The following is a 144,179-nucleotide window of genomic DNA, read 5'->3' on the forward strand; positions in this document are numbered from 1 at the left end:
GAGTGGGAGGTGGGCCGGAGGGAAGCAAGAGCTTCCTGTTTTATTTCAGTATGAAGAAGACAATCGGAGACCCTTCCTGTTACTTTCAGAAGACATTTCCAGATCTGGTGATCTACGTTTACAACAAACTGCAGAACACAGAATACAGAAAGCATTTTCCCCCAACCCAACAATCCAACCCAGCCTCAGTGTGACAGAGGTGGCTGAGCCAGTGGGTTCTGAGTGTGTATGAGACTTTCAAGTTCAAGGAGTCACTTACTAGCTGTGTAGTTCTTGGCAAGCTGCAACTCTCTGGGCCTACCTAACCTGTTTGCTTGTGAGGAATGAGTTGGATAACTGATGCGTCAGTTTCTGGCACAGTGCATTTCATACGTTTTCATAACAAAAGCAGCTGATGCTCAAACTACACGAGTCCATTTTAAGGGGTAAAGCTCATTGGCAGGAACTGGGAGAGTGTTCTGCTAAGATTCCTCTTGTCAATTCACCAAAGGAGTGAGTGTCAAGACCCCTAAGACTGTGTGTTTTACAATAATTATCTCATTGAACTTTCCCAATGACCTTGCAAAACAGAACTTACTACCCTCATTTAAGAACAAGAGACTTAGAGGGTTTGAGTGACTTGCCCAAGACTGTACAACTTGTACAGAGCACTATATTAATGGAGGTGGTGTTACTGTTACCTTGCACTCAGCACTTCTAAAACTTGATTAGCAGCAGCCCAGGGCTTTTCTGGACAAAACCCCAAAAAGAACATATCAGAGAGGTTCCTGGAGACTCATTCATTCAGTACTTGTTGAGTGCCAGTAGAAATCTAGGCAGTAGTTGCATGAATTCCATTCTAAAGGAAGCATCTGCACTGGTTTTCCATGACCTCAAGGAAGTAGATCTTAAGAGAAGGTATTTGGCAGTGTCTGAAGGAGCTTTTGGTGTCACAGATGGGGGCATGGCACACTGCTGTTTTGTAGGTAGAGGTCAGGGATGCTACCAAACATTCTGCAGTGCACAAGACACCCCCCCTACAACACCATATTATGCAGACCAAAACATGATGAGGTTGAGAAAGCAGGTCTTAAGGGGCTGGGATACTTTTTAACTGGCTCAGGGCCCCAGGCTACAGAGTGTGTGACCCACCCTACAGAGGAGTGATTCAGGTAGATTTTCTTGCTGCTTGGTCTGTAATGAGGCATCCAGGAAGTCCATCCATCCTCACTTCCCACACTCCATTGTGGGTGCTCTTTGGAGCTCCCTGATCCCCACAGCCACATCAACACATGCTTCTTTCCACCTTGTAGTTTTGGTTTCCCCACAGAAATTGAAGGTTCCTGGGGCTAATAACTATTTTTGAATTTATATCTTCACTACTCAGCAAAATGTCTGCCCCATGGGTATGCTTACTAAATATTCATTGGATAATGAATGGGCTGTGTTTGTATATGAGCAATAATAATACCTTATTTTTTATGGTGCTTTATAATTTATATAATTATATAATTTATAATTTATATTACATCTGCATATTTTTATCTCTAACTTTTAAAATAATCATGAAGGTAAGCATTGTGACCTTCTAAATAAGGTTAGAAATATTTCAATTTACTCTAAGACATATAGCTAGGAAATATGGCCGTCTTGAGTTGAGTAGATTTCCTGGTGCAAAGCTTTCTATTAAGATGAGCTTTGAAATTTAAATAAAATTGTATCTTAGGAAAAGGAACCCTCTTACACTGTTGGTGGGAAAGTAAACTAGTACAACCACTCTGGAAAAAACTTTGGAGGCTACTTAAAAAGCTAAACATTGATCTACCATTTGATCCAGCAATACTACTCTTGGGGATATACCCAAAAGACTGTGACACAGGTTACTCCAGAGGCACCTGCACACCCATGTTTATTGCAGCACTATTCACAATAGCCAAGTTATGGAAACAGCCAAGATGCCCCACCACCGACGAATGGATTAAGAAAATGTGGTATTGATACACAATGGAATTTTATGCAGCCGTGAAGAAGAATAAAATGTTATCATTTGCTGGTAAATGGATGGAATTGGAGAACATCATTCTGAGTGAGGTTAGCCTGGCCCAAAAGACCAAAAATCGTATGTTCTCCCTCATATGTGGACATTAGATCAAGGGCAAACACAACAATGGGATTGGACTTTGAGCACATGGTAAAAGTGAGAGCACACAAGGGAGGGGTGAGGATAGGTAAGACACCTAAAAAATTAGCTAGCATTTGTTGCCCTTAATGCAGAGAAACTAAAGCAGATACCTTAAAAGCAACTGAGGCCAATAGGAAAAGGGGACCAGGAACTAGAGAAAAGGTGAGATCAAAAAGAATTAACCTAGAAGGTAACACCCACGCAAAGGAAATCAATGTGAGTCAATGCCCTGTATAGCTATCCTTATCTCAACCAGCAAAAACCCTTGTTCCTTCCTATTATTGCTTATACTCTCTCTACAACAAAATTAGAGATAAGGGCAAAATAGTTTCTGCTGGGTATTGAGGGGGTCGGGGCGGGGGGAGAGGGAGGGGGCAGAGTGGATGGTAAGGGAGGGAGTGGGGGCAGGGGGGAGAAATGACCCAAGCCTTGTATGCACATATGAATAATAAAATAATAAAAAAAATTGTATCTTAGGTTCTTTCCAAAAAGGAAATATTCAGTAATGGATAAATGGGTCTCACTGAATGGAGCTGAGATGTGTTAAAAGAAACAAACTGAAGGCTTAAAAGAAAAGATTTTATGAGGAGTAACATTGCTTTAGATTTTAAAATAAACTTTGATTGTCTGATTTGTAGTGAGTATCTGAATATGTCAATCAAAATGCCTGTGTGTGAAGCATACTCAATAAAATTTTGAATCATTTTATTAAGTCTGATTTTCTTTGAGTAACATTTTTATTTGAGACCCTAGTGATATCCACAATAGAAAATAGTAAATAAATAATTCCAGGGTAAGTTTTAAGAAAGGGCATTCTGCTCTTTAAAATTGTGAAAAGGATGGACTGGTGCTGTGGCTCAACTGGTAGAGTGCCTGCCTAGCAAGCATGAGGTCCTGAGTTCAAACTGGGGTTTGAACTCTCTATTCCTTTTGCACAATTAAAAAAATTAAAATTGTGAAAAGGAGCCTATTGTAATTCTGAAACAATGTGGGCTCTGGGTGTCCTTGTAGGTGAAAAGAGAGGATTTGGGAATTTACCCTTTGATTACATTCTTTGAGTTTCTCTATTGACATTCAGCAAATATTTCTTATTCAGTTGTCATTACTGAAATATTTTATTGAGCATGTAGTGTATATTAGGCACTGTGTTAAGGAAGGTCATTCTGTCCCTGGCCTTGCCAAGAAGAGGTTCCAGTTCACAGAAAAGGGAGGAGATGACATACCCAGACCTTATCAGATAAGCAACATAAGTAAGATGAGGTTGGCAAGAGTAATAAAGTTACCATTTCCTGAGCACCTGGTGTTTTCAGTGCCTTATATTTTTACATATACTATCCAGCAATGTCCACGACTGTGGTGTAAGATGTAGTCATTCCTATTTTATAGAAGAAACAATACCGAGGAAGGATTGGTACAATGCCAAAGTTCACACAGGTAGTAAGTAGAACAGCCAGAATAAAAACACAAGTCATTGAACCCATAGGGTGCAATCTTTCCAGAAGGTCAAAGACAGTGAGTTCAGGCAGGCAGGGCTGGTCACTGTTCAGATGCATGAGGGCTTTCATCTATTTCCCTCCATTTTGGCCTAGGAGGTCAAGGTTACCATTGACTTTCATAGTGCCAAGCTCCCACATTCATTAAGTTTGTATCTACAGTTGGTTCACCAGCTAGTCTCTTGAAACTGTCTTTGTTAGTTCAACACTACACTCACCTACGTTTCCTTTAAGTTGCTTTTCCACAGTGTCCTTTGTAAGCTCCTTCTCTGTTCAACCATTAAGCTTTAAGTACTGACAACCTAATCCCTAAGAAATTCATATTTTGCTCTTTCTCCCTACATGATCTTTTTTAATGTCATCATTAATATCATCTTAAATAGGCAAGTGATAGAGAGATCCAAGATGGCGTCTAGGGTACAGAAACAGAAAGCCTAACCTCCATGACTCCAAAACGTCCCTGAGAAGCTGGAGCCATACCTGAGTAACTCTGACTGCCTCTAGCCAAAATAATAACTGCCATCATACTAGGTGCAGGAAAAAATTCAAAGACTGAACCTCAAATCAGCCTTTAATTGCACCTAACAGCTGCAACCTGCTGTACAGCAAGCAAGGAGGGTCCAGCCCCAGGCAAACCCTCCTTCCCCATGGTAATTTTTATTCTTCTTTCTTTCCTCTTTTCTTTTTCCTTTCTTTCTCTTCTTCTTCCATCAAGCAGAAATAAAGCACCAACCAGAATCAAACCTTCAACACCCTGAACCCATAGTCCAAGGAAAGCTTCCCACAACACATTATACAGAGAAAATTTGGAGCCATTTCTCATTGCTGACACTGCCACTGCCACTGCCACTGCAGCTGCCCCCGCCAGCTCCAAACTTGCCTGCGAGACATTTGACAGAACAAACAGGTGAGTGCTACACATTATGGGGAATTCCCCCATCCACCCCCAGTATAAACCAGCACAGCCCCTGGGCAGACTAACCCCCCCAAAAAAAACTGAATAGCAAAGAGTGAGCTGTAATCTAGCACAATAACAGGGTGGGGGGAAATGCTGAAAGTGCACTGGAGAAAAGGGGAGGGGCTAGGAGCTAATCTCAGTGTGAACTATCAATAAACAAACACTGAAAAGGCAGGAAGGCTAAGAGCAGGTGGGTAATAAGACACTCTCTAAAGCAGGGTAGGTAGGGGATCACAGAGTTCATCTCCTGAGCCAGTGAGCAGCATCCAAAACCTAACTGCCCCACAAAACTGAAAAACAAACAGTGAACCATCATAACACAGGATAGCAGAAGAGGCTGATGGAACACTGAACCCCCGCCTGAAAACCCTAGTAAATAAGCACAGTGAAAAGCCACCTCCAAAGCAGGGTAACTAGTGGACTACAGAGCTGATTTCTTGAACCAGAAGGCAGCATTCAAACTTGAAATGCCCCACTGCACAGGGGGAGGAGCTGACCAAACAGCTGCAGCTGAAGGGTAACACAGCTATCACCTGGGGAAATCAATATTTCTGACCACATTTCATGATCTGGCAAAGCTACCTCACCTCACAATTTCAGTTTAACTGGTATACAGAAGAACAAAACACTACTCACAAGCCAACCACCTGGCAAGACCATGTCAGAGCTTCTGCTTATATGCCTATATCAGGACTGGATGCTGAAGAAGTAACTCCAGAATGTAACAAAGAATGAAATTTTATTGTTCCTGAAACTAGTGTTTTTTTGTTTGGTGTTTTTTTGTTTGTTTGTTGTTTTTGTTTATTTGTTTTTTCCCATTGATTTTTTGTTTGTTTGTTTTGTTATTGTAGGTTTACTATTTTTTTCTATTCCTATTATCTTTTTTCTTTCTGTATTATCAACTTCACCATCACTATCTTCTCATCCCTATTCTCACCTCCTTCACTCCCCCTCCTGTGCTAAAATCCATTGCCCTCTTTCCCAACAACTCATTCTGTCCCTTCTCATTCACTCTCTCCCCCTCCCATTCTCCCACAAACTGTCACCAGACTACCCCTCCCTCCTACACATTCACCACCTGCTGACCAACCTACTATACCAACTTTACACAACTCCAAACCCTTGCAATCCCTGAAACAAGCACCCTACAACAGAAATACACTCAAATGCACACAAGGACCACAAAAACTTGTAGCCCCTGCACCGCTTCCCACTTCCCCTTTCAGTGCCACCCTATCCAACTCCCCAAATTTCTATAGCTATCCTAACAAATGTTAACCCCCCAACTCCCACTGCTTATAGATATTACCACCAAGGAATCTTCTATATAACATATAAACTGTGGGTTGAGTATTGAACCTGTGAATTAGTTATTACTAAATTATACCCAGACCAGGGACAGAAATAGCACACCAACCTAGCTGAAAACCAAGACAGCCACAAAACAAAAATTAAATCAAGGGAAAGAAAACAGGTGACTAAAACCACCAACTAGCTTATCAAGAACATAGTACCAAGTACCAAGTGGAGTGATGGGAAGAAGAAAAAGGTATGGAAACCATTCTCCTCAAAAAAATAATTTAATACAGGATTCAGAGGGAAATCGAGAAAATGGATATCCAGTTCCTGACTCCAACAAAACAAAGATAAACAACACTAAGGAACCCAGTGTTGCCCACAAAAACACCTTCAAAGAAGAAATCCTGCAAGTAATCACTGAGAATTTCATGGAGAAGATACTAGATGTAGTTCACCAAAATGTACAAGATGCACTGAAGAAATGTCAAAACACCAAAAATAAAGAATACAAGAAGATACAGAAACAAATAAATGAACACATAGGAGCCCAAAATAAATGCCAAAGTGAAAAAGAGAACACTATAAATACAGAGATAAATGAATTAAAGATGAAAATAGAAAATATTAAAGAGGAAGTGACCCATGATATGGAAAACCTCAGAAAAAAGAATCAAATATAAACACAAAACACAGTGGAAGGCCTCTCCAGCAGACTCTTCAGCAGAATCTCAGAATTCAAAGATAAAATAGAAATTAGAGGAAAAACTGAAGAACTGTTAGTCAAACAACTCAAGACCTGTGAAAGGAATACACAAGAACTTACTGACTTCATCAAAAGACCAAACCTGAGAATCATTGGCACTAAAGAAGAAGAAGACCTCCAAGCAAAAGGGATTCATAATATATTCAATAAAACAATAACAGAAAATTTCCCAAATCTCGAGAAAGTTATGCCCATTCAGGTACAGAAAATCTCCAGGACACCAAACAGACTTGACCAAATAGAACTACCCCACGACATATTATCATTAAAACAACAATCACAGAGAATAGAGAAAGAATATTGAAGGCTGTATGAGAGAAAAAACAAATAACACACAAAGGTAAACCCATCAAAATCACAGCAGATTTCTCAACAGAAACCTTAAAAGCAAGAAGGGCAAGGAGTGAGGTATTCTGAGCACTGAATGAAAATAACTTCAACCCTAGGTTACTCTACCCAGCAAAACTATCATTCAAAATAGATGGAGCAATAAAAATCTTCCATGATAAGCAGAAACTAAAACAATATATGAGCACCAAGCCACCAAGATTCTCCAAGGAATTCTGCACACAGAAAGTCAAAGCAAACAAAACCACAAGAGGACAGGCAGTATAAAACCACAAGAGAAGGAATTAGAGAGTAACATTGATTCAGCTGCCCACAAGCAGACCCTTAAACAACAAAAACAACTAAATGGCAGGAATCACCACATATCTATCAATATTAATACTGAATGTCAATGGACTCAACTCCCCCATCAAAAGACACCATTTGGCAAACTGGATTAAAAAGGAAGATTCAACAATCTGTTGCTTACAGGAGACCCATCTCATTGACAGAAACAAGCACTGGCTTAGGGTGAAAGGCTGGAAGAAGATTTACTAAGACAATGGCCTCTGAAAATAGACAGGAGTAGTAATACTTATCTGAGATAAAGTAGACTTCAAGCTTACATTGATCAAATGAGATAAAGAAGAACACTCCATACTAAAAAAAGGGGAAATATACCAAAAGGAAATAATAATTATCAACCTATATGCACCCAATGTCAGTACAACCAATTTCATCAAACACACTTTAAGGGACTTAAAAGCACATATAGACTCCAACACAGTGGTAGTGGGAGACTTTAATACCCCTATCACCAATAGATAGGTCATCCAAACAAAAAAATCAATAAATAAATTCTAGAACTAAATCACACCATAGATCAAATGAACCTAGCTGATATCTACAGAATATTTCATCCAACTTCTGCACAATACACATTCTTCTCAGCAACCCATGGAACCCTCTCCTAAATTGATCATATCGTAGGGCACAAAGCAAGCCTCAGCCATTATAAGAAAATAAAAAAAACCCCTGCATTCTATCCAATCACAATGTATTAAAACTAGAACTCAACAACAAAAACAACAGCAGAAAATACACAAACAATTGGAAGCTGAACAACACATTGCTCAATGATCAGTGGGTCATTGATGAAATAAAAGAGGAAATTAAAAGGTTCCTGGAAGTTAATGAAAATGAAAACATGACCTACCAGAACCTATGGGCACACCAAAGGCAGTCCTAAGAGGAAAGTATATAGCCATGAATGCATATATTAAAAGGACAGAAAGATCTCAAATAAACGACCTAATGATACATCTCAAACTCTTAGAAAAACAAGAACAAGCAAATCCCAAAACAAGCAGAAGGAGAGAAATAATAAAAATAAGGACCAAAATTAATGAAATAGAGACAAAAAACAAACAAACAAACAAACAAAAAAACCCAAAGAATCAATGAAGCAAAAAGCTGGTTCTTTGAAAAAATAAACAAGATTGACAACCCCTGGCAAATCTGACTAAAATGAGGAGGGAAAAACCCCATCAGTAAAATCAGAAATGCAAAAGAGAAGATAACAACAAACACCAAGGAAATCCAGGGAATCATCAGAGACTACTTTGAAAACGTATATTCCAATAAATTTGAAAATCCTGAAGAAATGGACAAATTTCTAGATACTTATGACCATCCAAAATTGAACCAAGAGGATATTAACCACCTAAACAGATCTGTAAAATGAAATGAAATTGAAGCAGCAATAAAGAGTCTCCCAAAAAAGAAAAGTGCAGGACCTGATGGATTGATTCTCTGCTGAATTCTATCAGACTTTTAAAGAAGAACTGATACCAACCCTCCTTAAACTTTTCCATGAAATACAAAGGGAAGGAATACTGCCTAACTCATTCTATGAAGCCAGTATTACACTCATCCCAAACCAGACAAAGACACCTCCAAAAAGGAGAACCATAAACAAACCTCCTTAGTAAACATCAATGCAAAAATCCTCAGTAAAATAATGGCAAACCAAATCCAACAACACATCAGAAAGATCATTCACCACAGCCAAGTTGGCTTCATCCCAGGGATGCAGGGGTGGTTCAATATATGCAAATCTATAAATGTAATACAGTACATTAATAGAAGCAAAGACAAAAACTACTTGATCATCTCAAAAGATGCAGAAAAATCCTTTGATAAGATCCAATACCACTTAATGATAAAAGCTCTAAAAAGACTAGGAACAGAAGGAATGTACCTCAACATTGTAAAGGCTATATATGACAAATCTACAGGAAACATCATACTTAATGGAGAAAAACTGAAACCATTTCCCCTAAAATCAGGAACAAGGATGCCCACTCTCCCCACTCCTATTCAACACAGTCCTGGAATTCCTAGCCAGAGCAATAAGGCAAGAACAAGAAATAAAAGGAATACAAATAGGTAAAGAAACTGTTAAAATATCCCTACTTGCAGATGATATGATCCTACACATTAAAGACTCAAAAAAATCTACCCAAAAACTCCTAGACACCACTAACAGCTACAGCAAGGTGGCAGGAAACAAAATCAACTTACAAAAATCATTAGCTTTTCTATATACCAACAATGAACAATTGAGAAAGAATATATGAAAACAATTCCATTTACAATAGCCTCAAAAAAATCAAATACCTAGGAGTAAATTTAACAAAGGATGTGAATGACCTCTACAAGGAGAATTACAAACTCCTGAAGAAAGAGATTGAGGAAGACTACAGAAGATGGAAAGATCTCCCATGCTCGTGGGTTGGAAGAATCAACATAGTAAAAATGGCTACACTACCAGAAGCAATCTACATGTTTAATGCAATTCCCATCAAAGTCCCAGTGACTTTCATCACAGAGATCGAAAAATCTACCCTGAAGTTCATTTGGAAACACAAGAGACCATGAATAGCCAAGGCAATACTTAGCAAAAAAAGCAATGCTGGAGGTATCACAATACCCAACTTCAAACTATATTACAAAGCAATAGCAATAAAAACAGCATGGTACTGGCACAAAAACAGACATGGAGACCAGTGGAACAGAAAAGAGGACCCGGATATGAATCCACACAGCTATGTCCTCCTTATTTTTGACAAAGGCACCAAAAACATACGATGGAGAATAGACAGCCTCTTCAAGAAATGTTGCTGGGAAAAATGGTTATCTGCCTGGAGAAAACTGAAACTAGATCCATGTCTATCACCTTGTACTAGTATCAACTCAAAATGGATTAAGGACCTTCATATCAGACCTGAAACTCTGAAGTTACTACAGAAAAGAGCAGGGAATACTCTGGAAGCAATAGGTGTAGGCAAAGACTTCCTCAATAGAACCTCAGCAGCCCAGCAACTAAGAGAAAGGATGGACAAATGGGAGCATATGAAATTAAAAAGCTTCTGCACAACAAAAGAAATGGTCTCTAAACTGAAGAGACCACCCACAGAGTGGGAGAAAATATTTGCTAGCTATATATCAGACAAAGGACTGATAACCAGAATATACAGGGAGCTCAAAAAACTAAACTCCCCCAAAATCAATGAACCAATAAAGAAATGGGGAACTGAACTAAACAGAACTTTTTCAAAGGAAGAAATCCAAATGGCCAAAAAACACATGAAAAAGTGCTCACCATCTCTGGCCATAAAGGCAATGCAAATTAAAACTACACTAAGATTCTACTTCACCCCTGTTAGAATAACTATCATCAAAAACACCACCAACATCAAATGTCGGTGAGGATGTGGGGGAAAAAGGAACCCTCGTACACTGCTGATGGGAATGTAAGCTAGTACAACCACTTTGGAAAACAATATGAAGGCTTTTTAAAAATCCAAATACAGATCTGCCATATGATCCAGTAATCCCACTCCTAGGGATATACCCAAAGGAATGTGACTCAGGTTACTCCAGAGGCACCTGTACACCCATGTTTATTGCAGCATTATTCACAATAGTCAAGTTATGGAAACAGCCAAGATGCCCCACTACTGATGAATGGATTAAGAAAATGTATTTATACACAATGGAGTTTTACTCAGCCACAAAGAATGAAATCTTATCATTCACAAGAAAGTGGATAGAACTGGAGAACATCATCTTAAGTGAAGTTAGCGAGGCTCAGAAGGCCAAAAATCGTATGTTCTCCCTCATATGCGGATTACAGACCTAAAACAAATGTAGTAATATTATTTGACTGGGTCACACACTAAGGGGAGAACACATACAGGAGGAATAGGGAAAGGTTGGAAACCCAAAACTTGAAAGTGTTTGATGTGCCCACTGCAGCTGAGCTAATACAGTAACCTTGAAATGACAGAGGCTGCTATGGGAAGGTGACTGGGAAGTAGTGAAGAGGTCAGGTAGAGATGAATCAATTTGGGTTGTAATACACATGTGCATGGAAGCAATGCTAGGAATCTCTCTGTATAGTTATCCTTATCTCAAACTAACAAAAACTCTTTGTCTTTCTTATTACTGCTTATGTTTTCTCTTCAACAAAATTGGAGAAGAGGGCAGAACAGGTTCTGGCTGGAAGTGAGGGAGGTGGGAGTAGAGGGAGGGGGAGGGGGGCAGAGGGGAGAAATGACTCAAACAATGTATGCACATATGAATAAATGAATAAATAAACAAAAAAATAGGTAGGTGATATCCATGTTTTGAAATTTCGTCTCTTGATGTTACCACCATCTGCTAATTGCCCCTCAATTTTCAGTCTTATTTGATTTTTTAAATTCAAGTTGGTTCTGTCAACTGGAATAGACTCCAAATCACTTCACAACCCTTTGTGTTCACTGCCTGGCTCAAAGCACCATCACTCATTTGTTCTGAAGTGTGAGCCTGGTAATTGACCTTCTTATTTCCACTCCCCCAAATTCATTCTCACAAAGTGACCTTTAAAATACATGAATCAGTTGGGTGCCAGTGGCTCATGCCTATAATCCTAGCTCCTCAGGAGACAGAGACCAGGAGGATCAGGGTTCGAAGTCAACCCCGGGAAAACAGTTCTTGAGACACTATCTTGCAAAAACCCATCACAAAAAAGGGTTGGTGGTGTGGCTCAGGTGGCAAGATTACCTGCCTAGAAAGTGTGAGGCCCGGAGTTCAAACCACAGTGTTGCCAAAAAATACATGAATCAGATTAGATTTTCTCTGCTTAAAATCCTACAATGGCTTCCTACTGCAGTTAGAAAATCCAAATTTACCATCATGTCCATGAACTAGGTGGTGAAGTCCACACTCTGCTCATCACCTTTCACCTGCCTCTCTCCTAGGCTTAAACTCCACCCACAGTGACCTTATCTCTGGTCATTGGGGCCACTGCCTCCTGAGGGGCATTTGGTTTTGTAGTTCCCTCTGCCTGTGTTTTAGTCTGCTGGACCTTTCATGTTTGGCCTCAACAACAATGCCATTTCTTTAGGTGGACTTTCCTTCTCCAAAGTTGTTCCCAAAAATTTTTAAGAAAAAATTTTAAAATGGGTTTCATGATGACATTTTCATGCATCCAGTGTACCTTGTTCATATTCGTGCCCATCACCTCCCCCCGCAATGGTCTCCCTTTTATATTAATTTCCTTTAAAAAAATCTAGATACCATATATGAACCAACTCTCATTTTTGATGACATCATAGTACAAATTACTATCTGAAGTTATTAAATATATGGGTTTATGTGTCTTCACCCCTCACCAGGATGGGAACATAAGTTCCATGATAGCAATGATATTCTTATCACTATCACAACCCACCTCTGATGTCTAGGGCATTTTCCAGAACAAAGTCCATTTCAATAAATGTTTATTGAGTAGAAAAACAAATGCTTCTATGATTGCAATATATCATTGAGTTATAACTACCTAGTTATAAGTTTGTGTGTTTCTTTGAGATGTGAACATCTTCAAGGTTATAATTTTTTCTTGTTTATTGTGTTTGGCATAGAACAAGTACTTAATAAAATCCATTGCATTGAATGAGTCGATTTCCCCCTACTAGGAACTCTGGCACATTAACCCGGTATCTCAATGAAAGAAGAGCTTTAAAATCCTGATGAAAACATTTGGAAGGTAGCTCTCAGGCATCATGGCAGGAGGAAGGAAAGATTATTTGAGGGCTTTCTGGAATCTCTCACATTATTTCATGTAGGCATCTGCCCATTAGAAGATCAGCTCTTAGGTTCTTCATTCTCCCGTGGCCGGGAAATGTCCAGGAAGTCCTGTTGCCAGGCTAGTGGACTTGATCACGTTTTCCCAATCAACCAAGCTCCTTCATTTTCTTTCTTTGTACCATCATACTCTCCCTTGAGGCAAAAGCTCTACTTTTTGTGCTTTATTCAGTTGAGGTTGGCATTTATAACTGTCTTACCAGCTGGACTGGGAAGGCAGAGAACATACCCCAGAACCTCACACAGTACCTGGTTCTGTAAGTGCATGGGAGATGTTTCTTGAATTCAATAGAATTGAGCAGAACCTTCAGAACGTGGTTTTTGATGGGTTCTTGATGGAACTGGAGCCTAAGAGAGAAGTAAGTCTTAGAGATGACTCTTAAGAAAGCTCTCCCTTGCTCCATCCTGCCCACTTTAGAAGGCAGTGGGTTCAAGACACTTTAGGTAAAGGACAGTGGAAGCTCCTTCCAGAGAAGACTCTGGGAAAGTCAGCTTTCCTTTTTGCTTCCTATGATTCCTTTCAAGATTGTCTAAGTGTCTACTATAGTGCCCAGAATACATTCAATTTTAGGTGTGGCTATTCTTTTTTTAGGTTGTACTGGTTTTTAAACTCAGGGCCTCACACTTGCTAGGCAGGCACGTCACCACTGGAGTCACTTTGCCAGCCCTGTTTTATGTTGGGTATTTTCGAGATGGGGTCTCAAGAACTTTTTCCTGGCTTCACACTATGATCCTTCTGATCTCTGCCTCCTGAGTAGCTAGGATTATAGACATGAGCCACTGGTGTCTGACAGTGTTGCTATTCTTAATCACTATTATGGACTGAATTGTGTTTCATATTTTGAAACCCTAATGTCCAATGAGATGGTATTTGGAGATGGGACCTTTGAGGGTTAGATGAAGTCATAAGGGTTGGCTCCTAATAATGGGATTAATGATCTGATGAAAAGAAGAGAGATCTCATTTTCCTTATAGTATTAAAGTATTAAACTTCTATAAGGATCATAACCTAAAAGTTCTTTCTCTCTCTTGACTCTGTAGCAACATAATGTAGCAATATCTGAGAGCAGACTTTTAGTCTCTATCTCTACCCCTGGACTGACAAACCATGACTTCTAATATAAGGAAGGTTGGTACTCATGAGGAGGGGTTCAAATCTAAGCAGAGTACCCCAGCAGCTTGTCAGGATCTCCTGATTGCTGCTATCCAGCATGGTGACCAACAAAAGACCTGAGTTAGGGTGGAGATCAACTCCAGGTGAAGCATGACTGGCCTCCCTATGGTTCAGCTGTGCAAACTGATGAAGTCATTGTGAAAATAATGCTGAAGAAAGGCTTCATAACCAATAACAATGGTGCCACAATTTTATCATAGCTGCCATCTCTGAAACATAGTTCTGTTGGAGCTATTTCTTCATGCAGGTTCCAAAGCTGATAAGCCCAATGAGAAAAGCTTCACAGTATTCATTAAAGCTGTATCTCAGCAGAGAGGAGGCATTGAACATCTTATGTGAAAAGGGAGCAGTCATGATTTTACAAATTGTTCCTGGAGGGAAGTATGAGATGTAAAATGTAGATGTGAGGCCTTCCATTGCCTGCTGGCTATGGCGAAAGCCAGAGTGTACATCAGGACACATGAGCAGGAAAACCCTAATCCACAGTATCCAATTCTGCAGAGGATGTTCATATGAGAGCCCATGATGACAAGGTTCCCCTTTCCTTGCAATGTCAAGTGAAAGGTTGAGTTTGCTAACAGTTACCATGGAGGTAGGATGAAGTGAATGCAAGAAAATGAAGTATCACAGCCCCGAAGTACACTGTGGCAAGAAGTTGTTAGGTGCTGTGTGAGGAAGAACCTCCATGCCAAAGCCATCCAGACTTACAATAAACCTCTGGCTTAGATACTCCTTAAGTATATGGCCACTAAGGTTGTTCCTGACATTCATGGAAATTTCATCCTCACCAATTAGCATTGGACAAACAAGCTGTAGTAGATATTGCAGATGATTCTAAAATTCATATGGAAATGTAAGACCCAGTGTAGCTAAACAATCTTGAAAAAGAACAAATTGGGGGACTCATGTTTCCTGATTTCAAAACTTGTAAATTAGATAGTCTAGTACTGGCATGGGAAAAATAGATCAATGGAACAAAACTGAGAGTCCAGAAATAAATCTTTACATTTATCTTAGGTTGATTTTTGCCAACGTGCCAAGAAAATTCAATGGGGAAAAGAACAGTCTTTTCAACAAATGGAGGTGTCATAACTGGATATTTACATGCAAAGGAATGAAATTGAGTCTTTGCCTCAGACCATATACAAAAATTTACTCAAAATGGTTCATAAAGTTAAATGTCAATGCTAAAGCTTAAAATTTTAAATGAAGTCATAAGTCTTTGTGACTTTGGGTCAAGCAATGTTTTTTTTTTAAAAAAAAGATATAGCATTAGTGTTATATCTAACAATACGTTAGATATACGTTGGCTTTAAAGTATAATTTAAAAAGAAAAATTGAAAAAGTTGACTATACCAAAATTAAAAACATTTGTGCTTAAAACAATATTATAAAATTATAAAAACAACCTCACAGAATGGGAGAAAATATTTGCAAATCATATAGTTAATAAGGATCTTCTAAGTTACATACAGAACACTTAATTTAAAAACAAAAAGACAAAATGTAACCCAATTGAAAATGGGCAAAGGATATAGCCAGTATGCATACAAAATTGTTCACTATCATTAACCATTACAGAAATACAAATCAAAACCATAACGAGTTTTTTCTCACTCTCACTAGGCTGGCTATAATATAAAAAGACAATGTTAAATTTTGGTCGTGGAGAAAATGGAAATCTTTATACATTGCTGGTGGTAATGTTAAGTTGTATAGTTGCTCTAGAAAACATTTTGGCAGTTCCTGAAAATATGAAACAAAGACTTAGCATATAACTCAGCAATTCTATTCCTAGATATATACACAAGGAAAATAAAAACATGCATACACACAAAACTTACAGATAAATGTTTATACCACCCCTCTTCATAGTAGACAAGAACATGGAAACAATTCAATTGTCCATCAACTGATGAATGAATAGAGTGGGATACCTCACGTGGGATATTAGCCAACAAGAAGGAATAAAATACTAATGTATAGTCTTCTTATACAAGCATTCTATTAAGTGAACTTTCTGGTAAGTGAAAGAAACCAGTCATGAAAGACCACCTATTGGATGATTCCATTATGTGTAATGTCTAGAATAGGCAACCTATAGAGACATGAAATTGTTTAGTGGAAACACAAAGCTTGGGAGGAGAGGGAGAAGAAATGGAGAGTGATTGCTAGTGGATACAGAGTTTTTTTCTGGGGGGGGTAAGAGCAATAAAAATGTTCTAATTATATTGTGTTGGTGACAGCACAACCCTGTGAATATAGGGTAAAAAACACTGGATTGTACAACTTAAATGGATTAATTGTATGACAGGCTAATTACATTTCAGTAAGGTACCAAAAATTCTTTTCAAAATAAAAAGTATGCAAACTATAAAAAATTGCTTACACACTTTAGTTAAGGGAGTACCTGCTACAACATTATTTCTTTCTTTTCTTTTTAAAATAAAGATTGGGGAAAGGTGAATTCAAACAAACAAGTCTTTAAATCTACCACTGATACTATAATAATCCAACTAAAATGCCACAAAGATTGTGCTAAATTAAGAGACTATGTAGGTGTGAGGAAAAGCTACAAACATATCTCCCTGGGAGAAAATAAATCATTGTGCTTTTAAAAAAAAGTTTGCAAAGTACATTTGCTGTCATGTTCCTGTAAGGACCCTAGAGTCATTGTAGACAAAGGGTATTGAGGAAATTGTCACTGTTCTTGAAACCACAGAAATGTTGAGTTATTATCTGGAAAGCAACTAAAGCAAAATCTAAAAGTGTCTACTTCCCTCATTCCTGGCATAAGCACACAGGGAGAATTGAGAATGGCAGGGCCAGGAGCAGAACAACAAATACCATATGGACAATACTTCTTTTAATAGGTCTCAGGAGAACTGAATCCAGTTAGAAAAGACTGACTAGAATGACTAAGGACAAAGTCAGCTGTGTCCATTCGCACTGTCTACTTCTCTCCTTCTTCAGCAATAAAATGTATATGTCATATTTTAGCCATTCTACACCCTGGCTGCACACTAGAATCACTTGGGTCCCACCACAGGTCAATTAAACCAGAACCTTGGGGTGGGCTCTAGGCTCCAGCATTAAAAAATATCTTCCAGGACTTGCAACTTCCGATTTGACATGTAAGAGCTTTATTATTTATTTATTTATTGTTTTATTATTCATATGTGCATACAATGCTTGGGTCATTTCTCCTCCCTGCCCCCACTCCCTCCCTTACCACCCATTCTGCCCCCTCCCTCTCCCCACCACCCCCTCGATACCTGGCAGAAACTATTTTGCCCTTATCTCTAATTTTGTTGAAGAGAGAGTATAAATATTAATAGAAAGGAACAAGGGTTTTTGCTAGTTGAGATAAGGATAGCTATACAGGGAGTTGACTCACATTAATTTCCTATGTATGTGTGTTACCGTCTAGGTTAATTCTTTTTCATCTAATCTTTTCTCTAGTTCCTGGTCCCCTTTTCCTATTGACCTCAGTTGCTTTTAAGGTATCTGCTTTAGTTTCTCTGCATTGAGGGCAACAAATGCTAGCTAATTTTTTAGGTGTCTTACCTATCCTCACACCTCCCTTGTGTGCTCTCGCTTTTACCTTGTGATCAAAGTCCAATCCCCTTGTTGTGTTTGCCCTTGATCTAATGTCCACATATGAGGGAGAACATACGATTTTTGGTCTTTTGGGCCAGACTAACCTCACTCAGAATGATGTTCTCCAATTCCATCCATTTACCAGTGAATCATAAAATTTCGTTCTTTTTCATGGCTGCATAAAATTCCATTGTGTATAGATACCACATTTTCTTGATCCATTCGTCAGTAGTGGGACATCTTGGCTGTTTCCATAATTTGGCTATTGTGAATAGTGCTGCAATAAACATGGGTGTGCAGGTGCCTCTGGAGTAACCTGTGTCACAGTCTTTTGGGTATATCCCCAAGAGTGGTATTGCTGGATCAAATGGTAGATCAATGTTTAGGTTTTTAAGTAGCCTCCAAATTTTTTTCCAGAGTGGTTGTACTAGTTTACATTCCCACCAACAGTGTAAGAGGGTTCCTTTTTCCCTGAATCCTCGCCAACACCTGTTGGTGGTGTTGCTAATGATGGCTATTCTAACAGGGGTGAGGTGGAATATTAGTGTGGCTTTAATTTGCATTTCCTTTATTGCTAGAGATGATGAGCATTTTTTCATGTGTTTTTTGGCCATTTGAATTTCTTCTTTTGAGAAAGTTCTGTTTAGTTCACTTGCCCATTTCTTTATTGGTTCATTAGTTTTGGGAGAATTTAGTTTTTTGAGTTCCTTATATATTCTGGTTATCAGTCCTTTGTCTGATGTATAGCTGGCAAATATTTTCTCCCACTCTGTGGGTGTTCTCTTCAGTTTAGAGACCATTTCTTTTGATGAACAGAAGCTTTTTAGTTTTATGAAGTCCCATTTATCTATGCTATCTCTTAGTTGTTGTGCTGCTGGGATTCCATTGAGAAAGTTCTTACCTATACCTACTAACTCCAGAGTATTTCCTACTCTTTTTTGTATCAACTTTAGAGTTTGTGGTCTGATATTAAGATCCTTGATCCATTTTGAGTTAATATTGGTATAGGGTGATATACATGGGTATAGTTTCAGTTTTTTGCAGACTGCTAACCAGTTTTCCCAGCAGTTTTTGTTGAAGAGGCTGCTTTTTCTCCATCGTATATTTTTAGCTCCTTTGTCAAAGACAAGTTGGTTATAGTTGTGTGGCTTCATATCTGGGTCCTCTGTTCTGTTCCACTGGTCTTCATGTCTGTTTTTGTGCCAGTACCATGCTGTTTTTAATGCTATTGCTTTGTAATATATGTAAGAGCTTTAGAAGTCATCATTCCATCCTCATAACAAGTAAAGAATTGAACAAACTGAAAAATCAACTCTTTTTTAGATCCCACATAGAAGAGAGGTCACAGGCAAAATGATGTCTCCCAAACTGGAGAGACAGACAGGGAGATACAGAGAATCACAACTTACAGGAGAGAAACTCACCTCAGTGGGAACAAGTACTGGGTAGAAAAACCTGAACTGTAATTGGCAAATTCCTTGAGACTCAATGTGGGAAAGTCTGAGAAAGAAAAAACTTTTTTTTATTGTTTTATTATTCATATGTGCATACAAGGCTTGGGTCATTTCTCCCCCCTGCCCCCACCCCCTCCCTTACCATCCACTCCACCCCCTCCCTTTCCCCCCCACCCCCTCAATACCCAGCATAAATTATTTTGCCCTTATCTCTAATTTTGTTGAAGAGAGAGTATAAGCAATAAGAGGAAGGAACAAGTGTTCCTGGTTGAGATAAGGATAGTTATACAGGGAGTTGACTCACATTAATTTCCTGTATGTGTGTGTTGCCTTCTAGGTTAATTCTTTTTGATCTAACCTTTTCTCTAGTTCCTGGTCCCCTTTTCCTATTGGCCTCAGTTGCTTTTAAGGTATTTGCTTTAGTTTCTCTGCATTGAGGGCAACAAATGCTAGCTAATTTTTTAGGTGTCTTACCTATCCTCACACCTCCCTTGTGTGCTCTCGCTTTTATCTTGTGATCAAAGTCCAATCCCCTTGTTGTGTTTGCCCTTGATCTAACGTCCACATATGAGGGAGAACATACGATTTTTGGTCTTTTGGGCCAGGCTAACCTCACTCAGAATGATGTTCTCCAATTCCATCCATTTACCAACGAATGATAACATTTCATTCTTCTTCATGGCTGCATAAAATTCCATTGTGTATAGATACCATGAGAAAGAAAAATTTCAAGGTGCCTCAGTTAGATAGGAGTCCCATGCTTGGTGAGATTCACCCCCAGGAGCCTTATGGTTTTTACAATGAAGAGCAGAGAAAAACCCCACCAGGCTCCCGGTATAGGAAGGAGAAAAAAATTTTTTTTTGAAGTGTGGTTCTTAAAAGGGCCTGCCCTCAAGAGAAGAAACTATTTTTACCAGAGCCCAGCATAATGGGGTTTTAACCAGAGTTTAGCCAACCTGGAGGAAAGGAAATAATCAACTATGGTTTTGCTAATCATCCTGTTCCATGTAAGAGGGTGAAAACAACAATAAACCGACCGAGAAGCAGTTTGTTAGGAAGCTCAGAGCTTAGGGGCCTAGGCTCACTAAAAGCCCAAGAGCTGACCAATACTTCTCTTCCTCTAACACCTGATGGTTACATTGCAAAGGGCTATTTACCACATTTTCTTTTGTCCAGTAGATCATGTCTAGCTTTGAACAAATAATGACTAAGAGGCAAGAAACACAGTGTTAATAGAGAGAAGCACCAGAGCCAGAGCCAGCTATTATAACAATGTTAGAATGATCAGATTGTGAATTTAAAACAACTGTGATGAATATGTTAAGGGCTGCAATGGAAGAAGTAGAGAACATGCAAGAGCAATGGGTAATGCAAGTAGAGAGAAATGCCAGAGATCAAAAACACTGAAACAGAAACGATGTAGGCTTTTATGGGCTCATTAGTAGACTGGAAGCTTGAGGATTTATCAATAGAACTCTTCAAAACCAAAGCAAAAAGGAAAGAGTCTAGGAAAAAACAGAACAGAAAATCTAATAACTGTAAAACAGAGTATAAGAAGGGTTATAACATACACATAATGGGAACAATAGAAAGGTAAGAGAGAAAGGTATAAAAGCAATATTTGAAGCAATAATGATTGGGAACTTCCACAAATTAATATGAGACACAAAGTCACAGTTTTAGAAAACTCAAAAGTGCTGGTGGAGTGGTTCAAGCAGCAGAGTGCCTGCCTAGCAAGTGTGGGGCCCTGAGTTTAGACCACAGTAACACACACACACACAAGAATAAGTGGTAGGAAGCTCAGAAAATATCAAATAGAATAAATGACTGCAAACCTACAACTAAACACATGATATTCAAATTGTAGAAAATTAAATATAAAAAAATCTTGAAGAAAGCCAGAGGGGAGAAAAATCCTTACCTACAGAGGAGTAAAGAAAAGAATTACATTTGAATTCTCTTAAGATACCTGTCAATAAAGAAATACATAATATTTTCAGAGAGAAAAACTTCACTGATCTAAAATACTGTTCCCTGTGAAATTATCCAAGAATAAAGATAAGCAATTTCTTAAACAAACAAAATTGAGTAATGCGTTGCTAAGAAATGTTTAAACAAGTTCTTCGGAGAGAAGAAAAACAATATAGGTCAGAAACTTAAATTGATGTAAGAAAAGAAGTACATGGGAGAATGAGCCAGCAAAAGCAAAAAAAAAAAAAAAAACCTTTTATTTTTTTCTTCTTAATTGGCCTAACAGATAACAGTGTATTAAAGATGATACCAGTAATGTGATAATTGAAGTGTATGTATAAGTGAAATGAATGATAACATGATATAAACAATGAGAGGGGTGTTGTATTAGTTGCTTTTCACATCGCTCTGGCAAAATACCTAACAGACACAACCTAACGGAAGAAGGATTTATTTTGTCTCACAGTTTCTGGGGGAGCAGAGAAGGTGAAGCAGAGCAAAGTAGAGCAGTTCACATCATGGTGGCCAAAAAGCAGAGAAAATGGGGGGGAGTGTCCAGGAATGAGCAGGGGCCAGATATAGCCTCCAAGGACAAGTCTCCAGTGACCCACTTCCTCCAATGAGGTCTTATTTCCTTCCATTCATCACCTCCCATTAATGCCATCATATTATGAATCCATCAAGGGATTGTGAATCCAACCATTTATTATATCACTCATGATCTCATCTCTAGAAATGCCATCACAGACATACCAGAAGTGTGTTTTACTAAGCTGCTAGGCATTTCCTAATCCAATCAAGTTGATAATTAAAATTAACTGTCACAGATATATTAGGAATATTTTATTATTCTAAGCTACTCACACTATCTAAAAAGTGGTATAGTATTAATTGGGAGTGGACTACATTAGTTGTAAATATATATATATAAACTCTAGGACAACACTAAAAAAAGCAAAAAGAAGTAAAATTTCTATGCTGAGAAAGGTGAGAAAAGGGAATTTTATGAAATGCCAAAAATGGCAGAAAACAACGGCAGAAAAAAAATGGGAACAAAGAGCCAGGGCAATGAAGAGAAATAGTAACAAACATGGTAGATAGTAATTAAATTATATCAATGATCATCAAATGTCAGTAGTCTAAATATACCAATTAGAAGAGATTATCAGAGTGGATAAAAAGAAACAGTCAACTGTACACTTTCTGCAAGAAATCCCCTTCAACTATAAAGGCATATATAGATTAAAAGTAAATGAATGGAGAAAGATAAACTATGCTAATCAGAAGAAAGATGATTTGTTATATTAAGTTCAGCTAGAGGGAAGTTTAAGAGCAGGGAAAATTAATCAGGAATAAAGAGGAATAAAAACATTAAATTATAATATAGAAGTCAATTCTCCAAGAAGACATAACTGGGGCAAAGTAGATACAACTGTAAAGAGCTACATTCTCTATTGTAGTTGGGAGTCTTCAACATCCCTCTATCAGAAATGGACAGAGTCAGCAGGCAGAAAATCAGTAAGGACACAGTTGAATTCAACAATACTATCAATAAACTGGATACTTTGATATCTAACTTCATCTAATGACTGCAGAATATGCATTCTTCTCAAACTCATCTAGATACACAATATTCTGGGCTACAAAACACATCTTAACAAATTTAAAAGAACAAAAATCATGCAAGCTATTTTGTCAGAACACAGCAAACTTATACCAGTAACAGAAAGATAGCCGGAAAATTCCAAAACACTTACCAATTAAGCAACTCGCTCCTAAATAGCATATGGATCAACATTTTGTTTTAAAAAATACTTTGCACTAATAAAAATGAAAATACAAATTATAAAATGGAGTCAAAACAGTGCTTTTAATGCATATGTGAGAAAAGAAGAAAGAGTTAAAATAATCTAGCTTCCACCTTGGGAAACTAGAAAAAGTAAAGAAAAATAAATCCAAAGATTAATTAAAGACTAAGCAGAAGAAAAGAAACAATAAAAATTAGAGCAGAAATCAGTGAAATCAAAAACCAGAAAACAAATAGAGAAAAATAAATGCAACCAAAACTTGATTCTTCAAAAAATACTGATAAAATTGATAAGCTCCTAGCCAGGCTAGTTAAGAAAAAATAGAGAAGGAACAAATTACTACCATGAGAAGTAAAATAGGGCACATCATTACAGATCTCAAGAACATCAAAAGAATATGAAGAAGACTGTGATAGAGGGACTATTTGAGAAGAGAAAGAGACTCGGAGGGGACAGGAAAGGTAACAGAGGGCAAGGGTGCATATGGTCAAAGTACTTTGCATGCATGTGTGAAAATGTCCCAATGTAACCCATTATTTTATATAATTAACATATGGTAATAAAAGTAAATGAAATTTATTTAATTCTGCCCTGCAGAATTAAACAGTATGAAAGCTCTATGCTCTTGAATTCAATCATCTGGATGAAATGGACTAGTCTCTTGAAAGACATAGTCTGCCAAATCTCACTCAAGAAAGAGAAACTGCATCGGCCCATATATAACCACAAATATTCCAAAACAAAAGTTGCCAAACTTAAATGAGTTTACTGGTAAATTCTACCAAACATTTAATGAAGAAAGTATATGAAATCCCTACAACCTTCCTCAGAAAATATAAAAAGAGGGAGCTCTATTCCATCACTTACTATATGAGGTAAGCACTACCTTAAAACCAAACCAAAGACATTGTAAGAAAATAAAGTCACAGACTAATATTTCCCATGCACATAGATGTAAAAATTTCAACAAAATATTATCGAATTGAATCTAATAATATACAAAAGAGCAATACAACATGATCAACTGAGATTTATTCCAGGTATGCAAGGGTGGCTGAACATTTAATAATCAATGCACCTCATTTCATTATCAGGCTAAAGAAGGGAAATCGCACGACTATATCAATGGATACAGAAAAAGCATTTGACAAAATATGACCACCCATTCATGATTAAAAACTGTCAGCAAGCTAAGAATAGAGGAGATTTTTTCCAACTTGATAAAGAACAGCTACAAAACCCCTACAGCTAACATCATAATGATAAAAAACTGTAAGTGTTCCCATTAAGATCAGGTACAGGCAAGGATGCCCCTTCTCATCACCCTTTTCAACACCATACTGAAGTTGCAGTTAAGATAATAAGAAAAGGGAATAGGTATAGGGATTGGGAAGATAGATAAAAAACATCTTTATTATTTACGTATTTATTTTTGCAGATGACATGATTTTTTTGTGTTGAAATCCCAAAGAATCTACAAACAACAACCTTTTGTGTTTCTGAACCAGTGTATGAGATTTAAAAAAAGAAGGCACAATCCATGAAAGAAATAATTGAGCCAGACATCTGTGGCTCATAGCTGTAATCCTAGCTACTCAGGAGGCAGAGATCAGAAGGATTAAGATCAAAACCAGCCCAGGCAAATAGTGCATGAGATCCTATCTTGAAAAAACCCATCACAAATAAAGGCTGATGGAATGGCTCAAGGTGTAGGCTTTGAGTTCAAAAGAGAAATAATTGATAATCAATAAGAGTTACATGGCTTTCTTAAAACTAAGAAGTCCTGCTCTGTGAAAAACACAATGAAAAGAATGAAAATACAGGCCAAGCATGATGGCACATACCAGTGGTGATTCAAAAGTTAGTGAGACTCTGTTTCAAAAACAAGTGAGCATGGTGGTGCATACCACTAGCTACTTGAGAAATGGAGGTAGGCAGATCATGGTCCAAAGATGACCCAAGGCAAAAGTGTGTGACTCCGCCTGAAAAACAAACCAAAAGACAAAAGAACTGGGGGCATGGCTCAAGTGGTAGAGCAATTGCTTAATAAGCATGAAGTCCTGAGTTCAATCCTCAGTACAATAAAAACCAATATGAGTCACAGTTTTGGAGAAATGTTTGCAAAAGACATATTTGATAAAGTATTGTTATCCAAAATATTTAAAGAACTCTTACAACTCAATAATGTGAAAAACCTGATTAAGAAATGGACAAAAATAACTGAACACTCCCTAACACATACAGATAGCAAATTAAAATGGCAATGAAACACCAAACCATACAAGGAAAACCAATAGCCAAAATCCAAAACACTGATAGCATTCAACGCTGGGGAAGATGTGGAGTATCAGAAACTCTTAGTCATTGCTGGTGAAATGCAAAAATCGTATAGTCACTTTGGAAGACAGGATGGTATTTCTAATAAAACTAAACATACTCTTACCATGTAATCCAGCAATCACACTGTGATATTTACCCAAAGGAGTTGAAAATATCTGCCTATGCAAAAACCTGCACAGGGATGATTTTAGCAGCTGTAGTCATAATTGCTAAAACTTGGAAATAATCAAGGTGTCTGTTAGCACATGAATGGATTAAAAAACTATGGTACATTCAGACAACAGAATATCATTTAGCACTAAAAAGAAATAAGCGATTGTTCCAGGAAAAGACACAGGAAACTTAAATACATACTGCTAAGTGAAAGAAGCCAATCTGAAAAGGCTACCTACTAAATAATTCCAGACATTATGTTCTGGGAAAAACTATGTTATCAGTGGTTGCCAGGAGTTGGGAGTGAAAGAATGGAAGACAAGGTGGAACACAGAGGATTCTTAAGACCATGAAATTACTCTCTATCACACTATAATGGTGGATATATGTCATTATACATTTGCCAAACCCCATAAAATTACCACACCCATAGTGACCTGTAGTATAAACTGTGAACTTTGGGTAGTAATGACATGTCTGTCCATGTACATTTACAGATCGTAACAAATGTACCACTCTGGTGCATGTTGTTGGTAAGGAGGAGTTTATGTGGGGAAAGGGAATGTATGAGCACTCTCTGTATTTCCTGCTCAATTTTGCTGTGAACCTAAAACTGCTCTGAAAGAATTAAAACAAACAAAATAAAACAAAATGAAAAACCTCCCAATGTGCAGCCAGGTCAGGGGGAACCACAGATTACACAGATTAAATAAGACAACACATGTAAAGCGTTAGCACTTGTTCCTGCACGTAGTAAATGCTGAATAAACACTAGTCATTACATCGTATAATCCTGTAATTACCATGGTGGTCTCCCTCTTGTCTATGCGGGACTTTCTAAAATGCCCATGGTTCTGAGAACATGCTGGGATCCCCCTTACTTCCAGACAATGATGTGTGCTGCTCCTATAGCCTGAACCATCACCCAACACCCCCACCCCCTTCCAACCCTTTGCTCCTGAAGTGTATCAGATTGCTGTCCTTCCTTCCTGCCTCAGTTCAGGCATAACCCCGAGAGAAGCATCCCTGACTCCTCATCTTCCATTTGCTGCTCCAGATCCAGTCCCCACCCTCTCTATCCTGCTGTCTGTCCCCATGGCTAGCCTGGCTAAGCTATACCAATGAGCTTCCTCACTTTCTGGTTGATAAGTCAGTTCAGCCAAGAGGGGAAGCCTCTGTAAAAAATCAGATGGAAAAGAGTAAGGCCTGGTTATTGATTCCTCTAGCTTCTTCCTTCCAGGGGTTCCTGGGGTTGTGAAGGTCTTGGGAAAATGTTTTATTTTCATAAGAGGTTTTATTTTCTCTCCATCTTGGATTAGCTACCAGGCACCCTATGCTTGGGGCCTCAGGCTGGTCCCAGTGGCCTTTGTAACTGCTCTTTTCCTTGCTCTTCCCTACACTCCCACATCCATGCCTTTGTAAATGGTCCCCTTACTAACCAATCTTGGATCATCCTAAATTGGGAGTGCCATCTCTTTCCTGTTGGGATCTTCTTGTGTTATCCTGTGACCTCTGTCTTTCCCCACTATCTATGGAATCACACAGGTTGCTAGTTCTCACCATATTAATTTCCAAATTTCCTTCACAGATAGTAGCTAGAAGCAAAATCATTATGTCTCTCAGAAACAATATTACTTAGACTGTGAAATGGGGCCATCCAATGTCCATTTAGACAAATAAGAGCTGAAGTACCCAGTTTTACGCAGAGCTTTCCGATTCGCTCCTTGAGATGCCCAGATAATTTATGATTTCCCTTCCCTCTGGCCTTCCTGTGGCCCCTTGAACTTTGTCCTCACTTTCATTCTAAGAAAATGGAGAACAGGGCCCCAGACAGGAGCCTTATCTCTGCTGGGTGGCTCTACCATTTCAGCTCCAGTGTTGGGCATTCAAATTCCCAGGCTCATCCCATTTTTGGAGGGTTGTGAGATAAAATATTGGACAGTCAGTTAAATATGAATTTTAAATAAACAACAAATAACTTTTTAGTCTGAGTATCTCTCATGTAATATTTGGACATGCTTATGCTAAAAACTTATTGTTGCCTATCTGAAATTCACACTTAGCTAAGGTGTCCTGTATTTTTTATTTTTTAAATTGTCAATAATTGTACATATTTTAGTGGTACAGTGTGGTACATGTATACAACATGTTAGGGATCAGATCACAGTATAACCAGCATATCCACTCCCTCATTTATCATGTCTTTGTGTTGGAAACATTAAAAAACCTCTCTACTAGTTAATGTTACATATGCAATTTATTTTTCTCAACCATAGTTTCCCTACTGTGTGATATAATATAAGATTTTATTCCTCTACTACCCAAGTGCACCCCTGTACCTGCTAACCATCCTCTTCCCCATTCCTAGCCTCTGATAACCAATATTCTACTCCTTACTTCTTGAACTCGGCTTCTTTAGCTTCCACATATAGATGAGAATAGGAGACATTTGCTTTTCTATGCCTGATGGATTTCACTCAACACAATGTTTCCAATCTAATCCATGTTGCCACAAATGACAGGATTTCCTTCATTTTTTATGGCTACATTACAACTCATTGTGTATATATACATTTCCTTCCTTCCTTCCTTCTTTCCTTCCTTCATCCCTCCCTTCCTCCCTTCTCTCTTCTTTCATCCCTCCCTTCCTCCCTTCTCCCTTCCTCCCTCCCTCTTTTCCTTTTTTTGAGAGGGGATGGGTCTTGCTATGTCATCTAGCCTGGTTGAACTCTTGATCCTACTGATACAACCTCCTGAGACTGGGATTAGAAGTGTGTACCACCACATTGGGCTACAACATTTTCTTTATCTATTCATCCATAGATGGAGAGGTCCTTTGTTTTTTATTTGCTAAGTCTAGCAATTCTACTTCTCTTCAGATATTTCTCTGTTCTAACTCCTGCCAACCCAAATTCACATTTTAGCACAAACACAATTCATGAGAAAAAATGATCTGTTAGAGATCCTGATTTCCCTCTGATATTTATGTGAATCATCTTTCTGAACTGAATGTCAGTGTGGCACCAGGAAGAATCACAGATCTTGAAGATGCTTACTAGATGTGTAGTCTGGGCTGCACCTGACCGCTCTCATCCTCCACCTTAGGATTGCCTTAGGATGAAGCATACAGTCCCTATCCCTGATTTCACATAGTAAATGTTCAATGAAGGTTGCTATTTTAAAGTTCCTGGTGAAGCTCAGGGTGAGCACATAGAGGGCCCAGGAGGAATTCTGTTCATTACCTACTAACAGTGAACATGTAAGATGAAAACCCACCAAAGGACCAGATTTTGTAAGGTCCTGATCCCTTTGCCCCTCTGGATCCTGCAGCTTGTTAGAGAAAATGTATTTGGAACTTCCCAAGGATTTAACTCTCCATCTTGGTCAACCTCATGTTCTGGGAAATTGAGGGAAAAGATGGAAAGAAGAGCAGCAACCACTATCATTAGCTCCCAACTACATCCCTGACCCTTGCTGTACCCTTGATCTATGTTATCTCACAGGCCAATTCCATGAGATGCCTGTCAGCTCTGTTTTACACACAAGGGTGTTGGAACTTGACAAGGCAAGCAGAGACAGTATTTAATGCCAGCCTCGAGGCCTTCCTGGTCTGAACTCTGGGTCATGGGAGAACTCAGGAGTCAAAGACACAGGATGAAAGCAACTGGCCATGGTTTTGATCCAGGATGGAAAATGATGTGGAAGTGAACTTGGGAGCCCTCTGGGGAGCAACATATTATTTTCCCTGTGCCCTGTTTCTCAAGAAGAGGATGGCAGGCCACAGTAGTGAATATGGACATCCTTTATTCTGGCTAATGACCTGCAACTCTAGTTGAGGTGTAGGGGTGAGGACTGGTATTCAGAGGGGCTGCATACATGGGCTGCCCCTCCTCTGGGAATCACCTGACTCAGTTGAAGGCCCTCAAAATGAAGGACAGATGTCTTCATGTTTTTGTAGAAAGGGGAGTTTTCATGTCACTCTGACACATGCATCTGAAAAGGCTGCTGTGAAGGTAGATACAGGTCTCTTTGCTGTTGTTGGTCTTTCTTCTTTCCTTTGCTTCTTCCAGTGAATGGGTTGTAGGAGTTTCCTAAAAAGTAAAAAGTTTTTAAAAAACCATAACTATGGGACCACAAAAAATTTCTGTAAAGAAAACAACACTTGATATTTCCTCCTTGTTGTGTCAGTGACATTATAAATGGTTACTGATGTGATTTTCTGGTAACAGCAGTCTAAGGTCAGTGAAGTTATAACCCTCATGTTTTATTTTCGCTTCTACATTCACAGCTCTAAGCACAATTTATAAACTCATGCATCAATCTGAATGTATGGAGCAATTATTATGTTCACTGTGTTAGGTATTGGAGGTATGAAGAAAAGCAGGACATGCCTTTGTACTACAAAAGTAGACAGGTTACAAGGAGGCAGAGCACTAATGACTATTTTTCTCTCTGTTAACGTGAACTGTATTCTTACTCTAAGTCACACCTTCCACTTTGTTTTCCTCAAATTAGACATTTTAAAAATAATAGAATCTTTGTGCAGAGATATCCTATGTAGCTAGTCTCAGCCTGAAGGATTAACATGCATATGATTCAGAGAAATCCTATTCTATACGTTCAAGTGATCATTTATTCCCTAGGCAAATGATGGTGTAGCCCAGTTTTTCTTTTTAAATTCAAAACCAGTACATCGGTATACTTAATTCTATATCAAAATGCTCCATTGGAATTAATTTTCACAGTGCTGAAGATTGAGTGTAAACACTTCATTAGCCTGTGAGGAACTTTAAAAAAATTCTAGCACCTTGGCTTCAGTCCCAGCATACCTGATTCAACTGGCCTGGGCTCAGATCTGTGCATTGGTATTTTTTAAAGTTTCCCAAATCTGAATATGGTTGGTGGAGTGTCTCAATGTCGGTTTCCTGGTTGAAGGTACTATTTACTGCAACTGTTTTTATGGGAGGCTGAGATCAGAAGGATTGTGGTTAAAAGTCACAAAAAAGTTTGTGTAGCCCCATCTCAACTGAAAAAATCTGGGGGTAGTTGTGTACACCTGCCATCTCAGCAATAGCAGGAAGCCTAAAATAGGAGGATCACATTCCAGACTGACCTGGGCAAAAAGCAAGATCTTATCTCCAAATAACCAGAGCAAAAAATTCTGGCGGCATGGCTCAAGCGACAGAGCACCTTTCTAGCAAGTGAGAAGTCTTGAGTTCAAACCCCAGAACTTTTTTCTAAAGTTCCCCAAAATTATTCTAATGTGCAGCTATGATTGAGAACCAGTATAATAGGCACTTTTGGACAGGCAAAAAAAGTATATAGTCTAGTAGATGAGACAAATACAAGAACAAATAGTTCCAAGGTGGGGGAGGGGGACAGTGTGTCCCAGAAACAAAGAGGAGAAGAGAAGATGGGAGAATGGAGGAGAAAACCAAGAGGTGTCACAGTTGAAAGGGAAGGGCATTTTAGATAACCATGTTGCTGAAGAAAAGATTGCATGAGAAGAGAGGAAGAGGGAGGAAGAGAGACAGAGACAGAGAAAGAGACAATGACAAAGAGAAGAGACAAACTTGGAAATCTGCACTAAGGTACATGATTGATGGGCTTGTATTCTCCAATACGGAGTTGAGGCTTTTGCAATCAAGCAAAGAAAGGTGGAAATGAGCACTGAATAACTGAGTAGATCAGATTTGGGATGAAGTAGTGCAATGGGTGTGTGTAAAGAGGGGAGTGAAGAGACTAAGCCTAGAAGGTGATTTCACAGAGCTGGAGACACAGGGCAGGGGTGAACTTAGCCATGTTAGGTAATAGAGAGGAGGGGCTGAATAGGGAGTGCTTCCAAGGCGTGGACTCCACAGAACTTCCTTTTACTGCAGTTAAGTGTGGGAGGTGAGGTGGCAGGGATAAGCAGAAGATGGCTGTTAAATTTTCTGGCTTAGAAGATGGGGTTGATGGAAGAAAGGGGATAAAGGAGCTGAAGTTGGTTGGGATAAGCTAAATTTGCAGTGTCCCATAAGGTAATTGGAAACACAGATTCTGAACTTGAAGAAGAAGCTGGGGCTAGGATTTTCAATCCAGTGTGCATTGTAAGAAGATGAGCTTCACAGTAGAACACAGGAGCACAGGTGTTTACAGAAGCAGGGAAGAGCTAAGAAAACTGAAAGATATAACAAGAGAAAGAAAAAAAAAAAAAGGGTGTCCCCAAGGCTCTAGGAAGCAGTAATCACATCTGAAGCTTGGATTCTGAATTTATGCATTCTTTATTAGTCAGGTTGGCCTAAGGACTGTACGGGAGGTCTGTGTAGTGGCCACCCAAAAATACCCTCATCCTAAACCCAGGTACCTGTGAACATGTCACCTTAATGGAAAAAGGAATTTGATGGATGGAATCAAGATTATTATTATTATGGGCTATCTGGGTGGGATTTGAAAGGGGATTTGGAAGGTAGGAGAGCAGAGCAGGTGATAGGGTGATAGGAGAAGAAGGAGAAACTTAAAGCATGAGAAAGACTTGACCTCCCCACCCCTGGCTGACCTCAAAGATGAAGGAAGAAGGAAGTTGTGAGCCAGGAAATGCAGATGACCTCTGAGAGGTAAGAATGAATGGTCCTCAGCTAAAGCTGAAAGAAAAGTAGATTTCATTAATACCACAGCAAAGACTGTATTGCCAACAACCTGACTGAATAAGGAAACAGATTCTCCCCTACAGCCTCCAGGAAGGACCACAGCCCTTGATACCAGTCCAGTGAGTCCTGGGTCAGTCTTCTGACTCACAAAGCTATAAAATAATAACTTTATATTATTTTAAGCCACTATGTTTCTGGCAATTTGTTATGGTAGTAATAGAAAACAAATTCACAGACTAAAGAAAGCCCGGTTTCATACCTGGCTCCCCTTACTTGGCCTTTGCCTTGGATGCCAGTGACCCCTATGGATCTGTTATTGGGATTTCTCTTCCTCCCCTACTGTATTTTCGGTTCAAGCTAGACTCAGCACACAAATCTAATTTCAAAGGAAAAAGAAAGATCTAAAGCAAAGACTACATTTTGTTGAGCTATTAAGCAATCTTGTCCTCAGCCAAGTTTTGTTTGGCCTGAAGTGTTACAAAAACTTTTAAATTCTTACTGTTTTCTTTTTCTTTCCCTTTATCATTCTGTTTCTCCCTCCTTTCCTTTTCTTTCTCTCTTTTCCTATGCAGAAGCTCTGACAATGGTGGGTTGGCTAGCTGTCAGTCATTGGCTGTCAGTCACTGTCCCTTAGAAGAATGTTCTCAAGTTTACCAAAGTCTCTGCCACTCCCTATTGTCTCACATGGGTCGCTTTCCTCATATCTGTTACCTGACCGCACTCTCTGGATGGCAGCTAGAAGCTGGCATTAGAGCAGGGATCCCTGAAGTGAGAGCCTAAGAAACCCAGGGAAGCAAACAATCTGCAAGACTTACAAAACACCAGTTTTTCTACTCATTGTGGTCTTAGTAAATGCCATCAGGCCTTTCAAATAACATGCTTGTGCGTGCAGGCACATGTGCACATGAATATACCCATGGGTTAAGGTGGAGAGGTGGAGAATTAAGAAATGGAAAAGCAGGGCAAAGATCTCAGCACTCCATGAGTCAAGTTATCTTTCCCTTTCTTAAGTGGAATCCACCTATTGCCACCATTCAGCCATGCCCAGTCCAACATCTGAGGGCATTTAGGCACGTGACCCTGAGAGTATTTCACTAGATCCTTTCCAATCACCTAACGTCCTCTCTGGTCCCATGCTCAGGGCCCTTGTTCCTTTTTGACCAAGCTCTTTTTCTGGTACCTTCATTCCAGTAACTGGGTGCTTCTCCATTCCTTTCCTGGGGTCTTGTCTTAGTTTTTGCTTGATTTTTAGGAACTGGAATTCTGTTTTATTCCCACTATTCTTTCTACTAATTAAAGTTCTGTTGTGAAGCCCTAAGCTTGTCAGGGGAAGGAAGCCTCATTTTCTTTGTCTGAGCCTTCTTTACACTGAATGCTCGCGTGGCTGGGCCTTCTCCCAGGGCCCTGAGGCACTCCACAGGTGCCTGGCTGACCTCAAGCCTCCTCTGTAGCCATATCTCCTATAATCATAGCCTCACCAGATGATGTCAGTCCTGGGGCTTATGAACCCTCTTCTGACATCACAGCATTTCTCATCCTTTGGAAAAGTCTAGGAAACAGAGGACATCAGCATAACAGAACATGTCTGGAAATTTTGAAAGGACTCTGTAGTAAGCTTTGTGGTCATTTTGTATTCTGGAACCCATAGAGACATAAAGCCTCCAGTTGAGGGATTATTCAGGAAATCCTGACCATCATTTTATTCCTGACTTTCTTTTTCAATGAACAGAAAATAAGCTTAGCTATTCTAAAATGAAGACCATAATTTTAGGTCCTTAAGTCTAAAACTTTAAAAACATTTCTCTATCTACTATTTGGCAAGTGGACAGAACTCTAGCAAAGACCTATTACTTTTGAGCATGAAAAATTGTATAGATGGTTACCACAGAACAAGAACAGGAAAAGGAATGTGAAGTGGTGCTTTCTGGTCCAGATGCTGTTGTTTATCACCTAGTTTTTTTTTTTTTTGGTGGCACTGGGGTTCGAACTCAGGGCCTCATGCTTCTTAGGCAGGTGCTCTACCACTTGAGCCACTCTATCAGTCCCACCTGGTAGTAGTTAGGAAAGTCACTTATGTGCTCTGTGCTTTAGTTTCTTCATCTGTTTACAGCAAAATGATTTCTGGCATGGTTCCTCACAGTGTTGTTGTTAAGATTTACTGAGACAATGGACTTGAGTCATTGTCAAATGGGAGAGCCTAGCACTAAAAGACTCCTGTCATTGTGGAATATAACAAATTATTATTTTTTTGCAGTGTCCATTTATCATGGGATTCTTCAGTGACCCTGAGCCGAAGTTTGCAAAAGGCCGTGCAGCTGCAGAGTGTGACCTACAGCCCAGACCTGTTGCCCCAACCCACTGATGAAAGAGCATCTCTGACAAGCCTCCAAGTTGAGGAAGAGCAGAGGTGCATTCTCTCATGCTGTCTATGTACATCTTACCTACTGCAGTCTTGTCCTGCCATATCTGGGCTGGTACCCTATTCCCCTTCTTGATCTTTCCAGGGGAAGATGGTGCCAGGGCATTTCATTCTGACCAGAAAAGGTTCTCAGTGTTAGGAGGCCTCTGAGAGATGATTTGCCTCTGTTGGGGGTCTAATTTGATTACTTCTTCTCCCTTTTGGTGTAGGTTATTTTTTGTCTAAAAGAAGAGAAAAGAATAGCCAATTATCATAATGGGAATGAGGTAACTGGAGTTGCACTGTCTGTCTGCTCATTATCGTGATTTCCTTTAGAATGACACTAAACCCTTTTCTTCCATGATTCCTTCACATTCTCATCCTCACCTTCTTGCCCAAGAGTGTGTACCCTCTGAAGCCATGCTCTACCTTTCCAGTGCAAAAAGCTCTGAAGTTACCTGGTTTGTTTCCCAGGCATCACTGGCAATTGACACCTGGGAAGCTCCAAGTCCTTGTTGGAAGAACAGGTCTAGAAGGAGACCTGAGATGTGGAATGGCTGGTGAGGAAACCAGGCCTTGCCATTCATAGAGGCTGGTATCTATAACCTTCACCTTCACCTTTGGCACTCCTCAGTTATGGTTTCCATGATCCTCCCAGAACCCTAATTCAGCATCAGTTTGATGCCTGTGCAGAAGTGAGTTAGGCTGAATCTTATTTTCGCAGGCTCAAGTCATTTCCTTTCTTTTGACAATATCCTGCCAATCACAATGGCTCTACCTTCTTTCCTCCTACTTTACACTTCTTACCCTTATAGCTGCAGTATGGGGGAGCTGGCAATAAAAGAATCATCTGAACACTCTTCTTCCAGAAATAGTGCTCTACTGGAAGGTATGGCAGGCACTCCAACTTCCTAAAAGTACCTGTCCTAGTTGAAGGTGACCAAGGACATCAAGAAAGAAGTTCCTCCCTAACTGTCCCAACTCTAGAGGCAGCAGCTCGACTTGGTTCAGCATGCAGGGGGAGTCAGAACTCAGAGCAAGGACTCTGAGAAGTTTATCCCATCTCCCACTGTATATTTGGACATAGCAGCTCTGAACTGAAGAAGAGGATTTCCAGCTCATGCTTACCCCTGGACAGGATGCAGATGCATGGCAGATAGTGCAAGTCTTGGCTGGGTGAGGTTGCTAGATGAAGCTAAAGACAAATACAAAGAAAAACTTAATCAGAATTCGTAACACGGATGCTGTCACTGGAGGACGTGCATCTGAACAAGATGGGGGGGCGGGTCCAGGAGAAGTTCCAAGGACCCTTTCCAGGGAAGGGGATGGGAAAATGAAGGTAAAGCAGCAGTGTTCCAGGAATGTCCAGGAGACCTGATTTGTGTGCTATGATTTTTTTTTTTGTTCCAGGAGATATTTCATCTGGACATAAAGGTTATGAGGCTAATCACATTGATTCAGGGAAGTAAAAAAATGTTAGGACAGATGAACACCAGAAGCACAAGACTAGGGCTGCTTAGACCTTGTGGGTGACAGGTCATGTCCTATAGTGGCCTCCCCTATTAGGTTATGAGGGAACATACACAAATGGGTATCTCATTCATGTTTTTCTGTCCGTGAGAAGTAGAAAAGCAGCACCTCACCTTCTTCCCCAAATAAAAGCTAGTAATTGGAATAGAAAGGAATGGTTTATTGGGAAAGACCTTTGGAAACAAATGTAGGTCTCCTGTTTGGGAGTGAAGTTGACTCCTTATGACTGAGAATACAATCCCTCAATCCAGGATGTAAGAACCTGGGGGTTTGTTATAGGCGTGAGAAGGTCAGGAGCCTCCAGGAAGCAGGAGGCATGGGATGGAGGCCCTGTTCAAGGTGGCAGATAGTGTCTGTGTCGGGGAAAAGCAACTATTTACAGCCATCTCTTAAAAACTGTACATCACACTCAACATGGGCAGAGGAGTGAGCAGATACAGAGAGAGGCGTATGGCACTTTCCTCCAGCGGCTATAAAAGAACTAAGAAAGCATGATTATTCAGATGACAGCTGTGCACAGAGCCCTGGAGGGAGGGTAGAAGAAGCAGTTCTCACCCATCTCTGCCACTCATTGACCAAGTCACTTCCCATTTGGGGATTCTCAGTTTCCTCCTGATCAACAAAGGGGCTGGCCAAACTAGACTTGGAGTTACCCTCTAATTGAGTTTTGCAAGCAGTGGGGTTCCAGCTCACAATTTGGGACCGGACTCAATGGATCCCGCTGTTGAGGCCGCAACCACTCGACACCTCTGAGCAAGGAGAACCTTAAGACAGCATGGTCCCCTGGGGAAGGAAGAAGGGAGCACACTAAAAACACTTGACAAAATAAATCTTCCCAAGTAAGCAAGACAGCACGTAGCTAACATTCTCAGACTACAGAATGTTAATGGTAGAACATTATCTAAATCCACACCTTGTATCTGCGATCAGGGGTCTGAGCTTGAGAGTGAGAGGCAGTGCTCAAGACCTCAGTTCATAGGAGACTCAGTAGGCCTGGAACTCTGACCCCTTAATTCAGGGCCTCCTGTTGCCCTCCTCATCCTCTTGACACCAGATGACATTTGGGGATTATGTCTCTGGAAGGCTATAGGAAATAAACCAAAGGCTGGGAGCTCTCTGGCTATCACTAAGGAGCTTGTTTGCCACTGTTTGCATGCCCTGCCTACCTGCCTTTCTCTTCTTTGTTTCTTAATATTCTCTTCTTCCTTCTCCATCCCTGTCCCCATCCTAAATAAGCCCTCTTATCCACAGAGACATTTGTTCCAACTACTGAAGAGATCACTGATTTCTAGCTGCTGATATGACATTTTGTAAGACAGAGCCAAAGATACTGAGCAATGCTCACTGGTTATCAAGCCTCTTGAGCCAGGGAGACAGATGATTTGCTTCCTGTGAGGTGAGATCCCTCTCAGAGAAGCAGGGGTCAGGCTCTATAGCCAGCTACAGTTACTTCCCCAGCCCTTCGGCTCGGTTTGTGTCTCAAGGGCTCTTGTTTTCATTCACAGAAGGAGGTGGAATGCATGCACGTGAATGCTGGCATGGGAGCCAGACAGGGATCTGGAAAAATGGACGTAAGAATAAAGCAGGTTTGAGCTAATCAAGTGACTGTTCAGCTCTTTTGTGGGGTGGGTAGTTGCTGTTTTTAATATCCTGCCCTACCTTTGTTTTGTGCTGGTCTTGTCCTCAGATTCACAGACCTGTTCTCTTTGATTTCCAGAACCTTCCACTGAGAGACGCTCAGCCTTGTCCTCATTAGGCACTGCCTTTCGTTAATTTCAGTTATATCTCAGTATTGGGAAAGGGATTGGGTTTAATGGCTTTATGCCAAGAAAACATGTATGTGTATACATTTTTACTTATTTATATCTTAAAAGAAATACATAATATTACACAATTATATGATATATAAATATAGATTAATAACAAAGACATAAATCCTTATAATCATACCACTCACTCAGAGATAACCTTATTTATGCTTTCATCTTTATTTCTAAGTTTTACTTCTCAGTTTTTCCTATGCCGTCACAAAAATGATCTGCAGATGTATAGAGGTACACACCACATTAAAATTATATCATATATCTAGTTTTTAATTACTTCTCACTTAACTCCAGAAAATGGATGCTTTTCAAATGGTAGGATTTAATGGAGATAGGGAGCCTCCTAAATAGCAGGTCAGTTCACCATGTGAACTGGGATAAGCAGGCCCAGAGGCATTCTGGGGGTTCTGCTGGGGAGCAGTACATGGGTGATCACTGCTAGCCACATATTAGGCAACTTTACCCTGAGGACCCTTGTTTCTCTGTGGGCCAAGTTACGAAGATGTCTAATACTGCAGCAAACGCCCCTTTGCCCTAGAAGGTCTGTCAATTGGTTCTTCAGACCCTTGTTTTCTCTTCACAAGCCTCGGTAACTAGAAAATGGGACTGAGTCACAATGGAACTTACCTCCGCTCCAGGGGGGATACTTGTGTGTAGGCTTAGGAGGACTTTTTTTATCCTTGAACTGTTTTCCCATGTGTGATAAGTATGACTGGGCTACCTTCTGGGTACAAAACCTGTTGGAAGAATGACTCCTGGTCACATGGGGAACATTTCCCCTCTGAAAGGGATGGGACAAAAAGCACAGGGGAATCCTGGGGATCAGTACTCACAGAGTGTGAGGTGCACAAAAGAAAAGGGGAGACCACCCAGGCCTCAGAGTGCTGCTGTCAGAGGCTCTTCTTCTGAGGCCTCCTCTTTGTCTAGATTTGGCTCCAGTGAGGGCTATATTAGGATTTTCTTCTGGAACCACCAGAAAATGGAGCCTGTGAAGAACATGCTATACCCAGACGTGAGATGCCATTAACCCCTGGGTTTATATATAGGATCCCTATCTAACCCTCATGGTCCAGAGTTTCTGACTGACTGGTTTCCATTCTGTCCCTTCCCGACTCACCATATTCCAGTAGGCCTGTCCCTGGAATAGACTCCAGTTCCTCAGACTCATGTCCTCACTGTGACCTGAAAACTGCTGCTCCCCAGAAGCCCTTACAACACTGCCATTACACCCTCCCTGCACCCACCCCTAGCCCCTTGTTCTCCCTACCCTCAGCCAGCACTGAGATTGGACCACTTAGTCAGTCCTGCCTAAGACTGGATTTATTTTCTATGCTCCCTGGCTCTGGTGGTCTTGCCTACTCCCTTCTTCTTCTCCCCAAGGATTAGACTATTCTATCACTGTTGGTTTCTCCCATTCCACTTTCTGAACTGGGTCTCCTTTCCTCTTGAAACTCCCAATATGCCACAGATGAATTGCAAATTGTGGTAAAAGACAGAGACCTGATTTCTACTCCTGGTTTTACCGCTTACCAAGTGATTCTAGGAAAATACTTTAGCTACTCTCAATTTCCTCATCTGTAAAACACTTTGCTCCACCCATCTCATAGGGTCATTGAGCGCTTCACTGGAGGTAATAAACGTCCACACAATTTGCACAATATGTCTCATTATAAGGATATAGGAAAGCAAGAAAAGAACCAACTACATGAGGATCAGAGTTCAAAACCTCCCTGAAGCAACCCTAATCTTCCTAAAGACATTTGGCGGGGGAGCTGAGCCCTGAATTAAGTCACAAGAAGCACATACTTTCCAGAAGTTCCTGATTCCTCAAAAAGTCTCAGGATGAGTTTTCATTTAGTAATGGTCAGGAGAACTAGAATTAAATGTTAGATAGCAATTGGTATTCAAAAAGCTTATTGCTTATCTTGAACTAAGACTTTTGTATTTCTTTCAATTCTGTATTAAATATTTTTTATTATTTCAGGGATTTAAAAATAAAGGTTAGTGATTGGTAAGAAATCTTTACAATTTTTACTTTAACTTATTAAAGTAAAAATTTTTTTGGGGGGAGGATGGGGACCCTAGGAGATGAAGTCACATAATGATCCAAGCATCCCTATTAGCCTTGTCTGAGAAACTTTCAGCCAGTTGTCCTCTGGTCATGGCTATGCACCATGTGGAAGACATGAACAAGGTTCTGCCTGACCTTGGCAAAACAGGTTAGGAATCAATGGCCTTGGTTGCATTTGGTCTGCAGATATTTGTTGGTTTCATTTTTATTTTTTGGCCTTTTCCATGTTTTCCTTTTGAGTTAGTTGCTACTTTTGGCCCTTTAGCCTTGAAAGAGATGACATAAAATTGTGAATTTCTAGCTTGCCTTGAAAACTGGAATATCAAACAATTGTGCCCCCTCAGTGGTAATTATGGGATTTGGACATAACAGTAAATATCTCTGGTCTGCTCTTTCCATGAGGGTCCTATGCACAGCAACTGTGTTTGTGCTGAGAGAATTTGTCCCTCATGAGCTGTGCTCCACTTAATCCCAAAGTAAGAAGCTTAGTCTAAGAAAACCTTACACCCTTGATCCATGCATGCATAGGAAAAGGAGAGGTAGTAACCCAGCATTCTGGTTTCTAGTCTCACTCTATCTTTCATCCTCTGAATCAGTATTTACTGTGAGGGACAGAGTATAAATGAGTAGGATTAGAACAACCAGCCTAGTTCCCCATGAAACTGGAAATTATGAAAGAGAGGCCTAGAGGAAGGCAGAAAACTGTTTTCCTGGCTTGGCAGTCATCAGGAAAAGAGGAGATAGCTACCTTTTCCAGAAGTACATAATGACAGGGAAGATAGACATGATAGCCCCGTGGAAGATGTTCCGGTTCAGGTGGCCTTCTGAAATGGCAGCAAGGATGGCATCCTTCTGAGACTCAGAAAGGTTCACCTACCCACAGAGAAGGAGCTTGTCACTGGCAGGGGCTCCAGGAAAGGTAAATAACCTCTCTTGGTCCCCCAGGACTCTCAGGGCCACCCTTTCTCTGGGTTGCTAGGTAAAGTACATCTGGTCGACCCGGGATTTAGGCAGTGCCTGGCCATTAGCTTCCAGGGTTGGTATGCGGGAAATGCTTCTTGGGGAAAGTAGAGTAGGAGTTTGCCTTACCTTCAGCCTCGGAGGAATGTCAGAATGCAGGAAGAGCTTTAGGATAATGTTAAGTTTTGACCGCATCAGGATCACATCATTCTCGTTGTATGCCCTGTTGACCTGCAGCATGTGAGCTGAACTCACCAAATTGTTAAACCTATAAAAGAGGCGCGGAGTAAGAAATCAGCAAGGAAAAGATGAGAGCAGTGGCCAAATAGGGCACCTGGCCAAACCTATTTCTGGCCTGTAAAAAAAGGCAGGGCCAATTCTAAGCCAGGTTGTAACATCATTCATTCAATCTTAATTCACCCACTGGCAAATATTATCTAGTATTAATATTTGATAATATGCTAAGTGCCTCTTCCAGTGCATTTCCTTGCCTAAACCCCCTTTTTATCCCATTTTCCCTTCTTTATCCTTCTTGGTCCTGCAGCAGATTTCAAAGGCTAAGAATTATCTTGCTTTTTCCTTTTCTGTGCTGGCCCAAGGCCAGCCTGAGGTGCAGGTAGGTCCTGCTCATGTAGAGCACAATGGGCAATGGTAGGTTTGGACTTCCAGTAGTGATGGGAAGCCACAGGAGAGTAACACAACCTGGTTTTATGCTTTTAATAGGCTACTCTGGTTGCGGTGCTATAAAGAATAGTTTAGATGGGGAGCAAGCAAGTAGAGATGATAGAGGTGGGAATTGAAGTAGCAGCAGAGGAGGCTGTCCGCTCTGTGTATTCTCTGTCCCCACCACTTCCCCCTCACACACCTTGTTATCTGACTAACCTCTACTTGTCCTTCAAAATTCAGCCTAAGATGGGGCTGGGAGTAATCCCAGCAGCTCAGAAGGCAGAGGTAGGAGGATCACTGTACAAGGCCAGCTCCAGGCAAAAGTGCGAGACCCTAGCTGAAAAATAAACTAAAGGAAAAAAAGGTGGCTAGGGAGGTGGCTCAAGTGGTAGAGTGCTTACCTAGTAAGCATGAGGCCCTAAGTTCAAAACCCCAGTACTCTATTAGAAAATCAGCCTAGGTGACCTGTTTTCCAAGATATCATACCCAAGGACTCACAGTAGTTTAATTATACTTTCTGTACTTGACCCTACCTATTACCTGTCACCCCAAGATACTTCCTAACTTTTACTTGGGTCTTGTCTGCCATCCCCATTAATTTGTGAGATCTTAGAGAGTAGAAAACATGTCTTTAAAAAAAATCTACAATACCAAATCCCTGGGGTTAATAAGAATAAGCATTTTTTGAACTGTACTATTTTGGGTTACAGTGGAAGATCTCTTAACTAAATTGCTAACTGATGTATGAGTTACTGGGCACACTGCATTTCTCAATGTCACACTGACTGGTGCCCTTGGCCTTCCTAGAGTAGACTGGTGGGCCATATTAGTTCACTTTCTTCTTCTACAACTAGTTGAGATGGATGTTTACTAGGAGTTATTCATTTCTTCCCAAATATTTTTGCTTGTTGTCCTTGTTACTCTAACTAGTAACTCATGAAAATGAGGAAATATGAACATAAAAAGAAAAATATTTGTTGTTTCTATGAAAATAAATTTAAGCAGGAAGTGATGATATATGCCAGTAATCCCAGCACTTGGAAGGCGTGGCAGGAGAAATAAGAGCTCAAGGCCAGTCTGGGCTACATGTGAGACCCTGTCTCAAAATACAAAAACAAAAACAAAGCCCAACAAATAAAACAAAACAAATTTGAATGTTGTGAAGTGCTCCAATAAAGCCAAGTAGCTTTTAAAGGCTGCTTGAATTAGGTATGGCAAAGGAAATTTAAATCATTGAAAAAACAAGTATAAAAATCCAGAAGAATTGGGCTGAAGTGTAGCTCAGTGGTACAGCTCTTGTTTAGTAGGGGATGAGGCTCTGGGTTCAACCTCAAAAACCACAAAAATAAATAAATAAAATAAAATATAGAAGGATTGAATTGCTTTGCAGTAATCTTTAAATCCTTGTTTCACTTTAAAAAATTCAAAATTAGAGTTAGTTGATAGTATTGGGGTGGAATTTAGAGTTTACACAAGAAAAATATGAGGACCTCCTATTAATGGATTGGCTTTGGCTTTACACAAAAAGTGTGGCAGAAGAATGAATGCACATTTGCATGTTTTAACTTAAAAATATCTGTTGAATGTCACACCCATGATTTTTATTATGGCAGGTCCTGTATTTAACCGAAGAATTATTGGTCTGCTTGTGTTACATAAAAGGACTTTCATGTTTGTAAATAATGGAGAGAAAGATGCTCCACTTCCTAGGAGTAAATAAGTGAATTTCAATATTGAGAACTCCAGAAAATAAAGAATCGTGGCTCTTGATGGAGTGACAGCAGTCAGTGTGATTTTCAAGAGATTTCTTCTTGACAGAGCTGAAGTCACTGTGTCTTACACAGGTTAAGCCAACCTTTGCTGTAAGGTTATTTTTTTAGGGGGTGGGTATTTTGTAACATGGTCTTGCTTTGTAGCCTAGCCTGGCCTCAAATTGGTTATATAGTCCAGGCTGACCTTAAACTCACGAATCTCTTGTCTTCACCTTCTGAGTGTTGGCATTACAGGTATGTGTTACCACTCCCAGCAGTATATGAGGTTTTAAGGATGCTATTGTGGTTAGGACTTGAAATGACTACCAAAGGCTCATGCAGTGAAGGCTTGGTCCCTAATGCAATGTTTAGAGGGGAGGCTTTTGGGATGTGATTGGATCTTGAGGAATTTTACCTAATCCATTGATGGATTCATAATTTAATAGCATTATTAGGAGGTGATGGATACTAGGAGGAAGCAGGTCACAGGAGGTGTGCTTTGAAGGGTATACCTTGTCCACAGTCCCTTCCTCTTTCACACTCTCTGCTTCCTGGCTGCCATGGAGTGGGTATCATGCCTCTATCTCACCTTTCCCCCAGGCCTAAAAGCAATGGATCGAGCTGACCATGGACTGAAACTGAAGCCATGAGCCAAAATGAATTTTTTTTCCTTTTAAATTGTTTATCTCAAGTATTTTGTGACAGTGATGGAAAGGGACTGTCACAGACAAACCCAGGAGAGGAAGGAGAAATAGGAAACTTACTTCTCCATTTCATTAAAGAAATATAAATCATTAACTGCAAAGTTGACAATGATGATCCTATGGCCAAATATCCGACGTTTCATAAGGGCTGTTTCTCCATTTTCCTGGTCTGCATTTCGAGCACTTGAGGTCATTGAGGTCGGACGTCCTGATGCGGTGGGTGATGTGGTAAAATCTAGGAGAGAAAGAGGAAGGAATTACAACCTGGGTTGATCAAGTCACTCTTTTTTTATTTTAGCATTTTTAAGGTTTAGCAATGAAAAGTTTAGTTTCAACGGCATTACATGAGCACCACTAGGCGCTCCTCGTTAGGAGCACCTGCCCACAAATCTGAAAGTGGCTACCATCATTAACAGTTTTAATTTTGTGGATGCCAGTTTTACACAATGTTTTTCCAAACATTGCATTTGGAAGCACAAATACATTTAATATACAAAGGAGTCAGCAACAGTTAGCATCACATTTTACAGTTGGCATGCATACATATTAATTTAGCTGTTACCCTTGGAGTAAGCCTTTAACCTGGGCCTGACTACAGTGAAGAAAGGAAACTGGACCAACCCGATGGGTTCCCTATATATTGGGTGTAACCTCTTGGTTAGGTTCAGGGGACTACTGAAAAAGTCATCTACACAGATGGTGTGACAACACACATACAAAAAAAAAAATCAACTGCACACTGAAGGATGTGTTCACGGCACGTGTCTAATAGAAACTGTGTCATGGTGTTGTTATGTTTATCCCCAAGGTGTCTGTAGAAAGTGAGCACAGATGTGACCTTCCAAATGGAGAGTGTGGCTCTGATGATGCTTATGTTCTTGGCAAGAGTATAAATTATTGCAGTGGCATTAGGCCGACATGTAACTATTTCTAACCATTTATCCATTACTTTCAATTTTAAGAATTTCTTTCATAGAAATACATGTATCTATAAAAATATATGTTTAGTAGTTTTGTTTAAGTGACTGTTGGAACAACTCAAAAGTCATCAAGAGAGACGTGGTTTGTCATTGCCAGTCTGTCTAGTTTCATCTCTGGTACTTTTCCCCATCTCATCTCCAGGCCAACTGGCCTGATTGAATTTCTGAGTTTCACCATCTTCTTTCTTACACATTTTAGCAAGTGTTCTATGCATACCTAAAATCACTTCCCTCCTAGTAACCTGCTTAACTTGTTCACTCCTGAAAACTCAACTTTATGTCATTTTCTGGAAGAGGTCTTCCCTGACTGCTTCTACCCCCACCAATTAGGTTCTCTCTGCAATCATCATTGGAATGACTTATCATAATTATGAAATAGTAACAGCACCTTGGCTAACTCTTTTATAGCTTGTACTGTTGCCAAGCATAGTTTCTAAGATGCTTTGTGTGTGTGTTACTTCACTTAAGCCTCACAACAACCCAATGAGCTAGGAATAAACATTCCCATTCTATAGATAAGGACACTGAGGTGCAATGTCACTTTGACAAATCGGTCAATTAGAAAGTGGGAGATAAACCCACCCAATCCAGTCCCAACACCTGAGGCTTATGTTTTCTGTTTGAAAACTCCAGGTGTTGCAAGGGCAGATCCTAGGTTGTATGTTCTCCACTGTACATCCCCCCGCCCAACCTGGCAGAGTGTGTGCCACATAGAGGATGCTCAAAAAGTGTTGTGAATGAAGGAATTCATGAATGAAGCAGTTGAATAAATCCAGAAAATGGACACTTTCCGGCAGTAGTAAACAAGCACACAGATGTGTACTGATGTAAAATGATGTCCAAGATACATTATTAAACAGAAAAAAGGAAAGTTAGAAATAGAGGGTATGGTATTTTGTGAGAAAAAAGTATAAGTGAGCAAGAGGTAGGTTTACAAAGCATTAACAATGTTGTTTCTTGAGGTATTTTCATTTTTGCAGTATATATTCTTATAACTTTTATTGCCTATTTATTAATAGCAAGTGTTAGTTTTATAGGCAGAGACATTTTTAAAAGAATTTTTAAAGGCCAAGTTAAGTCAGATAAGGAAATGGTTTTATGAAATGTGAGACCTCCGTGTGCCTTGGTTTACCAATTCTCCATGCTTGCTGGATCTCTAAGTAGAGATCCAGCAGGCCTGGGCGTCATTTGGCACCTTGGACCTGAGGTTCTTTTTGGACTCCAGGCTGACACAGGCCTGACACAAAACTATGAGCTCAACAGCTTCTTACTGGGGCTAATTTTGGTGGCTGAGATGTCACCAGGGAAGGGGAGTAAACTTACTTTCTTTGGCATTGTGAATTTCCTGGCGAAGAAAGTCTATGAAATCCTGGCGCATATTGAGATTTGACATACTTCTGCGGTACTTGCAAAAGCTCTTGATAAAACTGATCATTTTCAGCCAGCCTTTCTTCTGGGGAAAGAAAGAAGGGTGTAGCACGCTGAGCCTATTAGAGGTCTAGAACTTGATATTCATTGCGTTTAGTAATCCTCACAACACTTCCAGAAAAGAATATATATATTTATTTTTTCTTTCCTGCAGTCCTGAGGTTTGAACTCCTGAGTTTTTTGCTTTGTGCTTGCTAGGCAGGCATTCTACCACTTGGAGTTTTAGCTCCAATTTAGAGGTGAGGAAACTCAGATAAGAGACCTTGAATAACCTGCCCTGGATTCAATAGCAAGCGAGCGGAAGAATTTGGCTTCAACCAGGCATAGCTGCTGTGGTCACTGCCCAACCTTCTTCTACCACAGTCTCTGAACAGTGAAAATTGGGAATGCTGTGATTGGAAAAGGAAGTGTGAGGAAAGCAGGAAGAAACAGAGGACAGAGAAAAATGCAACTCATAAGAAGGAAATTTGGCTTATACAGACTTTGAAATGTTACAGAAATAAGGAAATGAGTAAAAACATTTCTAAGAATTAAAAAATATAACTGCATCCACTTACATGCACACACATGCACTCGCACATGTGCACAGGTGAATACATTGTGTGTTTCTTCTTCTGTTTTAATAGTTAGTCAGTGACCATTCTACAGTTCATTAATCCCTAAAGAAACTGACATTTAGCCAGAAAGAATCTTGATCAACAAGTTCAGTTGTTTCGGTCTGTAGACAGGGAATGTCACTGTGCACGTGGCCTTAGACTACTAGTGGTCAAGCACAAAATGTACTCAATTGGGATTAGAAAATTGGAGTCTGGAACCAGCTTCTTCCTAATCATGTAATTTGGGTTGATTCACTTAACATGTGTCTCAGTATCTCCATTTATAAGATGGAAACCATAGCGCTCGTCATTGTAGTGAAATTTAGTGACTCTGTGCTCAGGATAAAGTCGGTATTACGTTTCCTTTTATCTTAGAACTCAACTACCTGAAATTAAAACAAAGCGCACTGGTTCTGTGTATATTATTATTTTTCAGATAGGGTCTCACATTTTTGCCTAGGCCAACCTGGGACAGCAATTCACCTATCTAAGCCTCCAGCACATTTGTGATCACAGGCATGTACCACCACAACCAACTTGTTGCTTGAGATGGGATCTCACTAACTTTTTGCCCATCCTGGCCTCAAACTTCAGTCCTCCAGATCTCTACCTCCCAAGTAGCTGGGATTATAGACACGAGCCACCATGTCTGGCTCCCTCCATTATTATTTTAAACATTCTGTATGATCACTCATGCCCTGGAAGAGCTGGTTTACACACAGAGGAAATACAAAGAAAGGAGAGTGTGGCACATTTTCATCTCTGACATATTGGATCAATGCGTTTAGGCCTTATTTTCAGAGCTATCTTAGCATGATCTTTGGAGTTAGAGCAGGACTCAAATTTTTCTGGTGTAACCAACTCTGAAGCACTCTGAGCAAGAGATTATTTAAGGAGCATATATTTCAAACCATATGGAAAGACTTTCCTGAGTAACATCCCTGTCTCCTGTTTCTTCCCTTTTCCTCTCTTATGGGACAAAGAACATAAGCTAGCAGACTGTTTAGAAGAAGGAAGTGGGCATGCTGTGTTCTCAATCCTCTGTATTACTTCTTGAGGCTTTGCTTATCTGAAGGACAGTTGTTTCTGTCCCATCCTTGGCCATACATTAGAAGCTCACCCTGGTATGTGCAGGCTTAGGTTGAGTGAATACACAGGTCAGTATGATTGGGTGCAGAGAGAATTAGCAAAACCACTTGACTCCATGACCAATCCATGTCCTCCAAACTAGCTTACAGCAGTGAAAATCTGATCTTCAAGGGTCTAACTCCAGTGCCTCTCACACATTGGTTCTAATCACAGGTGGAAGAGAGGGGCGTAAATTGCCAGTGTAACAATTTCTCTGAGCCTCAGATTCTTTCTTGAAAAATGGGACTTTAAAAACCTACCCCCAAAGAGTAATTGTTTGCTGATTAAATAGGTTAACAGTGACACTCTTTTGGATAGTAGGCAATGCCTGGGCAGTGGCTTTCTTGTCTCCAATGTTTTGGTTTCTCCTTCTTCCTCACTGACCTGGTTTTCCTGCAGGGAAATTTTAGACCTGGAGGGCTTCCTTGGGGAACTCTGTATTTCAAGTTCCACCTCCACAGCAGGGAACAGCTGTTGGTATTCTTTCAACCTGTCAGAAGGAAAACCAAAGGTTTTAAAGAAGGCAAAAACCTGACCCATAACATGTAATAGTCCTGTCAAACTTACTTCAGCTTTGGGAGAGATATGCTGTGAGAATTGGGCAATGTTGAAATACTCAAACTACCCTTTCTAATGTCAGTCATTGTTTCTTGGTCAACACTGTACTGTTCCTCCATAAGGGGACAGAAAGACAGAGTGTGTGTGTGTGTGTGTGTGTGTGTGTGTGTAGGTAGGCAGGAGAATTCAAGGTAAGTTTTTCTTGTTTTTTGTTTTTTTGTCTCTTGTAGGGGGTTCTGGCAATGAGCTATGAGAGTAGGTTACGAGACCTTTGATTAACTGGCTTTCAAAAGCCAACAGGAAACTCCAGGAAGAATCATTGCCTTGCTGGACATACTTACCACCTTTCTTCCAGAGATTTCATGACATAGCCCTGGAGCATTAACAGTGTGGTTGTGCTCACACGACGTGTGAACATGACTTCTTTCACGATAGGGGCATTGCACTGCAGCATTGCTTCTAAAAAGTGCAAGAAAGAGAAAAAAGGGTTGTCTTTGTCTACTAAATGATAGCTGGTGTTTATTTTCATTGTGGAGTCTCGCAGCCCCCTATTTTCACTCTGGCTTGCCTCTGAGCCTTTAGCAATTTGCTTGAAAATATATTTGGAATGCTAAGTGCAAGTGAATTTGTAGATGAAATATTGTCCTTGGTTCAAGTCAAATTTCAAAGATGAGGGAAAAGAAAGTTTTAAAGGACTCATTTCTGCAGCTGGTGTGGTGTTTTTGGTTTAGGGAGAGCACATAAATTGAAGGATTAAAGTTAAATTTCTGGAGTGGGAGGGGACCAAGTTTACAAATATGTACACTAAGGGCAATACAGGGATCTAGGTGGTCAGAGACTGTCATGTCTTTCGAGGGACTTGAAAACGAGTCAAGGACAGAATCTGGGCATGCCTCTTCCTCTTCTAGTGCATTCAAAATGATGCACAGAACTTGACACCTTGAGACTCAACAAATAAATATTTCTTACAAATAAAGCCTTGCTTAGCTGGGCGTGGTATGCATGATAGTAATCTCAGCACTTGAAAGGAGGAGGCAGAAGGATTGTGAAGTCAAGACCAGCCTGGACTACGTAGCAAGACCCTGTCTCTAAAAACAGAACAGAACAAAACAAAAGCCTTACTAATTTTATGTCTTACTCTATTTTTGTCTTCATGCCAATAGTTACCCAAGCAAAAAACCACAGAAAACCTCCAGGAAGCTTTACCTTCATTGCTTTGTTATAGATCAGTTTACCTCCAGCATGGAATTGTGCGCCCCGCCTTGTGGGTTTCTCTGAAATTACAAGTCAGTATTTGACTTGCAACCTCTGCTCTTGGCCAAGACCAGTTTACATGGGCTAGGTTTAGCTTCCCACAAGAAAACAAGACAAAATTTATGAAAAAACTTCAGGCACACAGTCTTCTTTCTCAGTACAACTCTTTACGATTTGGTGAACACTGCAGTCCTTCCATACAGCTGGCCCTTGCTGTTTCTAATTCCAGCCTGATTGATTTGATAATCAAATGACATGAGTTTGAATTCATGTTCCACTAATTAGAAAAGCTAGATGATGTTAATGTGTTCCACTTTCTTCATTTAGAAAATGTAGCTAGTTTTCCTCCCTTACAAGGATTAAATAAAATCCAGGATTAAATGACATGAAATGAGAGGATATGTGTGAATGTATCTTGAACTTGGTTTCTTTTATCAGTATTTTCACTTTGGATGTATTTTTGTTTTCTGGTTTCACTCCCTTAGTCTTGTCTCAGTACTGCCTCCGTGTGGCCACTGCTGTGTCCTGCTCTCTCTGGGAACTCATTTGAGACAGCCTATTTCCCAGATAATAATTTATATTCTTTTTTTTTTTTCTGCAGGACTGGGGTTTGAACTCAGACCCTCACACTTGCTAGACAGGCACTATACCACTGAGCCACTCTGCCAGCTCCCAGATAATATAACTAGAAACTAAAAGGAGAAGAAAATGGGATCAAGAGAAAAGGATGCATACCAGGAGGGAGTTTGCCATGAAAGAAAGTCTTGATTACATGTTCCAATGCAGCTTCATAAATCTTTTCATTGGTCTCCAAACTCAACTTCTGTACAGCTACCAGAAATACCAATGGGCTATCAGCATTCCGTTCCTTGAGGAACTCCCTGAAGAATTCCAAGTGGTGTGGATTTAGGAGGATTTCTGCCATGTTTCTAGAACAAAAGACAGCATCATTACTGAAGGGAAAGGGAGGACCACCCTGGATTTTAGAGAATGGAGAAAGGCATCTCAGACTGAAGAGCCTTTACCTATGTGTGAAGAGCATGGTGGATGAGTTAAGTCTGCCTGTTGCCTTGGAGATGAACTTGAGCTTTTCTCTTTCCTTCCTAAACTTGGCCCAATCATTTGACAGTCCCAATGGAAGAAGAGGTGGGAGATTTTAAGGGGGCTAGTTTTTTCAAGGGAATTCTCTTTTTACATTATGGATTCAAAGCAGGTCTCAATTGGCACAGTCAATTCTGTCAAGCAGTGCATGACTGAACAGTAGATATTGATCTGTATTTCTAAATCCACTTGATTCCTTCTTCCACTGCTCCTTGAATAGAGGTAACTTGAATGTTTCATCTACAATCCTCCTTCTTTTTGCCTGTAGTTTCTCTGGGTAATCTGTGCTTTCTCTGTGGTTTCAATTTTCATTGATAGGAAGAATGGTGTTAATTTTCACTAATACTGTGAAACTTTTATCTCTAGTTCCCACGAAACCCACTTCTAAATTTCAACTGCCCATTAAACCTCATCTTTATGTCGTGGCTATTATGTAAAACCATCTATACATACTCACATGTTGGGCCAATTTATTCTTCCTCCTTTATGTGCCTGTTTTATTATGTACTTTAGCAGTAGGTTTTTGATAGATGCCCTTTATGGATGAGATAGCTCTTTTCTAGTCTAATTTTATTAGGAGTTTAAAAAAAATCATGAATGGGTACAGGCTTTTTCTGTGTCATTTGAGATAATCATGTGAGTTCAGAAACCCCAGTATCACCAAACAAATTGGAAACTACTAAACCATTATATAGTCACATATTTTCTTGACCCCCCTTTCCCTCTCCTCTCCTCCTAAAACTAGAATGACTTAAATGTTGCTGTGCTTAATGGTATTCTGCAGTCTCAGAGGTTCTGTTTATGTTTCTTTACTCTTCATTTTTATGTTTCCCCAGACTAGATAATGTCTATTGAGTCATCTTTGAGTTCACTGGTTTTTCTGTGAACTGAAATCTGCTATCGATCCCATCTAGAAAGTTTTTCATTTCAGTTATTGTGTTTTTCTACTCCAGATTTACATTTGATTCTATTTTATAATTTCTGTCTCATTATTGGTATTAACTCTTTTCTTTCTTTCTTTTTTCCTTCTTTCCTCTGTTCCTTCTTTTATTTCTTCTTCCTTCCCTCCCTCCTTCCTTTCTCTGTCTCTTATAGTCCAGGTTGACCTGGAATTCTCAATTCTCTTGCCTCAGCCTCCCAGGTGCTGGGATTGCAGGCATGCACTGCTATGTCTGGCTCCTTTAATTCTTTAAACATGGTTTCCTTTAGTTTGTTGAACATGTTAGATGTTACTTTGATGAGCTCAACACCTGGATCACCTCAGAAACAGTTTTTATTGATTTCCTCTACCATGTGAATATCATAACAACTTTGGAGTTTGATCCCATACCACCCACCTCTCACTTATTAAAAGTTGTTGCTGGAGATGGTTCTGTTTGCTTTTTCTATTTTGTTTTTCCCTAAATGATTTATTTGGACTAATTCTGCAGAGTATATCTCCACTGCCATACCCTTCCACTAAGGTAGCTGTTCTGTTTTTTCTTTTTAAAATTCTTTTTATTTTTAATCTTAAGTTTTCAGGTCATCATGATCAACCAAGACAAGCAGATAACTGGAGCCCTCTTTGGTCTCTCCGAGTATCTTGAAACTCCATGAGGAGGTCTTGATCCACAGATCTACCCTTTATACTTTTGGCTACTTTGTTTCTTGACCACCTAATACCACTGCCTTAAAACACTGCAGATCATGCTTGTAGGTGGGGTGAGGAACTCCCAGGTACAATGCTATAGACCTCACTGTGCTCAGTGAGGTTTGGTAGTTTTCCGAAAAAAATGCTTTCTACTTTGTTATATGCCTCTGGTTAATTTATAGAATTCTGAAAATGTTCAACGTACTTGCTCAGTTCAATTAATTTTTTATGGGAAGTCATTTGCACAGCCTTGCCCTACTATTCCGGTACTTTGATTCTTCTTCTTCAGTGTTTGACACATCTCTGACTTCCCTTCCATTCATACTCCTGCCATTCACTTCAGGCCTGTAGCATCCCTTGCTTAAACAACTCAACAAACTTCCAACTATTATTTTTGCCTTTACTCTCTGGGTCTCTGACTCCCTATACTATTAAAGATAGTTCTTCCAGAGTAGTATTTAAAAATCTATATAATAGGTGTTTCTGCTATGGACAAATTCCAGCAAACACCAGTGAATTTCCATTGTCATTTAATCAATACAAATTCCTTAGTAATTCAGTTATTTGGTCTCAATATGGCTTTCTAATTTTTGTTTTATGTCTTTATACCTCATGTATTTTATGCTTTAACACCACTAGAATATTTTCATGAATTTGAACACCGCCTTTATATAAATGAATTTATATCTTTGTGTCATCTCTTCAACTGGTGAGTAGGACATAACCTTACCACATGCTCCAATTTCTTTGCAACTGAACTCCTACATACAGCTCAGGGCCTCTTTTGATATTCTAACTTTTCCTAATCCTTACTCACGATTTCTTTCTCTTTCTGTTACACTCCTATAGCAATGAAATGGTATTTTATCATGACATTTTAGGGTCAGCCATGTATTTTATTTAGTTATATATTAGATTAAGGGCAAGGACTGTGTCTATTTTTGTACCATTAGCACTCACAGAATGTCTGGGACATAGTGTATAATTGGTAACTTTATTACTTTGAATGAGGATGAGGGGTAAGGTTTAGGAGTGTGGGATTCCTAAGCCATTCTGTGGTAATCTTAGCTGAAAATGTGAGTGTGGACTGTATAGCTCTGCATATTCCTTATAGAACTTAACGATTTATGAATATGCAATTTAGAAAAGGCTTCTGTTATATTCATGCTCAACTAAGTTGGAAAAAAGGTATTTCTATACTATAAACATAGTGGAGACAGTGAGTAGTACAGAATGGGATGACAGAATGAGTAGGTGATTGAACTTCAGGAAATAATTTCAATTATTTGAAGGGGAGGAAGATTTGTCTAGATTGCTCAGAAGAGACTTATCACCCTCAATGAATAATGTAGGTAACTGAAAGCATTCCTGTGGGAGCTTTCTCTGTGGAAAATATTCCATCAGAAATATTAACTACTGAATTTTTATGTACTATTATACCCTTATTATCTAGAAGAGGCCCTTTCATGGTTAGTCATTAATAGACTAAGTCACAATTGAGTTAAAAATGAATGGGTGAATGAGTGGCATGACTTAAGAGAAAATTATAGTCAAGAAAGAAGAAAATATATCTAAAAAATAAAGAACTCTAAAATGTAGTACATGTTAAATGTTTGAAGTTGTGCTTTTGGGATTTAAAATACCAGAGGAAAGGAAGTCATAGCAGACACAGGATTTTTTTTTTCATTTCAAGTGGTTCAATACTCTTTTTAAAAATTGTTTTTACATTAACTCACATGTGTATACATTGTTTGAACCACCCCCCTCCCCAACATGGGATTTGAGGAGCTTTTTAAGTATAGGTGACTTTGTGCTAAGGGAAGTTGAAAGAAAGTTAGGTGCATTTTTCTGAAAGAAAAGGCCACAGAGTCATTTCCTAGCAGAGGCTGACTCTCAGTTGATTAGAAAGGTGAGAGACATGAAGAAAGGACCAGTTAAGATTCTACTGCAGCAGTCCATAAAAACAAATGGGAAAGGATCATGCACAAAGATGTCTATTATGGCATTATTTGTAGCAATGAAAAATCAAGAACAATGTAAATATCTGTGAAAAGGGTGTGGCTAAATAAATCATGCTATGTCCATAACTATGGAAGGAACTAGATATCTATTTATAGTGTCTACACACTGGCATAAATTAATGTCCTCAGTAGTTCAAGTTTGAAAAGTTATTGTATAAGATATTGCATGTTGTCAATTTTAGGAAATAAAATTGCAACAATTTACAATGCAAAGTGTTCTTGTTCATATACTTGTGGTACGTGGAAAAATATCTGAAGGATAGGTTGTGCCAGGAGATGTTGCTATAGCCAGGTCCTACCTCTTACCTGGGTCTCGCTGAGGGCTTCCTTACACCAACTTTTTTGACGAAGGACATTTTCCTATATGGGGGTGTAACTATCTTTGGTTCTCTGATAATTTCCACTGTAAAATCTAAGAAAAATCAGAAAGGTTAGGAACATTTTATAAGGAACAGTGCAGAGAAAAAGAAGACACAAAATAGCAAGAACATTCATCAGACATTAAGTGCATGCACCAAGGTCACTGTCCCCACAAGTGCAGAGAAAAGACCCAAGGGTGATACATAACCCTGACACTGAATTAGTCCAGACAGTGTTAGCTAAGTATGTTGGTGGTTAGGCATGGAACCCATTTGCCTCAAAGAGATTGCTGAGACTGAGTTCATTGTGCTTCTCATTACGTTAGTTAACACTAAGAACCATTCCTCCTCCAATCAGCTGATTCACACTCCATATGACATTCTGTGTCCTTGATATTGCAGCTGTCCCATCTGAAACCCTTCCACTGGACTCCTGGAAGTTTTGCTTTGCAATCAGAAAACTTAAAGATTCTTGACCTCATCTTTATGAATTCCCTCTACCTTCTTACTTTAAGTAAAACCATTTTCTTTCCGCTACTGCTTTCAACTGAAATGTTATTCTAGCATACCATACACAATTCAGAGTGGGTGTCTGGTTCCCTATTGCCATTTACAACAATTATTTTAAGAAATATATTAAAACATCATTTTTGAAGAATAAGAGATTCCATGGCTCTTACTATTATAAGAGCCCTTGTGGTTAATGTTGTAGAAGAAAAACCTACACTGTGAAGTCATTCAGGCAGGGATAATATTATTATTCATCTCACTGCCAGAAATGAGAACATGGCCTGGTCATATAGTTATATTCTATTAAATAGAAGGAACACACAAAGGAAATTTTTGTGTGATTTCAGTGATAGACATTACACAAAAAAGGAAATGTTTTCCTATTGAAAACAACAGAACTATATACTGGGTCTAAATAAATGCAATTGAATTGATGAAAGAATGAAATTCAAACTGTGGAAAACTAGATATAAAAAAAGAAAAATCTCAAGGCCCTCTAACAAACTCTGTTCTAACACAAAACACTCAGAAGTGCGAGATTAAAAGAAATAATGTTTTTAATGTCATGAATAACCTTGTAAGACATGAAGGCAAAACAGAGATTAGAAAAAAAAGAGGTTGATTAAAAACTACAAAAGTAAGTTGCTCTAGAGGCTTTTTCAGTGTTCAGACCACGACGACACACAAAACAGAGCCATAGGTCTTAAAAAAAAAAAGGCAGGGGGGATCTTTCTGCATTGCTTTTATTCTTTTTTTTCGGCGGGGTACTGAGTTTGAAATCAGGGCCTTGCTCTTGTAGGCAGGTGCTCTACCACTTGAGCCACACCTCCAGATCCTTTTGCTTTAGTTATTTTTTTGGATAGAGTTTTGTTGTTATGCCTGGGCCTGCCTGGACCATAATCCTCTTATTTATGCTTCCTACATAGCTGGGATTGCAGGCACATACCACCATGCCCAGCTATTGGTTGAGATGGAGGTCTTGTGAACTTTTAGCTTAGACTGGCATGAACAATGATCCTCTTGTGATCTTCTTCTGAGTAACTAGGATTATAGGTGTAATCACCATGCCCCACTGAGCTGCTTTTACTCTCAAAGCATTTGGCAATTATGTAAACTGCTATTCAGAAATTTGGCAGAGCCACTGGTAGATTCTCAGAAATAACTAAGAAAGTCACAAAAATGGTCAGAATCATAGAAAAAAGAAGAGGTTTCATTGTGGTAAGAAAATGTGATGGTATTTTAAACTGCTACATATGACTCCCCAGTCCTCACATCAGTGATGTCTTTAGTGACAGCAGCCCACACTCTTGACGTAGACTTCTAGTACCAGAAGGAGTAATGCAGACCTTATTTTCAAAGAAGTGTAGCATTTGCTTTGACCTAAAGCTGTCTTTGAGTATACAGAATTGGAGGGTCAACATGGTGAAGGAGTAAAAGCTTTCTCCATTGGACCCTGTGAATAAGAGTTTGGATAAATTCGTAAAGAATAGACAGCATACAGAAGAGCAAAGAGAAGAAGAGCACTGAGAACCACAAAAGAGTGACAAGACAGTGGAAAAGTATGGCAAAACATAAAGACAACAGAGTAAATCAAGAAACAGTTTGCAGCTCCAGCCCCAGCTCCCCCACTTGTTGGGGGAGGGGAAGCTGAAGTCGCTACCTCAAGGTGAGCCAGGTGTCCTTTGTGCAGACTGGCAGACCTAGCTGTGGGACAAAAACTACCCAGCCCGCAAACCCTAACCCCAGTGTAGGAATTTGAAAGACAGTGAACTCCCCAGAACATCAGGCCAACATAAGACAATACAACCCTTCATTCCCCATACCTCAGAGAGCTGTGACAAGGTGCCATCTTGAGAGAAGACCTCCTGATTAAGACTGAGATACCCAGTAGGGGGTATCTTGAAAATAAGGAATAATTGATGCTCCTGGCATCTTGAGACACCTGGCCCACAGTGTATGAGAGGAGGTGGCCACAGGAAGCTCGTGGAAAGGGAGAGGCTTCGACTTGGAGCAAGCTGAGAATTTAAAGGAAGCTCAGGGAGGGAAAAGCACAGTATTGGTGGCCCTAACTAACTGCCTGTGGAAAATTTCCAAACAAAGCACCTTACCTTCACCACCAGGAAGGTCTGAAGCTCCTTGTAGGCAGGCGCGTTTGGAAACTGAGCAATCTAGGGGGTTGAAAATTCTCAGTCCAGACAGTTCTGGGACTCCCAGTCACAGTGTCCGCTTGGGAGTCTACCACCAGAGACAGATATTGAAAGATGGGAGGACATCCCATGTTCATGGAGCAGCAGAATCAATATTGTGAAAATGACTATGCTACCAAAAGCAGTCTATCCCAATGACATTCTCCACAAAGATAGAAAAATCAATCCTAAAGTTCATATGGAAGCACAAAAGACCTCAAATAGTCAAATCCTGAGCAAAAAGACAACAGTAGTTATCACAGTACCTGATTTTAAATTATATTACAGAGCCATATAATAAAAACAACATAGTACAGACACAAAAACAGACATGAAGACCAACAGAACAAAATAGAAGACCCAGACAAAAACCCACATAGTCACAGTCACTTGATTTTCAACAAAAGAGCCCAAAATATGCATCAGAGAAATGACAGCCTCTTCAACAAATGGTGCTGGGAAAACTGGATAGCCAGTTGTAGAAGACTGAAACTAGATCCCAGTCTCTCATCTGGTACTAATATCAATCCAAAATGAATCCAAAATGAATCAAAGATCTTAATGTAATATCTGAAACTCTTAAAATACTACAGGAAAGAGTAGGGAATACACTGGAACAAATAGGTATAGGCAATAACTTCCTGAATAGAACTTTAAAAGCTTGGCAATTTAAGAGAAAGGATTGACAAACGGATCTGAATCAAACTAAAAGGCTCTGCACAGCAAAGGAAGCAGTTGCTAGACTGAAGAGACAGCTTACAGAATAGGAGAAAATCTCTGCCAGCTATACATCTGACAAGGGTTAATAAACTGAATATACAGAGAATTAAAAAAACTAACTCCATGAAGAATCAGATCAGCAACCCATTGAAAAAATGGGCAAATGAGCTGAATAGACAGTTCTCAAAAGAAGAAATATGAATGGCCAATAAATACATGAAGAAACACTCAACATCCTTGACCATAAAGGAAATGCAAATAAAAATGACAGTGAGATTTTATCCCACTCCAGTCAGAATTTCTTTCATCACTAACATAAACAACAAAAAATGCTGGTGAGGATGCAGAGGAAAAAGAACCCTTACACACTGTTAGTGAGAATGCAAATTAGTGCAACTGTTATGGGAATCAGTATGGAAGTTCCTCAAAAAACTAAAAATAGACCTGCCATTCACTTCAGCAATATCACCCTGGGCATATGCCCTCAGGAATGTTACAAACACAAAAGGATACAACAAGATACAATTGAGCCTCTTGCACACCCATGTTTATTGTAGAACTATTTAGAACTGCTAAGCTTTGGAGATAGCCTTGTTGCCCTACAACTGATGAATGGATTAAGAAAATGTGATGTATATGTACACAATGGAACATTATCCAGCCACAAAGAAGAATGAAGTTGTTTGCAGGTAAATGTATGGGTCATCATATTAAGTGAAGTGAGCAGACTAAGGAGAAAGGTCTCATGTTTTCCTTCATCTGTTGAAGCTAGACCTATAAAATAAATGTACATATAAACACATATATGATCTCACATCCATGTGTGTATGTGTATAAATAGATTAAAGAGTAAGAGAGATATAATATGATAGTACGAATGGATCCAACTGAGGAGATCACAGGTTCGGGGAGGCAGGAGAGGGAAAGAGACTGAAAGTGTTAGAGAATGTTAGGTATTGAAATGCAATGCATCTGTGTAAGAAGATAATACAATGCAATGCACTGTAAGCTGCTGAATAATTGGGGAGCAGGGCAATAGAGAAAGAGAAAGTAATAGAGTGTGCTAAACTGATTAAAGCATGACATACACATGTCTGAAATACCAAAGTGAAACTCCCTTGACCAACCAATACATACACACTTAGAAAAATGAAGGACGGGAAGATAAAACAGGCCCTGTCCAGGGGGTAGGTAACAGTATGAAGGGGAATGTAAACAGAGAGGGTCAAGGAGGGCAGATATGGTGGATGTATTTTGTATTCGTGTATGATCCAGTACAGCAAATCTTTTTGAAATTGTCCTAAAAAGTGGAGGGAGGAGGAATGAGGGGAAATAATAGAGGGGATGAATGTAATTAAGAGATATTGTAAGCACATATGTAAATGTCACAATGTATCCCTCCTTTACAAATAGTATATGCAAAAAAAAAAAAAGATCCAACTATTTTCTGTCTGTAAGAAACTCACCTCATGGCAAAGACACAGAGTGAGAGTGAGGGATAGAAAATGAGGTTCTAAGCAAATGATACCAAAAGTAAGGAGGAGTACTGATACTCATGTCTGACAAAGCACTCTCCAAGCCAAAATTAATCAGAAGGGATAAGGGAGGTCACTACATATTAACAGTCAAAAAGATATAATGATTGTAAATACATATGCCCCAATTTTGATGTACTGAATTTCATAAAACAAATACCAAGATACAATAGAATAGGGTTATGTTATATTGGGTTACATCAATACCCAAATACTCTCATCAATAGATCATCCAGATAAAAAATAAACAAAGAAACCTCAGAAAAAAACTATACCTTAGATTGAATGGAGTTAAAGGCATCTACAAGGAAGGAGATTAAGGTGACAGTATATGGTAGATGGACTTAATACCTATATGAAACAGAACTAAAAACCTCTTGCAATTGCTTTGAGTGGGATGGGGAGGGGACTGAGGGGGAACGAGGATGAGGGCAATGTAAATAATGCACAATATAAGTCTAATTGGAATTGTCACTACGAATCCCCCCCATAATGACTATTTCCTACTAAAATTTTTATAACAATACAAAATAAAAATCGATAAAACACACACACTCAAAAGGAAATCTATAAAGTATGCTATGCAATAGCTGTGGATACACATTCTTCTCAGCAGCCAACGGAACTTTCTGTAAAACAGATGACATCTTAGGCCATAAAGCAGGTCTTCACAAATACAAAAAATTATGAAAATTTATTGTATCTTATTAGATCATAAGGAATAAAAATGAGAAATAAAAAGCTAAGAAATTATAGAAACTGTCCAAATACATGGACATTAAACAACATGCTTTTGTCTTTTTTTTTTTTTTTCAGTACTGGAGTTTGATCTCAAGGCCTACACCTTGAGCCACTCCACCAGCCCTTGTTTCTTTGTGGTGGGTTTTTTGAGATAGGGCCTCATGAACTTTTTGCCCAGACTGGCTTCGAACTGCGATCCTCTGGATCTCTGCCTCCTGAGTAGCTAGGATTACAGGCATGACCCAACAGCACCCAGCTGAACAACGTGCTATTGAATGCTGAGTTGGTCATTGAAGAAATTGAGAGGGTGTGTACTTAAAAAAAAATCCTAGAATCAAATAAAAACAAAACTACAACTGATCAGAATGTTTGTTATATAATGAAGGGAGTTCTAAGAGGGAAATTATATCTGTGAGTACCTACATTAAACAATCAGAGAGATCTCAAATAAATAACTTCAAGATGCACCTCAAAGTTTTAGTGAAACAAAAACAAGTCCATTCCAAAATTAGTAGCAGAAATAATGATATGGAGACTAAAGGAACAATACAAAGGATTAATAAAACAAAGAATTAGCTATTTGAAAAGATAAACAAACTTGACAAACCATTAGTCAAATAACCAAAAGAAAGATAGAGAAGACCCAAATTAATAAAATTGGACATGGAAAGGGGGGAGATGACAACAGATGTCACTGAAATCCAGGCTAATCCCTAATTATCATTAGGGAGAATTTTGAAAACTTATATTCCGATAAATTAGAAAATCTAGAAGAAATGGATAAACAAAAAATAAATAAATAAACAGATTTATAACAAGCAATGAGATTATAACAATAATAGAGTCTCCCAACAAAGAAAAGCCTAGGACTGGATGGATTCACGCTAAATTCTACCAAACCTTCAAAGAAGAGCTAACACCAATGCTCCTCAAAGCATTCCATAAATTTCAGAAATGAAAAGGTCACTTCTAAACTTATTCTCTGAAGTCACCATTACCCTGGTATCAAAAAAAGAAAAGCATATAACAAAACCAGAAAACTGTAAATCAATTTCCTTGATTAACATAAATTCAACAATCCTCAATAAAATTCTGGGAAACTGAATTCAACAACACAATAAAAAGATTATAATTATTTAAATAAAAAGTTTCTTAAAAAAAACATTAAAGTGTGACACCAAGAGAGACATCTGACAGGAAACAGCATTTTTCTGCCCAAAGAAAGTAACTTTCAAACCCCAGATATCCTGGTCAGGGTGGGGGTGGACACCTTGATCATAGCAGGAAATGGACTCATTTCTTTTTTTAGGTTTCATGGCTTTCAATTTTCAGTTCTTATGCTTTCAGATGTCAAAAGATACTAGCAATAGCACCAATGTCAATGCCAAATTCCTGGTTTTGATAGTATATACAGTTATATAAGGTGTTACCCTTGGAAACTGAGGGAAAAGTACAGGGAAACAGCTGTGCTTTCTTTGCAATTTCCTATGAGTGCACAATTATTTAAAAATAAATGTTAAAAAAAGAAAAAAATCATACAGCATGATCAAGTTGGTTTTATTCCAGGAGTACAAGAATGGTTCAACATATGGAGATCAATAAATGTAATTCACAGCATAAATAAAATCAAGGACAAAAATCACATGATCATCTCTATAATGCAGAAAAGCCTTTGGCAAAATCCAACATCCTTTTATGATAAAAGTCCTGAAGAAATAGGAATAGAAGGATCTTACTGCAATATAATAAAGGCTATATTTACACAAACCTATAACTAACATTACACTAAATGGGAAAAACCAGAAAGCATTTCCTCTAAATTCAGGAATGAGACCAGGGTGTCTACTGTCTCCACTCCTATTCAACATAGTGTTTGAAATCTTAGCCAGAGTAATAAAACCAGAGAAAGAAATAAAAGGGATATGAGTATGAAAGAAAAAGGCCAAATGATCCCTATTTGTAGATGATATCATAAAGCACAAAACTCTTAGAAATGATAAACACTTTCAGCATACAAAAAAATCAGCATACAAAAATCAGTTACTTTTTTAACTTACCTATAACAAAGTTTCTGAGAAAGAAACCAGGAAGACAAAAACATGCACAATAGCCTCAAAAAATTACCTACCTACGATAAACCTAACCAAGGAGATGGAAGACCTCTATAATGAAAATGACAAAACACAGAAAAAGGAAATTGGAGAAGAACTAAAAGAATTGAAGACATTAAAGACCTCCCATGTTTGTTTATTGGCACAATTAATATTGTGAAAATGGCCATATTATGAAATGTGGTCTACAGATTCAAGCAATACCCATCAAAATTCCAATGACATTCTTCACATAACTGAAAAAAAGAACCCAAAATTCATATGGAAGCACAATAGACCCTGAATAGCCAAAGCAATCCTGAACAGACTAATGCTGGAGGTATCACAATATGTGATAACTACAGAATCATAGTAACAAAAATGGCATGGTACTGGCACAAAACCAGACACATTGACCAATGGAACAGAACAGAAGATCCAGAAAAAAGCCTGAGCAGGTATTGGGATCTGCTTCTTGACAGAGGCACCAAAAACCTACAGTGGAAACAAAAAAGATAGCCATTTAACAAGTGGTGCCGGGAAAGCTGGATATCCACATGTAGAAGACAGAAACTAGATCCTTATCTCTCACCCTGCACAAAAACAATTCAAAATGGATCAAACACCTTTATGCAAGACCTGAAACTTCAAAAGTACCAGAAGAAAACATCAGGAAAACACTTGAAGATGTATGCCTAGGCAATGGCTTTCTGAATAGAACCACAACAGCTCAGGAAATGACAGCAAAAATTGAGAAATAGGACTGCATCAAATTAAAAAGCCTCTGCACAGCAAAAGAAACAATTATGAGTGAAGATATAGCCTACAGGATGGGAGAAAATCTTTACTATCTATTTGTATAGAATATACAAAAAATTCAAAACAGTAAGCACCAAAATGAAATAATCAGATCAGTAAATGGGAAAATAAGTGGACAGTTTTCAAAAGAAAAAGCACAAATGGTCACTCAATATGTGAAAAATGTGTTCAACATCTTTAACCATCAGGAAAATGCAAATCAAAACTATATTGAGTGTCTATCTATCCCAGTCAGAATGGCTGTCATCAGGAAAACAAAGAACAAATTCTGGTAGGGATGTGGAAAAAAAGGGAACCCTTATACAGTGTCAGTGGGAAGGGAAATTAAGTCACTATGGAAACCAGTATGGAAGCTCCTCAAGAAACTAAAAACAGAGCTACTGCAGGATCCAGTTATACACTCCTGGGTATATACTAGAAGGAATCAAAGTCAGCACATGATAGAGACACCTGCACACTCATGTTTATCACGGCACTATACATAATAGTCAACTCCAGAATAGCTTTCCATTAACATGAATGGATTAAAAATGTGAGATGTATATATATATATATATAATGGGTATTACTCAGTCATGAAGAACAACAAAATCCTGTTGTTTGCAGGAAAATGAATGAAACTGGAGAACATCATGTTAAGCTAAATAAGCCAGACTTAGAAAGATAAATATTGTATGTTTTCTCTCAAATGTGGAATCTAGACTTTAAAAAAAGACATGAAAGTATAAGGGGGACTATTTGGAAAGAAGAGTCCAGCGAGAGGGTGGGAGGACAAGAGAGGATAACGGGGTGAATGTGATCAAGGTTCATCACATGCATGCATGAAAGTGTCAAAATGAAACCCACTGTTTGGTATAATTAATATATGCTAATTTTAAAAAGGATTAAAAAACACCAATGTTGCATCCTGGGATAATGGATAAAACTTAAGTGATGATTTTGTAGTCTAACAATAAAGCTTAATGATGATCATTAGTTTGTGCAGAACAAGATAAATGACAGTACCAGCAGGGCAACGAGTCACAGTGACTCAGTGGGACGCCAGATCCCGGTTAGGGGGAGAACTTCTCACAGGGCTTCCCCACTCTGGGTCTGAAGCCCCTCTAAGGTGGGTAAGTGGGGTCCACGTGAAGGGCAACTTAGCTGGAGAATTCAGAACTGAAGCAGGACAGGAGGACATCCACTGGCCAATTACTGGGCCAGTGTGGCAGTCCAAGTGGGGTGAGGCAGGACATCCACACTGGAGGACAGGGAGGCAACCCAGTATGGAGTGCCAGAATGTAATGACAGTCCCTCGAGGTGTGGTCCAGCATGGGTGTCAGAACCTGAGCAGGTTGAGGATGTCCATGTTGAGAGGTCACCTGCGGTGGGGCGACAGAGTCCAAACAAGATGAGAAAAAATCTCATACAGGGAATAGACAGGGGTCACGCCTGAGGGGTGAAGAAGACATCCCTGTAGGAGATAAGCATGGAGAGTGGGGGGTCAGAGCCGAGTAGCATGAGGAGAGTGACTACATACATCTGGCACAAGCAACCTGAGTCAGCAGAGCAATTGGGCTTCTGGGCAAAGGAGCAGCCTGGAGGCTGTGCTGGAGTACACACAGGTCAGGCGGCACCTGAACGTGGAGGTGCTGTTACAGGGCACTGGAGCCCAGGAAAGGAGAAAAGGGCAAGTGTGGGGGAACAGGGCTGGTAGTGGAGACAGGAGTTTAATCAAATAAGTAAACAAATTTAGGACAATGGGAGTCAGGTTTCTCATTGTTAGTGGAGAGAGGTAGAAATATGCAAACGGAGAAAATTAGAATAAACTTAATGGTGGTAGATTGAATTGGATATTAATGTCAGATGATAGATAATAGATAGATAGACAGATAGATAAATAGATAGACAGATAGATGGATAGATAGATTAGTGCAGAGGCAGAATTCACTTGCCACTCTTGGTACTCCCCAGCCCAATGTTGATAAACTGACAAGTAAAACAGCCGCAGCCTGAGAAGATATTGATGACAAGGACTTTGATATATCAGGGATGAGAGTCTGGCTCCTGCTGGTCCCCCAAGACCAGCAGAGATATCCGGTGAGCAACAAGGAAATCCAGGATGGGGAACAGAGAAGGAAGAAGATGAGTACTAATTGTGATCTCTGGAAGTTGTAGTGTAAGCAAGCCAGCCTTTCTAGAATAAGTTCCCTTTGGACAAACCAATCTGACCCCTAGAGAAGCTACTGCAAGATGGGATGAAGTTTCTGTGTAAATCCAGTGGTCAGTAATGAATGGTACTGAATCTGCCTAGATCTTTCCTTCAAAACCAAAGCACTCACTCCCCCAGCTGCCTAGAGTGTTGACTGCTGATGGCTCACATTTGAGGCTCCCTATGGAAGTTACCTAAACCAAAGGAAACTGCCTGATCCACAGTTGTGTCCTCCCTAGGAGCATCTCCATCCCATCTGGGTCAATATGGAAGTACAAAAGCCCCTTGCCTCAATAAGGGACACCTCCAAAGGGCCATCCTAGCTTGAGCTTCCTGTGGTATCTAAAGAGGCCTGTTGTGATGGCCTCACAGTGAACATCTACTTCTGCCCAGTTTTGCCTTCCTTGCTCCTTGACAGGTGTTATTCCCAAGAACGCCTCCACCCTCCCCAACAAACATCCTTCCGTAAACCTCTGGCTCTAGAAAACTGGCAGAAGATGAATTCATGTTGCTTAAGACCCCTTTTAGATAAGAAAGTAGGAATGAACAATTTTAACCATCACATCTTCAAAGATTTGTTTGCCTCTCATTTTCATGACACCCTTCTTGGCTTTGTAGAGGAAAAATAAGACGGTCATATCTCCACTGCAAACCAATTATGGGTCCTCTTTCGGTTTATGCACCTTGAGTTTGGAAATTATCTCTTAGATTTGATAAAACCTAGTTGCCTTAAATCTGTCTTTGAATTGAAGCACTTGCCTTCCTGAGGCGCTCTCTCACAATATATTTTGTAGTCATCACTGATCTTCTCTACGGCCATCCTTGGATTCTTCCAGCAGAGTTCCTCAAAGGTCATTTTACTTACATCTGAGGAGTAGGGAAAAACAGAGATAGAGTCTAGTTGTCCACTCTAGGTTCAAAGACTCATTTCTTTTTTCAAAGATAATGTCTTTTAAATGCTGTTTAAGTACACAATTGTTTTAATAGGATGCTTTAAAAAAAAAGGAATACAATTTTTCTAAGCCAAATTAGAAGCAAGGAAACACAGTTAACACCTCCCTCACTCCCTTGCAGAATGAGTGGGTTCTGTCCTACTCTGGGAAGTCTGACCCACAGAGATATTTTGTCTGAGAGATGCTAGTGTGCAGGGATAGGACACCAAAGCTACTAATTGTTAGTGCATATACAGGAAGTAACTTATTCAGATGAATGTTGAACCCTTCAAAGCAGCCATCTGTTGCAAGCAAGAGTTGCAAATGAATTTCAGGTATTTTGCTATTAGGTTAAAATTTTGATGTACTTAAAGATAATACATGGCAAATGATTTGTTAGGACCTTTCTTGTTTTTGGCTTTGATTTAAGGAATTGATTTCTGAATTAACAGCTTCTATATCTGAATATTGTCAGTAATTGCAAATCATTGTTCTATTGGGATGAATTTTTTTAGAAGCAGTCATGCATCATTTCTAATAATGCATTGCAAATTGATGGGGACTATTTTTTTGTACCCCAAATGTGGTAGGGCAACAAAGCTGAGATAGCAAGAGAAATTTTAACAACCTACTGGGTAAAAGAAGCAGAAAATTAGTAGCTTGCTGCCTCCCAAGATGAAAACACTCATTTGTAATGAACTATAGAAATGAACCCTGAAAGTACAGTTTTTGAAAACACTCATTTGTGTTGAGTTCTGGGATTTAGAGCACACCTAGTTGCACAGAGTTCTCCTGGAACTCTCCAGATAGTTCAGTACTTTCTAAGGCTATATTGTCTAAGCCTGGAAGGACTCCTGCATGTTGACCTATAAAACACAGTTGCCCTAATGTCAGCATTGTCACTGTCACATCATCATCACCATCTGTCAGTCAGGAGACTCTGGACATAAGTGGAAGAGCTACAGAGTGTTTCTGCAGTGGATCCAGGTCTCTAGTCCTGGATCAATCCCTTCCTTGCTGAGAAACCTTGAGCAAATCTTTTCATCTAACTGGGATGTTCCCTCCCATAAAATTAGAAATGTCTCTTGCTCTTGTGCTCTGTGAGTTCATGCTGTAGCCTGAGTGGAGGTGTCAGCATGCCTGGGAGTCAGGGCCCCAGCTTGGGAAAATTCAAAGGAGGCCCTTGATCAAGGCAGGCCATGCTTCCAAAGAGCAGCAGTAGAGGATATAATGATGCTTCAAGAGAGGGAAGGGATTGTGTAGGGATGGCTCTCACCCCTCCTGGCTATCCACAGCCACCAAAAATGCCTGTGCTGGCACATGTGTGGTGACATTTATCAGGCACCATTTCTTCCATTTTGTTATGATTCCTAGAAGAAGTTCTAGAATGTTTAGTTTTTAGAGAGAAGGTGGAACCTCCAAGGTAAATAAAGAGGGTGTAAGCATGCTAGATTTAAATCACCCAGCATTCGGAACAGCTAGTTTTATATAGGAAGTGCACACTAACTATTTTTGTGGTGCTGGTGACCAATCCCAAGTTCTCAAGATACCAGATGAGAACTCTACCACTGAGCCACACTCCCAAGTACACTAAACTTTTTTTTTGAAGAGTTGGGTGCCACATTTTTTTGGTTATCTAGTAAGTACCATTTATTGAGCACATTTTTGTTGTGTAAATGTATTCTCTCTCATCTTCTGAATGATTCCGCAAAGTATAGGCCATTCTGCCCATTATTAGAAGAAGAAGTAAGTTTCAAAGACATGGAGTACTTTGCCCAAGCTCACAGAGTGAATAAGGAGTATTTTCAATGCTTTTGCTTACTCCTAACTTTCAGTGTAGGTCATGATGCATAGTACATCAAAAGATAAACTGAGTCATTGTTAGCCGTTACAAAATGAAATGGGATAAAACAAAAGCATGTTAGAGTACATAACCGTATGGCATAAAGGCACATAATTACACTGAAATTTTTCCATATACATGCATATATACACACAGTCATATATTTAAGGAACCATGAGGTCAAATGTATGTCATGTGGAATGAAGTTTGGGAAACACTGCAGTCCTCCAACTGCCTCAGCATAGATAATTAAATAATAAATTGTATCCAAATTTGAATAATGAATAACATTTTTTGAACTCTTACCATTGCCATACATTGGGATAAAAGCTTTCATAGATGAGCTTAGGTTACCTTTATAACACGTCTATTATTGCTCAGAGTTTACAGATGAGAAATTTGGGGGGCTTAAGCAGAGGTTAAGTATACTGGTCAAGTATAAACAATCAATAGTAGGCTAAGCTATAACCTCAGACCCCAGGACAAAGGAGTTCTGGGCTCCTAACCACACGTTCTGGGTGGGCTGGAGAGAAATGTCCTCCAACCTGATTCTGGAAGTGGAAAATGTTTCCTTACACAGGAGTTTGCCCAAACTTGACTGTGCTAGCTTCCTCAGAGCCAGTAGGGGCGCCATAGTTAGTTTGGATTCAGATCCTGACTGCCACTTACAATGTGACCTTGAGAAGATCACGTCCTTCTGGCTCAGTTACTTAGTACTTATCTCACAGGTTATTTTGAAGATCAAACAAGGTAATTTTTATACTGCATAGTGCACATAGTAAATAATCACTAAAATGTTAATTTGTATTTTCCACTTGCCTATATGCAAAGGTCAAACAAATTTGCAGTGACTTCTTTCTTACCTTTCATAAACACTGGAGACTTCATTTCTACCTGGAGAGACCCACCTTGCCTCAGGTCCTCAGTAGCTACCTTTTGCCACTGCATAGAATCTATTTCTTCCATGTTAGACAAAGCCTGGCTTAACTCCAGAGATTCCTGAATCCTCTTATGAAAAAGAGTGCTCTCTTCTTTGCTAATAGGTTCTCTTTTGTGGCAATGGGATTTGATGAACCGGGTTTGAGTCTAAGAGAAGGAGGGGAGACATACAACACTTGCTGCAGGAATCAGCCAAAAGCAAGAGTTTTGTAGTAACTCAGTCCTCCATGATTACCTGATACATAGATTGTCATCAATAAGCTAAAAAAAGCCATCTCTCCTTTCTACACCAATTCTCCTCCTCTTCTAATCAAACCCATTTTTAAAAAAATGTTCTTAGCTGGGCACTGGTGGCTTATACCTGTAACCCTAGCTACTTGGGAGGTTGAGATTGGGAGGATTGTGGTTCAAGGCCAGCCCGTGCAAATAGTTTGCAAGTCCCCATTTCCAAATAACCAGATCAAAGTGGACTGGAGGTGTAGCTCACATGGTAGAGAGCCTGCTTTGCAAGTGTGAAACTCTGAGTTCAAACCCCAGTCCCATCAAAAAACCCAAATCCTTATTAGAGCATATTAATTGTACAAAGTGAGGGGTTTAATTGTGACTATGAGATTTCTATGCATATATGTAATGTGCCTTGATCATAACCCACCTTCTATCCTTCTCCCCCTCTCTTAGACCCCTCCCTTTTAAGCTTTCTGGGAATTTTTTTTTTTTTGGTGGAACTAGGCTTGAACTCAGGGCCTATACCTTGAGCCACTCAACTAGTCCTTTTTTATGATGGATTTTGTTGAGATAGGGTCTCACGAACTATTTGGCTGGGCTGACCTCGAACCTCGATCCTCCTAATCTCTGCCTCTTGAGTAACTAGGATTACAGGCATGAGCCACATGCTAGGGAAAGTTTTTTTTAAATGGGTCTCATTATGACCTTTTCATACATGCATGCAACACACTTCCCCATTTTTCCATAAGGGAGAATTTCTATATAAATGTGACTTCTTCAAAGTCAGCTCTGCACTGAGTCTCTTTTCCATGAGAGATTTTTCTTTAGAACACCAGGAACCATGTCAATCTCCAGTTGCCTCCAGGAAAAAGTCACAATTTCATTTACTTTAACAAATAAGCCTCCTCAAACGGAAGTACTCTCTCTTCCCTCAAATTCATGATTCCTCCTCAACCAAAGTGTCTCTTACTGTGAAAATGAGAAACCAGTAGTCCTCGTCATCCAGGAATTCATCATACCAAGGACTGAGAGCCTGAAAACCAAACACAACACAAGCATTATGAGGTGGGCGCTGCATCTTCTCAGCTTGTGCTCACCTTGGAGTAGAGTAGGCTGCAGATTCTAGGCTCTAGATTCTCTCAGCAGGAGATCAACTGACGACCAGCCAGCAGGTATTCTTTTATTTCTCTGAATGTAGCAGCTCATGTACCTATCTCAAAGTCTCAATGCATATTAACAAATACCCATTGAAAAAAGATGCAATAATTTACAGATCAATTACTTAACATCTGCACACTAGTTGGTTGCTTTCCAAAGAACAATCTTTGATTCTCCAAGTGGCTTCGAAAACCAAGCAATTCTTTCTGGTATATCTATCCATATCTCCCATTTGAAGACCTTACACATTTGTGAAAAACATTTCATACAATAAAACAAACAACCTATGAGTTAGTACTCAGCTAAATTTACTTATCTATATTCTTTCTTTCTTTATTTCACAAATATTTTCTGAGTACCTTCTATGTGCAAACTGTAGACTTGTCCAAGGAGCTCACTTTCCAGAGGATGACCAGCAGTGTAACACATGTTGTGACAGAAATAAGGACAAAAATCTCTGGGAGCAGAGAGAAGGTAACAATTGATTTTGATTGAGTCAGGGAATATCCAGCAAAGAAAAATTCCTGACAGAAGATTTAAAGCAGAATTCATGCCTTGCAGGATAAGGAGGAGTCTACAAGAAGGAAGTTGAGTAAGGGCAGGTGTTCCACTCAGTGGAAGAGCTCAAGCAAAGCACAGGGATGTGGAAGGACATGTTGGAGAGTGATAGCTACTCCATGTGGCTGAAATGCAGCATCCACAGGAAGAGCATGAGGGGTAGGCAGGGAAGATGGTTAGCCTTGTACATGAGAGACTAGAACACTTGTTTAAGCCACATGAGCGTTATTTTGCAATGACTTGCTAACAGTAATTTAAAAAAAATTGTCAGCTCAGCCCCACAAACCACCCCAGTGATGTTGCCGAGTGGTGAATTTAAGGGTGTATTTTTAACAACTTATCAAATTTCCTGAGCTCTCAAGAAACTGAAACAAAGTATATTCCAGAGAAAATGAAGTTCACTGATTGAATGCTAGCCATATATAATGTAATATAGTGTTATTGATTAATGGATAAACCCTAAACATATGTATTAAATGGGAATGATAAAAGAACATTGTCAAATGAATATAGCAAGCCTTACCTTATTTTTGAATTTATTACATGAGGTTTTGACCAAGCTGTCAAAATATTAAATTTTTTTAAATATAATATTTCCAAAAGCAAAAAATGTTAATTTTCCTGCATATCACACAGCTCAGTTGATGTGGAGAAGTTTCGGTCCTGTGTTATCATCAGTTGTGTTAAATCATTGTGTGACCTGCTGAGTGTCTCCCTCCCTGTCATTTTTAAAAAACATCTGCCTCCCCCAAAGCAATGGTGTCTAAAGGTAAAAGCAAAGTCAAAGTGGATGTGCTTAACTGGAGTGATAAAGTGAAAATCTGAGATTTGTTGAAAGGCTGCCTGTCTTTAGCCGAAGCTGGACAGCACAAATGAATCAAGCACCTGCAGTATGACACTGAACTCTAGGCTTCCTGAGCATTTGTGGCGGTCCCCTTAGAACCATACAGCTGTGGATACAAGGGTCTATTGTATCCTATTATTACTCCTTCCAGTTAAAAAGATTTATGACCCTAATAATATGTGAATAAGTTATTGATTTCTTAAGAAATAATACTGGAGAATTTTCCATTCAAAGCGATAACAAGATGTACATCAAAATAATGTAATAAGTATAATAAAACACTATCTTAAAACTTATAATTGTTTTTTGCTGTACCACATTAGGGTTTCCTTTGGAATTGAGCTTGTCCATCATTTGATAAACCCTTCTGTGTCCTCCTCAGAGCAGTGTGTGATGCAACAGACCAAGAAGCTACAAACTGCGTGGGGCCAGGTAGTGCATGATTTAGACAATCTGGTCTCTGTTGCAAGTATTCAACTCTGCAATTGCAGCACAGGGTAACAAATGGCTACAACTGTGTTTCAATAAAACTTTATTTGTGGACACTAAAATTTGAATTTTATATAATATGTGCATATCATAGCACATTCCTTTTTTGATATTTTTCCATCATGTAAAAAACATAACAACATTTGTAGCTTGCTGATCCTGCAAATATAAGCAGTTTGGCTATAGTTTGCTGATTTTGCAATAGACTGAGCAAAAGTCTGGACACTGGCTCTGCATTTGTCAGTAATCAGCAGTGAGACCTCAGGTCTTGGTCTATAATCTACAAAACCTCAAAAAAGATAAATACCTCAGTGTAAATTTAATGAAGGTCATAAATGACCTCTTCAAGAACTACAAATCTCTGAAGAAAGATCAAGGAAGACTACAGAGAATGAAAAGATCTCCCATGCTGATGGATTGATAGGATCAACATAGTAAAAATCGTATACTACCAAAAACAACCTATATGTTCAACACAATATCCATCAAAATTCCAATGACAGCACAGAAATTGAAAAATCTATCCTAAAATTCATTTGTAAACACAAAAGATCATGAATAGCCAAGGCAATACTCAGCAAAAAGAGCAATGCTGGAGGTATCACAATACCTGACTTCAAACTATACTACAGAGCCATAGCAATAAAACAGCATGGTACTGCAGAAAAACAGATATGAAGACCAATGGAACAGAATAGAGGACCCGGATATGAATCCACACAGCTATGCCCACCTTATCTTTGACAAAGGTACCAAAACATACAATGGAGAAAAGACAGCCTCTTCAACAAATGTTGCTGGGAAAAGTGGCTATCTTTTTTTTTTTTTCTTTTAGGAGCTTTTCTTTATTTTTCTTTTCTTTTCTTTTTTTTCATTTTTCTTTTATTATTCATATGTGCATACAAGGCTTGGTTCATTTCTCCCCCCTGCCCCCACCCCCTCCCTTACCACCCACTCCACCCCCTCCCTCTCCCCCCCCAATACCCAGCAGAAACTATTTTGCCCTTATTTCTAATTTTGTTGTAGAGAGAGTATAAGCAATAATAGGAAGGAACAAGGGTTTTTGCTGGTTGAGATAAGGATAGCTATACAGGGCATTGACTCACATTGATTTCCTGTGCCTGGGTGTTACCTTCTAGGTTAATTCTTTTTCATCTAACCTTTTCTCTAGTACCTGTTCCCCTTTTCCTATTGGCCTCAGTTGCTTTAAGGTATCTGCTTTAGTTTCTCTGCGTTAAGGGCAACAAATGCTAGCTAGTTTTTTAGGTGTCTTACCTATCCTCACCCTTCCCTTTTGTGCTCTCGCTTTATCATGTGATCAAAGTCCAATCCCCTTGTTGTGTTTGCCCTTGATCTAATGTCCACATATGAGGGAGAACATACGATTTTTGGTCTTTTGGGCCAGGCTAACCTCACTCAGAATGATGTTCTCCAATTCCATCCATTTACCAGCGAATGATAACATTTTGTTCTTCTTCATGGTTGCATAGAATTCCATTGTGTATAGATACCACATTTTCTTAATCCATTCGTCAGTGGTGGGGCATCTTGGCTGTTTCCATAACTTGGCTATTGTGAAAAGTGCCACAATAAACATGGATGTGCAGGTGCCTCTGGAGAAACCTGTGTCACAGTCTTTTGGGTATATCCCCAAGAGTGGTATTGCTGGATCAAATGGTAGATTGATGTCCAGCTTTTTAAGTAGCCTCCAAATTTTTTTCCAGAGTGGTTGTACTAGTCTACATTCCCACCAACAGTGTAAGAGGGTTCCTTTTTCCCCGCATCCTCACCAACACCTGTTGTTGGTGGTGTTGCTGATGATGGCTATTCTAACAGGGGTGAGGTGGAGTCTTAGCGTGGTTTTAATTTGCATTTCCTTTATTGCTAAAGATGGTGAGCATTTTTTCATGTGTTTTCTGGCCATTTGAATTTCTTCGAAAAGTGGCTATCTGCCTTCAGAAAACTGAAACTAGATCCATGCCTGTCACCCTGTACTAGTATCAACTCAAAGTGGATTAAGGACCTTAATATCAGACCTGAAACCTTGCAGTTAGTACAGGAAAAAGCAGGGAATACCCTAGAAACAATAGGAATAGACAAGGGCTTTCTCAGTAGAACTCCATCAGCCCAGCAACTAAGAGAAAGGATGGACAAATGGGAATACATGAAATTAAAAAGCTTCTGCACACAAAAGAAATGGTCTCTAAATTGAAGAGACCACCTACAGAGTGGGGGAAAATATTTCCTAGCTATCCATCAGACAAGGGACTGGTAACCAGAACATATGGGATGCTCAAAAAGCTAAACTCCCCAAAATCAATGAGCCAATAAAGAAGTAGGCAACTGAACTAAACAGAACTTTGTCTAAGGAAGAAATCCAAATGGCCAGAAACACATGAAAAAGTGGACATGGGTCACAAACACGGGAAGAATAGAGAAAGGAAAGGAAACCTAAAACTTGGATGTGGTTGATGTGCTCACTGTGGAGGAGTGAACAAAGTAATCTTAAATTAGCAGAGGCCACTATGGGAAGGGGGCCAAGAGGTAGTGAAAAGTTCTGGAAGAAATGAACCAATGTGGGTTGTAATACACGTGTGCACGGAAGCAATGCTAGGAATCTCTCTGTATAGCTATTTTTATCCTAAACTAGCAAAAATGCTGTGTCTTTCTTATTATATCTTATGTTTTCTCTTCCACAAAATCAGAGAAGAGGGCAGAACAGGTTCAGCCTGGAAGTGGGGGTGGGGAAGAGGGTGGGTGATGGTGGGGGGAGTTGTGAGGGGAGGTGCCACAAACAATGTATATACACATAAGCAAATGTAAAAACAATAAAATAAAAGGAAAAAGAAAAAAAAGACAAAGGATTGGAAACTTCTTCCATGCCACTCCATGAATGAGGAGAGTCAGTGTAACCAAGGGGAGACTGTATTCCAAACACAGAATGAGAAGAATAGTGTCAGGAATCAAGAAAGAGGTGACAGGTCAGATAAAGAGCATGGAGAAGCAGAAAAGTGAAGCAGCAAAAAGTAGGAAACAGTCTTCAGCTCCGGCTCTAGTTCTGGGAGGTGTGGGGAGAACCAAAGCTGCAACCACAAGGTAAGCCAGGCAGCCTTGGTGATAACAGCCTGGCCATCCCACTGAAGGAGAAACCCACCATTCTCACAAGCCTTAAATCCAGTGGGGAGATTTGGTGTGACAGTGGCTCCTCCTGCATGACAGGCAAGCATTGGAGAGGAAATCCATGTCACCACTCCCCATATCTCAGAGTGCTATATCCAACAATGTCTTGAGAGGAGGCCTATTCTTTCAGACTGAGCTAGGCTAGGGACCTGAAAACAAGGAACAATCACAAGTCAGGAGCCTGAAGACACTGTGCCACAGAGTCGGCCATGAGTCGGCCATGAGGGCAAATTGTAGAGAGGGAGGGGATTGGAAATGGACCACTGAGAAGTTTAGATTGCTGGGAGTTCTGGCTATGGAGGGCACCCACTCTCTATAGCAAGAAGCAAGCCCCATGACCTATGGATTTCTGCAAAGGCTGAGAGCTCTACACCCATGGTTGGTGGTTGCTTTGCCTCCAGAGCTGCCTCCCTGACGCGTAGTTTGCTCCTGGGTTGGACTGAGTGCTCTGAGCCAGGACTGGTGGGTTGCTCAATTCTCCCAAGCTTCTTCTCTCCTGCAGAATGGTTTGCTGCTGGGCTCCGATCCAAAAGTGCTGAAGAGGACAGGCTGAGTGCTGGGTTCCCTCAGTTCTTCCCCTCCAGTGCAGAGCTCAGTGCTCTGTTTGCAGCCCTCACTCTCTGGTGTACTTGGGTGACACTCCAGACCTGCAATCATAATTTTTTCAATCTTTTGCTTTTTTTTCTTTTCCTTTTCTTTACATTCTTTTTCTTTTTTCTTATTTCATTAAAAAAAATTTAACCTTGATTTTTTTGTTTTTTCCACTTTCCCTGCCTTCTCCTCTATTTCACACACTCATTATCATTACTTTCACTTTTATTGAATTTTAACTTCATAGTTCATTCTACATTATTTTTGCCATTTTATTTTCTATGCTTATTGGTGGTATAGTAGTTATCTTTAATTGATTTTAGTTATATTTTAATATCTGTTTTTAATGGCAGTTTGTTTCCCACTTTCTGAATGGTAGTGGGGATTGAGCCCTCAAGAGAAGGTTGGGATGCTCCATCCTGTTCACCTAAGCACAAGACATGGGCAGGGTGCTGCTATCCTGCTCCTCCACTTCAGGTAGGAAGCCAGGTTCTGGATTTGCTGCATGAATTGCTACATTGCTTGTGACATCACAGAGTAGACAGTTGGCCTCTGGAATTCATTGAGAGCAGTAGCAGTGTATGTGCCCATGTTTTCAAATAGCAATCATTTCAGGCAAGTCACAGAGCCCAATGATCCTATCAAAACCATTACTTCTTGGTCCTCATATGCTAGATGGATAATACCTCTCTCCTGGTTTGGGTCTTTTCTGCAGGAGGGACTTTACATGTGCATGGTCATAAAGAATGCAATTAAATGATCCATATACTCCATCATTTATGGAATACATAAAAGGTTTATCCATTTGACTCATCTCCATCATCTGAGCTGCTCTGCTCTTTCGATACGATTTTTTGGCAATGATATTAGCTGCAAAGGTGAAAGCTGATGCAACATACTATCTGCCAGGCTTAGCCATGATTCTCACTCCAGAGTCTGACCAAAAGTACTGGGTTGATGTCTTCAAATTTAAGCTTCACACCATCACATTCAGGAAAGCTACCGCTAATATCAAGCAGAGGTATGCTGAAACCACTCCAGTCCCCATGTCAAAGACAGTGGGCACCAGAGATTGTCTCCATGAAGGTTTCAGGATTGGTATGGAAGCTGACACTAATAAAATCAATACTTAGCTGATGGCTAAGTATTAAGTAATACTAAGACTGATGGCTTTCAGTGTGGCACCAAATTTAACATCAATGCTACTGAACTGCTTTGGGATCACCAGTGGCAATTTGCAAAACCAACTTGGCTTTTGGATGAACTCTGGCAACTTTCATCAATTCTACTTCACTATCAAAAGTCCTCATCTAGACTCTATTACTGGCAGCATACTTAATTTGAAACATTCATTTACAAGGATTTGCATAGATAATCTCTCTGGAGGCATCCAAGATTCTGCACCAACTGTATTTCAGTCTTGCTAGTACAGTCTAATCCTTCCGATTGTAAGTAGTGCGCTCACTATGACTCTATTATTTCATTTGGCTTCATATAAAGAGGTGACACAAAGAAGAGCTTTTAACCATCTTAGATGTTTCTTTGGACTGTCTTTGAGGTCTGTGACATAAAAGGCATCCTTGTCATGTGAGGAAACCCCATTCATATTTTGCCTTCATCAAGGATGTGGAGTCAAACTTTCCCTTACTAAAGTTGTTCATGGTTTCTTGACGTGCCTCTGAAATGCTACAAGATCCAAGTTGGATAAAGATCCTTACTTAAGAGTCTTAGCAATTATTCTTCATAAGATGATCCCCAGAACACCCAGGCATTGAAGGCTGGCCCCATAGAGATGCTGGTGCACTAGCTGGAGCTGGAGGACCAATTGGCCACCCATTGCCACCCATTGCCACCAGCTGCTTCACTCCCACCCACCAGAGAGGGCAGCCTGAGTGACACACAGCTCCTGGCTGAGGGTGGCTGTGGTGGCAGTAGGGACTCTTGGATTGGTCTTTGAGATAGGATCTCACCAACATTTTTGTCCAGACTGGCCTCAAACCATGATCCTCCCAAATATATGGAATCACAGACATGAGCCACCATGCCTAGCTTGTTCCTTCTTTCTTAAACAACAGCCTTTCAGGATAAAGTATACTGGGTTGTCAGTTATTTTCTTTTAGTATATTGAATATATCATCCAACTCTCTCTTGGACTGCAAAGTTCCTACTAAGAAATTTGCAGATAGTTTAAAGAAGGCTCCCAGTATATAACAAGTAACTTCTGTGTCTGTCCAAATTCTTTCTCTGGGGATTTTTGACAATTTAATCTTAGCATGTAGCAACCTCCTTTGAAGTCAATCTCCTTAAAAACCTTGCAGCTTTGTGATCTGGATACTCATTTCTCTTCCTAGATTTCTGAAAATTTTAGGCTTTATTATTTATTTTGTTTATTTCTGTACCTTTCTTACTTTCTTCTCCTTCCATAATTGCATATATTGGTTTGCTTTAAAGTGTCCCACATGTCTTGAAAGCATTTTCTTTTGTTCCTCTAATCAGATAAGTTCAAATGGCCTGTCACTGAGTTCACTAACTCTTTCTTCTGCTTGGTCAAGTGTGCTATTGAAACTTTTTGTTTAATTTTTCAGTTGAATCATTATATTCTTGAGATACAGAATTCGTTTAGCTCTTTATAGTTTTTTATTTCTTTATTGAGCTTCCCATTTTTTTCATATATTGTTTTCATTATATTTAGTTATTTATGTTTGTTTTCTTGTAACTCATTGAGCTTTTTAAAAATGATTATTTTGAATCCTTTGCCAATCAGTTCATTGATCTCCATATCCTTAGGGTCAGTTTATTAACTTTCTTTGGTATTTCTATATGTGCCTGATTCTTTATGATCTCATAGTCGTGCATTGGTTTCTGTGCATTTGAAGGAGAAATTATCTCTTTCAATGTCTGTAGACTGGTTTTGGTAGGAAAAGACCTTAACCAAACATTCCAATCAGAGATTATGGATTAGTCATCTGATGGTGTTTGTAGTCAAACCCATAGATTTCATGGGTGAGGCCAAGAAACCTCCGGGTGGGTAGGGATGGAGCTTTATCCATGAGAAGATGGAGCTAGAACCTAGTCCATGGAGAACTGGGGTTCCCTCTGGGTCTACAGGTGATCACAGCTAGAACTGAGTCAGAAGTAGGCAAGGACAGAGCTGGGTCTGCTAGCAGTCTGGCAGAGCCAACACTGAATGTGTTGGCAAGTGTGGCTGCCGCTAAGTCTACAGATGGATGGTTTCCTCAGGGTCTGTGGTCAATAGGCCTTACAACATGGGCATGAGTGGTATCTGCTAACACCCCAGGAAGATGACACTCCCTCTGGGAATGAAGTTGAGCAGGGTGGAACCAGATCTCAAACCTGACTTCACATGCAGTCAGGTCCTCTGTCAGTGGATATGTTAGCAGGGTCTTAGGCAGGCATTGTTTCTAGTGGGATCAATGGATGGGCAGGACTGATGGCAGGACCATGGACAAAGGCTAGACAAGAGGACAGGTCTTAATTCTTGATCTGCACCTGGGACTGTAATTGGCAGATCTGCCACTGGGGGTGCAGACCAGCCTTTTCAAAGCAGCTTTTCTTGGTCTTGGGCTCCATTAGGGTGTCCTGACCTCCTACCTGGGTTCCAAAGCTTTTTTTGTCTATGGAGAGTTGCCAAATAAGTGTTTCTGTCAGTGTTGCTGATATCAAGAAAAAAGTAAAACAGGGGAAGTGATAAACTTTTATATAAAATGGTCAAGGAAAACCAGAAGGTAACTGTTAAATAGAGACCTAAGGGAGTTGAAAACTAAATCATACATGCATCTGTATAGACAGTTTCTATAATTTCTTTGCTATTGATATACAAGTCTTATCCATACACCAATTACTTCAATATCTTTACAGAAGAATAAGCACCAAGCAGGGGGTTTTATTGTGAAAATCTGCTGATTTGAGTAGCACACTCTAGTCTGATCCTCTGACCCTAAACGCCTCCACAAACAGCAGGCAGGCCTCTGGGTTTTCATTAATCAAGAACTGTGCAAAAAAAAAAAAAAAAAAGCAATGGCTGTTGATTCATTGGACTGACCTGGTCTAATACTAACTGGATGTGCATCCCATCATAATTAAAATGTATTGGAAATCTTAGGGCTAAAAAATGGGTTGTGACTTTGGTTTAGCACCAGGTCAGCTGTGTATTTTTGGAATCAGTCACTTGCTGTCTCTGGGCCTCTTTTTCCTCATTTATACAACAAAGGCAATAATATGACCCTGTCTGCCTATTGGAGTTGTTAGAAGCATAAAGGAGACAATGTGTGTGAATGTCATTTATAAGGTAAATACCTTATAGTGCACTCAGTAACTGTTTATATTCATTTTTGCTCCTCCACATCCATTGTCTACCCTTCTTTATCCTCCTATACCTTGGAAGATTAATCTGTATAGACTACATCATCAGGCTTCCCTGTCCTCTGGTTCAGTTCAGCAAATGAGGCCTCCTGGCAGATGGGAAAGAAGGAGAAAGAGTTTGGGGCATCCATTCCACCTGACTTCTTCTAGCTAGATCACCATGGACTGGCTACATCCCTCAACTCTGGCAGCTGTTTCTCTCCTGGTTCTATACACTACTCCCTCTCTTCAGTTCTTCAGGCCTAGGGATGATAGAGGTGCCCACACTTAATCACTTTGTGGTAGGCATTGTACTATCTATGATCCCCTCACCTCCGCCTATTTCTTGGTAAGTAGTCCCTTTTATTTGGCTCTCATCTGTTATCCAATTTGAATGCCCTGTGTTTCCTGCCAAGCATTTGACAACACAATAGTTATGCTATGGGCCTCACTTCTTGTATTCAGGATATTCCCTTGCTCTTATGTAGTGTTTTGGGAGAGGAAGAAGTGAATAATAAAAGGTGATATTGACCACTTCTCCCTCCATTCTACTTTGGAGTTTTGGCTGGTTCACAGGAAGTTGTAAAACTTGTGCCTTAAGAAATTAACCAGCTTTTCAATATGTGAGGATTTATTTCTCTGAGGCACAGCCTACCTTGCAGATCTCCTTCTGGGCTTTGGGGACCCAAGGGTTCACATCCCCAGAAGGCAGCAGCTTCTTCAGGCCCTGAATGGTTTGAGATTTGAGTGGTAAGCATGGACCATGCTCATTTAAATAGAGCTCGCAGATTCTATCACCGAGCATGTGACGAAAGATTGCATTCCCATTCTTCCTGGTGTTCATTAGTACACTGAGGAAATGGTGCAGGTCCTGCCAAAGACCCAGGAGCTGAGTCTCCGCTTTCAAATTCTGCTTCTTCAGGTGGTCCCGGAAGGGACTCCCTGCATAGGCATCAGCACACAAGGCCCAGTGGGTGTACTCAAAGGAGAGGCTTTGCTTCTTGGCTTTCTTGATGGTAATCTGGGAGGGGTGATTAATGATAGGTGTTGACGTCCTCAGGCGGGTGGAGAACTTTGTCTCAAAGAGGTCCTCCATGTGGAGGAAACTTTTGGATGTCTTTTCTATACTGGACTTCTTGGCACGGTGACTATCCTTTTCCGGAGAACAGACTATTTTCTCCTTCAAAGAGACCCCTTTCAGGGGTGGCATCTGTATAGCCACCTTCTCCTGAGGAGTCTTCTCCTGAAGGGGTAAAGTGTAGACATCTGACTTGGGGGCCATTTCCATAGACCAAGAGCCAGGACTGATGAACTGGCACATTTTCCTCTTGGTTCTCTTGCTTGAGTACCGCTTTGGGAAGTGGTTACAGTTTTTGATGCTCATGCTCAGAGGGACCCCTCCATCATGAGTATAGCAAACACTGCACAGGCGCGTCTCGTATTCCTGCATCAGAGCACGGCACGCTTCCTCGCAGGCCATTTCCATCTTGGCGTGGGTGTAGAAGTTGGGGAGCCAATAGCTCTGGAGTTTGAACAGAGCCACTTTCTGCATGTGGCTCAGGATCTCCCTTCTGGTGGTTGACTGGTTGGGATGCCAGATGGAGAGGTTCAGCAGGGACTCTGGAAAGAACATAAAGAGATGCAGAGTGAAAATGATAGGATGGTGATGATAATGATGATGGGAGGTTTTTCAATTTTTCCAAATGTCTTGGTGTATTCATTAATCTCTCGCAAAATCCTGGAATGCGAACTGGTAAAAACCACAAAGTGGACATGTTTTTAGGGTTTGCTCAGCTCACAGTGACCCTTTCTCTGATTACCTTCTTTCTTTCTCATGGAAATAAGGTATATTATGGGATTTTTTGAATGCTTTTTAGAGCACTGATGCTAAAAAGGAACCCAAAGGTACAAAAAAAGATGATTAAAAACAACAGATGGGATTCCTTAGGGTCAAAAATGACCAAAAGATGGTGAAAAAGAAAAAGAAAATCTTGAACAATACTTTTAAAATTTTAAAATAGGTAAACACGCTCTAGAGACTTTAAAATTTGGCATTAAATGAAGCTTTTCTAAAACTGAGGGTGACCATAGATTAAATGATGCACCGTACATTTATATCAAGAAAAGCAGTTTTTTAAAAGGATTTGGAAAGGTTTTACAAACAGAAGTGATAAACACTTGAAGAGATAGATGTGTTTGGGCTGGTGGAATGGCTCAAGTGGTAGAGCACCTGCCTAGCAAGCATTGAGGCCCTGAGTTCAAACCCCAGTGCCACCAAAAAAAAAAAAAAAAGGTCTATTTAACCTAAACATTATACAATGTATACAAATATTAAAACATAATGCTACCCCATTTATATGTACAATTTTATGTTTTGTGTATTAGCTATAATACATTTAATTTAAAAATAGAAAATGACCAAAGGAAGGGGTATGAACTGGTTAATTTGAAGAAGTTAAATCCTTCAAATAGTAGTCAGTCTTTGCTAGCCTTGATTTTAATGTTATCAATTTTCAATTATCTATTTGCGTGGAGAGGAGTTTGGCAAATCTCAGTGTATCTTCTGGAACACATTGATACTGGGTTCAAAATGTCTCCTCATTTATCAAATAAATATGGATGAATCTATTTCTAAAGAAGGGGTGAGCAAATTTTTTATGTGAAGAGTCACATAGCAAATATTTAGGCTTTGTGAACCACAATTTCTGTTGCATAGTCTTTTTCTTTTTCTTAACCCTTTAAAAATTGAAAATATTCTTTGCTTATAGGGCACAAGTTCTGCATTTGTCCCATGGACTATAATTTGTTTTAGAGAATCCTAACTTTTTTTGATGGTACTTGGGATGGAAGTCAGGGCCTCACTCTTGTTATACATGCACTGTACCACTTGAGCCATGTCCATAGTCTAAGAGAAATCCAATTTTTTTTTTTAATGAGAGGCTCAGAAGATACAGGAGCTTTTCAATTACCCTGTCCCAGTTTCTCTTCCCTCCTTCTAGCCAGTCTTCACTGGTAGGTAATATCTCAGGAAAAGACAAATACCAACCTATGGACAGCTGGTGTCTTTCAACCCTTCCTGTGTTAAGGGTTGGATTCCCATGAGCATCCCTGATATATAGCAGATGGACAGTTTGAAAAACTGTCAGAAGTGGGGTTGATGTTTTGGTTATATCACTCAAGGATTTTGCTTCAAATATGTCTCATAATTCTTACTTATGTTCATGTTGCAGAGAGTTATCACTCTTGAGCCCTCCTGCAGATGGGTGGCCTTCAGTATGAGGAGAAGGGACAGATAGTAGTCTCTCACTTCTATGTCCAGTTCATCTATGCTTAGGATCTTCTCAGCAAGGATCCAGAAATCCACCAACTCTTCACCTAAATATCAGACAGGACAGGCACAGAGCTGCACTGCACTCTAATTTGTTCCTTTCGTGGCTGCATCTAGGTGAAGCTACTGATACCACCCCCCCACCACCTGATTCCACTGCAGGAAACATCATCCTCATCAGTCACTCCTCAGGTTAAGACATCATCTCCAGAAAAGCCCTAATGTTGGGGATGATGGGAGGCCTGGGAGGAAGGGACTTAATAGATAAGGGTCCTTTGTGATGTTTTTTGTTATTGTTGCTGTTATAGAAAAACTCACTTTAGGGGAAACTATAAGACTCTGAATATGAATCATGAGATATTTGAGTTTTGTCTAAAAAATGAAGATTGGGGGAAACAATTCCTAGATCACGGACTCTGAACAGCCAGTAGTGTAAAGGGAGCAATGATGAGGTGACTCCATTTTGGCTGAGGGAGACACTTTAGAAGCAGACATGAAAAGGGACATGGGAAACAAATAGGTTTCTCAGAGAAATAATAAGCCTCTGACCAAAATAACAAAATGCAGCTGCAAGATGTGGGCCCCAAGGCCAGGACCTTCCCAGAGTGTTCTGTTCTACAAGGAAAGGGAGGGGCAAGTGGCCGGTTCAGTGAGAAGCTGACTCGGTGCCAACCAACCACAAATATAGTTTCAAGATAGAATAGTTGGACCTGAGCCGGGAAGAACCCTGTATCGCTCCTAGACTCCAGCTATACTATGGCTTAGCTCTTTTCACTAGGCCCTCCTGCGTACAGAGCTTTTGTTGTCCTTTCAATAAACTTTGTGCTCGCTTTATTCTTAACTCCTGGTCAGGGATCTTCAATCATCAACTACACCAGGACATGAACTCAGGATCAGTAAAAGCTCATTGTATCCCTAAGGTACCAAAGACCACATTCCCTATTTTACAACTTTGCTGAGGCCAAACTCTAAGTAGCAAACTGAAGGATATGGGCTAATTCTCCTTAATCTACCCCCCGAAGACCCAGAGCTTCACCATTAAAACTAGGGCCTGATCCTGAATATTGTGAGCTGGAGTGTGAGCCACTGCCAGCTGCTGGCTTCCCAGCACCCAGCTACTACTGGATCCAGAACAGGAGGCAGTGGTTCCCAATGCATTCACTGTAGGAATTACACTTCCTCTCTGTCTGTCCACCCACCATAGTGGCAGCATTTTGAGGCAGGGACTTAGGACTTTTCTTTATTTTTCTACCTCAACTTACCATCACAGTGGCTGCCATATAATGATGCTCAATAAATATTGTTAAACGAATGAATGAAAGGAACTCTGATTGCTTCTACCCTAACCTATACTATGGATTCCAGTTTCCAAGATTTTTACCCAACCGCATTATTAAACATTTCTTATATTTACCATAGCTGTCATCTGGGACTGTGGGGAACCTAGAAACTGTTAAGAACTTGCAATGGTGTCAGGGACAACTTGAAGAACCCACCTGCACTGCCCCTGAGGTAGGAACAGAAGCGCCACATTCCTCTGACCCCGCCAATGCATTTCTCGAGTAGCCACTGGTCTGCCATTTTCCATCTCATCATCTTGGCTGCCAAGAAAAGACCATGATGAGAGAGAGAATGAACTCTTTCCCTGTCCCTTGCACACAGCCAGACCCCTGTTAGCTCAGTGTGATGAGGAAAAATGGTGGCCAGTTAGATGAATGGGACTCTGGCTGTGTGGTGCTTTTGAAGGTAGGTATGGGGCCATCTGGTGACATGTGATAAGTGACATTCATGCATGAAATCCACAGCTAAAATCAAAGACTCATCTCTGCTACAGTCCCTACCTGACAATGATTCCATCTATTGTATCTCTATTCTCTATTTTTTTTTATGTCTGCTCTAATCTTTATTATTGCCTCCCTTCTGTAGCTTTGGGTTTACATTGTTCTTTTTCTTATTCCTTAAATTATAAAGATAGGATGTTTATTTGATATCTTTCCTTTATAAAAACCCTTATAGTGATTCATTTCTACCTTAGCAATGTTTTCTTTGCATGTCAGTTTCGATATGTTGTATTTTCATTTTCATTCAATTCTAAATATTTTAAAATTTCCCTTCTGATTTTTTCTTTGATCTATTAGTTGTTTAATATTGTTTAATTTCTACAATTTTGTGAATTTTATAGTTTTACTTTTGTTATTTATTCCTAATTTCATCCTGTTGTGGTCAGAGAAGATACTTTGTATAGTTTTTACATCTGTTCAAACTTAATTTGTGGCTTAACACACAGTATATGTTGGAAAATGTTCTATGTGCACTTGAGAAAAATGTATATGCTATTGTATGCGGAACTGAAAGCTATCCACAGAAACCTTGGTTTATTGTGCTGATTCCTCTGTTTCCTTGAAAATTTTCTATCTTGTTATTCTCTTCATTATTAAGAGTAGGTATTGGAGTCTCCAACTATTATTGTGTATTTGCTTACTTCTCCATTCAATTCTATCAGTTTTTGCCTCAAATATTTATTTTATTTTTTTATTACTCATATGTGCATACAATACTTGGGTCATTTCTCCCCTCTGCCCCAACACCCTCCCTTACCACCTACCTCACCCCCTCCCTCTCCCCCCCAACCCGTCGATACCTGGCAGAAACTATTTTGCCCTTATCTCTAATTTTGTTGGAGAGAGAGTATAAGCAATAAGAGGAAGGAACAAGGGTATTTGCTAGTTGAGATAAGGATAGCTATACAGGGAGTTGACTCACATTAATTTCCTGTGCGTGTGTGTTACCTTCTAAATTAATTCTTCTTGATCTAACCTTTTGTCTAGTTCCTGGTCCCCTTCTCCTATTGGCCTCAGTTGCTTTTAAGGTATCTGCTTTAGTTTCTCTGCATTGAGGGCAACAAATGCTAGCTAATTTTTTAGGTGTCTTACCTATCCTCACACCTCCTTTGTGTGCTCTCGCTTTTATCTTGTGATCAAAGTCCAATCCCCTTGTTGTGTTTGCCCTTGATCTAATGTCCGCATATGAGGGAGAACATATGATTTTTGGTCTTTTGGGCCAGGCTAACCTCACTCAAAATGATGTTCTCCAATTCCATCCATTTACCAGTGAATGATAACATTTCATTTTTCTTCATGGCTGCATAAAATTCCATTGTGTATAAATACCACATTTTTTTGATCTATTTGTCAGTAGTGGGGCATCTTGGCTGTTTCCATAACTTGGCTATTGTGAATAGTGATGCAATAAACATGGGTGTGCAGGTGCCTCTGGAGTAACCTGTGTCACAGTCTTTTGGGTATATCCCCAAGAGTGGGATTGCTGGATCATATGGTAGATCAATGTTTAGCTTTTAAAGTAGCCTCCAGATTTTTTTCCAGAGTGGTTGTACCAGTTTACATTCCCACCAACAGTGTAAGAGGGTTCCTTTTTTCCCTGCATCCTCACCAACACCTGTTGTTCAAGGTGTTGCTAATGATGGCTATTCTAACAGGGGTGAGGTGGAATCTTAGTGTGGTTTTAATTTGAATTTCCTTTATTGCTAGAGATGGTGAGCATTTTTTCATGTGTTTTTTGGCCATTTGAATTTCTTCTTTTGAGAAAGTTCTGTTTAGTTCACTTGCCCATTTCTTTATTGGTTCATTAGTTTTGGGAGAATTTAGTTTTTTAAGTTCCCTGTATATTCTGGTTATCAGTCCTTTGTCTGATGTGTAGCTGGCAAATATTTTCTCCTACTCTGTGGGTCTTCTCTTCAGTTTAGAGACCATTTCTTTTGTTGAGCAGAAGCTTTTTAGTTTTATGAAGTCCCATTTATCTATGCTATCTCTTAGTTGCTGTGCTGCTGGGGTTCCATTGAAAAAGTTCTTACCTATACCTACTAATTCCGGAGTATTTCCTACTCTTTCCTGTATCAACTTTAGAGTTTGTGGTCTGATATTAAGATCCTTGATCCATTTTGAGTTAATATTGGTATAGGGTGATATACATGGATCTAGTTTCAGTTTTTTGCAGACTGCTAACCAGTTTTCCCAGCAGTTTTTGTTGAAGAGGCTGCCTTTTCTCCATTTTTAGCGCCTTTGTCAAAGACAAGTTGGTTATAGTTGTGTGGCTTCATATTTGGGTCCTTTATTCTGTTCCACTGGTCTTCATGTCTGTTTTTATGCCAGTACCATGCTGTTTTATTGTTATTGCTTTGTAATATAGTTTAAAGTCAGGTATTGTGATGCCTCCAGCATTGTTCTTTTGACTGAGTATTGCCTTGGCTATTCGTGGCCTCTTGTGTTTCCATATAAATTTCACTGTAGATTTTTCAATCTCTTTAATGAATGTCATTGGAATTTTGATGGGAATTGCGTTAAACATGTAGATTACTTTGGGGAGTATAGACATTTTTACTATGTTGATTCTATCAATCCATGAGCATGGGAGATCTCTCCACTTTCTATAGTCTTCCTCAATCTCTTTCTTCAGAAGTGTATAGTTTTCCTTTTAGAGTCTTTCACATCTTTTGTTAGGTTTACACCTAGGTATTTGCTTTTTTTTGAGGCTATTGTAAATGGAATTGTTTTCATATATTCTTTTTCAGTTTGTTCATTATTAGTGTACAGAAATGCTAATGATTTTTCTATGTTGATTTTATATCCTGCTACCTTGCTGTAGCTATTGATGATGTCTAGAAGCTTCTGAGTAGAGTTTTTTGGGTCTTTAAGGTATAGGATCATGTCGTCTGCAAATAGGGATATTTTGACAGTTTCTTTACCTATTTGTATTCCTTTTATTCCTTCTTCTTGCTTAATTGTTCTGGCTAGGAATTCCAGTACTATGTTGAATAGGAGTGGAGATAGTGGGCATCCTTGTCTGGTTCCTGATTTTAGAGGGAATGGTTTCAGTTTTTCTCCGTTAAGTATAATGCTGGCTGTAGGTTTGTCATATATAGCTTTTATAATGTTGAGGTACTTTCCTTCTATTCCTAGTTTTCTTAGAGCTTTTATCATGAAATGATGTTGGATCTTATCAAAGGCTTTTTCTGCATCTATTGAGATGGTCAAATGGTTTTTTTCTTTGCTTCTGTTAATGTGGTTTATTACATTTATTGATTTTCGTATGTTGAACCACCCCTGCATTCCTGGGATGAAAACTTCTTGGTCGTGGTGAATAATCTTTTTGATGTGTTGATGAATTTGGTTTGCCATTATTTTGTTGAGGATTTTTGCATCATGTTCATTAAGGAGATTGGCCTATAGTTCTCCTTTTTGGAGGTGTCTTTGCCTGGTTTTGGGATAAGTGTAATACTGGCTTCATAAAATGTATTAGGCAGTTTTCCTTCCCTTTCTATTTGGTGGGACAGTTTAAGGAGGGTTGGTATCAGTTCTTCTTTAAAGGTCTGATAGAATTCAGCAGAGAATCGACTTTTCTTTTCGGGGAGACTCTTGATTGCTGTTTCAATTTCATTTTTTGTTATAGATCTAGTCAGGTGATTAATATCCTCTTGGTTCAGTTTTGGATGATCATATATATCTAGAAATCTGCCCATTTCTTTAAGAGTTTCAAATTTATTTGAATATAGGTTCTTGAAGTAGTCTCTGATGATTTCCTGGACTTCCATGGTATTTGTTGTTATCTCCCCTTTTGCATTCCTGAGTCTACTAATTTGGGTTTTTTCTCTCCTCATTTTAGTCAGGTTTGCCAGGGGTCTGTCAATCTTGTTTATTTTTTCAAAGAACCAACTTTTTGTTTCATTAATTCTTTGTATGGTTTTTTTGGTTTCTATTTCATTGATTTCAGCTCTTATTTTTATTATTTCTCTCCTTCTATTTGTTTTGGGATTTGCTTGCTCTTGTTTTTCTAGGAGTTTGAGATGTATCATTAGGTCATTGATTTCGGATCTTTCAGTCTTTTTAATATATGCACTCATGGCTATAAACTTTCCTCTCAAGACTGCCTTTGCTGTGTCCCATAGATTCCGGTAGGTTGTGTTTTCATTTTCATTGACTTCCAGGAACTTTTAAATTTCCTCTTTTATTTCATCAATGACCCATGGTTCATTAAGTAATGAGTTATTCAGTTTCCAGCTGTTTGTATGTTTTTTGTCTTTACTTTTGTTGTTGAGTTCTACTTTTACTGCATTGTGATCAGATAGAATGCACGGTATAATTTCTATTTTCTTATATTTGCTGAGGCTTGCTTTGTGCCCTAGGATATGATCTATTTTGGAGAAGGCTCCATGGGCTGCTGAGAAGAATGTATATTGTGTAGAAGTTGGATGAAATGTTCTGTAGACATCTACTAGGTCCACTTGATCTATTGTATATTTTAGATCTTGAATTTCTTTATTGATTTTTTGTTTGGATGATTTATCTATTCATGATAATGGGGTGTTAAAGTCTCCCACAACCACTGTGTTGGAGTTAATATATGCTTTTAGGTCTTTCAGGGTATGTTTGATGAAATTGGGTGCGTTGACATTGGGGGCATACAGATTGATGATTATTATTTCCTTTTGGTCTATTTCCCCTTTTATTAGTATGGAATGTCCTTCTTTATCTCATTTGATCAATGTAGGTTTGAAGTCTACTTTGTCAGAGATAAGTATTGCTACTCCTGCTTGTTTTCGGGGGCCATTGGGTTGGTAAATCTTCTTCTAGCCTTTCATCCTAAGCCTATGCTTATTTCTGTCGGTGAGATGGGTCTCCTGTAAGCAACAAATTGTTGGATCTTCCTTTTTAATCCATTTTGTCAAGCGGTGCCTTTTGATGGGGGAATTAAGTCCATTAACATTAAGTGTTAGTACTGATAGGTATGTGGTGATTCCTGTCATTTAGTTATCTTAGTTGTTTGAAGGTTTGATTGTGTGTACCTAAGTTGAAGTTACTCTCTACTTTCTTGCTTTTTCTTTTCCTGTAGTTTGGTGCTGCCTGCCCTTTCATGGTTATGTTGGGTTTCACTTTCTGTGTGCAGAATCCTTTGAAGAATTTTTTGTAGTGGTGGCTTTGTGGTCACATATTGTTTTAGTTTCTGCTTATCATGGGAGACTTTTATTGCTCCATCTATTTTGAATGACAGTTTTGCTGGGTAGACTATCCTGCGGTTGAAGTTATTTTCATCCAGTGCCTGGAAGATCTCTCCCCAATCTCTTCTTGCTTTTAATGTTTCTGTTGAGAAGTCTGCTGTGATTTTGATGGGTTTACCTTTGTATGTTATTTGTTTTTTCTCTCTGACAGAGAGAAAAACTTGTTATTTTAATGATGATATGTTGTAGGGTAGTTCTATTTTGATCTGGTCTGTTTGGTGTTCTGGAGGCCTCTTGCATCTGTATGGGAACATCTTTCTCTAGATTTGGGAAATTTTCTGTTATTATTTTGTTGAATGTATTATGCATTCCCTTTGTTTGCACCTCTTCTTCTTCAATCCCCATGATCTCAGGTTTGGTCTTTTGATGGAGTCAGTGAGTTCTTGCATTTTCTTTTAACAGGTCTTGAGTTGTTTAATTAATAGTTCTTTGGTTTTTCCTTTAATTACCATTTCATCTTCGAGTTCTGAGATTCTGTCTTCTGTTTGTTCTATTCTGCTGGATTGGCCTTCTGATTTGTTTTGCAATTCTGTTTTGTTCTTTTTTCTGAGATTTTCCATATCCTGTGTCATTTTCTCTTTAATGTTGTCTATTTTTGTCCTGAGTTCACTTATCTCTTTATTAATCATGTTCTTTGTTTCACTTTGGTGTTTATACAGTGCTTCTATTGTTTCCTTTATTTCTTCTTTTGCTTTTTCAAATTCTCTATTTTTGTTGTCTTGGAATTTCTTGAGTGTCTCCTGTACATTTTGGTTGATCATATCCAGTATCATCTCTATAAAATTCTCATTGAGTACCTGTAATATTTCTTCTTTTAGATTATTCTTGTGGGCTTCATTGGATTCTTTGGCATAGTTTATCTTCATTTTGTTTGAGTCTGGATCTGAGTATCTATTTTCTTCATTTCCCTCTGGTTCCTGTACTAATTTTTTGCTGTGGGGAAACTGCTTTCCCTGTTTTTTCTGTCTTCCCGTCATTGCCCTTGCTGTTGTTATTGTCCCCTGTGTGTGTGCAATTAAGTATTTTCTGGCTTGTAGTAATAGCACTAGTGATATTTAGAATGGAAGGGTGAGAGGAGGTGGAAAGCAAAGAAGTTAAAGGAAAAGGGAAAAACAAATAAACTAGTAGAAAAAAAAACAAAACAAAGAGACAAACAAAAAAGGTTTCAAAGATATAAACAGGGAGAGACAGTGTACTATTCAACCATAAGCTGAAAAGGCATTAGAGAGACAGAGAGAGGATTGAAAATAAAAAATAAAATATATATATATATAAAAATAAAAATAAAAAAAGTAAAAAATAAAAAAAACCCCAAGTTCAAATGCAATTTTGGTGTTCGTTCCTCAGCCTCAAATCCTGGAGATGGTGCCCAGATGTTGTTCTGTAGTTGTCTCATCAAAGGAGAAACATAAAATAGAACAAAACTACACAAAATAAACAAACAAACAAAAACTTCACAAAGTGTCCCAAGTTCAAATGCAATGCAGTTTCAGTAAGTTTTTCAGCATGCAGGTGTAATTCGGTTGTTCTCTCATCAAAGGGAGGGAGAAAGAAAAAAAAAAGTCTGGAGACAGTTCTGTGAATGGTATCTGAGGCTATGGCTCACCTGCCCGCTGCTGTCAGCCTGCTGTTGCTGGCGGCTTTATTTATGCAGATCTCTGGGGTGAGCTTAGCACTCACCTGGCCCCACAGGCTTTGTTCACTCAGAGTTCTCCTGTGTGTGAGCCTCTGCTACAGGCTTTCCCCTTTCCAAGCACACTGGGGGAGGTGACACCGCATGTTTATTTACAGCTCTGGCCAGCATGTTTATTTACAGCTCACGTGGGAAGTGGGTCTTCCCCCCTCTCCTGTGGAGTTTTCCTCCCTCCACCACTTTTACAAGCTTTCCCGCTCCTGGTTGCTGGGCATGTGCAGCCACTCCTGCCTTCTCTGGCCCAGCTTGTTTATACAGTTCTGTGAGGGATTCCCCTCCCCCTCTCTTCGGTGCTCAGGGCGCCCCACCCTCTTTGTCACGTGTCTTTATTGTTGTTATTGCTTATTACTCAGTCTCTCTTTTTTTCTCTGGATGGGTGTCAGTCTGTCCAGGGGGCTATGCTGATCTGGTCCAGGGATGTCTGTGGGAGTACCGTGTACCGCTTAGCTCACTTTGTGGTCTGTGTCTTCCCAAGCCATCTGGACACTGGTGTCTGGTGGCCCGGGGGCTCTCCTGGTTTCTCTATTTAATGTGAAGTGGAGATGCTATGCGTAGGCTGGAGGTGTGGAGGAGTCAGTTTTGCCTCTTCTTGGTGGTTTTGTCTGTAAGATGTATATCCAGCATCTCTCCAAGATTTTACTTTAGGAGGCACGCTTTCTGCTTCCTCCCTCTAGCCACCATCTTTTGCCTCAAATATTTTGATGGTCTGTCAGTAGGTATGTGGAAATTTATCATTATTATTTCTTCTTGCTGTATTGAACCTTGCATTGATATGTCATCTCCTCCTTTGTCTCTCTGTTTTTTAATTTAAAGTCTGTTTTTTGTCTGATAATATTATAGTCACCCCTGCTCTTTTTTGGCTACTATTTGCATGAAGTATCTTGTTCCATTCATTCACTTTCAATCCATTTGTGTCTTTGGATTTAAAATAATTCTCTTAAGGCCTGTAACTGGAGTGGTTTTGTTGGTGGTGGTGTTGGGTGTTACTTGTTGTTGGTGTTGGGTTTTGTTCACTCTACCATTTGAGCCATGCTTTCAGTTCAAATGGGGTTTTAATTTAAAATATATGCTAATGCAAATGAAAAGAAGAAAACCATAATGATTTCAATAGTTGTCTTTGTAAGAATTGTAGTACTAGACATAAATCAGGGGAAAACATATGCTTAAAAACCTTGTACTTTAAAAAAGTGTTTTTAAAGACAATTTCTTATTAACTTCCATGATCACTGTTGGTTATCTTTGCCAATGGGTTGAAGCAGTGGCAAGGATAAACTGTAGTTGCATCTACTGATATTATCAACACACATTCTTGTCTTCTGCAAGTGGTCATTTTTAAGGCTGTTGCTCACTCTGTCACTGTTGCTCAGTTACAGCACATCTGGGACTTTTTCTGGAAATGCCTTCTGAGTTGGGAGTTCATTATTTTCAATATATCTTATTTTAGGAAAATTTCTCTTAGAGCAATTTGATTTTTAAATTGTTGTTGTTAAATGGTGCTGTAGTTTGAATGCATCCCCCAATGCTGGTGTGTCATAAACCTCATCTTCAGTACAACAGAACCGGGCGATGGGGCTAAGGGGAGGTGTTTAGGTCCTGGTGTTTAGTAATTGTGGGGTGCATTCCGATGAAAAGTGAGTTCAGCCTCCACTTGCCCTCTTGAGTTTTCTTTTCCTCTGTCATAAGATAAGAAAGCAAGATGCTGCCACTTGATGCAGGCAGGCTTTGTTTTAATGCACTTTGCTTTATTGTGCTTTTCAGATAGTGTGTTATTTAAAAATTGAAGTTTTGTGGCAGCCCAGTGTGGACCAAGTATATCAGTGTTGTTTTTCCAACAGCTCAATAATAGCAATTTTTAGCAATACATTATTTTTTAACAGGTTATGTACTTTTTTTTAGCTATAATGCTATTAAACACCCAATAGACTACCAACATATGACAAACAAAATTAATATGCAATGGGAAACCAAAGACTTCATGTGACTCATTTTATTGCAATATTTTCTTTATTGCTATGATATGGAGCCAAACCTGCAATATCTCTTATGCATGGATGTATTGGACTTCCCAGCCTTACATAACTATGATAAATAAATTTATTTTTTAAATAAATTTTTTAAAACAAATAAAATGATTCTCTTGTAGACAGTATATAGTTTGGTCTTCCTTGTAAATCCATTCCACCAACCTCTGTCCTTAGATTAAAGAATTTAATTTACTTTAAATTAATTGCTATTAAGGAGGGAATTTTGTTATTTTGTTACTTGTTTTCCATATGCCTTACAGCTTTTTTATTTCTAATTTCATGCATTATCATCTTCCTTTCTGTTTATTTTTGTAATGAAACAAATTCCTTCCTCATTTCCTTTTCTGTGTATCCTATAGCTATTTTCTTTGCAGTTAGCATGAGAATTACATTTAAGATTGTAAATCCATAGCATTCTAATTTGAATTTATAGAAGCTCAACTTCAGTAACATAAAAAAACTCCATCTCTACCTCTTTGGTTGTTGAGATCACACAATTACCTCTTTATTCATTGTGTGCCCCCAAACACAAACTAATAATTTAGTGGCATGCGTTAGTCTCTTAAGTTATGTAGAAAACTAAATGTAATGTGGAGTTATAATCCAAAGTTACAATACTGGCTTCTAGACAGATAATTGTTCTTTTAAAAATGTATTATCATTCAAAAAGAAAGGTGCAATTATAAGCCATTGTTATAATAATACTAGGTTTTATAATTGTCTGCTTGTTTATCTTTATTGAGATCTTTACTTTTTTGTATGGATTCAGTTTATTGTCTAGTGTCCTTTCATTTCACTCTGTAGAACTTTCTTTAACATTTCTTAAAAGTCATCTCCCTTAGCTTTTACTTTTCTGGGAATGTCTCACTTTTGAAGGATAGTTTTACTGGCTATAGAATTCCTGGATAACTGTATTTTTCTTTTAGGAATTTAAATTTATAAGCCTACTGCCTTCTGAACTCCAAAGTTTATGATTATAAACCTGCTAATAATCTTATGAGGAACACTTCTAAGTGACAAGTTGCTTCTCTCTTATATTTTCAAGATTCTTTGTCTTTGTCTTTCACAAGTTTCATTATAATGCATCCTATTGCAAGTCAGCTGAGTTCATTTTCCTTGCAGTTAACTGGCTTCTTCTTCCTGGATGTTTATATTCATGTTTTTTCATCAAATTTGGGAAGTTTTCAGTCATTATTTCTTTAACTATTATCTCTATGTTAGTTAGCTTTTTTGTCACTATGACAAATCTCTGAGACAAACCAGTTAAGAAGAAAGATTTGCTTTGGCTTCTGGTTTCAGCCCATGGTTGTTTGGCTCCATTGTTGTGGGTGTGAAGTGGGGCTGAGCACCACGCTGGCCATGTGAGGGAGGAAATCATCTCACCTCATGGAGGACAGGAAATAAAACACAGCAAGAGGGTGCCGGGGACAAGGTGCATCTTTCCAGGGATGCCCCCAGTGACCTCCTCTTCCTCCAACTGGATCCCACCACCTACTTTCTACCACCTCCCAATATGTCATCATATTATGAATCCATCAAAGGATTCATCCATTTGATTAGGTCAAAGCCCTTGGGATCCAGTCACCTCTCAGTAGACTACCAGCTAAGGACCACGCCTTCAACACAGGCGCCTTTGGGGGATGTCTCACTGCCCTTTTTTCTCTCCTCCCCTTGAGCACCATCAATACATGTGTCATTTTACTTGATTGTGTCTCACAGGTCCCTTGGACTCTGTTCACTTTTTTTTAAATCTTTTTTCTTTCTATTCCTCAGACTTGATAATTTCCCCTTCAGGTTTGTTGATTCTCTCTTCAGCTTGCTTTGAATTCCCCTAGTGATTTTTTTTCATTTCTACTTTTGTAATTTCTAATTCTAGAATTTCCTTTTGGATTCTTTTTTAGGTTTCCCATCTTTTCATTGATATTTTCATTTTGTTTAAATAATGTTTTCTCTACTTTTCTACATTGTTCTTTACTTCTTGGAGTATCTTGAAGACAATTGCTTTAAGGTCTTTGTATAGTAGATCTGCCTTGATGTCTTTTTCAGGGACTGTTTCTTTGGATTTAATTTTTTCCTTTCCTGTTTCTTTGCATGTGTTATGACTTCCATTAAAAATTATACATTTGAATATAATAATGTGGCAATTTTGGAAATCAGATTCTTGCACTTACATATAAATTTCTTTTTTGGTTTTTGTTATTCATTTTGTTTATTTTTAAAAAAATTTCTGTAGGCTATCTCTATTATAAGAATCAACTTGAAATATAAACTTGATTCTCCTCAGGTCTTTTCTGAGCTTGTGGTTTTCCTTAGGTATGGGCAGCAACTGTCTAATTTTCCATATATGCAATTACTTTTGGAAGTTCTAGTCTTTTTATCTCTGTTTTGAAAATGGGGAAAAAGTGGAAAATAAAGAAGGGAAGGCTGAAAAACCTTTAAATCCCCAGGAAATCACTTGAGGCAGAGGAAAAGGGGCTTAATGGCAATGGGGAGGTATAACAAAAATGGCTGCCCACCTCTTCATCTGAATCTCTGTGATCAGAAGCAATAACCAGTGGTCAGAGTCCAGATTCCCAATGTTTGGAAGGCAAGATATTCTTTGATTACCCTGACAAGCACAAGGTGTATGTAAGTTGCTCTGGAGTTGTGTCATGGGACTGGGGTTGGAGGATAGGTGGCTGCTGCTGTGCTAAGAGCTGAAATTGAATGAAAACAACTACAATTTACTGTCTCATCCTTCTCTCAAGGGTTGCAAACTTCAATACACCCAGATCCTCCAAACGGTTATATCACATGGATTATGCCATATGTTATCTAGCTATAGAAACAAATTCTTAGTGTTTCCTACTCTTCTGTTTTACTAGAATCCTTGCTTTCTTCCAAAAATTATGTTATAAAAGACTCTCTCTGGCTATTGTAAGCAGATCAGGAGTAGAAGGAGACTAATTAGAGATAACTTCAGTACCCAGGTAAGAAATGATGGTGGTTCACATCAAATGGAAGTAATGAAAGTAGTGAGATTTGTTTGATTCTAGATATATGTCAGGTAGTTCTACCATACTTCATACTCACCATTAACCCCATAATTTCTGGGTATAAGATAAAGTACCTAGTCTGCCTGATTTCTGCTTATTGCTTCAGGTACCAAATTTTATGCTAAGAGTTCATGTATTGCTGGGTGAAACATGGGCTGAGTTAGCCACATATCAACAAACACAGCTAGTATTTGTATCTCACCTAGGACTGAGAGTCATGGAATCATTAATTAACATGTTTATTTCTACACACACACACACACACACCCACACACACACTCACACACACTCACACACACACACTTACCTCCTTCTGGCGACTTAATGAAACTGATGAGTTCCTGACAGAGAATATACTGGAAACACAAATTTGTTTTACAGAAGAAGGGTAACCGGTATTTTTCCAACCAGGTCAATAATCCTTTGTACTTGGCAATCTAGAGTTCAAACCAAATAACAAAAGAAAAATAAGTGGTACTGAACTGGTAAGAAATGAAACAGCTTAACCTCACACTTGCAATATCTGGCTGGAAGGAGATGTGTGTTGATTAAAAAAATAGTATCTAAGGGGAGCAGACACTTTAGCTGAAGTTCCCAAAAAAGTGAATGGATTAATGGAAATAAAAGGCTTGATCTTCAAAACAGCAACAGTAACCACAACATGAGTGTGTGCATGCATACACACACACACACACACACACACACACACACACACACACACACACCATCATTTAGAGTACAGGATAGATCCCTGAGGGACCAAGCCACCAAAGAAGAGAGGGAAAAAAATTAAAAAATTAAGTTTCATAGTTATCTTAGGGAAACCGAATGTAAGAAGTGGAGTCAGGGGTCTAGAGGTGTGGCTGAAGTGGTAGAGCACCTGCTTGGCAAGTGCACGTCCCTCTGTTCAATCCCAGTAAACCCTTCTACCCTCCCACCCACCACCCAAAAAAATAAGTGGAGTAAGGTATCTCTTCTTAGCTCTCTAGAACTCAGGTAAAAACAAAACTATATCATGAGCAGGTCATAGAGTAATCTTTCCAACCTCACATACAGGGAAAAGAAATGTGTAAAGAGAAAATATTTTAAAGATATACCTCTGGAGGAGAACAGTCAAGTGGTCATCAGGAATTTCACAGCGGCATCTTAACCTTGATCTCCATGTAGGGTAGTTTATACCTGACTACAACTACGTAGCCCTATCCCACACCCATGGCAGACAATATCAATCCATTCTCAGAATCTTCCCTGTTCAGATGTGACCTCAAAGGTCTTAGCATAGCACCAACTACCCAACAATCACGGCAGACATGAGAGATGAATTCCATTAGCTAACTATGGATGAGAGTATAAGGAAAGGGTTCACCAGCAATTGCTTGCCTGAGGTAAAAATGTAAAATGTCTACCTGGCTTGATGTTGTTTGTTTTACTTACCTGCCTTATGGTTTCTTCCAAAATTACCCTCTGGGATCCTGTTTTGTCTTCCTTTCCCAACTCATGTTTCAAATACAATCCCCTCTTCTTCCACCCCCAGACCCTTTGCCAATCAAGAATCTTCTCACCAAGTCATAAGGTATTTCTGGCCACAAGGTCCATTGTGAATTTTCAACAGTATAAAATGGTGTCTGGCCAAAAACCTGCAAAAGAAAGGCAACAACTAAGGAGGAATAGCATCTCTTCATACACAAGGCACAGATCATCTGCAGCACAGACAGAGAAAGCCCTACTGCTTTCCTGTTTTGAGGGGCATTGATTCTTAAATTTATTCCACCTAATCAACATGCTCTGCACAAGTAAAAAAATACTCTGAATGAATTGAGGTGCAACATTCATTTCTGGCTATACCCTACCTAGACCTGGGAGCCATCTTGCTTGTGTGCAAAGGCAAAGACCCTTAATATTAGAACATATTGATTTTGTGGGTTGCATTATTCACTTTTGCCATAGACTTAGAGAATTAAAGGAAAGGTCTAAAGCCTTTTTTTTTTAAGAGAAATAGCTTTAGATTTACCTAAACTTTTGAACTAGAGAAAGTAGAGAGATGACTGAACCTATGGGAACTGGGGTTACAAATTACATGTGGAGGCTTTAACAGGTAATTGTAGGCTATCATCCTCTTTTGTCATCAATAAGAGAGTATCACCTAGGAATGAGTTTTGAACCTCTTAACCTTGTTGGAGCAAGTGAAATCTTTGCTGGAAGTAGTTTTTAGCATGTATTCTTTTAGCATTGTTTTGTGTTCTAAAAGCATTAATTCCAAGCACAGATTCAGGAAAATGGGCCTGCGCAATAAGCCACCTCCAGGAAGCTGGATGTATTTGGGGCTTGACCTGTCTCCTCATACTCCCAATCATGTCTTTTCCCCAAGGAATACACATCTTGTCAGTTTTTTCCCATGAGTATCTTTTCTTGACCACATGTAAAAATAAAGTCACTTTCTGTTCTCCACTTTTCTCAACCCCAGGTTTTCTTCTGTGCATTAGGCTAAGGTTTTGATGCTTCCTCTAACCTCTTTAGCTATGGCTTAGGGTGGCTCTTCAAAACCTGTGCTCTCTCATTCTCACAAACAGCCTTGGGAAATACAGATCTCTATACTAAATCCCAAAATGAGATTTAAAGAAGAAAAGAATTGGAGAATTCACACTTATTGACTCACTGATGTGATACAACCTGGAATTTCTAAGTTCCAAATAAGTAAAGTTTGCTTTACAAAAAAAAAAAAAAAAGACACCACGCTGGTATCAGCTTTTTCTGACTCTTCCAGGTAGGAGTGGCCTTTCCCTCCTATGTAACTGCCTGCTGGAAATTTCTGTCATGTCATCCATACCTTAAATACCAGTCTCTCATATTAGATTGGGAAATCCTTGAGGACAGAGATTATGTCATTAACACATGCATCCCCAAAACTAAGCCCAGTGGCTGGTACAAAGTAACCACCCAATAACTATTTGTGAGATAGTATATTTTCCCTCTTCCTGAATTTTCACATTTTAATAGGCACATCTTATGGGAAAGGCTACACTGAGATGAGCCACAATTCATAAAGCATAATTCAAAAAGAAAAAAGTTATGGCCTGCCAGGCATGGTGGTTCACACCTGTAATACCAGCACTCAGGAGGTTGAGGCAGGAGGATAGGAAGTTAGAGACTAGTTTGGGATACATAGTGGGACCCTGTCACAAACAAACCAACAAAAAATATATGGGATTAGCCTAGTTTTAGGTTTAAGAATATTTTTACGTTTGACAATTGTTTTACTTGCATAAATTAAAATAAACAGGTTTGGTTCTAGCCAACAACTCATCAATTGTTACATGCTGTACACTTGGTAAGGGGAGAAGAGCAGAATGAATAATCCTCAGTCCTTATCCTACAGGAATGCACAATCTCACAATCCAGTGGGGAGAGTTGGGGAGGGTATATGCTTACACACGCACACACGCACACACATGCACACACACACAGCACACACATGCACACACGTGCACACACGTGCACACACACGCACACACACATATGCACACGCACACACGCGCACACACACATGCACACGCACACACATGCACACACAACTGCACACGCACACACACGCACACACATGCACACACACACGCACACACACGCACGCACGCACGCACATGCACACACACACACGCACGCACACACATGCACACGCACACACGCACGCACACACACATACTATAAGAGACTTGCAAAGAGTGAAGGCAAACAGTGACTAAGAGAAGTTCTAATCAGGAGGTTGCAATTGTGAGGACTGGCATTCCTTAAGAATAGAATTTAAGTGGAAATTTGAAGAATGGTGAAGGCTTTGGTAAGTGGAACTATGGGGAAGGCATTCCACGTAGAAAGCAAAGAGCTTAAGGGAGTTTGCAGGTGGGGGAAGGCAGAGGTACTGAGTAAGGGTGGATGTGAGGTCACTACAGCACTGGTGTCAGCAGATGGTGTGCTGGGAACAGGTAAAGGCAGTTAAAGAGCCTGGGAATTTTGGATTTGTTTACACTGACAGTAAGAAGTTCTGGAGATTCTAGAGGTGGTTCTGGTTCACATTTATTTGCTCAAATTTAAAAAGTTCTTGATTGCACAAGGAATTTAGTAAAACAAAAACAAAAAAACAAAAAGGCACTTTCAGTAAGACTCATTATTAAGCTATTAATAAAATATTAGATTTAAGTCTGAGAATGCTTACCGGGAGAGAAAGAAATGTGTTGAAAAAGTCAGTAAAGACTTCATCCTCTAGAAGAATTATAAGATTTGTAGAACCGATGATTTCTACATGGAGAGAAAAAAGCAAAAACAAAAACCCATGACCAAGATTGTGTTCCAATTGCAAGAATAAAGCAATTAAATAGATCATTCACACAGCCAAAACTCAGCATAATGACGGCTTTTATGGTCATCTAACTCCAATTTCTTTTCCACGTCTCTTAACTATAGGGCGTTCACTGTCTCATGTCTCATTTTAAGAGATAAAATGGTTAGAAAAATTTTTTTCTTACTGTGAACTGCCTTTCTTTACCTTCTTTGTATTTGTGGAAATTCTTCCTTTTGAAGACGGGACTCCCAATGTTAATAAAGACACCCCAGACTTCTGCTAACTTTCAACCTCTCTGGACAGTTCTTCAGCCATTCCTCAATGGACTCCTTTCTACCTGCTCCTCTCTCATCAGCTGAAGTGACATCCAATGAGATGGAGCCATCTCAAGCACCCTAAATGCTTCCCAGGGCAGAGTACAAGAGTACTTTGGCCAATGTTGCATGTAACATCAGTGCAGCCTGAAGTGGAGTTTGTTTTGGGGGCTTTCACGTTATGCTATTAAATCCACTACACTTTATTTAGCCATCTCCTTTCAGAAATCAAGGGCAGTAAATTACATGAATTCTTGTCAAATTTTGCCTGGTTAGTTTGGGCCCAGCATTACAGCCTGGCAAGAACTTTCTTGAATATTGATTTGGTCATGCAAATGTTTATTGCGCCTCTCAGGTTTTATTGTTGTTTTGCTCAAATTATTCAGAGAATATAAATGTTGATCATCATAAAGCCAACAATAAAAGCCCCAGGTGGACTAGTTAACTCCTCTAAGTTTATTCCAATTCACTGTCTATGTTCTTTAGAGCATAGTTTTCAACTATTGAGTAGTAGGCTAATTATTATATCAATGGCCCACCATTTCTCCATCATACCCAAAAGTTATAATGAAAGGCTGAAAATGAACAAGCTAAATAATAAACACCAGGCCTGTCTCTTAGACTTCTCCAGCATCTGATGAAGATAGTGAGATTGTACAAATGTACAATCCCTGAAGTACATTTTTAATAGCACAAGAAAACCAAGCCATGGCCTCCATCACTTCCTGATGACACCAGGTGGTCATTGTCTTTGAATAACAGAAATAGACATAGAAACCCAGACAATAAAATGCTATTGTAAACAGCAGAGCTGGTGTCAGTTTTTGCCTTCATTCCGGAGATACCGTTTTTCTTCCTATCTACTGTAAATTTTCGTGTTGGTTTCCCTTGGATCCCTCACCAGCCCTCTGCTCTTCTTTTCATGAATGTTCCCTGATTTGTTTAATCTATGACACACAGATGATTTTAAAATCTCTGTTTTCAGCCCAGACTTCTCTCTTTGGCTCTAGTTCTGAATATCTAATTAGCTATGAAACATCTCTCCAGGTGCTTTCACCTCCATGGGTTCAACATATCCAGGTTTCCACACATGCAACATGCTTCTTTTCCTGTATTCCCAGTCTCAGTTACATCACTGATTTTCCTGTCTTGCCACCCCCATATGCAATGTTGGGCCATTCCTGTGGTTTCTTCCCTTTCACATATTTCTGGAATCTCTCTCCTCTCCATTTATACACAGTCATTATCTTTTTTCAGGCCCCTATCATCTCCTTCCTAGACTACCGCATCAGTTTCTTAATGGTCTTCCTAGTTCTGGTCCTTTCCCTTTCCAAATGCCCTTTACACAGTGCCACTATAATATGTTGATGTTATTGTTGACACACCTCAAAGACCCCTCCATGTTCTACAAGGTAAACTCCAAACCCCTGAGTATACTATCTGAGGCTTCATCTTCTTTTGCTTTTACCTCCTAGTCTCATCTGCTACTTCACACTATGCTGCCTCCTGTTTCCAAGCCAAAACCAAGGCACTCTGATTCCTGAACCTGCTGTCAGCTTTCACTTCAAACCTCATGTCTATTCCCACATTCCCATTGTCTGGAATGTCCTCTCAACCCCAGCTGGCTTCATAAATGGCTGGTTATCCATCAAGAACTGGCTTATACATAATCATATTGGTGAACCAAGAATGGTAAAATCTAACACAGTGGTAGATTGGTTGCACTGACTCTAGGCTAATTCTGATCCTAAGCAATCAGAGTGGCAGGAAAGTCAGGGCAACATGAGCACCGGTGAGTCTCTACCACAATGGTAGAGTGATTCTGTCTCCACACTGTCCTAGATGTCTTCCTTTACTATAGTTAATATATTTTGCTGCTTTCATCATTGATGTAGGCAGCTTCCTCCATGACTGAGCTCTATGGCAAGAGGGTTTTCATCCTTCCTCCCCTAGGCACAAAAGGGTTTGTACTTTGTCAAGATCTGTCAATGCTGAATGAATTGTTCAAGAGATGATGTTTATAACCTTTTGGATTGGTTGGTTGTCAGTCATTCATACACTCTGACATGGATTTCTTTTTATTTTTTTAATACTGTAAAAATTTAATATTAAAAAAAATCATTGAAAAAAAGGCAAACCTGAAATCAAATGGAAACAATGAATAAATTCTACAACTTTATACAAGGGAAATGAGAGAAAAGTTAAAAAAAGAAAGAAGAAATTCAAGTTAGTTTATTAACTCAGTATTTGACTATGTAAACTTTGTCTTGGGCAGATGGTGTGTGTGTGGGTAGTGAGATTGAAGTAGTGGTGATGAAAATTAGAAATAGATCCTGAACTCTTTTTAGTAGGTTTATTGTAGCAGTGTTGGTGAGACAATTCTGCAACTACTTCCAGTGTGTTATAGGTCTAAGCAAATGGATAAATATGTTGTTGGGAGCCAGGATTCTGTTGGTAGAAGAACAGAGACACAAATATGAGATTGGAACAAGAATAATTCTAGAGGTTTGAACTGGAATTGGAAGAATCAGTGAAGACACAGTTTCTAAGAAGAAAAAAGTGTGTGTGTGTGTATCTTTATGGGCCTATGTATTTTTAATTTTTAGCTATTTATGTACACATGAATATGTATGTATGTATATATATATGCACATTTATATGCATGTGTATGTACATTAGTAGTGAGAACACTTATCACCTAGATCTTTTACATTATTTTATACTTATTAGCATAAATAAATTGTACAAAGGAGTTTCATTATGAAATTTACATATATGCATTTAATGTACTGGGATCAAACTCACCCTGTGCATATTATTTTTTCTTAATTCCCATCACTTTTAACAGTTCTTAGTGGATTTCATTATGCTATTTTCATATAAAGTACTTTGATCACATTTGCCCCCCCATCACCCTTATCTTTCCCTTCCCCTTTCCCACTGGTTCACCCCACCAAATAGTCCCCCTTTCACAATCATGACATGAATTTCTTGATGGATTATGTTATTGAGAGACCATCTGATTGCAGGAAATGGGGCTTGGCAGAAATTTCCTGATTGATTATTTTCCATACGGACACACAGTACTGGTGACAAGGGGCTTGCCTATGATAAAATTGCCATTGGCAAAACAGTCATAATAAGGTACGGGAACAAGGCTCACCACACCCGCCTCTTCCCAATCCTATAGTTTCTTCATTCCTGTGTTACCATTCTCTCCTGTTCTGCCCTCAGACTTCTTAATTATTTAAAAGGCTGATAGTACTCATTCCACACCACAATAGGGTTAACTTAGAAACAAATAAACAATAATCATCAGATGATCCCAAAACCCATGCAGGCCTTTTCCCTAGAGAAGGTAAGACACATAACGGCCTGATGTACATTTGACTTCCTCCCTCTTGACTAAGTTTCTTATGAATGGGGCCTTGTTCTATTCTTAAAGATGTGGTAGTAGAAGGTAAGAAGGAGAAAGAAGGCAACAGACATAAATGACACAAAAGTCACATGTGGTACTCCTATTGATGACTGGGAGAATGAGTGGCTTGCCCTATTTGAGGGCTCAATGCCTTGGAAACCTCCCTTTCAGAGACTCACCAACACTGCTCATGTTGTCGTGCTTTTGCTGCCACTCTGATTGGTTACCAGCAGAAATTAGACTGTAGTCAACAGGAACCCAGTCTTTGTGAACACACAGTGACACCTCTGAGGAGTTCCAGATTCCGTAGGCAGTGGCCTGCTTATTGTTGTGTAGTCCTCAGTCTGGAGAGAAGTCTTTATGTTACCTGATCTCCTGTATCACTTGAATACAGGAGACTCAGCTGTACTTAGTCTATATTTTGTGTGCAGTAACAGTTCCTTTCCATGTGTGTCCAAGATCTCTTCACCACTCCATCCTCTTCTACCACAGGCTGACATTTTCTATGGCTAAATTCAGCTCCTGGGACTAATAAGCAGTATCTCCAGGCTTTTCTGTCCACTTGAATCATCAATCTCAGGACTGGGGGGCATGACTAGGGTGGTAGAGCACCTGCCAAGCAAGCAGGAGGTCCTGAGTTTAAATCCCAATATGGCTGGAGTAGAGGGAGAAAAATCAACCTCCAAATAGCTTGAATTCCCTTTCTTTGAAGTTGTCAAGCAATTTTTTTCCACTAACTCTTTTTTTCTTTTTTCTTTCCTGATAGAAAGTGGATATTAAGATTAAAAGCTACCAAGCCTATAAATCTTAATAATTTAGTGAAGAATGTCTCTTAAACTTGTGAGAAGAAAGTTTTTCCATGTCATGAGAAGACATTTAAAAGAGATTGTTGGGAAACATATATCATGTCTAGAAAACCTGGGAAGTTAGAAGTAATGTTATTAATAATGAATTACCAATAAAAAGTCACATTTGGGTCAGGTGTTGGTGGCTCACGCCTGTAATCCTAGCTACTCAAGAGGCAGAGGTCTGGAGGATTGTGGTTTGAAGCCAGCCCCAGAAAAATAATTCGAGAGACCCTATCTTGGAAAAAACCCATCACAAAAATGGGCTGATGGAATAACTCAAGTGGTAGAGTGGCTGCCTAAAAAGTGTGAGGACCTGAGTTCAAAACTCCAGTGCTACCAAAAAAAATTACATTTGAATGAGTTAGGGATGTAACTCAGTGGTAGAGCACTTGCCTAGCATACGCAAGGACCTGAGTTTGATTTCAGACCCACAAAAAAAGTCATGTTTGAAAAAGTGTTATGATCTTTATGGTAAAGACCAGATACTGCTAACTAAAGTTCTTATAGTAAGAAGAGATTCTTTCATTACTTCTTGATATTTTAATGTGTCCCAATATGGGTCTGCCATATTCTTCAGTATATTACCTCATGCATCATTCAAAGTGGTGCATACATTTTAAGAGAGTTCAGAGTTGGACACTGATGGCTCACACCTGTGACCTTAGCTATTTAGGAGGCTAAGATCAGGAGGATTGTGGTCCAAGACCAACCCAAGCAGAAAGTTAGAGAGACCTTATTGCAACCAATAGGTGGATATGGTGGTACATGACTGTCATCCCAGTGATGGTAGGAAACCAGGCTGGCCTGGGTAAAAAATATCCTACTCCAAAATAACCAGAGAAAATAGGATTGGAGGTATGGCTCAAGCAGTAGAGCCCTGAGTTCAAACCTTAGTACAGTTAAAACAGAAAAGGAAAGAACAAAAAAGGGAAAGAGAGCTCAGGGTAAAGCTCTAGATGTCTATGTTATTGTTTTGTTACTTGGATTATCCCCTCCTTTGGTTAAGTGCTATCACAATCTGACCAAAAGAAAAAGCTATAGTCTCTTCCAAAAATAATGGCATATATAATAGTGGTACATTGTGAGGAGTGGAGTAGGAGAAGCTTACTCGGACATTAGCACAGTTGTACTCAATGTTTGTGGGCTGAGTTTGGCACAGCCCCAGCCACAGAATAAGGCTAGAGTAAGATGAAGAACAGCTGCTTTTCCTAAGATGTTTATCTGTAGGCTGAGATTTGGCACAACCCCAGCCACAGAAGAGAGCAAGAAGGAGAGATGCAGTTCAGCTGCTTTTCCTAAGTTGTTTAACGCAGGTTTCTCCTGTTACAATGTCATGCCCCTCCCTGAAAAGTGCTGCTCCACTTCCTTGTTTACCACTGGATATAAAAGACTCACTGAAGGAGGACGTGAGGCTTTTGGCTTTTTGGATGAAGGGGGGCTTTGGGGTGAAAGGAAGTCTTTTGGTTGAAGGGAAATTGCTGGAGGGAGATTGCTGAAGGGAGAATTGCTGAAGAGGGAAAATAAATTGCTGAAGGGAGGATTGCTGAAGGGAAAAGAATGGCTGAAGGAGAATTGTTAAAGAGGAGTTGACAGAATTGGTTGGCAGCTTGCAAGTGCACTGCCTCTGTTGATTGTCTGCAAGTCTGAGGGACAAAACTTTAAGAAAGTTAGAGAACGTGGGACAGTGCAAGTCTGATGGGGCAGTGCAAGTCTGAGGGCAAAGACTTTAACAGAGATTATGCTAAAGAAAAGCTAAGAGAAAACATGGGACAGAGCAAGTCTAAGAAAAGAGACTTTAAGGAATAGAAAAGAAGACTTTTAGAAGCAAGGTTTTAAGGAGTTGTAAAGGAGTAAGGCCTTAAAGAATAAAGATAGAGAAAAGAAGCTGAGTAAGAAGAGATTAATAGAGATAAGAAGCAATGAGGCTGTTGTGCATCTCTACCTGAGCGCCCAGCACACCTGGCCCCAACTTTCTGCCTGTCTTTCTATCCTGTGTCTTTTCTGTATCTCTCATCACCCCCAGTTAGTTTCAGTAATAACCAGGAGAAAGAAAAAGCTCACTCCAGCGCATGCCACATTCCTTAAGACAAGAATGCTTTCAGACTGGTTTTTAATCAAGTTATGTGAAGCTACTTTGTAGTCTTAACTACTGCTCCACCATTTTCCCCACGCTCTGAGAGGCTGAGTATTGGAGCTATTAACAACCAAAGAGGGGTTATGACACTAACAGGAAAGAAGAGAAGCCAGATCACTAGCTAGAGACTTGACGTACTGGTTGCATTTCTGACCTTTTCAAGATGTTCTAGTTCTCCAAAGGAAGGGTATCAGTTGTCTTCCAAACTTGTATAATGATAAAAATCACTAGAGCTCTTGGTAAAAAACATAAATTAGGCCAAGTACAGTGGCTCACACCTGTAATCCCAGCTACTCAGGAGGTGGAGATTGTGAAGATGGTAATTTGAGCCCATCTGGGCAAAAAGTTAGCAAGATTCTGTCTCAACAAAACAGGCTGAGCATGGTGGTGCACACCTGTTATCCCAGCTACTTGGGAGGCATAGGAGGATCACAGTCTGAGGCCAGCTCTGGGAAAAAAATCAAGACCCTATCTGAAAAATAAGGTAAAGCAAAAAAGGCTGGAGGAGGGGCTCAAGTCAAGGAGAGCTTGCCTAGCAAGTGCAATACCCTGAGTTCAAACCGCAGTACTGCCATAAACAAACAAGAAAACAAACATAAATTACCAGGACCTTCCCCTGGGAATTCTGATTGTAAGGACTGGAGTGGGACTCGGGAACTTGCATTATTTATAAATACTGCAGATAATTGTTGTCATCAGGAAAACAGGAGTGCTGGGGGCATGAGTTGAGTGATAGAGCACCTGCTTGGCAAGCGTGAGGCCCTGAGTTCAAACCCCAGTGCCACCAAAAAAAAAAAAAAAGGATAACATAAGAAATAATTGATTTATGAAATAGAAAGACCTGAGTTCACATCGCTTTTAGGATATTTGCTAGGTGTGCTTGGGTCAGTCCCTACAGGGAGTGGTTTCTTGAAGTTCTGGGTATTTCCATTACCTCAGTGCACAGATACCCTAGAAATCACAGCAGATCTCTGGCATACACTAGGAAACACTTGCAAAAATATCACAAGCTTTGTTCAAAAGGGGAAAAGGATTTCTTTTTAATTTAAAAACTCTTAGTCTGACTTAGGGCTGCAAAATGAACGAGGGACCTGATTTTCTGCCAGCATAGCTCATTTCAGCTTTCTGTTTGTTAACTAACTTCCTCAGGAAATATTTATTGAGCACTTCCATGTGACATAAACTTTCCTAGATGTTTTGGATACAACAACAAATAAAGTAGTCAAAAATGCTGATCAGCCAAGCATGGCTTGTGCCTGTAACCCCAGTTACTTGGGAGGCCAAGATCAGGGTTTGAGCCCAGTCTAGGCAAAAAATTTGTGAGACCCCCATCTCAACCAATAGCCTGGTGTGGTGGTTCATGCCTATCATTCCAGCTTCACGGGAAATGTATGTAAGAGAATCACATACATAGGAGGAGAAGAATCTAATAGGAAGATCATGGTCTAGATTGGCCTGAGCATAAAAAATAACCCCCAAAAATAACTAAAGCAAAAAGGGCTGGGGGTATGGCTCAAAGACAAGGCCCAGAGTTTAAACACTAGTATTATCAAAAAAAAAAAAAAAAAGAAAGAAAGAAAGAAAGAAAAAGAAAAGGAAAGGAAAGAAAACATCTATCATCACAGAACTTATCTGTTTCAGTAGAATTTTATTGGCCCGTCCACACATTTTTTCTAAGAGACTCCATGATCAGTAGCCACTACGATCATCTCTGTGTGGGATTATTTTGCTATCTGCACTTCACAGCTATCTATTATGGTAAACGCACTTTTTATTTGGTGGTATACACCACCTCACATAGAAATCAAAGCCATTTTCAACTACAGCATTTTCTTCCAGCATTTGTGGCTGTCCCTAGTAGGCCACTACTGCCAGCTCACTACTGAGTATCCATTGTCCAAGGACCCAGCATGCACAATCTCATTTCCTTGAGCCCAGGAGTCACCGCTCTAAGATGACAAGCTCTGGGTGAAGAGTTCAAGGTGTCCTTGTCCACATCCTCACTCCCAGGGCTGGGAGAAAGACTGACTCTCCCTGGAATCTACAGAAGACAGTCCCTCCAAGACTCACACACGATTATTTTTCACCCCAAGTAGGAAGGGGGGTCAGAGACTGAGAAACCAAGAGTCTTTTCACACACAGCTCTGTGTGTAAGACTCTGTGCTTATACAACTCCACACATCTAATAGGAAATAGGTCTATGTGATGTTTACTGCATGCTTGGACAACATTTGCTATATTCTATTGCTTTCTTCCCCATACCTCCTTCACTTGTTTTAAATTGGTAGTTCAGTACCAAAACGAGAGGAAGTGTCCTTTCCAGTTCACGTGAACATCGCGCCCTCTGGTGGATAGTGGTAGAGATTACATTTTTCTCTCCAAATCTCTGTAATTTGGTGTTTTTGTTCTTGTCTTTCCTCTAACTTATCTTCAATTGGTTTTACTATTCAAAGCAATTAGGATTACTGTCACAGTAATAATATCTACTGTGATGTAAGGAAAACAGAAAGACCCTATCCAAACAGCAGGTCTACCTATTTCACTATTTTATCAGGCCTTAGCTATAAGTCTTTGTGGCTTTGCTACTAATACTTATTATCTTACCTAGAATATATGCATTGTGAGTCATAATAATATTTGGAGGCATTAATTTGCTACAAGAGATGAGTTCAACAGTACTTAACGGAACTTCAATAGTACTCAAAATGGGACAAGTCTAAGAGTTAACAAGTGGCTTTCTTCCACTTTCAAGTTATAGAGAGATAGTATCATGAAATTCTAATATTTGGACCTTGCTTTTAAATATGGATTTTCTCTTATTTAGTCAAAGATATTGTCTCACAATGAGGCCAAATTGCAATAGCAATGAAAAAGTCAATTTTCAAGTTTAAACAATCCAAAATATGCTCTTAATATCAAAAAAGGGAGGTATGGATGAAGTAGAAAACAGAGTGTTGTCATATCAATAGGAAAGAATGTAGAGGAAAACAGATTCTGTACCACCCAAACCTTAAGGAAGTAGAGGACATTAAATAAGACTAGAGGAGGGAGGACCTGCAAGACTGGACTATGATCCAAAAAGATGTCCAAGGTGCAGGGGAGAAGAGGATGGGACTTAGACATGACAACAAGGGAAAGAGCAGAACCCAATGGGGACACAGAGATCCATTGGTCCCCAGGCCAAGGGGAAGCATGGAAGCTGAACTAGGCTTGAGGTATATTTTACATCTGCGTGAGGGACTCTGGTCATCTCCACTGTTGTCGCCTGATGCAGGTGTAAACCATCATGGCAGTTGGTCACATACTGAATGTCTAGCACATGTGAGGACTTGGTTGAGCCCCGTGTAAATGATCCTGGGAATCACCTTCCCACTCTAGAATGACTCAGATGGCTCACAAACGCCCCAAGCCAGAGGGTGAAGATCCTTGACAACAGATAACAGCTCACCCCTGTCACATTTGAACTTTTGAACAAGAAAATTAAGAAGGAAGAGTACAGCCAGCACCAAAGGATGCATCTAATTCTCTAGGAACTGGAAACAAAAAGAAATGGAGAAGGATAATTACCATCTGGAATCCCTGCCCCAGCCCTACTTTGTCCTAACTAGATGTTTAGTCTCCACGAGGAGTGAGAAAAACTTGACAGAATCCTCATATCCCAGGGCCCTCGATAATTTAACTCTACTCACCAGAATTCCACCCCATTGACACCTAGTTATAGCGTTACGTGATATAGTAAAACCTTATAGTTACCTTAAGTCACTTTCTTAACCCTTTTGAATTTTATATTACTCACCTATAAAGCTCACTGACAGTTGTGATGCAGGTTAAAAAGTATGTGGAATAAACAAGCCATTAGACTCTATTAAACCTGAAAGAAGCTGGGTCCAGGTGAGTCCACTACTTGTGTGCAGAACAATGAGATGAAGTGCCCAAGGAAGAACAAGACTGTACTTGGGGAGGTGTGTGGGTGGGGGCTGGGGGGTGGGGAGAAGAAGAACCCTTAGAAGCAGATGAGCCCTTGGAGCCCTCTGTATGTGCTGGTGTTGTTCTGCTTTATGAGACACTACAGAGGAAGAAGCTGTTTTCAAGGCTGTTTCTTTGTGACGAATCACGTAGTAATCAAAGAAAATAACTTGAGAACAGTTATTTGAGTTCTATATAGTCAAAACAGCAGTCTGACATGCTGAGTGCAGTAGCTCACACCTGTATTCCTAGCTACTTGGGAAGCAGACAAAGGAAGGATCATGGTTCAGGTCATCTCTGGCAAAAATGCAAGACTCTATTTGAAATATAGCTAAAACAAAAAGGGCTTGAGTTGTGTCTCAAGTGGTAGAGCACCTGCCAGCAAGCATGAGGCCCTGAGTTCAATAACCCAGTACCAACAAAAACAAACAAAAAACAGTCTGTATTTAGTGTGAATATTGTAGAGATCCAGAACAAGAAAAGATGAGAGGTAGTTATTACGATAGCTAACTTACGATGATGTATTAAATGTGATTAGTGGTAAGAATTCTATGTGATGGGGTGAGGGATTTATAAAAAGGCCCAAAGGTAGGATGTAGTAAGTTTATTGTAATGTTCTCATGAGAGGTGAGGGAGGGATGCAGAAAGGTGCAAAGCAAACAGATTCCTTGGTTGGAGTTAGGGAGGGGAAAGGAAGGTGTGGAGTGGGGGGGGAGGGGAGAAGATGACACTTGGGGAGCTGAGGGTGAAGATTGTAGTTGCATGACTTTCTTGTTTCATCAACCTTTCTTCTGCACACTCTCCAGCAAATGAGATGAAGAGAAGCCAGAGGGCAGAGGGGCTATGCCCCCCAGTATAGTCTGCTGCCTCTGGATGGGATACCTTGAAAGGTAGGCATCTGATCCTCCTCTGACAGCTCACGTCCTACAACTTCTCAGCCAGATGTCCCAAAGTATGCAAGCTATAGGGAACCACTTGGGCACATCCAGGTTCAGAAACTCACAAAAAGGTAACAATACCACAAAAAGGAGAGGCCATAGATCCAGATCATCAAAATGGCCCCAAAGGCCACATGCCAGCAGAAGAAAGTGGTGGCAAACATGATGTCATGCTTGTCATCGTCCATCCATTTATAGCCAGAGACTGGTTTGTACAGCATGAAGCCCATCTGCATGAGCCAGGAGCCCGTGATGAGGTACAAAAAGGCCTTCATCATCCAGAGGAGCACCATGTTGGGAGCCCACAGCTCTGCGGTCACCACCAGTGTCAGCAGGAACATGGTCTGGGTAAGCAGCATGTGAGTCTGCAGCTCCACTCCTTCTGTATCCTGCATGTGAGACACCATCAAGGGCAGAAATATAAATGTGGCCAGAGTTTGAGCACCTTGCTCCAGAGCTGCACACCTCTGGGGTAGCAGGTTCTGGCTCACTGTGTCTACACACCCACTTAAGAAGAAGGTCATATAGAGAGTGAGATGCTGCCACTGTTTGTGGAACATAAAGTTTCTCTGATGAAATATCTTGGTGATAAGTACAAACTGTCCTGGAATGCTATGCAGCTCTTGGGCTACTAAAATGCAGGCACTCAATATCTTCAGCAAGCCAACATAGTGTATTTGCCGTAGCTTTGCCCATCTTCCTTTGCTCCAAGGACGGTGTGGTGGATATTGCACAGAAGAGTTGCATATCAAGGCCCTGGAGACAAGTCGTGCATGATAAAGTCCATATAGGAATAAAGACAGCCCTGGATACAGATGACCCTCAAAGCCTCCCATGGAACTGAAGGAAGATGTGACCAAAGGCAGAAGCCAAAGGTTGAGGGATTGGCTAGTCGCTCAGGGCTCTGGAGTGTGGAGGGAGCTTGCTGCTGCTTGCTTATATCCTCTACCCAGCCCACTGCATCCACATACAGAAGGGAAATGGTTTTGGAGGAAGCCCAAGCTTATGGTAAGGTGGGTGTCATGGTTTCCGTTCTGGTCTTCTGCTCTGGTTCATTGATAACCAACTAACCGTTGACAAACAATAAAGTAAGCATGTTCTCCAGCACGATGCCCAGGCATCCGCCATTCTCAGATTCTATATTGCAGGATCCTCTCTTCCCACTTGTCCTTGACTTTGTTGCTTCCTTCCTTCCTTCCTTCCTTCCTTCCTGGTTTAATTTATGCAGGCTGAAAAAATACCATAAATAATACCAAAGCACCATCAACTGTATGGCTTATTTATTTCTCACATTTCTGGAGGCTGGCAGTCCAAGATTAAGATGCCAGCAGGCTTGGTATCTGGTGAGGGCCTGCTTTCCTATAGACAGCACTTTCTGGCTGTGTCCTCACATTGCTCTGCCCTTATGACCTGATCACCTCGCCAAAGGCTTAACTTCCTTTGCTATCACCTCACTATCCCCTTGGTGAGGATTTCAATAAATGAATTTTGGGGAGCACCAACTTCTTGATCATGGCACCTCCAAATTCATAGAACAGAAAGAAGCATCAGGGAGAGGACACAAAGTTCTGTATATCCCTTAAGATTCCACCTCACCCTTGTTAGAATAGCCATCATTAGCAACACCACCAACAACAGGTGTTGGCGAGGATGCGGGGAAAAAGGAGCCCTCTTACACTGTTGGTGGAAATGTAAACTAGTACAACCACTCTGGAAAAAAATTTGGAGGCTACTTAAAAAGCTAGACATTGATCTACCATTTGATCCAGCAATACCACTCTTGGGGATATACCCAAAAGACTGTGACACAGGTTACTCCAGAGGCACCTGCACACCCATGTTTATTGCGGCACTTTTCACAATAGCCAAGTTATGGAAACAGCCAAGATGCCCCACCACTGACGAATGGATTAAGAAAATGTGGTATCTATACACAATGGAATTTTATGCAGCCATGAAGAAGAACGAAATGTTAGCATTCGCTGGTAAATGGATGGAATTGGAGAACATCATTCTGAGTGAGGTTAGCCTGGCCCAAAAGACCAAAAATTGTATGTTCTCCCTCATATGTGGACATTAGATCAAGGGCAAACACAATGGGATTGGACTTTGAGCACATGATAAAAGCGAGAGCACACAAGGGAGGGGTGAGGATAGGTAAGACACCTAAAAAATTGGTTAGCATTTGTTGCCCTTAACGCAGAGAAACTAAAGCAGATACCTTAAAAGCAACTGAGGCCAATAGGAAAAGGGGACCAGGAACTTTAACCTAGAAGGTAACACACACGCACAGGAAATGAATGTGAGTCAACTCCCTGTATAGCTATCCTTATCTCAACCAGCAAAAACCCTTGTTCCTTCCTATTATGGCTTATTCTCTCTCTACAACAAAATTAGAAATAAGGGCAAAATAGTTTCTTCTGGGTATTGAGGGGGTAGGGGGGAGAGGGAGGGGGCGGAGTGGGTGGTAAGGGAGGGGGTGGGGGCAGGGGGGAGAAATGACCCAAGCCTTGTATGCACATATGAATAATAATAAAAAAATAAATAAAATAAAAACAAACTCTTAAAAACACTAGGTACAAATACCCTGGGGTGTTAAGTCCACAATAACCTAAAACCTCCCACTAAGCTCCACCTCTTAAAGCTTCTCCCCAAGCACCAAGCTGGGAACCAAGCCTTTAATATGTGGGCCTTTGGCGAAAGCCCAAACTATTGCATAAATTATTCCCTTTTTTGTTTTAGTAGATAGTGACAAATCTCCCTTCACAGTGGTGGTACTAATTTTCACTTACCTTCACAAGCCTCTTAATCTCAATTTTCTTTTCCACATAAACTTCTGGACAGTTCCTTCCACGCTACCCCCACCCACTTCTATTGTTCAGGAATCATGAACTATATTACTGAAACATCTCTCAACTAGGTTCCGATCCTCCTGTACTCCTGTCCACATTGCAGTCAGGTGAGCTTTGGGAAAGAGAGCCAATCATGCCACCGGCTAATTCAAATTCTCCAGTGGCATATCAGTGCCTCAAAGTTACCTTACCTGTGAGCTTCAAGGCCCCTCATATGTTAGCCTGGTCTCATTTCCAGTCATTTCCACATTTGCCAGAAGCTGTCCTGTCTACCACCCATTCTCTATCTGGAAAATTCCTCTTCCTTGTTTTGCCTTCAAGGCTCAGCTTACGTTCTTCCCCCTTCCGGTTGGACAGGATGCTTCCTGTGGGAAAATTATACATGTCTCTGTCATTACCCACATGACACCATTTCATAACTGTTTGTTCACTGGGAAGTCTTTAAAGTTAAAGACCATGTCTTCTCATCTTTGTCTTTTTAGAATCTAACTCCATGCCTGAAGGTGCTCAATGTGTTTGATGGGTGATAAGTTAATGCACTATCAGGTAAACACATAGTCTCCACCATAAAATGCATTATGATCTAGTTATAAAGACAAGATGATACATACAAATTAAACCAGGTTACTAATGCTAAGTGATAAGTGCTAAACTAGTAGGCAAGAACTACACAATGAAAAGAGGGAACTTACCTAACTGTAGAAGTCAGGGAAATGTGTTCATTCTCAGTTATAGCTGGAGAAACTATGACATGTGAGTTCAAGCCTTGTCTTTGACGTCTCAGTCATTGAGCACAGAAGTGTGGAATGGAAGGGTATGGATGACCTGGAATAATTATGCCTTCTGAGCCAGAGACACAGGCATCCTTGCAAAACTAGTGTTTCTCAATAGGTTTCCATTTTTGTCACCCCTAAGAAGTTGTTTTCAATGTATCTTTCTTTATCACCTTCTCCCTGTATCACTCTTTTTACATTAATGTATCAGGAACAAAGTCCTATTTATTGAGCCAAATGTACTACTGACACCTAAGAAGAAGCAAGTACCAAATTCACTAAGTGACATTCTGTGATCTATACATATGCCTCTACCTGAGGCAGCTCTCTTGTACTCCTATGGACTCTTGACCACTCTCTGGCTCAACGGCCATGGAAAGACCCTGGTGCGCACAGGCTCTGACAATAAGGTTTGAATAATGCTATACAGCATGGTAGCATTTTTAAAAATGGTGACATTTAAAAAAAACTAGATTACCAATCTTACCCTACTCTAGTAAATAAAATTTCAGGCATCTGCATTTTAAATCATACCCTTCTCCCATCACTGGTGATTTGATTCCAGTATAGGTTGTCCTTCACTTGATGCTTAGAAAACACTGTATGAGACTAGAAACCACCATCCTGGTCACATGGCCACACCTGAGCACCATCGTCCTGTCTCCATCAACCCGCAGATTCACCTAAGGAGTGTGGGTAACATCTTCACAAAAACAGAACCCAGCAATGTTTGCCAAGAGAGGTTGACACTCAGGAGGAGAGAGGAGACTTAGAGGGGAACCCATAGAAAATGGGGAGAAAGAGAGAGGGAGAAGGTTGAGAGAATATGGAGAATTCAGAATGACACAAAAAGGGTATAAGTGGCCTAGACCCTGAGAAGGGAGGAGCAATGAAGGGGAAGCAGAAGGAGCCAGGAACTGTATTTACCCTTTCAAGGGTGAGGGCTAAGGAAAATGTTCTCCTGATCCAGGCCTGGGGGTGGGGGCTTTATCAGTGAGCTGTACTCATGTATGAAAATGGAAACATGAGATATGTTGAAACTATTCCAGGATTGGAGGGAGAGGGATAAAGGAGAATGATGGAGGGGGTGAATTCAACTATGATATATTATAGGAACTTCTGCAAATGTCACATTGTACCTCCAGTACAACAATAATATGACAATTAAAAAAAGAAAATGAGGAATCTTATCTGTGTTTGAGACTAGTTTGAACATTTGCTAGATGGATATTTTAATTAAGGACAAGTTATTTATTTTCTATAAGACTCAATTTCCTCATATGTAAATGTAGAATTATGGTGATTCCATGGAATACTGTGTTTTAAAGCAGGGTTCAGGGCTGGCAGAGTGGCTTAAGTGGTAAGAGTGCCTGCCTAGCAAACATGAGGCCCTGAGTTCAAGCCTCAGCCACCAAAAAGAAAAAAGTAAATATCTCTATAAAGAAGAAGAAAAAAAAAAAAAAAGAGCAAGAGAGGGAAAAAAGCAGGATATAAATATAAATGTGGTTAATTAAGTTGTATTTATCATATTAAATATATTAAATGATTCAACATTATTTTTGTTAGGGCTGGATGAGACCATGAAGCTCATTTCCTTCAACCTTCTACTTCTCCACAGATGAAAAAACAAAGCCCAGAAAACAGTGGCTCACAGGTTGTCACAAGGTTAATGGAGTGGTTGGTAACAAAGTTTATGCTGAGATTTTCTCACACACCAAATGTCAACACAAAGCAGGAGAACATTCCAGCTCAGCAAGAAGCAAAATTGTCAGTGGGCCAAGGTTGTCCCGTGACCCATGAGATCCCTCCTTCCCGATAAGCCCCACGCTTCTCAGGACTCCAAGTTCACGGGAGCTCAGGCCTCAGATGAGCCCATGGGATGGATGCTGACATCTTGATCTTCTGTCCTACCCCTCAGGGTTACTGTCAGGAGGAGAGGCCAGAATTAGGGAACAAGGAGAGTCCTTCTAAAGCAGAGCAGTCTTCTCTGCAGAGGTGCCCCACATTGAATATCGTGTCACCTTCACTGTGTCTCAAGCCTAGAACATAACTGGAAACGCTTTGAGTAAATCAGTTATTTTGAAGGCTGGTTGACATGATGTCCAGAAACTCAGATGCTAAAAAGCAACAATTTATCTGACTTTCCAGGAGAAAAACATTATTTGGGAGGAAAATAGTTCTCTATCACAGAGGTAAAATCTTTTTGGAGAAGGGACAATTTGTCAAGCTTTTCCCTGGAGGTCATCTAGTTATCTAGATTCGGAGTCAAAGTTCAGCAGGAAGTACTTAGTAAGTTCTTCCTAGGGTCAAAAGACAAAGTTATAACAAATTTAAATATCATAATTGGCTTTTATTTCTGATTCTATAGTCGGATAATATCTCATTTTATAAAGTAGAATGTTGGGGGGGTGAGGTAGGAGGTGGTCCAAATGATGTACACACATGTGAGTAAATGTAAAAACGATAAAAAAATTTTTTTCATACCAAAAAAATTAAATAAATAAAGTACAGTGTCTATTCTGAGGAGCTGAGCAGGGGAGTGTGGCTTTATAGACAGAAAAGGGCTAAAGACAGCAGAAACTGTGAACAAAGAGTGGATTAGTCATTTCAAAGTTACTTTCCTTGGAAACCTTAAAGCATTCGGCACTTCCTTATCTTGTCAGCTACAACTGGTCTGTTTGGGATTTGACTATTGTCTCTCTCCTGATTTTTTGGGAGGCAGATAACTTAGTTTCAACTTGGTGGCATGGAATTTCAGCATGAGTGACTATATTTTGGTTTGGTCTCTTGGGCCTAGAGCAGACGCTCAGGCAAAACCAATGGCCTCCTATAAATTTTATTTAACACCAGCAACTCTGATCCAGGGTGAAAGGAAAAGGAAGGTATGTATAGTGATATGTGGGTGGTTGATAAGCAGTCATGAGTTGGAAAGACATGTTGTTTAATGTTATGGAATAAATTGACCTTCTGGCTTATATTTTAGTATCAGCCAGTCCTTTGGAACCTAAATAGATTGATATAGTTAGGTTTCTGGATCTACAAAGCTGCTGTGTTGGTTCTTCTTAGGATTTTTCCTTGCCTCTGTGAACCCCCTTGCCCCTCACCCCACTTTTTGCCATCTCAGCTATAAGAATATGCTGATTCTGCTCAAATCACATGTTTGCATTTAAAATGGACAGCCCAGAAACCTTAGTTCACTCCATCACATTTCAGAAAATATCTGTCAGTCACCTATAATCAGCCAACACTGTGCTAAAAGCTGGTGTTACACAGATAAATAAGACATGTCACCTGCCTTTAAGAAACTCAAAAGCAGTAACCTTGCTATTCAAAGTAGTCCATAGGTCCCAGTGTCAGTATTACCTGACAGTTTGTGAGAAAAGCAGAATCACAAATCACAGACCTATGGAATCCAAATCAACCAAGTTCTTTGGTTGATTTGTATGTATAAGCTTGAAAAGGACTGAGCTAGTAGGAAAGATTCAACTAAAGATAACTTGAAATAAATTTAATGGTGGTAGTATAAAGAAAGAACTCAAGAGGAAGGTGTGAGTCATTCTGCCATCTGATGGGGGAAAGGGTGCTGGTGCTTACTCCTTGCAAAAGCCATTTGCTTTGACATTTAAATTGGCTGCCCCCTGGTGGCTCAAGTCTGTAGTTCTAGCTACTCAGGAGACAGAGATCAGGAGGATCAAGGTTCAAACTAGCCCAGGCAAAATTGTTAGTGAGAGACTCTATCTTGGAAAAAAAAAAAGCCATCACACACACAAAAAATGGGCTGGTATTGTGGCTCAAGATGTAGGCCTTGAGTTCAAACCCCAGTACTAAAAAAAAAAAAAAAATTAAGTTGAATGGGTAGACAACTTGGGAATGGTGAGCAGGCGAGGGTGGGAACATTCTAGTGAGGGCTGGAAAGTAGGCCACCTGGAGAACCATACTAGGACATACTGGAATGATGTCTCTCAAGAGGCATCTGAAATCTCATACTGGGATGAATGTGTTCCCCTACCGTCTACCCTGCCATTAGGTACCATGATCTCCTTGTCACTGATCTGGATGATGGGTCCCTCATTACCCTTGTCACCTGACCTCTACTCTAGGCTGATCAGTCTGTGGACAGGGAGAAGCCTCTTCCAAGTTCCTCACCCCATGACCCTTCAGGGATAAGGGGCTAATGTTTGCAGTCAGCAAAGGAGGCTGAGTCTCTGATCTTGTGCCAGGCCATCTGGTCCCTGGCAGCAACTCTGCAGAACGACCTTGGTAAGAAGTAGGTGCATACACTCACATGGATTCCTGGAAGCCCAAACAGCCTCTGGGGACAATGCTATACCTCCTTCAGATTGTAAGGGTTGACTCTGGAGAAAGTAGAGAACTAACGAAAAACAATGGAAACAGATTGGCCAGGAGTCCTGGCCTGGCTGCTTGTTGTGTGTCCTTTCCAGTCTCTGATTCTGGCACTGTCTAGACAGTTTTAGAAAAATCTGCCATTTTCCCCTCTTTCAAACTGCTTAGATTCTCTTAGAATTCATTTCCCAGTGGGAAAATAATACATTCTTCTTGGGGACACGATCTCTACCCAAATCACAAGAATGGTGTCTGGGTTGGGTTAGAAGAAAAACATGTTGGTTATGATGAAATAGTGATTAAATATCTACTATGCATTCTGTTTGGCAACTGAATGGTGCTAAAGAAGCAGAAGCTTGGGTTCTGGCCAAAAATGTTCTGATACATATATCTGGAAAAATATGGTATGTATAATAAAGAAGCAGAATATAATTCTGTAATAAAGTATTCTACAACATGTCACAGTTTTGACACTTTGTAGGAATTACTTCATCTTTCCCATACAGATCTGTGAGGTAATAAATCATTTAGGATGATTTTGGTTGTAAATAATAGAAAATCTTGATCTTACTGGCTTAGAGTGTAAGAAAATTATTTTGTCATTTAACAAGAACTCTAGAGGAAGCATATAGTTTGAGCTGGTTACCTTCATGACTGAATTAAGTCATCAGGGATCCAGGTTATTTCTAGTTTTTCTCTCTGTCATTCTCATTGACCTTGTCCTCATATTAGGAAATGTCATGCTTTCAAGATGGCTGCCACACTTCCAGATATCACATCCTCATATGTCCAGAGTAGAATTGCATTTTGTTTATCTACAGCTATATTTTTTCATATTTATGATAGGGGAGGACCTTCATCAGGCCACCCATGAATTTCCCTGATTGAATATGGATTTCACACCTGTACCTCAACCTATTCCCCAGCAAGGGGAATCCAGCACTGGCTGCACTCAACCTGTTTCAGTCCCTGCAACCATGGCTGGTGCCCAAGCCTACATTAATGGTGCACAGAAAGAAGGTAAACGCCAAAGAAGAAAAAATTAACTAATTAATTTAAAATAGGGTTCTATAAGAATAAAAGGTACGTGGCTACTAAGACAAACAAATGAAACTCAGATCGTGAGAATTTAAGTAACTTGTTCCAGGTCACACAACTTGTAAACAGAGTAAAAGGAAAATTCCTTAGACCAATTAAATTTAGTAGAGTTTATTTGAGCAAAGCAAAACAAAGCAAAGCCAAACAAAAACAAGTCACGAATCCAACAGCCCTCAGAATCAAAACAGATTCTGAGAACTCCAACCAACATTGTGATCTGACAGCATTTACAGAAAATGGGAACAAGATAGAGAGACTTTTTAAATTATAAGCTACTGGATTAATTGGTCATATAGACTGCTGAAATTAGCTAAAGCTCAGCTACTGAGATTGAGATCCATATTGCTTTGGTGTCTTGGGCCCAATGCAGTCCACACTGATGGCGTCCCATAAATTTTATTTAACAGTAGAGGTGGGATTCAAAATAGGGCCTACATTATTGAGTAGGGTGAGAGAATGGAGAGGTAGTTGGCAGGGTGTAGTCAACCATATATCTATATGATATATCCACATATAGAAATGTCCCAGTGAAAGTCACTAATATGGACAATTAATACGCATAAATAATTATTTTTAAAATAAAATAATTGTGCCTGACGTGGCACATTCTGAGTCAGGTCCAACATCCCTTTGCTCTGCAGTCTTCCCTGCTTTCCTGACCCTACTGTTCTTCTCTCTGGGGTCACAACGCTCCTCTGCACTCTTGAATCCTGTAATGCACATCGGTATTTGTTCCCCAGCCTCCTTGAGGGCAGAAACTAGGACTCACTTCTTGTGCTATTTCTACCTCTACGTTCTATACTGAGCTTATTTGCTTTTAAAATGAATCTCCATCCACCCTGCTCATTGGACTGGATTTTCCTCCCAGGATAGAGTTCATAACCTTTCTTTTGCTTCTTCCTAAGTTTTGCCAGAGCCCAGACTATTACCTCAATGTCCTAGAAACATTCAGAAGAAAGCTCAAATTTTAGTGCCTGACAGGACAGGGTTTCTTTTCAGTTCTACTTCTACCACTTACTAGTCATGTGGCTTCAGGCAAAAGACTTACCTAAGCCATTATCTCCTTACCCACAAAATGAGGGTCTTTACCACGGAGGGTTATGGGTAGAATTTATGAGATAATGTAGTTTTAACATAGCCCTGAATCAATGGGAATTATTATTTTTAATGAACTAAAATGAAAATGAAAACTAATGTTAGTACAGGTCATCACAGTGTGTAAGGCGCTTGCGTGTACATTATCTGATCTGACCTTCATAACAACCATGTTAGGTGAAAGACATTCCCTCCCTGTTATAGCTGAGGAAAACATGTGGGAGAGACCAGGAGCCCTGCCTCATTCAGATTGTTCTAGTACATTCATGCATTATGTGTATGTCAACTGACACTCCCAGGATTATCTCTGCTATGGCTTGCATTTTGTTTCCTCCAAATTCATTTGTTGAAGCCTCCTATAGCTCAGAATATAAGCTTACTTGGGAAAAGGCTCATTGCAGATGTAACTATCTAAGTTAAGATGAGGTCATCCTGGAGTAGGGTACATCCTTGATCCAATATGACTTGTATCCTTATAAAAAGAAAAGATTTGGATGGAGACACAATATATGTAGACGTGTAAGGATGAAGGCAGAGATCTCGGTGATGCTCCTATAAGTCCAGGAATGTCAAAGGTGGCCAGCAAACCACCAGAAGCTAGGAGAGAAGCATAGGACAGAGTCCCCCTCACAGCCTTCATAACCTTTGGAAGACGCCAACTCACTGACACCTTGATCTCAGAATCTTAACCTCTAATATAATGACATGTATTGAAAGCTGATGAATAATGGGGGCTGGAAGGGAAGGGATAAGGGAGAGCAATGGAAGGAGATGGACGGACCAAAATAAAGTATACTAATAGCAGGGATACATTGAGAAATCCTTTAAATATTGGCTTAGAAAATAATAACAAAAGACAGGACCATAAAATTGGTACAGTATGTGTGGGGGAAGATACTTGTAGGAGAGGGGAGGGTGAGCGAAGGATACCTTAATCCTTTGGATTAAGGAGTATGGTTGATGGAGTTCATATATACCTATATGAAACAGAACAATGACACCTCTTGAAATTGCTTGAAGTGGGGTTACTTTTTCCTTCAGGGACCTCCTTTGCTTCTTCTGGGTACTCCAAGAGTATCACTAATCCAGTGCCAGGCTTTACATTAATATCTTGGTTGGGATTCCAGAACCCCTTGAATTTGAGTAGTGTGAATTTGAAGAGGTAACAGATTCTCACAGGATCCTCGGTTTGTTTTTAACCCTGATCTCTTAGCAGAGAGCAGCTTCCTGATTCTTTCCTGAATGTATGGGAGGAGTTTGTTTAGTCTGCTCATGTTGAAGGGGCCACACTTCCAAACTTCCAAATCCAGACTTTATGCAGAAGTCTTGTTTTAGTTCCCTAAGACCACGTCTCCTGCCCCCACTGGCATAAAAGCCCCAGCTCATACCCCATATCTGGGTCCAGCCCCACCCAGTTTGCCATAGGGCCATCTCATGTGCTTCTCATCTATGATATGTATTTTATAATTCATCACCTGGGGATTTGGGGTTTCTTCTTTAGATCACTGGAAACAACTTTTTTTCCAGTCCATATTCTTTATTTTATACAGCATACCTATCCCTACAGGGTTAGGGTGTGAGGGATTAGATTAGTCTGTCACGTGGCAAAAATGGAAGTCCTGGGAGTAGGCATTTTCAAGAGTGGGAGTGTTTGAGTCGGGGTTGTCTTTACATCTAGATGGGTGCTTTGTTTTTTTAATCAGGGTGGAATCAGACAGACCGTTGTGTGCATGTGGGTGGGGAGGGGTGCTTCACAGCCTGGAAAGAGCTGCTGGGGGGGGGGGCGGCTGTGGCTCCTTCTAGAGGCAGGTCCTTAGTGGGACCCTCTTCCCTCTCATATCCATTTCCATCAGGAATCTTTACTACTCAGAAAAACTCAGAGAACATAGCTGGGCTGAAACTGAGTCCTAAGCTACAGAAAAGTATTGCCACATCTCTTCCCCTCTTTGGGAGGAGAGACATAAGGAAGCCAACAACAGAAAATCCAAACTACTGAGGTCAGGATTACACCTATAAGAAGTATCCCAATTAAATGCATAATCCCCATTAATGATCATGATTAAGAAGACCAGGTCACTTCTTCTTTTCCATCTCAAGATTTATTACAACACATTGTTTCCAAATACAAAAGGAAGGAACAGGAAAGTGTGGCCCACTGGGGGTAGGGCTCCAAAGGGGCTGCCAGGCAAAAAGACCTGCTCACTTTTGTTAGCATCTTTTCCACTGTGTGATAAGGGGACTCAAATCCATCTGAGACAGCCTGATTTCTCAGGTGAGGGAAGCAGTAGGGGACTGTTAAGGTCCCAAGAACCTGGGGTCCTCCCTAAGAGACTTTTGCAATTACTCCACCATCATAAAGATTGTGTTCCTTGATGCTTCATCCCAATACTCAGTGCAGCTTTGCATTCTACCACACTGAAAATCAGGTCTGGGCACCAATGTACCTCTCAGAGAGGGAACTTGCTTGAATTCCCCATCAAGAGAAGTGAAAGCTTTCTTATTATTTGGGGCAACAATTTGCAGTTCTTGTGGTTGTTTTGAAAGCTGACCCAGGGGCATCAAAATACTCATATCAGGGCTGGCAGAGTGGCTTAAGTGTAAAGCCCTGAGTTCAACCCTAGTGCAGCAAAACAAAACAAAACAAAACAAAACAAAAAACCATCATATCACTTGAACAGCCATCGTAATCAACTGTTTGGGTCTGTGAACATCAGGCAAGAAAGGACATATCCTCTTTCCTGGTTTCCTGCCTATGCAGATGTAAAAATTATACGCAAAATTTCATACACTCTGGACAAAAGTCATATTACTTCTGAAATGAAAATAGAACTAGCTTCAGTCCTCAGATTGTCAGGAAATGGACCATTTGTCATCCTCTGCCACCCATGCCTCTTCCTTCCTCCAAGACCCCAGGGCTAATGGCTATTGAAGGCCCATAAAATCTGCCCAACAGCTATTCTCAGACAGGAGAGAGGTACCAATAATGCACTTGCTGTTGCTATGGCAATGAGCCCCTCTCCAGCCCTACTAACCTCTGCACCCCCTTCCCACCTCCTATAGGGAGCCAACTCCATGTTTTTCTGGTGCTGCTGCTGAGTGACTAAAGAGACTGCCACAGCCTAGTCCCTGCTTAAGCCAGCAGGGGCTTTTGAAGGAGGACAGTGCTCTTAGCAGCCACATCATTCTGCGCAACCTCAGACACCATGCACCTTGCATGGGTTCCAAGCCTTACCTCTCCCATTCATCCCTGTCAGGCTTCTACTGTCTCCTCCTAGGTCCTGCTCACAGGAGTCATTGCACTACCCCAGCCTCGCCCAGTCTCATGTGCTTCCCAACCCCTGAGACTTCTTCCAGAACTGGACTGCCACGCACCTTTTAACCCACTAAAGCTCCTGACTCATCTCCTTCAATAGTTTGATTACTGTATCACTAGGAAAGGTCTCATTTTAGGTAAGGAGGGCTTTCCATCATCCCAGGAGACTAGGAGGATACATATTTCAGGAATGTTAAGGCCTATTGACAATAAAATTCCTGTCATTCCTTCTTAATGAGTGCCCATCTTTTTTCTAAATTAAGGAAGGGGGACTTTTGCTATAGTCACATGTACACACACACACACACACACACAGAGACAACATCAAACTTCCCAGAAGGTACAAAACTCAAGCGAAGTTCCACCAGAAAATGAGGTACCATGACCTTGAAGATTTGACTTTTCTGACGGTTCTGAGTATAATAAGGATTAGGCACACACATTGCTTCTTAGTAGCCATGAAACTTGAGTTTATCTGTCAGCAAATTGTTCAGGAAACTGGAATGGGAATAGGGTGTTTCTTTTCTAGTTTTAAAGCTTTCAGACATACGTATTGCTAAAATGTATTGAAACATTTCTGGTACTGTAAAGTTTTTTGAGTCTAGATTCATTTTTATTTTTTATGGCTTACTTACTTGTCCTGTTGTATTATTTAGGAGAGCTAGGAGTGGTGGGAATAGGATGGAGGGTGAATGCTCTGATTATCTGTACTAAACATCAAACCATAAGATTTTGTTTTTATTTTTTGGTGGGACTGGGATTTGAACTCAGGGTTTGGGGCTTGCAAAACAGGTGCTCTATTACTTGAGCACACCTCTCTAATTCATTTTGCTCTGGTTGTTTGCAGATGGGGGGTCTTATGAACTATTTCCCTTGGGCTGGCCTTGAACTGCAATCCTCCCAAGCTCAGCCTCCCAAGTAGCTAGGATTACAGGTGTGAGCCACTGGCGCCTGGCAACTTGTAGGTTTTGTTTTGCTTGCCAGAATTTATCATCTTGTCAAACTACCATATAGCTCCTCCTGCTGTCAATGTCAATTTTCTTCTTCAATTAATATGATTCTTACAGTCTCCTATTACCCAAGAAACAAATCTGTTGGACAAACTGGTTAATACTATGTCTAAAGAAAGAGTAAATTTGCTGAGAGTAAGGTGGCTCTTTGGATAGCTTTCACTGTTGTAGAACACTGAAGTTCTCGAACATTCTCTATATTCTGAACACTTGAAGCTTCCTATATATGATCTTTCAAATGATAGTGGAGTGCAACTGAATATTTATTTTCAAAGATTCCAGTATCTAACACCCAACTGCACGCACAAATTCGGGGCACCTTTCATTTTTCTTTCTGTATACACTCTATCTTCTCCCTAACACTGTCCTGCCCCTTCTTTCTAAAGATTCATGCTGGTGACAAATTATAATGAAAGAAAATTGCCTTTCAAAGTCGAAGCACATAGTTGAATTCCTAATTTTTCTTACTACAAAAACTTGGAAAGTAACATATGTGATCTGAACCCCCCAAAATCATCATCTATTTAAAAAGAGTGACAATTCTTCTTAGTTACTAGTGCGTTGTGAAAATTGAAAACGTTAAAAGTGTTTTCTAAAAATATCATCATAGGCCTCTTGGTACTTACTCCAGGTTCTTACAGCGACTGCACTGAACAAGGAGGCAGAGAAATCTCTCCCTGTGTACACCTCAGCCTGGTCCCTGTCCCTGGTCTGTCTTGTGAATGGGAAGCATGGATTTAAAAAACAAAAAGAAGCTATTGTTACCCAATAAAACGTTTCCACATGTCTTTACTGAAGAAGCTTCTTGTGCTACATTGCTGGCATTTAGTGAGTACTCTATACAGAGGCTGACTTAGACTGTATATGTTTTTGCTCATTTAATAATAATACTATAGGTGGTGCCTCTAGAGGTAGAGCCCTGAGCTGTTCAATCCCCAGTGTGGGGAAGAAAAAAAAAAAGCTAATTATGTCCTCATTTTGAGAATGAGTAAACTGAAGCTTAGAAAGAGTAAGCGATTAGCCCAAGCTTATGCAGATAAAGTGTTAGAGTCAGAGCTTAAGCTCAGACAGTCCAGTTGTAGATCGGAGCCTTGAGTCTACACAATCACAGAATTCAGGTATCTTAGCTAGGGGTGGGGCTGAGATATGGTACAGGGAAAGAAAATTGGTAATTTAGGGGGAGAGATTAGCAAAGGCCTTTCAGATCACCACCCAGAGGCAACAATGTGTGCATGTGGGGGGAGCAAAGTCAGCCTTCAGAGCTGGACCTTGAGAAGAATTCAGCTGCCTTCCAGAAAGAGTTGTCAGACTCATGTCCCTCAAGGGCAATAGTGGGTTTCTACAGCTGCGCTGGTAGCTGACACTACAACCTCCACACTGTGGAGAGAGGAAAGCACACGGAAACATATCTGGAGTCTAGATCACCCCATCCAGGCCTCTTCACATCTCAGCTACTAAAAGTTTTCACTCAGTATAACAATTTGTAGCTTTCAATACTTTATTTCAAGTCAAACAAGTTTATTTGAAAACAAAGTAATACCACTCCTAGGGATATATCCAAAGGAATGCAACTCCAGTTATTACAAAAACACCTGCACACCCATGTTTACTGCAGCACTATTCACAATAACCAAGTTATGGAAACAGCCAAGATGCCCCACCACTGACGAATGGATCAGGAAAATGTGGTATTTATACACAATGGAATTTTACTCAGTCACAAAGAATGAAAATTTGTCATTCACAAGTAAATGTATGGAACTGGAGAACATCATCTTAGGGGAAGTTAGCCAGGCTCAGATGACCAAAAATCACATGTTCTCCCTCATATGCAGATTATAGACCTAAAACAAATGCAGTAATATTATTGGACAAGGGTCACACACTAAGGGAAGAATGTGCATGGGAAGAATAGAGAAAGGGAAGGAAACCTAAAACTTGAAAGTGTTCGATGTGCTCATGTGGAGAAGTGAATAAAGTAATCTTAAACTGACAGAGGCCACTATGGGAAGGGAACCCGGAAGTAGTGAAGAGGACTGGTACAGATGAACCAATGTGGGTTGCAATACACAAGTGCATGGAAGCAATGCTAGGAATCTCTCTGTATAGCTATCTTTATCTCAAACTAGCAAAAATGCTGTTTTTCTTATTATCTCTTATGTTTTCTTTCCAACAAAGAGAACAAGAGAGTGGAACAGAAAGTATTTGCTAATCTAATAGAAAGTTATAGTTCTAAACTGCTGATAGAGCCCAAAGTTACCAGTTTACAATTTTATTTTATTTTATTTTATTGCCTGTACTTTCCCTTCAACTCCACACCAGGCCAATGTCTCTGTATCAAAAGCCCCAACATCAAAAAGGATATTGACTCACAAGCTAAAGAACTGAGGAATGACTGCTACCTTCTGTTAGAGTCTAGACAACATACACAAATATGATTGTCAAAGAGTGGGTTATTTTCTGGGGCTAAGTGGGACTTCACCAGGAAGAACTGTCAAGTTCGAACCAGAAAGTATCACTGCTTCTCCCCACAATTTTCCTTTTGCTCTGCCATTTACTGACTGGCCAGAATAGGATGGCATTTAAAAAATTAACAACAGTGACAAACATTCTTCTTATGCAACAAATACTGTAAATAGCTAAATATTGTAAGTATCATTCCCAGTTGACAGTTAAAGTCATTGAAGTTCAGAGACTAACTTGTCAAAGGCCACAGAGCGAGGAAATGAAAATAAGGATTTAGACCCAAGTCCAGCTGGGACAAAGTCCAGTGCTTCTCCCTGTGTCCCTCTGCCCAGCTGAATCTCAGTACCATATGTGACAAAATGACCCTGCCGCTAAAAGACACACCTAGGCAAGTGCTCTACCACTAAGTTACATCTCTAGCTGGTGGCTTTTTTGAGAAGAAGACTTACTATGTAGCCCAGGTTGTCCTTGAACCTGGAATCCTCCAAGTGCTGGTATTACAAATGTGTACCACTACACCTGGCACAAGCAGCGTGTGTACTCATCCTGTTTTTCATCTCATCCCTAAATGGCCAAAGTCAGTTTCTATTTCCCATTAATCTCTACCCCTTAATTTTATTCCTAGGATTGCCTCAACTCAGAGTTAGGTTGAAACTCAACATGGGCTTTTCATTAGATTGTCTGGAGCATGACTTATAACCTGTGCAACTTCAGCACTTAGAACAGAAGCACAATAAAAAAAAATATACAACAAATTCTGCATTCCCACTATGTCCTTGACTGCCCAAGATCCCTGGCTCCCTGTTAATTCATCAGAACCAACATAAATGTCACAATCTGGCATTCAAGGTCTTCTGTCAGATACATCTCCTGATCACTCTGTTGGAGACTTGTTGTTCTTCCAACCCTCTTCCCTCCCCCATTTGGATGGCAGGTTACCCTTCCCCTCCAACTTCTCCCCATCTTTGTGCCTTGGCTCATGCTTGAAACCCCCCTCACCTGTGTTCTTCTTTGAGCCCCATAATTTCTTCAAAAACTCAAGAGAAAAGATGCCTAGAAGGTTTTCCTGACTGCAAACTGATTAGCCTTCTTCTGCAGGCTGGTATTTACCGAGCACCTCCATGGGTCATTAAGTCCTTTGAGGGCAGCCTTATGGAGCCTTTTTTTTGGTGTTAGGTATTAAGTTCTTTTCATACTACCCTATTCCTCTGCTCCCCTGTGTAGAATATCTCAAGAGGTTGTTTATGGGCTGGCTGAGTGACTCAAGTGGTAGAGCACCTGCCTAGCAAGCATGAGGCTCTGAGTTCAAACCACGGTCCCACAAAAAAAAAAACCCAAAAAACAAAAAATCAAGAGGTTGTTTATACTCATGTCTCAATTCCTGTCCTCTCATGCTCTTTTGAACCAACTTCAAACAGACTCTTGACCTCACCTCTCCACTGAAATTGTTCTTTTCAAGGTCAGTAATGATTTCTATGGTGCTAAATCCAGTGGTCAATTTCAGTCCTCATTAACCTCTCAACAGATTTTGATACAAATATCTAACATATCATAACTTCTCTTCATGAAATTTTTTTTATTTAAGAAAAGGTAATCATCAAGAAAGTATTTTTATTCACATTTAAGCTTATGAAATAAAGGCTGAATAAGTATATCATATATATGTGTGTATATATATATACAAAATCACTAACATTGTCAGCTATAAATATAGTCTGATTCAAACAACAATGTATCCCCCCCCATAGTGAATAACTGGATAGAATTCTGAACAAAACAAAGTTATACAGTTTCTTTGATTTAAATGACCTAATATTAAGTGTACCTTTAAGCTATACTAAAAATACTTTGTAATGTGGAGATGGAGTCCAGACTCAAATATAGGTTGTTTTGTTTATCATTTAAGTGGGCGCCTCACAGGACACTCAAAGCTTGTGTGGGACAAGATCATTCTTTTTTGCTTGATTTCTATCTCCTATACTGTAGAATATCTAATACCCCTGGCAGTACCATCCCCAATTATTGTGAAACCAAAATGCCCCTTAAAGTTTCCACAATGTTCCCTAGGAGGGTGACACCATGTTGGGAGGCAATTTTCTGTGGATAATTTCTGCATGGCTCATGAGCAGAGACACTGACTGGCTTTATTATCTTTTCAAGAATATTTGCACAGCAAACAGCTTTGGATCAGGAAGATAGTGGCCCCTCGGAGCAAAGGGTAGGCTTCTTGCCCATTTCGAAAGACAGACTTCCTAAGTCCAAAGTTCCTTTCCTATATATTGTGACCCTATGCTTGTGCAGGCATCTTCTGGTATTCTCACACTTCCCTGGGGAATCGGAGAAATGGGGCAGGAAAATGCAGGTGCTCTGGCTTCCGCTATTGTGAATAAAGTCCTTTGTGAGTTTGGAGTCTCTTGTTTTCTGCCAGTACACGGGAAACCATGGCAGGCTAACTTGTTAGCTTGTTATCTCAGTTCTTTCGCAGTTCTTGACAACTACTTCATTGCAAGTCACCAGAACAATCTGTCAACTACCAAAACTATATTATTGTTTTTTTTGGGAGGGGAGTGGGGATAGTGGGGTCTGAACTCAGGGCTTCACAGTTGATAGACAGGCACTCCACCACTGGAGCCATGCCTCCAGCCCTTTTTGCTCTGGTTATTCTGGAGATAGGGTCTCACTTTTTTGTTGGTGATCCTTCTATTTTAGGTTTCCTTCCATCACCATGACTGAGATGACAAGTGTATACCACCACAGCCTTTTTTCTACTGAAATGAGTTCTCACAAAGTTTTGGCCCAGGCTGGCCTGGAACCGTGATCCTTCTGACCTCAGGCTCCCAATGAGTTAGGAATGCAGTAGTGAGCCACCAGCTCTCAGCTTGTGCTCTTATCTTGATTTCTCCTTGAATTCCAGACACTTATAACCCATCACTATCAATACTTGAATGTCAAACAGACATCTTGAATTTAAAAAGACTCAAGTCAGGCATCAGTGGCTCACGTCTATAATCCCTAGCTACTTAGGAGGCAGAGATCAGGAGGATCAAGGTTTAAAGCCAGCCCGAGCAAGACACTATTTTGAAAAAAACCATCGCAAAAAAAGGGGCTGGTGGAGTGAGTCAAGGTGTAGGCCCTGAGTTCAAACCCCAGCACCACACACACACATACAAAGTTTCAAATAAACTCCTGGCTTATTGATAACCAGTTATAAAGTAAACTCCCCCAAATCCTATTCTTTCTGAGCTTTTGTCACCTCGTTAAAATGCATATTCCTCTCCCTAATTTCCCACACTGAAAACCCTGACATTGTCTTTGATATTGCTCTTTCCCCCATACTGCATACCTCATTGATCCTGACTCTACTTCCAAATTACATGCACAATCTGACCACTCCTCACCACTTGATCTCTCGCACTCTAATCCATGCTATCATTAGCTCTCATCTGGGCAATTATCACAGCCTCCCAACTAGTCTCCCTACTTCCTTCCTGGCTCCCCAAAATCCACTTTCAATATAGTACCCACAAAATGGTCTTATTTAAACTTTGGTCTGATTAAGTCACTTCTTGGCTCAAAATTCCCTAGTGACTTCCCATCTGACTCATAGAAAAAGCAAAGGTCCTTTTTCTAGTTTGTTCCTCTCTCTACCCTTTACTGCCATCTAATATTATATGAGTGCATTGGTTGCTTATTTTTATTATCTATCTTCTCCCACTCTGTCTAATATAATACAAATAATTTCATCTTTACAGTAAATAAAAATAGATTCAGGCCTGTAATCCCAGCACTCAAAAACAGGCTGAGGCAGAAGGATCACAAATTGGGCTGGTCTCAAAAAAAGCCTTGTCACTGGGTGCTGGTGGCTCATGCCTATAATGCTAGCTATTCAGGAGGCAGAGATCAGGAGGATCACAGTTTGAAGCCAGCCTGGGTAAATAATTCTGTGATACCTTATCTTAAAAAACCTTTCACAAAAATAGGGCTGGTGGAGTGGCTCAAGGTGAAGGCCCTGAGTTCAAGCCCCAGTACCGCAAAAAACAAAAAACCAAAAAAACCCTGTCTCAAAAAAGAAACAACGAAAAAAAACCCAAAAAAACTCCACAAGACCAACCAAACAAAACCCACAGAAGAAACAGGGAATAACTTGCTGTTCCTAGAACATTCCCAGATTTCTCTGCCAGTGCTCTCAGTGTGTGCTCCATCTAAAAGCCACTTCATGCTTGCTTAGATCCTGCTATTCCTTTTTTTACATTTTTTGGGGCAGTACTGGGGCTTGAACTCAGGGCCTCATGCTTACTAGGCAGTCACTCTACCACTTGAGCCACCAGTCCAGGTCCTGCTATTCTTAAAGGAGTGACTCCCATCTTCTTACATCAAGCTGTCTCAGTCTCTCCAAGGTGAGAACAATCAGATAGTTACTCTATCTGATGGAGCTTTGCATGTCTTCTATGACATGTCACAGGCCCCTCTTAATGCGGCTATTTGGTGCACATCCTATTCCCTCTTCTACAACCTGAAATTCTTGAGAGCAGAGACAGCGTTTTATTCACCAGATATTACACAAAACATTTAATAAAAGCAGAGCTTACAGTGACATTTAACACTTGTTAATTGAGTGTTGCACACAGAAGCATTGCAAAAGATGGAATCTCGGGTATTCTGCTACCACAGCCCCTTGTTTGCAGCTCAGATGTACAAGATCTGAGGATTTGCTGTCATCAAAAGCAAACGCTGGCTGACAGCCAGAGGGCAGCTACCCCATCTTGGCTTCTGCTTCAAAGTTCCCCCAAATCCCAGCCGCGGCCCTCTTGATCGTTCCTTGTTTGCTCATTAGAGTTAATTTGGGACATGAAAAGACCTAGGACTCAATAGTTCATTAAAGGCAGTTATTCCTAATATAGCAACTGCAGACAAAACAGGTAAAAATAGGGCAAAGGTGGCAAGGACGAGGCCAGTAAATGCCGCACCTGTGTAAACCTGAGGTCTTCTGTTCACAGGCTGACATTTTCAATCAGGTCCTCTGTTCACAGGCTGACATCCCCAGTCAGCTTGGAGAATGATAAGGGCACTGAGGGCAGTAGATCTGTCTCTTTAGAGAGACATTTATGAGTCTTCAAGGAACTCCACAGCTGTCCTTCTTGGGAAATTAAAGAAACTATAATCTGTGTGAAAAAAAGTCTTATTTAGAGTTCTGTGCATGGACTAAAGTACTTCATGTTAATCTCAGCTAGCATTTCTAGAGCTTTTACTATGTGCCATGGGTTCACTAAGTGTTTTGACAGATTATGCCTTCTAATTGTCACAGTAACCTTCTGAAATGCACTATTGTCAATCCCTTATTACATATGAGGAAAATGGAACTTGGAGAAGTTATTGGAATGGGTGGGACAAAATGTAAAAAATGTAATATGCAATAAATGTAATAAAGTTGAGATTTCAGCAGCCTCGGGTATTCCTACAGACCCGACTACCTACAGACCCACCCGATTGCTTCTTAGGATATCTCAAAATATTCTAGCATTTCTTAGCAGAAGAAAAGGCACTTACCAATATCTGCTGCATTACATTTTGCTGCTCTGAGTGAAGTGCAAGTAAGTGAGTCCTTGGTTTTTATTAAATCTCATATAGAAAGCTCATTTATTTGAGGAACAAAAGAATAGTGGCTGTCACACAAAGTACTGGCATTCTGGGAAGCCATTGACAACTTTGCCTATGTGACATGTCGAATAATCTTCAGATTTAGGGCAATTGTAAAGTCTTACACAGGTGAAGCTGGAATAGCAAAGACCTGGAACGAGCATAGTACAGTAATGTGTTACTAATCTCAGGTTCCTCTAATCTTCATTCTAACAGACCTGTCATTGGTTTAGGGGAAATTTTAATTCTAGTAGATGCAAGTTACTCATCCCTATAGAACTTTTTTGTTTTGTTTTATGTTTTTGAGACAAGATCTCACTATATAGCACAGACTGGTCTTGAATTCATGACCTTCCTATCTCAGCTTTCTGAGTGCTGGTATTCTAGATATGTGCCACCTCACCCAGTTTTCTTTTTTTTTAAAGGAAAAACTAGAGCCCAAAATACAATGCTAAGTCCAAGTACATCAATGATCATAATAAATTTAAGTCTTTTAAATTCCTGACAAGGTAATCACAGGTTTTCAAAACAGGCTAAAATACTAAGTCAATAGATATGGCCCTTGGAAGACATGTGTTTAAGCAATGGGACACAAAAAGATGGAAACATAAGCCTTTATACCAGAAAAAGAAAGAAAAACTATGCTGCTAATAGCAGACAAACAAACAAAACATTGTAAAGGCAAAAACAAAAAAAGAAAACTAAAAGAGAGAAACATTAAAAATTAAAGGAACAAAGATACTGTCTTCTTTCGACACTATTCAATTCACCAAGAAGATAGAATAAATTTGAACCTTATTGCTGAACTCCTAAGTCTTTCATACCCTTAAACTAGAGTGGAACTTTCCAACACAGTAACCACTTAAGACATGGGTGCTGAATTTAAATTCATCAAGATGAAATGGAAATTTAAAATTTGGTTCCTAAATTGCACTGGCCACCTTTTAATTGCTCAATAGCCACAGGCAGCGAGAAGTTACTGTATTGAAGAGTACAAATGATAGAGAATTCCCTTTGCTGCAGAAAGTTCCATCTGGTAGTTCTCTAGTTTTCCAGGGAAACTCTGATATATAGACCTCCACTGAGGTCTGGCCAATCCCACAGACATTTTCTACCACCCCTATAAATTGTCAAATCCAGAATCTCAGGAAAGTAATCTCACATTGACAAGTGCAGTTCAATCAACTCCTTAATTCCACTTTATATGGCTAAGCACCTGCAGGATTCATTCACATCCATGCTTTCCATGTTCTGGCCAAAGCTGATCAATGAGGGTTTATAAACATTTCGGTGTGTTTGTTGCCTTTTCCACCTCAGACCGGCTCTTGTACATCCTTGTCTGGGCTGTGCTGGGACACACTCTTGTTATGAACCTGGAGGTAACTGGAGAAGTGGGAGTGGGTCCTACAAAAGCTGGAAGCCCCTTGTGATGTCGCTGTCTCAGTAGAGCTATTGAAAGGGGCCTATGCAGAGGCAGGCTTTCTCTCCCGGTGGGACAGTTTTCTGAATCAGAAAGAGAGGGCCTAAGGAATTGGTCCCTCACTTTTTTTCCTTCTCTCTCTTCATAGCTCTGGGTTCCATTTCTTCTTCCACCAGCACCCTTGACTTAGCGTTCGAGATTGTCAGATGCGAATGCTTACTTGGATCTGCTACTCTATAATTCATACAACATGTAGCATCCTTCTTTACTGCATCTGCCCTTCAACTATAAGAAATGAGGAATTCAAGATCACATAAATGCTTTTTTATTTTCCACCCATCTTTTAAATTGAGCACTCAGACCTTTAATTTTTTTTCACTCTGTACACCCTCACGGACAGCATTTTTCAATACAAATCTCCTCAATGATAACATGTTCCTATCTATGCTGCATTATAATAAGGAACACACTAGCCTCATGTGGCCACTGAGCATTTGACGGTTACTAAAGAATTGAATTTAGGGCTTGAGATGTAGCTCAGTGGTAGAGCATTTGCCTAGCAGATTGATCCCCATACCACAAAAAAAAAAAAAAAAGAAGAATTGAATTAAAAATTTTATATAAGAGGCAGGAGGGTAAATACTTTTGTAAATGCCACAATGTACCCCTACCCAGCACAACAATTAAAAAAAGGATGGGAAAAAAATTATCTAGTTTAGAGGGTGATGGTGGCTCATGCCTGTAACCCTAGCTACTTGGGAGACTGAGATTGGGAGGATTATGGTTTGAGGCCAGCACAGGCAAAAAGTGAAACCCTACCTCAAAAAAAACCCAACACAAAAAAGGGCTAGCAAAGTGGTTCTCATGGTAGAGTGCCTGCCTAGCAAGTGTGAGGCCCTGAGTACAACCTACAGTACCGCCAAAATTTTTATTTAGTTTGAATTAATTGTCATTTCAAGGCAAATAGCCACATATGGTTAGTGACTGCCACATTTGACAGCACAGCTTGAAGGTACCAAAAGGCATAGCGGTGCATGAATAGGGTGGAAAGAGTTACTAGAGTAGCAAATAAAATATCCCTCATACCCCTGTTGGAACTGAAGACAAGTCTGGACAAATAGGGCTTAGGTTCTGATCTTTGCTGATTGCCCATAAAAATGCCACCTCTGAGTCCCTAACTAACCCCTGGCCACACAGCCAGTCTTCTCCCCAGCCCCCAAACTATTTCCCAATGAAACAAGCTGAGCTCAAACATTGATGAAAATGACGATGATGGTGATGACAATGATGACAACTTAGACAGTCAAAGAGAGACAGGCTAAAAAGGTGCTATTTAAAGAATCTTGCACTAAAACCTCCCCCTAGTACCTGTCAGCTCTGAACAGATGATGGTCAGAACAAATGATGGTTCTGACTAACCTTGTACATCTCCCATGAACAGCTCTTGCCCCGAAAATCCTCTAAAACGCATTGTACACAGCACTTATCGTGATATTCTCTAATTCCAAAGAATTCTTTGTTAATGCATGTTTGTGTATTGTGCGTATGCACATGTGTGTTCTTTTCTTTTAATTGTGAGGACAAGAGTTTGTCACTACAGTTAGTTAATTCGTATTTACTGAATTCTGGATGAACTTCTTTCTCACTCTAGCATTTTGTGATGTAGGACAGACAGCACTGGCTATGTCGGGGGGCCCTCAGGAATGTGGGGATCCTCTGGTGGAGGAAGCAGCTCTGGGGAGAGTGAAGGCCCCCATAGGCTCCCATGTTCAAACTGAGTTTTCCCCATGAAACAGCTTTCCGCACACTCCGTGTCCAAGATGCTGGAGCTGTCTGGTTGTTCTGCTAGTCATTCACCACGCTTGGCTTCCCTCTCAGCTTCTATGGGCAATGTCTGGTTTGGGATGGACGATCCCTATCTTCAAAGTCCTGAGATCAGGATGCTCATGCTTTAATGAACAACAAATAGCTTTGATGCCTGGCCAACGTGCAGGACTGATCATCACAAATGGAACATTATGTGGGGCTACCTGTTCTGCACTTTCAACCTTCGACTTTTGGTGTTCTAGTGGAGGCTCTGCCCTCCTTCTCTGACCGTTGATACCCATGTCCTTGTCCCAGCTTCAGGAGTGGTAAGATAAGTGTGGCAGTTAGGAGATGAATGATGTCTGCTTGTCCCTGCAGATTCACTGTGTCCCTAGCGCACACCCACAAGACACTAGATGTACCATTTCTAGTGAACAATGCAGCTCTGCCTCCTACCGCAGTCAGTTCTCAGGAGAATGAGACTAGAAACATGCATTGGCTCTTTTCTCACGGACAGTACTTAGTCATAGATTCTGTTGTACCAGGGCCCACTTTTGCTCAGAGTAGCTCAGCAATTTCCCACAGCAAAGGCAAGAACCAAAGACAGCACCAGGAATTTCTCCTCCCTGATCTACTCCATCAGTGGCACACACACAGCTTCCCTTTGTACCCCTTCTTTCTGGGCATTCAGCCCTTTTGAGTTTTTTTTTTTTTTTGAGTGTTTATTAAAAACAATTTTATTAGGTTGTAACAGTTGTAGGGGGTTTTGTTGTGACATTTCCATATATGTGTACAAGGTACCCTAGTTTGATTCATCCCCTCCATTATTCTCCCTCTTCCTCCACCTTCTTAAAGTGACTTCAATAGGTTTCAATGTTCCATATTCATACATGTGTAGAAAATAGATCAGTCATATCTACCCTCCTTTATACTCTTCATTTACCCTCCCCACCTGCTAGTACCCTTCCCTTAACATGACCTGTTTTACATTCCGGTCCTTCATGGTTCGTCTTTTGACTGTAGAGTTTTCTCAGTGTTTTCACCACTAGCTTAAAAAATGAAAACTTGTAAGATAATAAGCCACTCTGTTCTAGTCAGTGCATCAACTCCCTTCCTCTCTCTCTCTCTCTTTCTGTCTCTCTGTATCTCTCTCTTTCTCTCTCACACACACATACAGAGAGAGAGAAAGAGAGAAAGAGAGATTTCAAAACTTTCTCTAATAAAGAAACTGATGCTGGGGGTGGGGTGAAAAGGAGAATAATGGAGGGGGTGAATTCAAGTATGATATATTTGATACATTGTAAGAACCTTTGTAAATGCCACAATGTACCCTCATTCTCCCCCAACCCAGCACAACAATAAGGAAAATAATCTGATGCTCTGCTAATTAGAAGAGTTGAGAATGGAATCCTGATCTCTCAATTTCCAGGCTTTCAGATCGCTGCCTTTCTGTAGCTAGATTCCTGCAACAAAATGCTAACAGTGGTTATCATCAACTTAATATATTCAGGTGCTCACTTCTCTCTCATTGTTCCTTTTTCTTTTTAATTTTTTTTTTGTGGTACTGGGATTTGAACTCTCTCATTCTTTGTGTATTTGCCCAAATTTTTTATAAGTCTATATATTAGTTTTGCATTTGTTAGGATGAGCTAGCTGTTCTAACAAAGTGATAATTCCCATTCCTTAGCAGCAACAACAAAATGTATGCCTTATTCATGTGTTAGACTTTTTATCACTGTGACAAATATCTGAGAGAAATGATTTAAACAGGAAAGATTTATTTTGGCCCACAGTTTCATGAGTTTCAGTACAAGATCAGCTGGATTCATTGCTTTGGGCCTGAGGCAAGACAAAATAGCAGTGGGAGTTTATGGCAAAGTTGCTTACCTCATAGTGGCCAGGAAGCAAAGAGGAAGGAGTAACAAGAAGGGGCCAGGGCAAAGATATGCCTTTGAAAGGCATGCCCCCAGTGACCTACTTCTTCAAACTTGGGCCCCAGCTTCCACAGTTGCACCACCTCCCAATGATCTAAATAAATTTTGTATCCATTACTGGATTAAACCATTGATTAGGTAGAAGCCCCCATGATCTAATCATCTCCAGAAATGCCCTCCCCAACCCCCCTGACACATGTATGTTTTAATAATCTTCTAGTCATCCTCAATCCAATCACATTTACAAGATTAGTCATTACATCATATATAATACAAAATGAGTATTCCTGACATATAGGACTCTTACATGGAGTAACTCATAAACCTGTTCTTTACATTTTGGTGCTCCTCCATGATTAACAACATATGACTTTTAAGTAAGCTGTGACATTCTGTATCAAGGCAAAAGAAAGGAAAGTAACATGGAATAGTAGGTGAGGGAAGATTTTATGGGCGAGACCAGAAAGTAGTATGTATCACTTCCATTAACATTCCATTGGCTAGAACTCAGTTGTGAGGTTACATCTAAATGCAAGGCACGATGGGAAATGCAGTCTGTCGGTATCCAAAAAAGAAAAGGGAATGAATTCTGTGAATTGCTATTCAGTCTATACCACACATGTTAAAAAAGAAAAAAAAAACAAAACCAAGGTTAAAATGGAATAAGGTAGGCAAGTCCCTCTGTAGGGCAAACTTAAACCCTCCTACAGCATTTTTACATTCAAATCTCCAAGCTTCCACTGGTAAAAAATAGCCTCCATCATCAAGATGTGGACAGATTGGATTTTCTTGCTACAACAGTTTCACCCTATCTGTGGAGAATACATTCTAAGGTTCCCAGTGAATGTCTGAAGTTGTGGATAATATCAAACCTTGTATATACTATGATTTTTCCTAACATACATATCCATGATAAATTTTAATTTACATATATAATAGAACATTATATATAACATGTAAGTATAGTAGTTATTATTCTTATATATAAATATACACTATATATGCAATATACAAGTGTAATAAGCATACAGTACGTGTAACATTACAGATATGTAACATCTGTGCATCTGTCTGTGCAATGCCTATAATATATTTGATATGTATAATATAATATCCATAGATGTAATATCTACAATGCTACCCTATTCAGCCTGGAAAAAAGAGCTTCTGTTATTTGTGACAATGTGGATGAACCTTGGGATACTATGTTAAGTCAAGTAAGCCAGATAAAGAAAGACAAATACTGCATTATCTTACTTATATGTGGAATCTAAAAAAAGTAGGATAAGTCCTAGCAATCTAATGTATAGTGTATTAATGATTATAGTTTATAATACTGTGCTGAATATTCAAAATTTGCTGAGAGAATACATCTTGTGTTCTCACCACAAAAAATGTGAGGCAGTATATGCTAATTAGCTTGGATATGTTAATAACTTCACAATGTATACATATATCAAAACAATACAGTGTATACCTTAATTATATACAATTTTTATTAAGAAAATTAATACTCTTGCCTTGGATGAAATTGCTCCTATGCAGCTGGCTGTTACCTGGTGCCTAGGACCCTTTGTGCCTATACATATTAGACACACAGCAAATGGTAATTAAAGAGAGACTAAAGTTGAAGTGTTAATTCACATTAAAACAGAAGCATCTCACTGGATTTACTTATCTCAACATACACATATCTGCATTTTAATAAGAAATTACACCTTAATGCTCCAAAATTGATCTCTGAAAATGGGCTTTCCAGGTTTATCTGCTCTCCAGTGGAGAGACTTAGGAACAGGTGAGTTTTCTTGGTGGTCCTTAATCTATTACAAAAAGGATGAAGAGGCCAAGTAGGAACTCAGTAAGAACTGAAACCCAAATGTTGTTGGTTGTGGTGGATCTAGCTGTAATTCTACCACTCATGAAACTGAGGTGGGAGGTTCATGAGTTCAAGGTCAGCCTGGACTTGGAAAACCCTGTCTCAAAAAAAAAAAAATAAACAAACAAAAAACAGCCAGCCACTGGTGGCTCAAGCCTGTAATCATACCTACTCAGGAGGCAGAGATTAGGAGGATAACAGTTTGAAGCCATCCTGGGCAAATAGTTTGTGAGATCCTATCTCAAAAAAACCCATCACA

The 144,179-nt window shown here is 39.9% G+C and overlaps 3 protein-coding genes, 2 non-coding genes and 1 pseudogene across 5 annotated transcripts in view; 2 read left to right on the forward strand and 4 right to left on the reverse strand.

Moving 5' to 3' along the window:
* The window catches only part of Rnasel (ribonuclease L), a 14,037-nt gene extending 13,007 nt beyond the window's left edge, over window positions 1-1,030 (forward strand). The window contains 2 exon segments of the mRNA XM_020154554.2: window positions 50-155; window positions 157-1,030. Of these exon segments, the coding sequence (XP_020010143.2) occupies window positions 50-155; window positions 157-207 (157 nt within the window). The 3' untranslated portion in view covers window positions 208-1,030.
* Window positions 1,031-34,289: 33,259 nt separating this feature from the next.
* Window positions 34,290-34,371, reverse strand: Trnal-aag (transfer RNA leucine (anticodon AAG)). Its single transcript has one exon. It is a non-coding gene; the product is annotated as a tRNA-Leu (tRNA).
* Window positions 34,372-34,925: 554 nt separating this feature from the next.
* Rgsl1 (regulator of G protein signaling like 1) lies at window positions 34,926-106,602 on the reverse strand. Its single transcript, XM_074044780.1, has 22 exons — window positions 106,590-106,602; window positions 102,553-102,635; window positions 99,908-99,982; window positions 98,653-98,782; window positions 86,018-86,122; window positions 84,407-84,568; window positions 81,849-82,813; window positions 70,982-71,044; window positions 69,711-69,933; window positions 66,832-66,939; window positions 55,228-55,333; window positions 50,905-51,098; window positions 49,257-49,374; window positions 48,742-48,847; window positions 46,529-46,658; window positions 44,286-44,460; window positions 41,234-41,372; window positions 40,893-41,017; window positions 38,701-38,810; window positions 36,944-37,033; window positions 35,849-35,915; window positions 34,926-34,962 (listed from the first exon to the last, which is right to left on the reverse strand). Exons 1-22 carry the CDS (start codon window positions 106,600-106,602, stop codon window positions 34,926-34,928), a joined length of 3,324 nt encoding a protein of 1,107 aa, XP_073900881.1.
* On the reverse strand, window positions 77,259-78,437 carry LOC109674224 (ornithine decarboxylase pseudogene; annotated as a pseudogene).
* A 7,727-nt stretch (window positions 106,603-114,329) lies between the features above and the next one.
* LOC109674225 (transmembrane epididymal protein 1-like) lies at window positions 114,330-115,132 on the reverse strand. The gene has a single exon (XM_020151260.2). It carries the CDS (start codon window positions 115,130-115,132, stop codon window positions 114,350-114,352), a length of 783 nt encoding a protein of 260 aa, XP_020006849.1. The 3' UTR covers window positions 114,330-114,349.
* Window positions 115,133-129,390: 14,258 nt separating this feature from the next.
* LOC141414502 (small nucleolar RNA SNORA51) lies at window positions 129,391-129,516 on the forward strand. Its single transcript, XR_012439529.1, has one exon. It is a non-coding gene; the product is annotated as a small nucleolar RNA SNORA51 (small nucleolar RNA).
* The last annotated feature ends 14,663 nt before the right edge of the window (window positions 129,517-144,179 follow it).

Source organism: Castor canadensis, chromosome 11 (assembly GCF_047511655.1).
Source record: "Castor canadensis chromosome 11, mCasCan1.hap1v2, whole genome shotgun sequence".
In the NCBI taxonomy this organism is placed as follows: Eukaryota; Metazoa; Chordata; class Mammalia; order Rodentia; family Castoridae; genus Castor; species Castor canadensis.

Coding starts and splice junctions, on each gene's coding strand:
- Rgsl1 (XM_074044780.1), bottom strand. Junction 38,811..40,892: donor ATTATGTACTTCTGGAAAAG/GTAGCTATCTCC, acceptor TTCTTCCAACAG/GTTTTGTACCCAGAAGGTAG. Junction 37,034..38,700: donor GTATCCCCCCTGGAGCGGAG/GTAAGTTCCATT, acceptor TTCCTTCCCCAG/GGGACCATGCTGTCTTAAGG.
- LOC109674225 (XM_020151260.2), bottom strand. CDS start 115,132: ATGGGAGGCTTTGAGGGTCATCTGTATCCAGGGCTGTCTTTATTCCTA.